General features: G+C 36.6%; 2 protein-coding genes across 8 annotated transcripts; both read left to right on the forward strand.

Annotated features, from left to right (window-relative positions):
• The first annotated feature begins 3707 nt into the window (after positions 1–3707).
• Positions 3708–110186, forward strand: LOC106092002 (uncharacterized). Of its 7 annotated transcripts, none has more exons than XM_013258751.2 (9): positions 3708–3850; positions 6079–6465; positions 42400–42438; positions 89583–90438; positions 90513–92564; positions 94511–95313; positions 95379–96135; positions 104326–105342; positions 105568–110186. In XM_013258751.2, exons 4-9 carry the CDS (start codon positions 89674–89676, stop codon positions 107272–107274), a joined length of 7101 nt encoding a protein of 2366 aa, XP_013114205.2. In that variant the 5' UTR covers positions 3708–3850; positions 6079–6465; positions 42400–42438; positions 89583–89673; the 3' UTR covers positions 107275–110186. The 7 variants fall into 7 exon arrangements, with proteins under 7 accessions (XP_013114205.2, XP_013114188.2, XP_059221101.1 ...); XM_013258734.2 differs by having other exon boundaries at positions 3847–3917; XM_059365118.1 differs by lacking the exon at positions 3708–3850 and adding an exon at positions 4347–5952.
• A 10673-nt stretch (positions 110187–120859) lies between these two features.
• Positions 120860–127601, forward strand: LOC106092294 (heterochromatin protein 1). The gene is made up of 4 exons (XM_013259114.2): positions 120860–121292; positions 121367–121486; positions 126435–126543; positions 126617–127601. Exons 1-4 carry the CDS (start codon positions 121185–121187, stop codon positions 126901–126903), a joined length of 624 nt encoding a protein of 207 aa, XP_013114568.1. The 5' UTR covers positions 120860–121184; the 3' UTR covers positions 126904–127601.
• Positions 127602–144179: the final 16578 nt, after the last annotated feature.

Raw genomic sequence — 144179 nt, forward strand, 5'->3', positions numbered from 1 at the left:
AAATATTTCCAATTGCCTATTTATTCGCACAACTGTTACGATGTTTTTTCAGTGTACTGTTCTCTTACCCTAGGATACGTGGAGCAACATGTGAAGAGCGACGCAATTGGGGGAGTTTAGTTTTTTGGTGAGGTGGTTTCATGTTGGTGTTCATCATCGTAGTCGTTCTTGTTGCCGCTTTTGAGGTTGTAGTTGTTGCTGTTGCTGTTGTTGCCGCTGGTGGCGGTGGTGGTAGTGGTGTCTATATCTGCATATTTAAGTGAATACATTACTTTGTTTTTCTTTGCTTCTTTGTGCGTTCTGGTTTCGCGTGTTTTTCTTTTCTTTCTTTTTGTGTGTGTGTGTTTTGGTGGAATTTTTGACAATTGTATGCCATTGTTGTGTAAAAAAAAGGTTTCTTTTATTTCATTTCTACTATGTTGGCTGGCTGGATGACTTCTGTTCCCTTTTGCATTATTTTGGTTTAATTTAACATTTGACCTTTTGTTAGCATTTGTTTTGTCTTCTTTTTTTGCTGAAGATTATGACAAAACCAAGTTTGAATACGAAACCAAAGACCCCTTACCCCTGCCTCCATGCCTCCGGAAAATATTTCCAGCTAGTTTTTGTTTTCCATAAAGTGGCTTCGATTAACAATTGGGTGGTAATGTCTTGTTAGCAGGGTACCTAATCCTATTGTCTACTCGGGTTATCATCACCCCCCATCATCAGCAGACAATTGAAATTGATAATTTAATATTTATTTCATATATTATTGGTATTGTCCAAAGAGCTATGCTTTTGTTTACCATTTGTTATCATATTAATCGCATCAACATAAATACGCATCACCACCATCCCCAATACAGCAGCAAGCAGACGTATAAATCTCCATAGATATGTGTGTATGTTTGTATGTACCTAACATGCTTGAATGGCTGCTTTACGTTTTGTTTTTCTCCATTAGATTTGTCGTCATACAAAAACTAAACCACCGAGATGAGAATCTTTTATTTGTGGTCTGCATGTGTGTAAGGCTGTGTGTGTGTGTGTATAGAAGTATTTTTTGTGGTTCTGGCCTCTGCATCCCCCATCATGGTGAGATAAAAATGTTTTTCTCCCTCAACATAAGAACTCTGTGGTTATTATATAAATAAATTTGTACTCTCCTCTCTCTATCTCCCTCTCTCTCTTTCTAATGAATAATTTGCTCTCTTCAATTTTATTGCTCACTAAAGTTATATGAAAATCTCTTCAATATCTTAACTATCAAAGAGATTAAAAGAGACCACCTTAGTTGGTTCTTAGTGGGGAGACTTGTAGCAAAGTCCCCACCAGTCCGTGTTGTCTCTTTTCTTACCACTCTGTTGCTGTTGTTTCTTGTTTGTTTACGTTTAACAAGTGTATGTCTGTGTGATTGGGTCCCTACCCCCGGTTTGATGTAACACAAAACCAGCAGCCTCATCTGTGTTAAGTTCACATTGCTATTTTATGAGGGAACAGTGGTTTGAAGCAAAGAAAAAAAAATTTAAATAATAGGAAAAAAAAAATTGCGAAAAAATGTTTAATAAAAACAATTTATGAAACATTAAGTTCGGGCCGAAGGTTTATACGTTAATTAACCACATTTCGACAAAAACCAGGGAAAATACACTGTTTATGAACCTTAACCCAAAACGGACGTCAAGGGCCTAACGCAACTCGCTGTTCATAAATTCGGCAAAATCGGGTAATTATTAGCTCCCACGATGGTTCAAGACCATAAATCGGGAGATCGGTATATATCGCATCTATGGTCCGATCTGAGCCATATCCGGCACGTATGTCGTGGGGCTTAATAAACTAAACTATGCCAAATCAGGTAATAAATGGGGCTTCCATGGCCCTTAAACCTTAGATTGGAAGATCGGTCCATATCAGTGATGTACACACTACCACTATTGAAAAGACCAAACTGTGGTTGTGTAAGTATCATCAAACATCAAACAAATGAAAGCGCTTTGAAATAGAGTCAGCCAAACAAAGCAACACGAAGTTGTTTACACTGTACATGTGCGTCTGTACGTGTATGCTGCCCATCTATGGTCTATTTGATTTTATATCACGATACTATCCTTTCTAGGCCATATTCGACGAGGGTGTCACGGGTCCTAAGGTAACTCACTGTGACCAATTTAAACGAAATCGTGCCCAATTTCAACGAAATGGAAGTATCGGTCAAAACGGATATGGGGCTCCTAAAACAATGCGAAATCGAGCAAGGAATGCTGGTTCTTTGAGGATTGCAAATGGGTCATATCGGTTCAGATTTGGATGTAGTTCCCGACCGATCTCCCGATTTGATTTTTTAAGCCCCTGGAAACTGCACTTTTTGTCCAATTTGGCTGAAATTTTGCACATAGTGTTTTGCTGTGACTTCCAACAACTGTGTCAAGTACGGTCCGAATCGGTCTATAGCCTGATATAACTCCAACATAAACCCTTCTCCCGTTTTGACTTTTTGAGCCCCTGGAAACCCCAATTTTTTCCGATTTGCCTAAAAATTTGCACGTATTTTGCTTTCCAACAACTGTGCCAAGTACGGTCCAAACCGATCTCACGGTTTGACTTATTGGTCCCCTGGAAGCCTCAATTTTCATCCGATTTGCCTAAAATGTTGCACATGGTGTTCTGTTATGACTTCCAACAACTGTGCCAAGTTCGGTCCAAATCGGTTTATAACTTAATATACCTCCCATATAAACCGATCACCCGGTTTGACTTCTTGAGTTCTTACAAGCCGCAATTTTTGTCCGATTTAGCTGAAATTTTGCATGTAGTGTTTTCAGTTAATTATTTAAATCAGTTTATAATCTGATATAGCTCCCATATAAACCGGTCTCTCGATTACCCCTGTTTAGTTCCTAGAAGTTTTAAATTTTGCTGGTTTGATAGACAGAAGAAAAGTATGCCTTTCAACTAAGTGTATATTTTATAAATTTTTGGCTGAATACATGGTGGTGGGGTCCTAAGATTCGCCCTGGCTAAACTTACCACGCTTTTACTTGTTAATAATTTTTTTTTTATACATTTTTTATTTTTATTTTTTTTTAAGCGCCTACCCACTGTGCTCGAGTTCTTACTCTAACCACATTGGATAGTAAGTAGAATGGCTTGTATTCACCTCGTAAGCTTAACGCTCGTTATATAGTGGACACTAAATGAACTCTCATTACTTGGGGAAATGTGTGTGCCAATGTTTGCATGTGTATTTGTGCGTCTATTAATTCATTGGAAATTGTTTCTTCTATTGTTTGAATTTTTGTACGATGCATTGTGACGCTGTTGGGATGAATGTTATTAGAGAGTTGTTGTTGTTGTTGTTGTTGATGTTATTATTCCCCCTGTGTGTGCGAATATGCGACGACAACACAATCTGCACGAATGAATGGATAAATGGATGAGGATACACACAATTGCTGTGTGTGTGTGTGTGTGTGTGTGTGGTTGGCGCTCTTTTTGTATTTCTTTAACTTATGTGCTCCTCTTCTCTTCAATTGTAAAGTAAGTTAAAGAGTGCGTGTGTGTGTGTGTGTGAGCACATTGCCCAATTGGGGAAGTCTGATGCTTTTTCTCTTGCTCTCTCATACTCTTTGTTTAACCTAACTCTTGCTTTCTTTGCATTATCACTTGTTTGAGGCAGAGGCATTGGGGGTTCTTTAGTTAGTAGTCTTCGGCAAGCAGGCAAGCATGTAATGGACTCGAATAAGTAGAATTTATAGTCTGATGTACGTACGCTCGGATGCCTAACAGAATCTGTCTGTCGTTCGGTCGGTCGTTATGACGTTTGTTTGTGTGTTTCGTTGGCGTATAGGCTAACTAACAACAGTCAGTGAGTAAGGCCACCAGACATCATCATCATCATCCTCGTCGTTGTTTCGTGATGTGTTGTGGATAATGTGGGTATAACTGATGGTGTGCGTGTGTGTGTGTGAATGTTTTTTTTCTTTTTTTTTACTGTGGCTTGCTGGTGTTATTACTTCTGGCTGGTGATGTTAATGCTGCCTCTGCTGCTGATGCCGCTGGCGCCGCCTTGTTTTTTGTTATTGTTGTGTTTAGTACAAATATTATTTGGCTTTGGCTTACTCTTTTGTACTCTGACTCTGTTGTGTTCTGTGTATGTTGCTTGCACACAATACTGACTCTGTCTTTTTGGCTTTTGCTGTTGCTTCTGCTGCTGCTGCTACTACTACTGCTGCTGCTGCTGCTGCCATTGGTGTGGTTGCTGCCGATGGCTGGTCTGCTGGCTGGTGTGTGCCATTTGGTTCGATGGGTTCGGTCTGGCGTTGCTTGTGTACTCTTTTTTAAAATAGTTACAAGATGTTCATCGGTGTGTATAGAACGTCTGAACGGATGATGGACATTCAAATTGAAAATAAGTCACTGCAATCGTAACCAGTGCACCAACCATTCATCCAAGCGGCCAAGAAGAAGAAGAACCCCAGAATCAGCAAATCTCAACTGACATCATCGTGTGGTCGTCGTCGTTGTTCTCGTCAACCATCCATCCTTCTTCTCTCGCATATCGGCAACGTTGTTGAGTGTTAAAAACAAAACTGTGTATGAAGAATAGCTCTTTTTTTCGTGATTCTTTCTTTGTTGTTGTTGTTGCTGTTGGTTGTGTTATATATGTATGTATGTGTACATGTGATGAGTACGGCAATGTACTTTTACGTTCCAAGTCATGGTGTTGTATGGTGTTGAGTTGTGCTGTGCTGTGCCTTACCCTGCCTTGTATGATTGGTTTGTTGGTTAGTCGTTCGCTGTGTGTTTTCGTCATCGCCCCATCGCCACAACCGTCATCCGCAAATGCATTTTGTCTGAAAAAATAAAGAATAAGTAGCAACAACAACTTTAGCAGTTAAAGAGTATTTATCTGTAAGAGCTACCGCGAGTATCAAAGTGTTGTGAGCAATGGTGGTAGCGGCGGCGGCTATCCCACATCCAAATCCCAAACATAAATAACAATAATAACAAAACACTCACATTCAACACTTGGTGTCGACAAGACAGAACCAGACCAGACTCACGGATTATTCTGCAGACTCTCATGCAACGAACAGAAGCAGCAACTGCAACAAACATCTGTTAAAATAAAACAAGTGTTGACAAGTGGAAGGAAATCAAAGAAATTTCCAAAAACAAAGTGGGTTTTAAATAAAAAAAATATAAAAAAAAAATTATGACAACAAGAAAGTGACTTTCATGAGTTATGAATGAAATATGTATGAAAATATTAAAAAAAAAAACTGTGACTAGTAATTAAAAAAATTTTTAAATCTTTATAGATAGCCAGAAAATGATTTAAACATTTACAGTGAATCAAAAAACCAAAAAAAAAAGAGTTCTTAAGAAAAATTAAACCAAACATTAACACTTGATAACAGTTTTCAGAGTTCCATGCCCAAAAAATACATATTTATTTATTTGCCCATATAAAAAAAAAAGAATCAAACACACACACATAGTGCTTTCATATCATTTTTTTCTTTGCTTAAGGCGTATGCAAAATAAAACAACAGTATTAAATAAAAATCAACGCAAAAATCTTTAAACGACAGCCACAGTGGAATGTGTTTTGTGCTTCCTTTTTTTCTTGAATTCTGATTCTTAACAAATAAAAATTAAAATAAAAACAAACCCAAAGAAAACAACAAAAAATTTGTGTTATGTGCAGACAAACAGTCCAAAAAAAAATCATGCAAAATAACAAAAGCAACAACAGCAACACTACCACCACCATCCGCATCATCGCTAACAGTAGCAACCAGAAAATCAACAACAACAACAACATTTAATAGAACACCTAAACTTCCTTATGTCTTCTCAAGTGCTAAAAATACCCACTCCCCATAGCCCCATAGCCACCATAGGCATAATTATGCTCAACACAACAGCAACAACAACAACAGTAGCAACAATAAACCGAGTGTGGTGAATAACAGAGAAGAGTGTTTTGAATCCATAAATTCATTGAATGAATAAAGAGAAAAAAAATCATAAATTTTAAGATCTAATGCATTATTTTTATTTTTCTTCCAACAAAAAAAAAACACACAGAGTTCTGACAAAAAACCAGAAATAACAGCAAATTGAAATAAAAACAAATTATGAAAATCACAAAACAAACAGCAAAAAATAAACAAGGATATACATGAGTGTACACATAATAAATTGCTACAAAAAACACCATTTATACATGAAGTGATATTTTTTTATCAGCAAAATAAAAAAACTAAAAAAAAACAAGAAAAATTAAGAAAAGAAATCATTTACTTCCTAAAAAAAGAAAACCACAGAAACAAGAACAAATACCTTGCATCCACATACAATTTTTTTGGAATAACTTTTTCTTTTTACAAGAAATAAAATCTACAACAACAAAAAACAACAACAGCAAGTACAGAAAGCCTATTGGATTACTTATCACATTAAAAGCTAACAAAGGTAAGTTGAAAACGTTAAAATGTGGGTAACAATAAAAAGAACAACAAAATATAATATCTTTGTACAAAAACTTAACAAAAATGTTAAAAAAATGTTTTTTTTAATTTTATTTTAATTGTTTCCAAACAAAATCTTTTAGTCGTTTCCATACAAAATTTGTTCTCAAAAAATTCTCATTTATTTTTATTCAAAAGTAATATTTTTATAATGTTTTCTCAAAACAAGGCAATGAAAATTTTTCTCGAAAAATATTATTAAAGCTTTTTTCTATAAAATTCATAGATATATATATTTTATTTATTTATTTAATTTTTTCTCTAAAAAATATTTGATTTTTGATTTTTTTTCGATTCCAAATAAAATTTGTTCTTAAAAAATTATAATTTATTAATTTTTTTCAAAAGAAATCAAAACAAGAGATAAAAATTTTTTCTCAAAAAAAATTAATAAAGTTATTTTTCTAAAAAAAATATCTATATATTCAATTTATTTATTTATATGTCCAAACAAACCCATTTTTTAATTTTTTTTTTTTTTTTTGATATTTTGCAAACAAAATTTTTTCTCAAAAGGATTTTTTAATATTTTTTTTCACAAAAACAAGAGATTAAGTTTTTTTCTCAAAAAAATTATTGAAGATTTTTTATAAAAAGAAAAATATATATACTCTATTAATTATTTAATTTTTTCTGAAAAAAATATGTAACTTCTAAAAAAAAATGTTTTTCATATTTTTTTACATTTAACAATTTTTTTTTCACCCAAAAAAAAATTTTCTCTAAAAATTTTTATGTATAAATTTGATATCTTCAAAATTTTTGCTGTAAAAAAAATTTTTTTTTTCAAAAAAAAAAAAATCATTTGTTTTTCCTAAAAATTTAATTTTTTTCCTAAATTTTTTTTTTTTAAATCATTGGTTTTTTCTAAAAATTTAATTTTTTTCCAAAAAACTATTTATTTTATTTTATCTACAAAAAATTTTGAATTTTGAAAAAAAAAAAATAATTTTTTTCAAAAAAAAAAAATTCATATTGTTTTAGATTTAACAACACTTTTTTCTTCCACAAAATTTGTTTTCAAAAAATTCATTTAAAATTGTTTTTCTTAAAAAAAATTATTAATTTTTTTCACAAAAACTCGATTACTGGCTTAAAGATGATCGAGAGACAGGTTTACTTGGGAGCTATATCCGGTTATAGACCGTACTTGGCACAGTTATTGGAAGTCGTTGCAGAACACCGTATGCAAAATTTCAGCTAAATTGGATGAAAATTGCTTCCTGTAAGGACTCAAGAAGTCAAATCTGGAGATCGATTTATATGGGAGCTATATCAGATTATAGACCGATTTAGACCTTACATGGCGCAGTTGTTGAAAGTCGTAATAGAACACCGCTTGCAAGATTTCATTCAAATCGGACAAAAATTGCGACTTCCAGAGGCTCAAGGAGTCAAATCGGGAGATCGGTTAATATGGGAGCTATATCAGGTTACAGGCTGATTTGAATCATTCTTAGCACAATTATTAGAAGTCATAATAGAACAAATGCAAAATTTGCCCATGAACTTACCTTTAAGGAACAGGGGCAAACTTCTCACATATCAATGAGTGCAGTCCGATTCAAGTTTAAGCTCAATGATAAGGGGCCTCCTTTTTATAGCCGAGTACGAACGGCGTGCCGCAGTGCGACACCTCTTTGGAGAGAAGTTTTACATGGACTTAGTACCTCACAAATGTTGCCAGCATTGGGAGGGAAAAACCACCTTTGAAAATTTTTTCTGAAGATCCCGTCAGGATTCGAACCCGGGAGCTTAGCGTCATAGGCCGCCCATCCGTCTGTGGAAATGACGATAGCGGTCGAGCGCGTAAAGCTAGCCGCATGAAATTTTACACAGATACTTAATATTGATGTAGTTCATTGGTGATTGCAAATGGGCCATATCGGTTCAGATTTGGATATAGCTTCCATATAAACCGATCTCCCGATTTGACTTCTTGAGCCCCTGGAAGACTCAATTGTCATCCGATTTGGCAGAAATTTTGCACATAGTGTTGCATTACGACTTCCAATAACTATGCCAAGTACGATTTAAATCGGTCTATAACCTGATATATCTACCATATAAACTGATCTCCCGATTTAACTTTTTGAGCCCGTGGAAGGCTCGATTTTCTTCCAATTTGGCTGAAACTTTGCACATAGTGTTCCGTTATGACTTCCAACAACTGTGTCAAGTACGGTCCGATTCGATCCATAACCTAATATTGGTTCAGATTTGAATATAGCCCTCATATAAACCGATCTCCCGATTTGACTTCTTGAGACCCTGGAAGCCGCAATTTTTGTCCAATTCGGCTGAAAATTTGCATGTGGTGATGACTTCCAACACCTATGCCAAGTACCGTTTAAATCGGTCTTTAACCTGATATAGCTCCCATATAAACCGATCTCCCGATTTGACTTTTTGAGCCCCTAGAAGCCCCAATTTTCATCCGATTTGGCTGACATTTTGAACATAGTGTAGAAGCATGCCCTTTTAATAAAATGTTGGGTTTTGTTATTCAACCTTTTCTTATAGCGCAGTAAGAGAAAAAGTTGAATTCTAACAAGCCAACATCTCTTTAAAAAGACATCTAACATCATTGTCTAGACAAACTTCGCTTGCCATAGAATAACTTTTCAATATGAGCATAGTCACATATTTCTCTCATAGCTACGTATTTCTTTTGTTCGGATTCAACAAAGTGCAAAAAGACGCAAACAATTTTTTTTCTATAAAAATTTTGTCAACATTTTATTTCTAAAAAAATTTTGTCAAAATTTTATTTCTAAAAAATTTTTTTCAAAATTTAATTTCTAAGAAAATTTTGTCAAGTTTTATTCCTATAAAAATTTTAAGGTCTTCGAAAATATTGTTAAGCAACTAAGGATGGATTTAAGTTCGAGAAAGACGAACTTGCGATATCCTACACCACATTGGAGTCTAAGTAGTCGAACTTTATATCAGAAATTAGGAATTTCGACAAAAATTCGTAAATTTGGTGGAAGTCATAGAGGAAATCGATGTGCGAATTTTTAGAAGATCGATTAATAAATGTGCCTGCAAAGGCCCATAGAGTGAAAATCGGTATACGAGCGGGCCCGGTGTGCTTCGCTACACCCTTAAGTTATATTTTTATTTAACTTTCAAATATCTTCCATTAGATACTCATATTGTCCCGTTTGGTATTTATGTCCATTTGGGGTTGGGCGACTCCCCGAGAATTGACTTAAAATTTTCATAAAAGTTTCGTATTCTGTTCTTAATTACCCTTCGTTTGAATCCCCTACTGTCGCGTTCGGTGTGCATGTCCCTCTGGGGCATAAATTTGGGGGTAGGGCGACCCCTTTGGGAATAAACCCCAATTTTTTGTATAAGTTTCATATTCTACTCTCAAGTACTTTTTGTTTAAATTCCACATTTTCCCTATCAGCCTACACGTCCGTTTAGCGGTGGTTTTTGGGGTGGGGCGGCCCCCCTGTGACTTGAACCCAAATTTTTGTTTAACTTTCGTTTTCTACTTCCAATTACCTTTCATTTGGTACCCATATTGGCCCATTAGGTAAACATGTAATTTGTGGGCGGTTTTTGGTGGTGGGGCGGACTCCCCCCCACCCCCCCTCTTGGGGTCAAATTGTTATCAAGTTCGTATTCTGCTCTTACAAACCTTTCACTTGGTGCCAATATTGTCCCTATCGGTAAACGTTTTAAATTTTGACAAAATTGTATTTCTATTTATTTTCCCTATCAGCCTACATGTCCGTTTATGGGTGGTTTTGGGGGTAGCGAATTGACCCCAAATTATTGTACAAGTTTCATTTTCTATCATCGGTCAACACATTACTTTTTGGCGGTTTTTGGTTGTGGGGCGAGCTATCCTCTTGGGGTCAAATTGTTTATCAAATTCGTATTCCGCTCTTACAAACCTTTCATTTGATGCCAATATTGTCCCTATCGGTAAACATGTCCGTTTGGGTGGGTTTTGGAGTAGGGCGTCCTCCACGGTTATTGGACCCCAAAGTTTTATACCAATTTCGTGTGTTTTGCCTCCATAAGTGTGCAAACCAAATTTCGTTTAAATCGATGCCCACATCTCCGAGATCTGGCGTTTTTGAAAATTGCGGTTAGGAGAAGGGTCCGTCTCCCTCGCGGATATCATAATATGAGGTACCCCATATCCATCGGGAGGCCATCCTCTAACATCCTGAAAATAGGTCCAGCCGTTTTTGGGTCTATAACTAACATATCAACAAACAAAGCCCAAAACTTTCATTTTTATATAATAGCTATATGAGAGCTATATCTAAATCTGAAACGATTCCTATGTTATTCACCAGTGATCTAAAGGTTCTTTAGAGAAACCTTCGTACCTTTTGTCAGGATCTGTTAACAAATGACCAAATTATTGCAATATTAGTCCGAAATATGACGAAAATATATATGGGATTTATATTGAAATTTTAACCGATTTCAACCAAATTCGGTACACATAATAAATTTCATAAAAGAAGACAACATTTTGGCGTAATTCTTAAGCAATAGGTTCACAAAGGCTCTAAAACCAAAAATCGGGTGTTACACACATATGGCAACTCTATTCAAATCAGAGAACAGCAGCAAGCCACCTTAAAACTAAGTGCCCATGATAGACATGCAGCGAATGACAAGCTCACACCTTATACCAGCAATCGTTGTTGAACGCTTTCGACTTCCAACGACCAAAACATAAACTACTGCTTTAAATTCGTTGTGCTATTGTGTTTTGAGTTGAAACATTGATCATCTTGGTACTATAACTCGATTTAGCCATGCCCGCCTGGCTGTATGTCGACATAACGCTAACTTTCGAAGGAGCAAAAGGTCGGCACTTGAATTTTGTACACATACTTCCTGTTCGAGTAGGTCGGTTGGTATTGTAAATGGGCCAAATTGTCCATGTTTAAATTGCTTTCATATAATCAGATCTTTGATCCCTTAAGCCTCAAAATGGCGGAATTCGTTCATTCATATTGGGTTGCCCAAAAAGTAATTGCGGATTTTTCATATAGTCGGCGTTGACAAATTTTTTCACAGCTTGTGACTCTGTAATTGCATTCTTTCTTCTGTCAGTTATCAGCTGTGACTTTTAGCTTGCTTTAGAAAAAAAGTGTAAAAAAAGTTTATTTGATTAAAGTTCATTCTAAGTTTTATTAAAAATGCTTTTACTTTCTTTTAAAAAATCCGCAATTACTTTTTGGGCAACCATAGAATTATATCTACATGAACTCCACACCTCTAACCAATAAAGGTTGGCAACACTGTTATTTATTAAAAATTCGTGTAGCTCTTGAAAAGTGTGACCTCCTTCCCTATTTGGCCTATACCTTAACTATAACTACAAAAAATTAAGATTCAGTGCAAAGGAGTCGTAGCATTATAAAAAATATTTGGATATAAAATCAATTAAAATCCCTTCTAGCACTAGTTAACAGTTTTTCTTCAAATTAACCATGACCTTGACCTGCTTAAATTTCCACACAACATTAATGGAAAGGAATCAAAGTTAGTATTTATAAAGCCAATTGCGTTGAGAACTCAATGTGTTTTGTCTTAAATATAATTTTCGCAAAGAAAATCCATTGAAATTTGATTTTCATAGGCAATTTCTTGAAAACTAATAGAAAATTTTCTCAAATTTCTATTCCTGTTTATAAAACAAGTACTAGGTCCTAGTCCTATCAACTTTAGGGCATTGTCATTTGCCTTTGCAGCCAACATTTTGCCATTCTCACATCAATCGACCATTGACAGTATGTCAACAACCGCTTTTTGAATGGATTGAGTTAATAAAACAAAAAGAGATGCATTAATTTACACCCATTGTCCACCTGCCCACGATAAAAAAATGAGCAAAAAAAAAAATAGAAAGTGATGTATTATCCGCAAAGGCCAGGCTGGCTATGTAAAGAGATTTCCTAGCCATGTTTTTTCATAAGATTTTTCATTTCATTGACGTTAGTAAAGCTAGCAGAAAAGGTCATTGGCCCTTCAATGGTGATGTTTTTCTGCTGCATGACTTTTTGGGAGAGAAATTGTGCTTAATTAAGATCCCATAATTATCATGTCATAAATCACAAGGCTAGATCACAAATGTCCATATGGCCGCAGCGGCCCACAGCACAGAAGAATGTCTCATTTTGCGGAATAAAAGAATGTCGCACGAAATTCCTGGGACGCCTGCAACGGGTGCTGTTGATGGGCCTGAGAAATTAATTATGCTGTCTCATCAATCAAAAAGAATTATTTGCATTATAAAGACAAATCACACACATGCACATGCATGCACAGCATTTATGTCTAAGTATGTATGTGTGTTTAGGTGTCTTTTAAAGAACAAAAGCCATTTTCTCATGTCCATGGTTGGCACGCCTATAATGGAAATGAAAATGCATTTATAAATGGGCCTTGCATTGGTGTGCGTGTGTTCATACATCAATAGCCTTCCATTGTCATAGACAGCAATAAACTTGTCCGTGTTTCAGGCCACGTGGGGTGGTGGGGGGAGGGGTGAACATTTGGTGACAATAAACTGCCATAATTTTCCTTCCAGAGATTTGTTTTGTTTATTTATTTGTTTTTTCTTGTTTTATTGCCGAATAAAATGACAACAAAAACACATAAAAATCAAAGAAATATGTTAAAGAGTTGCAATTATGACACTTTTGCCCAGTTCCAAACAGCTGCAGATTCAACTGGCCATGGTGAACTGCATCTGGCATAAAGAACTTTCATGGACAAAGGTTAAGCTTTGGAGATATAGGATTTACAAATTTTGGGTTGCCCAAAAAGTAATTGCGGATTTTTCATATAGTCGGCGTTGACAAATTTTTTCACTGCTTGTGACTCTGTAATTGCATTCTCTCTTCTGTCAGTTATCAGCTGTTACTTTTAGCTTGCTTTAGAAAAAAAGTGTAAAAAAAGTACATTTGATTAAAGTTCATTCTAAGTTTTATTAAAAATGCATTTACTTTCTTTTAAAAAATCCGCAATTACTTTTTGGGCAACCCAATATAAAGACCAACATTTTGCAGAGAAAAAGCTTTTCCCTAGGCTTTTATTTCTTTTGTTTGGCCAATTACAGCCAATGACTGATTGGTATTTTATAACTAAAATTCGAATTTTTATGCAAAATCGAATATTTGCTACATATATTATGCCAAATAAGGTGATATTCTGTGATAAAATATAGCTTTTCGAAGTTCCCAAGTCATTGTAAGTTTATTAAATTAATGTTTACTATAAACTATCAACGCATTCTTCATATAAAAGATAGCAAAATTAAAATTTTCCATAAAAATTATAATACTAGTCAATATGACTTCCGTTTCCTGCGATTTTTATACCCACCACAGTAGGATAGGGGGAAAATTCATTTAGTCATTCCGTTTGTAACACATCGAAATATCAATTTCCAAACCTAAAAAGTATATATATTTCGGATCGTCGTAAAATTCTAAGACGATTTAATGATGTCCGTGTGTCTGTCCGTCTGTCCGTCTATCCGTCTGTCCGTCCATCCGTTGTAATCACTCTAGAGCCTTCAAAAATGGAGATATTGAGCTGAAATTTGGCTCAGTTACGTCTTTTTTGATGCACGCTGGTTAAATTCCTGAACGGGCCAAATCGGACCATATTTGGATATAGCTGCTATATAGACCGATCTCCCGATAAAGGGTCTAAAGCCCATAAAAACTTTATTTTTCATCCGATTTTGCTGAAATTTAAATCAGTGAGTAGCTTAAGGCTTCCCGACACCTGAACTAAATATGGTTCAGATCGGTCCATATTTAGATATAGCTGCTATATAGACCGATCTCCCGATAAAGGGTCTAAAGCCCAAAAAAGCTTTACATACTACCCGATTTCGCTGAAATTTAAAACACTAGGTTATTTTAAGCCTCCCGACATCTGACCTAAATAAAGTTCAGATCGGTCCATATTTAGATATAGCCGCCATATAGACCGATCCCCCGATAAAGGGTCTAGAGCCAATAAAAGCTTTACATACTACCCGATTTCGCTGAAATTTAAAACAGAAGGTGATTTTAAGCCTCCCAACATCTGACCTAAATATCTCCCGATCTCCCGATAAAGGGTCTGAAGGCCATAAAAGCTTTATTTATTACTCGATTTCGCTGAAATTTAAAACAGTGGGTTATTTTTAGCCTCCCGACATCTGACTTAAATATGGTTCAGATCGGTCCATATTCAGATATAGTTGCCATATAGATCGATCTCCCGATAAAGGGTCTAAAGCCCATAAAAGCTTTACATACTACCCGATTTCACTGAAATTTGAAGCAGTAGGTTATTTTAAGTCTCCCGACATCTGACCTAAATATAGCTGCCATATAGACCGATCTGCCGATAAAGGGTCTAAAGGCCATAGAACCTTAATTTTTTATCCGATTTCGCTCAAATTTGGAATAATGCGCAGTTTTAAGCCTCCTAATATCCGACTAAAACATGGCACAGATAGGACCATATTTAGATATAGCTGCCATATAGACCGATCTGCCGATAAGAGGACTGAAGCCCATAAAAGCTTTATTTATAACCCGATTTCTCTGAAGTTTGAAACAGAGAGTTTTTCTGAGCCTCACGATATCCGACCTTAGCCCAACAGATCTATATTTTGTTCTACATAATTGAAAAGTTACATATATATTAGAGCACTCAATGTCCGTGCAGAATTTGGCAGCATAAGTTATCCAATTTTCATTGCATTGTGACGAAAGGGGGTTTAAATGTATACCCGAGGTGGTGGGTATCCAAAGTTCAGCCTGGACGAACTTAATGCCTTTTTACTTGTTTTAGTTATAAAAACTAATTTGAGCGTTGTTTCCAAATCTGGTTACATTTTTACCCATATTTTCTTTATTTTGTTCTTTCTTTCGATATAGATTAGCAGTCAAGATGATGTGTGACTAATTAAAATAGTTTTTTCAATGTTTATGGTGTATATATTGGGTTGCCCAAAAAGTAATTGCGGATTTTTCATATAGTACGCGTTGACAAATTTTTTCACAGCTTGTGACTCTATAATTGCATTCTTTCTTCTGTCAGTTATCAGCTATTACTTTTAGCTTGCTTTAGAAAAAAAAGTGTAAAAAAAGTATATTTGTTTAAACTTCATTCTAAGTTTTATTAAAAAGGCATTTACTTTCTTTTAAAAAATCCGCAATTACTTTTTGGGCAACCCAATATTTGAGAAACATAAAAAACATATATCGAACTTTGGCTATTTTGCATATAAGCAGTACTTTAAAGTAGGATAATCTCATTAGTGCAAGCCATGGGTTTGTCATATTATATGTCACAAATGCGAGGTATGTCCACGCTTATTGTCCGGTGGAAGAAAAGATGTTTTAAAGTCTATATAACTCCCATAATATGGTGGCGAGAATCTCTGACACAGCACAAACAACTTCCTTAATAACATTTTTTGGCCTTGGGTGCGTATGTTTACTCTGCGATAATCATGCCCTTATATACCATACGTCATACGCCACCATGTCCACTTATTTTCATAATTCAAATACTTGGCGAACAAAATGCACATTAAATCGCCAAATCATGAGTGCTATGGACTTCAAGCATCTCTTTCTCTAATTGAACTTAATCGTAGACATACCACGGATCTCTGCCATATTTCATGGGGAAAGAAAGGCTTGTACTGGTGTCTCAATTTTATACAAAATAAAGCTAAAGTGCGATATATTTTCATAGAAATTTTCGGAAAAAAAAAAGATTTAAGAAAATGTTGTACAAAAAGGGACTTTCATTTAAAAGCCAAGACAAGCGTTGCACAATGGGATAGAATTGAAAAAAAAACTATAGGTTGGGTTAGGTTTGGGTGGCAGTCTGCCATCAAACTCCCAGTCTGCCATCAGACTCCCAAGTGAGTGTTTTCGTCCATTGTGATACCATAGGTATAGGAGAAGCAATATGCCTTCCGATGAATCATCCAAATCGCTTTACAAAGTCGAAAAACTTGCGAAAGCTCATATCCGCTAATTCAATCAAATTCTCAAAGAAATGAGAACCAAATTCAATCAAGTTCTCAAAGAAATGATAACCAAAAGTGAAACTCCTTCTGACTGCCAGTGTGTGACACACGCAGCAGATGTTTTATAGTCTCTTTATCCTCGACGTCCTTTCAGCTCCGTAAAAAGTCGTTACTTGTAAGCTTCAGTCTTTCAGCATATTTTCCGATCAGACAATGATCAGTCACGACGTACACAATGGCTGAGACGTCTGAACAAGCCAGCGACAGCAAGGCGGTAGACCTCTGCAAATGTAGATTAGGTCACACAATTTTGGAATGTTCACAACCCCCCTTTGTGATCTATCATTAGCTACCCTTCGGTCCTGATCCTGAAGACTTAGCTTACATTTCGCTAGAGTCATACCCATAGAGTAGTTCGTAATCTTCCAAGCTTGTCCGCTCTACTTTATCCTGCTCGGGATATCTTTGTGGCCCGGCACCCACAACAAGCGAATTTTAAACTGTTCAGCCATCTCGTTGAGAGACCTGCGGCAATAGAGAATAGTTTTTGAACTCAGAAATATGTTACCCATAGATTTAATGGCTACCTGGCTGGCTAAGAAGATATTTATGTTAATTGTCGTTATTATGTTATTCCTTAGCCATTCCACCACTTCCTTAATTGCAAGGATCTCCTCTTGATACACATAACAGTAGTCGGGTAACCTTATCGATATGACCAATCCTAGTTTTTTTGAGTACACACCAAAGCCCATCTGGTCGTCTTGTTTGGAACCATTCGCAAAGGTCTATGTAACTTGTTTTTCCAATCGGTTCTATCAGTAATAGTGGCAGAGTACTTTTTATTAAAATGCGGCTCAGGCAATGTGTAATCCAGACTGTCTGGAACATCCAGCATCATATCAAAGACAACACAGTGTCCGTAGCCACCACATGACCAAAGAGAAAGTTCCCTTAGCCTCACAGCATCGTGAGAAGACGAGGCTCTTATTGAAGGGTAAGTAAGTAAGCGGGAGGTCAGTATAGCTTTCGGTATCATAACAGGACAAATAGAACTGTAAGCTAAAAATTTTAAATTTTGCCCATGAACATTCCACTAAGGAACAGGGGCAAACTTCTTACATGCTCACATGAGTGCAGAGCGATGCAAGTTTAAGCTCAATGATAAGGGCCGAGTATAGCCGAGTCCGAACGGCGTGCCGCTGTGCGACACCTCTTCGGAGAGAAGTTTTACATGGCATAGTACCTCACAAATGTTTCCAGCATTAGAAGGGGAAAACCACCGCTGAAAATGTTTTCTTGAGGTCTCGCCAGGATTCGAACCCAGGCGTTTAGCGTCATATGCAGACATGCTAACCTCTGCGCTACGTTGGCCTCCCTTTTCAGCATCTTCATACCTTCTAAATATTAAAAAAACCTCATCATCATCCTTAAAAAGCCATTTTAGGATTTAACAAAGCACACCAGACCTTAAAGTAGCTCCGTAGCTACAGATCTTCTCTGAGGCAAAGGCTATGTAAGATTAAATTTTTAAATCTAAACTTTCATAACTACCCTCGCATACTCACTGTTGTCTTACTCCCTTCCTGGCTCTACTCTTGGGAGGGTGCTGTGTCCTAGTCCCATATCCCCTATCATAGGAGGGGGGGGTATACTAATCTAGTCATTGCGTTTGTGACACCTCGAAATATTGACCTGAGTCCCTGTAAAGTATTGGTTGCCCAAATAGTAATTGCGGATTTTTCATATAGTCGGCGTTGACAAATTTTTTCACAGCTTGTGACTCTGTAAATGCATTCTCTCTTCTGTCAGTTATCAGCTGTTACTTTTAGCTTGCTTTAGAAAAAAATGTAAAAAAAGTATATTTGATTAAAGTTCATTCTAAGTTTTATTAAAAATGCATTTACTTTCTTTTAAAAAATCCGCAATTACTTTTTGGGCAACCCAATAAATACACACTTGTTCGTCTTGACATTCTGAGTCGATGTAGCCTTAGTGTTCATCCGTGCGTCTGGCGAAACCACGATAGCGTATGAACGTATAAAGATATTCGTTTGAAATCTTTCACAGATACTTCTCATCGAAGTAAGTCTTGGGAGATTGCAATTGAGCCATATCGGTTCAGATTTGGATATAGCCACCATACAATTCAATCCCCGGATTTGACTTCTTGAACCCCTAACAGCCTCAGTTGTCATCCGATTTGGCTGAAACTTGGCATAAAGACTTCTGTTCTGACTTCCAACATCATTACCGAGTATGATCTAGCCATAGCCGTCTGTCCGTGCGTCTGGCGAAATCACGATAGCGTTCGAATGTATAAAGATATTCGCTTGAAATTTTCCTCAGATACTTCTCATCAAAGTAAGTCTTGGGAGATTGCAAATGGGCCATATCGGTTTAGATTTGGATATAGCCACCATACGAATCGATCCTAGGATTTGACTTCTTGAACCCCATAAGCCTCAGTTGTCATCTGATTTGGCAGAAACTTGGCATAAAGACTTCTGTTCTGACTTCCAACATCATTGCCGAGTATGATCGGAATCGTGGGGGGGGAGCTAAAACCCTTTAATTAGCAAAAAATACCATATTTTATTATTTTTTTTTTTTTTGGGAGAGGGGGGGGCTAGGTCTTTTCTGGGATTGCTTAACCCAACCGTCACATGCCTTTCTACGCTTATGTCCCCCATATAAATCGATTCCCCGATTTGACTTCTTGAGTCCTTAGAAGCTTAAATTGTCTTCTAATTTGACAAACATTTTGCTCAAAGACTTCTGCAATGACTTCCAACATCGATGCCAAAAATGATCCGAATCGCTCAAAATACTGATATATCCCCCCATAAAAACCGATCCCCGGATTTCATGTTTCAAACCCGTAGAGGCCTCAGTTTCCATCTAATTTGGCTGAATTTCACACCAAGGACTTTTGCTATGACTTCCAGCGTCCGCGCCACGAATAATCCCAACCGTTCTGAATACTGATTAATGTTTAAGGGGCCTTAATCACCCCTTAAACATTAATTCCCCGATAGGACTACTTAATGCCTTAGCCAATTCCCAATTTGGTTGTGGTAAACTCAAATACGAACGGAGTTAATAATGGCAAATTTTTGCCGGAATCAATGGTGTTGGGTACCCTAGATTCGGCCCAGCCAAACTTGTTTGTTAATAAAATCGTAGCCAATGAAAAAATCATCAAAACACCCCAGACCATGTGGTGATGGTGGATCTTAAGGAATGAACTCATCAAAGCATTTCATAAATTTACATTAATTTGTTGAACCAATTCTTTGCGTCCAATGGTCCATCAGTGGTCGGTCAGTCAGTCACTCAGCCACTCGGTCATTGTGTGCAGAGAAGCAGAATGAAGATGAGGATGAGTAGGAAGAGCAGGAGGTGATAATAGTGATGATGGTGATTGTTGATGCTTGATCTGAAAGCAAAGCTAGCAAGCAGAAGCTTCAAGTACATTTGTACTAAATTTAGCACAAATTCTTTGAGTTTCTTTATTTTGGTTTTACAAAATGGATTTGCTTTATGGCTGAATGTTGTTGATGCCGCAGAAAAAGGCAAATATGCGTCTGCATTTGTGTGGCCCCGAAACTAGTCCAAATATTTAAATTACAGACATTTATAATCAGAGAATTGCTTTCTCGAGTTTTAATTTTTCTGCATAAAATCAGAGGCTAGGAAGAGTTATAAGCACTAATTATTGGGGATTGTAATGGGTTTGAAAAATGATGAAATAAATCACAGGGGGGGGGGGGGGGAGAGGGAAACAGGGGTTGTTATCTTAATTAGGGCGAATGGGAAATATGGCCCACTTCATTCAATGGGGATCATTGGTTGGTTTTGCAAAATTTTACGTTCAGCCAAATCAGGTGGTAATTGCGCTCTCTAGAGTCTCAAGAAGTCAAAATTTGAAGATTGATTTCAATGGCAGCTGTATCAGGTTATGAGCCGATTTAGACCATACTTGGCGGTTTTACAATATGTCAGCCAATATGTCATAGGCTCAAAAAGTCGATATCGGAGATCGGCTTATATGCCAGCTGTATCAGATTGTAAACCGATTTGGACCATGCTTAACACAGTCATTGGAAGTCAGATTAGAACACCTCATGTGAAACTTTAGCCAAATCGAATAAGAGTTGCTTCCTCTAGATTAGGGTTAGGTTAGGTTGAAAGAAGGGTGCAGATATTAATCCGCCCCATACCACTATGGCCATACACCTAAGCCAGTAATCTCCAAAAAGAAAAATTTAAGTTAGGAATTCCTTGCTACTTACAAAATATTTGATTGTGGAGACAATACCAGACATGAACCAACTTAGGGGAGTGGTATTGAAAACTCCCCTAAGTTGGTTCATGTCTGGAATTGTGTCTCCACTTAAATGCCGGTATCTGTTAGACGCGAAAGCCGGGAAATGACAAAGGAAATACTCCAACGTCTCATCATCTTCCACATGCTATCACTTGCCGCATCGATTTTACATAAGTGAGCTCATTCTCCTATGTGTCCCGTTATGATACCATTAGCTATACTGACCTCCTTCTTGCTTCCTTTCGGTAATAGCCTCGTTTTCTCAGGATCTGGATCCCCCCATAGGATTTTCGCCGTCCTACCGAACGTTTCGCTGTTCCACAATGTTGCATGCGCATTCATCGCCCACTCCCATAACTCGGTCTGTGTCTACCCAAAAGGCTTCAGGTTAACCAAGTTTATTGACGACATTCCTCTGGCCTTCGCCGCCAAATCGTCTGCCCTTTCATTTCCCCTAACTCCGTTATGGCCAGGCACCCGAACGATGCGGATTTTGCCATCTTCAGAGAAGGCGTTAATCTCGTTTTTACACTGCAAGACTGCCCTTAGGGCAATTTTACTATCGGTGAAGATACAGTTATCCATAACGAGGTGTTGCTGTATTGGCGCCACCGAGTGATTTGGTGCTGCGCATGACATGGCCTGGCAACTGCTTTGCCTATGTTGATGCAGCGGCGTTTGCCCATTATTGGTTCCCGTAGCTGTTGTGGTTGTATTCGGTCACCCGTGAGGGTGGCCGCGGTGATTGTAAAGTCCCATGTTGATGCAGATCTATGTGGCGTAGCCCGTGAGGTCTGCCGTGTCCTGTTTGTGTTTGTGTATATCGTCCCGTTGTATGTTTGATGCATACTTTTGTATGCTGGCTTAAGGTCGGCTTAGGGCGATTCTGCTCATCCAGTTGACCAGTCCGGAACTGTTTGGTGTTCAACTGGTAGTAGCCTTTTAAGGCTACGAAGTCTGATCGGAGACTATAATCTGCTACCACGGGTGTCAGGAGCCCCTGGAACTTCGGTTCCAGCCTGACAATAGTGAAACCCCAGTAGGGAGCAACGTCGTGGCTGTGGTTTGTACCCAAATCGCGGGTAGAGCATAAGCTCGGCGTGGAGTTGCGTTTTCAACCGGGTGCCGTGACCCATAGATCGGAAGGAGTTTTAGGTAGTGCTCCGCTCCTAACCAAGGAGGTAAAATACGTCCAAATACGTGGGATGAAATTGGTACTCATGTGTGGGTTACCACATATGGGGGCGTTGGTATAGGCATTGTATTATCACTTGGGCCTCGCAGGTTTGGGCCGTGATGGCAGGTATCTGCGTTAAACTCGACATTCGTGTCGTTGAAGATGTTTACACTCGACGTCCTCGCGTTAGCACCATACCAATTCAGGCATTCTGTGATCGCCCGGATCTCTGCCTGCGGGACCGTCTTATGATCAGGCAGTCTAAAACAGATCTCAGTCCATGGGTAAACTCCCAGGCCCACTCTGTCCTCTAGCTTTGATCGATCTGTAAGGCATGATTTCACAGATGGCAATACTAGGGTTCTGTCAATCCAAGACTGTGCCGATGGCAGCAGTGCCTCGCACTCGACTTCAAGGTTCATCTCTGGTATCCGATCGGAAACCTCTTCCCTTCCTTCCAGGTTTCCTAACGTCGCCTCGATTATACCGCGATGGTATGAGCTGCTCCCATCCTCAATCCATTCTCCCATCGCCTTAAGTCTCATAGCCGCGGTGATTGCCTCACACTTAATCTGTATGTCAATGGGTCGGATATCTTGAGTAGTCCCCTCCTCTAGAGGCTCAAAAAGACATATTCGCGAGATTGGTTCATATGGTAGTTGTATCAAAACATGGACCGATATGGGCCATTTACAATCCCAACCGACCTACACTAATGGAGGTATTTGTGCAAAATTTCAAGCACCTGGCCTTACTTCTCAGAAAGTTAGCGCGCTTTTTGATAGACAGAGAGATGGACAGACTGACGGATATGATTAAATCGACTCAGAATGTCAATGAGATCAGGACTATATATACCTTGTTGGCCCTTATATCAAAATTTCAAAGTGTTACAAACGGAATGACGAAGTTAATATTTCCCCATCATAAAAGGCTTCCAAATACTAAACAGCAAATCATTCTAGGGCTTTCATGAACCTTCAATGTTTCGTGGAGCCAGGAAGCGCAATCAAAATAATGCTTATGTCACCAGTCTAGGATGATCATGTGGCTATGATAAAGTTCTGATCTTCTTTATAGGGTCCACAACTACACATTGCCCGATATGCCCGCTTTTCGAAATTAACTTTCAATTTCTCTGTTCCCCCTATCAACTGCATGATTTGGTTTCAAAGTCAAATAAAAGAAATTTTTATTCAAATGTCCCATTTCAAATGTTCATGCTCAACCTATGGTGGTATTGGCCATATTCACTGGTTTCACATTTTGCTAACCTGATTATAACCTTAACACCAGCATCCAATGAATTTGGCCATATTTTTGGCCAACACCTGATCATAAGCCCACGATAGGACAGACATTTCACTATCTACGCAATTTATGCTCTAAATTTATGCCAAACACAAATCAGGCAGGCAGGCAAAGCAGAATGCTGTATGGTTTAGCTTAGCTGGCTAGTTGAATGTTGGATGGACACATGGTATACATATTGGGTAGGGGAAGAGGAAGAGGCAACAAGAGGCTGACCATAACAATTTCCTTCTTTTGGGGGGCGCAAAGAATGCCAATGAAAACCAGCAATAACAACAAGAATAGACAACACACCACACACACAACACTTGCTACACTCAATGATGTTGTTATGGCTGCCATTGATGCCATGCCCCCCCCCCTATCCCCAGCCACCCAACACTGCCCGGTAGCTGCTGTTCAAACATTCCAATTGGCAAGGGGCCAAATAGAAAAACAAAAATTTTTGATGTTAGAGAGACTTTTTTCAAATGTGTGTGCTTGAAATCCAAAAGAATCGCCAACAACAACAACAGCAGCAACAACAACAGAAACCCAACAAAAAACGCTGCTCTAGTAGTGGCCATCATTGAAAACAACGGAACAACAATCAAATGTTGCACAGCCAGTACAGCAGAGCACAGGCACAGCAGCAACCATCTATCCAACAACCATTCACCATCAAAGTTTTAATGCTACTCAGGGCTGAAGCTGATGGTGCTACTGGCTGGGGATGGCTGCCTACTTCTATGGTTATTGTCGTTGATATTTTGGTAATTTTCCTCTTGGTTCTTTAGTGCTTTTTTTTTGGTTTTTTTTCTCGATATTGACGTCTGTTTTGGTGTTATTTCGGCATAGTCAAACCAAATGCCAAAAGCATAGAAATATCGCTGGCAATGTAAGAGAGCTAGACAGAGAGGCAGAGAGAGAGAGAGAAATTCGTTCACAAGACCCTCATGGATGCTATGAAAGTAAGACAAAAGATTTTGGAAAAATGTCAAAAATCGAAAATCCAATACTACAACAACAACAAAAATGCTATTCCCCAAGTTGCAAAGTGTAGAAAATAAGGGCCACTCAAAGTAATGTTAATCTTTTGAATTGCAATTTTTCTCAGTTCAAGGTAAACTAGAAGAGGTCACAAAAATTTGGAAGGATAATATGCAAAAAAGTTTAATGAATCAGTATTAAGGAGAAAACATTATTGGAGGAGACATCAATGTTATGCCTTCAAGTTTTGGACTTGTTCTCAAACTATGCAAAATATTTTGCTGATGTTGAATCCAGAACACATTGAATTGTGCATTCTTTTCATATTTCCAAAGAAATGATAAGGGATTTGCCTTCTTTGTAGAAACTGCAGCATCACTCATGGATTATTTACTTAAGACCTTTTTGTAAAAAGACTTTGCTCTTGAAATTCATAGTAAAGTTTTTTTGCCAAGCAATACCAAGCACACCCATACAAATGCCCCCCCAGCATAAGCTTGGCGAGGAGAATTCAAACCTTCAACTATACCACAAGAACCCAACGATTTTTTTTTCGAAGAATTTTTTTTTAACACCAACGACAAAATCTTTTTTTACATTCTGCGGTTCTGTGGACATACGGAGACGGAGAGAATATGCATATATCCACACACACACATATACATATGTATGTAAGTACATGCAATGGTGTGTGCCTTGGTTCCTGCCCTCCCATGGTCTCTTTATCGAGAAGCTATAAAAAAATGTTATGAGTGTTAAATGACATTTATCGCTTACTTTACGAGGCAGAATGTTAATGTGGAGGTTTCTTTTCCTTTGCTGCAATGATGATTATTTTAGCAAACATCGTCAACATCAACATCAAAACCAGCACCACAACCGAGAACCTAAAAAAAATCAACAACCGCCTAAGAACAACAACATCGGCATTCGATGATGACGAAGAGGCAAAACCTATGCCACAGTAATGCTACAGAGCTCCATTGTGAATGTTGTTTTTGGGGACGAAAATGACGATGATGATGACGATCGCTGTGGTAGAGTTGGCAGTGGTGATGGTATATATTTTTCGTAGAGTTACGATATGTGCTAATAATAATTATGTTGCTGCTGCTGCTGCTGCTAATGGCATGATGATACTAGCTGAGTTCAATTATCGCTAAAGTGAAGCAGCACTACCTTTATATAAGGGTGTAATGAAATAAAATTTTAATAAAAAATTCAAAATAAAATATAATGAAATGAAATGGAATGAAATGAAATAGAAAGACATGGAATGGAATGAAATGACATGGAATGGAATGAAATGGAATGAAATGAAATGGAACGAAATGGAATGAAATGAAAGGAATGAAAAGAAATGAAAGGAAATGAAATGAAAAGAAAAGAAAAGAAATGAAAAGAAATGAAATGAAATGAAATGAAATGAAATGAAATGAAATGAAATGAAATGAAATGAAATGAAAAGAAATGATATGAAATGTAATGAAATGGAATGATATGAAATGGAATGAAATGGAATGAAATGAAATGGAATGGAATGGAATGCAACGAAATGAAATGAAATGAAATGAAATGAAATGAAATGAAATGAAATGAAAAGAAAAGAAATGAAATGAAATGAAAAGAAATGAAATGAAATGGAATGAAATATAATGAAATGAACCGGAATGAACTGGAATGAAATGGAACGAAATGGAATGGAATGAAATGAAATGGAACGAAATGGAATGAAATGAAAGGAATGAAAAGAAATGAAAGGAAAGGAAATGAAATGAAATGAAATGAAATGAAATGAAATGAAATGAAAAGAAATGAAATGAAATGGAATGGAATGAAATGAAATGAAACGAAATGAAATGAAATGAAATGAAATGGAATGGAATGGAATGGAATGGAATGGAATGAAATGAAATGAAATGAATTGAATTGAAATGAAATGAAATGAAATGAAATGAAATGAAATGAAACGAAATGAAATGAAATGAAATGAAATGAAATGAAATGAAATGAAATGAAATGAAATGAAATGAAATGAAATGAAATGAAATGAAATGAAATGAAATGAAATGAAATGAAATGAAATGAAATGAAATGAAATGAAATGAAATGAAATGAAATGAAATGAAATGAAATGAAATGAAATGAAATGAAATGAAATGAAATGAAATGAAATGAAATGAAATGAAATGAAATGAAATGAAATGAAATGAAATGAAATGAAATGGAATGAACCGGAATGAACTGGAATGAAATGGAATGGAATGAAATGGAATGAACTGGAATGAACTGGAATGAAATGGAATGAAATGGAATGAAATGGAATGAAATGGAATGAAATGAAATGGAACGAAATGGAATGAAATGAAATGGGATGAAATGAAATGAAACGAAACGAAATGAAATGGAATGGAATGAAATAAAAAGAAATGATATGAAATGGAATGAAATATAATTAAATGAAATGGAATGAACTGGAATGAAATGGAATGAACTGGAATGAAATGAAATGAAATGGAATGGAATGATATGGAATGCTATGGAATGCTATGGAATGCTATGGAATGAAATGAAATGAAATGTATAAATATAGAATATATAAAATGAAATATATAAAATAAAATAAAAAAAACGAAATGAAATAATAAAAAAATAGATAGAATAAAATAAGGAAATCAATTAAAAAATAATAAGATTAAATAAAGTTATAAAAATACATAAAAATCGTTATACATGTTTATAAATTTTTGTTTACAGCCGTACTATGCTTCTTCTATATAAATAATTTATTTTTTATACCCTCCACCATTGGATGGGGGTATACTAGTTGCATCACTCTGTTTGCAACTTCTCAAAATATTCGTTTTAGACCCCATATTCTTGATCGCCATGACATTTTAAGTCGATCTAGCCGTGTCCGCAAGTCTGTCCGTCCGTCCGTCCGTCTGTCTTTCGAAAACACTCAAACTTTCGAAAGAATAAAGCCAGCCGCTTGAAATCTTGCACAAATTCTTCTTATTAGTGTAGGTCAGATGGGATTGTAAATGGGCTATATCGGTCCATAACCTGATATGATCCATAACTGGGATCTTGAATTCATGAGACTCTAGAGGGCATAATTATTATCCGATTTGGCTGAAATTTTGTACAATGGCTTCTCCAATGACCAATATACGTTCAATATACGTGTTAAATATTGTCAGAATCGGGCTATGACCCGATACAGCTCCCATATAAACCGATCTCTCTATTTTACTTCGTAAGCCTCTTAAGGGCGCAATTCCTACTTGAATTGGCTGAAATTTTAAACAATGACTTCTACTATGGTCTCTAACAATCAAATCAATTATGGTACGAATTGAACCATAACTTGATATAGCTCCAATATTCTAGCAATTCTTTTCTTTTATCCCCTGTTTGCTTTAAATGAAATATCGGGAAAAAAACAACTCGACAAATGCGATCTATGGTGGAGGGTATATAAGATTCGACCTGGCCGAACATAGCACGCTCTTACTTGTTTTTTCTTGATTTGCTTGGGCATATCGTATTTTCTCATGAATAGGCTCCTTTGCAAATTACGCTTCACCTCGTGCCATTGTCACTAGCCTCTGCTGAGGATGATCTCTCTGTTTGATGCGTCTTCTCATAAAAACAATTTGTTTTCAATTTCTGATGATTGCCCGCTGACGGCTCCACACAGTATTTGCTACCAATGTTGTTTTTGTTGTAATTGTTCAATGTTTTTCTTCTCTCAGCCTTTAAAAGAAAAAAAAAACATCTTAAGCAAAAGCTAGTGTCTGTTTGGATGTGTTCATTCGTTCTTGGGGTACCTGATGTGCGTTTACTGTTGAGTTTATGGCGGCAGCACAACGTGTGTCTTCGTCGTATCTCTGTTAATGCTACGACTGTATCGATGCGAGAAGTGTGTGTGTGTGTGTGCTTTTTGAGGCCAAGGTAGCCTGTGTTGAGTGACATTCGTGTTGTTATCTATTTTTTGTGGTGAAAAAAGTCGGCCTTTTTTCATTCCATTTCATTACGGGTGGCGGCGGTTTGCAAGGCCCAATGTTGGTATGAACGATTTTGTGTCATAGGATAGGTAAATACGTACGCTAGGTACATGCAAATACACCCACACACAACATGTGTACATACATATGTTCATATTTAATTGCTTGTCTGCTAATCATAAAGTTCAAAGGAAAGGGCGTGTCCACCTTTGCTCAGGCTAATATCATTTGTCACTGAGACATTCTTACGCATCTTGCCGGCAATGTTGTAGCTTGCCTACCAACCGCCTTGGTCTGCTGTGACTCTTTCATGTAGTACTTGAAATGGATTTTTGCTGATTTTGGGTTTTTTTGCAAATGATATGGGCCATTTAATACATGTTTTTATTTTGTTTTTTAATTTCATGCAAATCTTATCTTTTCTTAATTTTTTATATATGGGGTTCGCCCCTGTAGGCTTTAAAGCAAATATGGAAATATCTTGGGGATGCTTCAAATGAGCATATGATTATATCGAGTGAGGTTAGTATACTCTTCACACATAGCATTGAGAGTATAATAAGCTCACTATTTGTAATACCTCGAAAAACTTAACTATGACAACAAGTAAGCGTTAGTAGAATATCGTTTTGTTGTTTTAGCTCTACCTTTCATGCATTTTGTTTCTTTCATTGTAATTTCTACAGAATTTTAAGAAAAAAAGAAATACTCTTTTTCACATTTCCCATTGGAATGGACAATTTTTTCATTGTATGCCTGTGTTTGTCTGTGCTTGCATACTATTTTAGTTGCTCTTAATTTCTTTTCCCCCCAGTTTGACACATAGCACATGAACACAAAAGAAACCTCAATGCAAATAAACCAACACATACACACATGGCTGCACATACATTGCCTTTCTTATGATTGTCCACTGAATGGCTACTTGCACAAAATTGACATACGATTTGGTGTGTAACTCTCTCTCTCTCTCGCTCTCACTATTGTTTGCAGTTGCATTGAAGGCAACCAATGTGCTTCATGTTAAAGGTATGAGAGAGCCCGGTGGGAATTGACACATTGCACTGTATTGTGTGTGGGGACTTTGAGGATTGCAATGATTTTTTCAATTGAAATGTATTTTGGGGCGAAAGGGAGGGGAGACTAAATATCATCGTTTTCTTTGACTGAGTGCCGTCATGTGGATGCGATTTGATCCAAAATGTTGTTTATTGTGTTTTTGATTATATTATATTTTTGTGTTTTATTCTACCAACATGGATGAGAGCATCATTGAGATCGCACAAGAAAACGGAAGTATTTCAAAATTTCCGACTAGACATCGATATAAAATTTTTAAGAATATTTTTGTTGGGCTATGGGAATGCCTGTTGGGGCAAGGATCTCTTTCGAGACAAGCTCAATGATCGGAGATTTAAGCAAAGGAAAAAGGAAAGCCAGAGATCACAACACCCACCAACCACGTCATTTAGTTAGAATAACTCATCGGCCATATTAGGTTTGGAGGCTTCAAGGGTCATTGCAACATTCAAAAGTATGACCGCGAAAACGTGTCTACGAGGAAAACACGACACTAACACAAGTCTGATACTTTTCACACTAGTTGTTCTTTTCCACCGCAAGTATTTTCTTTGTAGTGATAGACTTTTCTCTATATTCGACTACTTAGCTTCCATGGCATACGCATGTCATTTGTATGCATCTTTTGGAAGTTGTATCGATGGCTTCGGATGCTAGACAACGGCAACGGCTCTCGCTGCTGCCCCGTGTGCCCAGGCGAAGATCATTAAATGTTATATTCATATTTTTACTAGCCGAATAGGGCCCGCTCCGCCGCGCCTTCTTTAACTCTCTAATATCTTTTTAGGGTGGGGACACTTCGCCCTGAATGAGGATAACGAATTCGTGCCATTGTAGCCTATGACGCTGAACGTGTTCGAATCCTGGCGAGAAGATTGGACAAAGCGGTGTTTATCCCCTCTTAATGTTAGCGACATTTGGCAGGTACAATGCCAGACATGGTAATTTAAAAACCTTTCCGCAAAGAGGTGTCGCACTATGGGACGCCGTTCGCACTCGGCTATAAAAAAGGTCCCTTATCATTGAGTTTAAACTTGAATCGGAAAGTACTCATTGATATATGAGAATTTGCCCCTTCACGGTTCCTGTTGGTAATGTTCTTCCTTAGGGTAATGAGAAGTGCTCTTCAGAGGCGTAATGGCACCTCAGACATTTCGACTCAAATATGGATATCAAATTCGTGCTGCCCTTCCAAATCCCTTTAATTTGAGCCCCATTTTGCCATGGCCGGCATATATGAACCGTTTGAAGGAATGGCGGCTAATTTTTTCGGTAAAATTTTTGCAGAATCCATGCTGGTGGATTCCTAAGATCTAAATTTGAATCTGAAAATTGCTTATCGGGATTGGCATTGTGGTGTTTCCACAAGCATCATTGTTACTCCCATTTTGCTATAAACAACCTCCCTGGTTGACCTCAAGGGCTCTCAAACTCAACTTCCTCTCTCTCTCTCTCTCTTACTCTTTCCTCTTTGCATATGCTCACAAACACACACACACACTGGCTGCTGCCAGTGTAAATGGTTATTGGATGCCAAATCTTTGTTTGTTATTGATGATCATTGAAATTATTGAGGTTGTCGTCGAACAAAACCATCTCTTGTGGTAACTTCCAGCCGATGGAAATTGGTCATGAAGACTTGTAGGATTTATATTTAAAGCAAAAATGAATGTAGAAAAAGTCAACATATGCAAGCCAAAGAAGCTGCAAAGAACTTAAGCAAAAGTTGAGCTAGCGAATGGTTAATTATACGACAAAAGATAAGAAATCAAAATAGATAACCTATCAACCATATTGCAAGACAAAAAGAACAGAAATAATTTTTCAAGAATTGTGAAATCATAATGAAAGACACATTGCAGTTTCAACTAAATCGTCTTCATTTCATTGGCCATATCAATCTGATAAGACGCAAAACCAAACCAAAGCAACCACCACCCTTGCTCGCCACATTTGTCTTTTGTGGCCACACAAGCACATCAAGTATTCCTCTGTAATCCTCTGAGGCAGAATAAAAAACACCTACATATTCAAACACTAAGTACAACAAATACCCACTAAATAATCCTGCCGGTCCCTAACCCCACCCCGCACCCCCTTCCTTACCTTTCGAAAGCAAAGCAAGAAAAATCTAAAAACTAAATAGAAAGAAAGAAATACAAGCACAAAAAAGAAAGATCCACAAAAAAGAGAGCAATGACTGAGGGAGGATAATGGCCAAGGCGTGTAACAAAACTATACGACAACGACAACGAAATGCTTCATGCTGCCAACAGCTAAAATAGCAACAACCATAAAGTCTTCGCCATGGAACATCAAGAAGCATGAGCGGCTTAAAATTGAATGAAAAGCAACCAAGAACCACAACAACAATTGTGTTGATGGTTGTCTTTTTGTTTCTCTAGAGTTGCTTTTCCTTGTGCAACAACAACAACAAAAGAAACACAGGTAGAAAGTAGAAGCAACAACAAAAAAAATAATAAACACTGCTAAGAAGGTAGCACAAATTGTGTATTTGTTATGTTGGCAGGATAATGAAGGTGGGGAAGAGGGCTGGCTACATGATGGTAGCTAAGTATGTGTGCTCCAGTTCATTTAGCACTTTTGTTATGCCCATCATCATCAACATCGTCGTCATCATCATCCCACCTGTCATTGTCTAAGGCACTCAAGCCATTGTTTCTTAAAGCAAAGTAAAGTGTTAAGAATCCTTCTTACCCAGTCTTCCTTTCTTTCGTGCTTTCTTCCTCACACCCCTCCATTTAACACACCTACATATAAACATTTAACATTTAATGCTAAGTATACTTGTAAGAATTCTTTGTGTGTGTGTGTGTGCTTGATGCTTCTCAAATTCGTCTTTACGGTATTGTGGCATTAATGAGAGTGTTGTGTTATGTGTCATTTGCAATCAGCTTTGACGAGGTTGCTTTTTCTCGCTTATTTTTATGGAAAGGTGTAGTGCCAGCATTTTCAAGTTGCTATGCATGTGTTGGTGTGCTCTCATTTATTGACTAGGATATCTTAGAAATATTGGCCCCCTTAAGTTGTTAGACCTTCTTTTTTTTAATATAATTGACATTTTTGATTCGTATGCTCATATTTGAAAACTAACTGTATATATTTTTATACCCACCACTGAAGGATGGGGGTATATTCATTTTGTCATTCTGTATGCAATACATCGAAATATCGACTTCCGACCTTATAAAGCATAAAAATTTAAGGCGATCTAGCCATGTCCGTCCGTCTGTCTGTTGAAATCATGCTACAGTCTTAAAAAATAGAGATATTGAGCTGAAACTTTACACAGATTCCTTTTTTTGTCCATAAGCAGGTTAAGTTCGAAGATGGGCTATATCGGCCTATATCTTAATATAGCCCCCATATAGACCGAACCGCCGATTTAGGGCCTTGGGCTAATAAAAGCCACATTTATTATCCGATTTTGCTAAAATTTGAGACAGTGAGTTGTGTTAGGCCCTTCGACATCCTCCTTTAATTTGGCCCAGATCGGTCCACATTTGAATATAGCTGCCATATAGGCCGATCTCTCAATTTAAGGCTTTGGGCCCATCAAAAGTGCATTTATTGTTCGATGTCGCCGGAATTTGGGACAAGGAGTTAAAAGACGCATTTATTGTCCAATGTAGCTGAAATTTGGGACAGTGAGTTGTGTTAGGTCAGTTGACTTCCTTCTTTAATTTGGCCCACATCGGTACACATTTGAATATAGCTGCCATATAAACCGATCTCTCGATTAAAGGTTTTGGGCCCATAAAAGGCGCATTTATTGTCCGATGTCGCCGAAATTTGGACGGTCAGTTAAGTAAAGCATCTCAAATCTACTTTATTTTATTTTATTTTATTTTATTTTATTTTATTTTATTTTATTTTATTTTATTTTATTTTATTTTATTTTATTTTATTTTATTTTATTTTATTTTATTTTGTTTTATGTTATTTTATTTTATTTCATTTTATTTTATTTTATTTTATTTTATTTTATTTTATTTTATTTTATTTTATTTTATTTTATTTTATTTTATTTTATTTTATTTTATTTTATTTTATTTTATTTTATTTTATTTTATTTTATTTTATTTTATTTTATTTTATTTTATTTTATTTTATTTTATTTTATTTTATTTTATTTTATTTTATATTATTTCATTTTATTTTATTTTATTTTATTTTATTTTATTTTATTTTATTTTATTTTATTTTATTTTATTTTATTTTATTTTATTTTATTTTATTTTATTTTATACTATTTTATTTTATATTATATTATTTTATTTTATTTTATTTTATTTTATTTTATTTTATTTTATTTTATTTTATTTTATTTTATTTTATTTTATTTTATTTTATTTCATTTTATTTTATTTTATTTTATTTTATTTTATTTCATTTTATTTTATTGTATTTTATTTTATTGTATTTTATTTTATTGTATTTTATTTTATTTTATTTTATTTTATTTTATTTTATTTTATTTTATTTTATTTTATTTTATTTTATTTTATTTTATTTTATTTTATTTTATTTTATTTTATTTTATTTTATTTTATACTATTTTATTTTATATTATATTATTTTATTTTATTTTATTTTATTTTATTTTATTTTATTTTATTTTATTTCATTTTATTTTATTTTATTTTATTTTATTTTATTTTATTTTATTTCATTTTATTTTATTGTATTTTATTTTATTGTATTTTATTTTATTTTATTTTATTTTATTTTATTTTATTTTATTTTATTTGATTTTATTTTATTTGATTTTATTTTATTTGATTTGATTTTATTTTATTTTATTTTATTTTATTTTATTTTATTTCTTTATTTTATTTTAATTTATTTTATTTTATTTTATTTTATTTTATTTTATTTTATTTTATTTTATTTTATTTTATTTTATTTTATTTTATTTTATTTTATTTTATTTTATTTTATTTTATTTTATTTTATTTTATTTTATTTTATTTTATTTTATTGTATTTTATTTTGTTTCGTTTTGTTTTTATTTTATTTTATTTTACTTTATTTTATTTTATTTTATTGTATTTTATTTTGTTTCGTTTTGTTTTTATTTTATTTTATTTTACTTTATTTTATTTTATTTTATTTTATTTTATTTTATTTTATTTTATTTTATTTTATTTTATTTTATTTTATTTTATTTTATTTTATTTTATTTTATTTTATTTTATTTTATTTTATTTTATTTTATTTTATTTTATTTTATTTTATTTTATTTTATTTTATTTTATTGTATTTTATTTTGTTTCGTTTTGTTTTTATTTTATTTTATTTTACTTTATTTTATTTTATTTTATTTTATTTTATTTTATTTTATTTTATTTTATTTTATTTTATTTTATTTTATTTTATTTTATTTTATTTTATTTTATTTTATTTTATTTTATTTTATTTTATTTTATTTTATTTTATTTTATTTTCTTTTATTTTATTTTATTTTATTTTATTTTATTTTATTTTATTTTATTTTATTTTATTTTTATTTTATTTTATTTTATTTTATTTTATTTTATTTTATTTTATTTTATTTTATTTTATTTTATTTCATTTCATTTTATTTTATTTTATTTTATTTTATTTTATTTTATTTTATTTTATTTTATTTTATTTTATTTTATTTTATTTTATTTCATTTCATTTTATTTTATTTTATTTTATTTTATTTTATTTTATTTTATTTATCCGTCTATTACTCCCTGGTTATTCGTTTCCTACCCGCCAATGTCATATGTCACAAAATTCCCTTCCAACATAGCCTAATATCTTTCATTTTGCATTTCAACGGAATGCCACAATAACAGGGTCTGCAAATATTCAACGGATGCTATGACAGATAAAGCAACATACGCCCCCTTTACAGTACACCACTCTTTATCGTTCTATCTCACTCTTGCAGACTATTGAATAGACAAGCAAGGGTAAACGAATGCTGCTGCCACTGCGGCCTGTGGTGCTGGTGATGGCATGCATATTCAAGCAGATTTTACACAAGTCAATCAATCAATAGGTCAAACAGTTTGTCATTGAGCCGCATACAGACAGATATGCATCCCCATGTATAAACACACTTACAGGTCGTACATCATCACCACACATATGCATGTATGCTCCATTCATAGTGTTCTTATGCCAACATATGATGATAACCATTTTAGATCGTTAGTGGCACAAATCAGAGAGCAAGAAAGAGTATAAAAATGGGGAGAGGTGTAGAAAGAATTTCTATGCCCTAGGATTTTTTTGTTTTCGTCGAAATAGAAGAGTGCAGAATTCATTTTTTTTTTTTTTTTGGTTAGCCATGTACACACATAGATAACCTTATTAGTATACATATACACCATATTGAGGGGAATACTAGGGGTAGATTCAAACTCGAAGTGCCCATTTAGGCTTTAGACTAAGGCTTTTCGGAGCATAAGTTTACAGAAGAAGAAGTTTATATTAGCTAATCTACATCTACGAATGACCTTTTTTGGATATATCGCTGCTTAAAAATTTGTTCCTGTTTACATGCATCTAAGAAGCGTAACCCATGTGCAGGTTAGCAAATATGCCAAATCGGGTCGAGCGATATGCTAGATATGCTGTGGACCCAATCTACCATTCTAATCTACCAAGTTCCTTTGACACTAGTTACAGCCTAGTTTAGTTTAGTTTTATACAGTCGCAGGTTGGACCCGTCATCTTTGTCATGCATTATGAAGGGTTTTCTGCTAGTCTATTGAAGACTCAACTCAAATTTGCAAATTTCTCCCTTTTCAGTTAAATCATCTTTGAACAATAAGCTCCAGTAGGGAAGCCCCTTGGAATGGCCTATCTACATGAGGTTACAAGTTTAAATGTGTATTAGCCTGTGGCATATATGCCAGAACCAATAGGTGTTTGGCGACAAAAAAAAAGTTTGAAGGAGCATAGCGTACATGCTGCTGCAAGTACGATGCAATGAGGACACATGTGTAACTACAACTATGGACACACATATGTAGTGTGTGGGTGTGTGGATATGGCTAAGTGTATGATACTATGATAGCATGCCGACTAACTTACAGTATATGTTACCACTTCAACATGAGCAGGAAAGTAAATAAACACACAGCAAGCCAGCATAGTCACAAGAGTACATACTATATGTGTGTATAGATACACATGAATATCTCAATGAAAATATTCATTCATACGTGTACATACAGTTATAGGCTTAGATATGATACCGATGCTGTGGCTTGGTTTTACTTTTTGCCCTCCTCTCCCATTCCTAGGCATTTTTTTTACTTATTAACAACTATGTAGGTTTGTGTGAGTGTTTTCATGCAAATACACTTCATTGGTATGTACCAAACACTTATAATCAACGCCTTTTGATTGTAGACTTTATTATTATAAAGTGTTGGTTAGCAGCAGACAAAACAGTCACCGCAACACCAACAATAATAACAACATGAGTAATGTATGTAGTCCATTGGTTAGACAAGCATATAGGTAGGTATTCAAGCAACCAATTGTTGAATTGGCCACTTGGACAAATAGACAAACTGGCGAGTAGGCAAGCAGGCAGGCAGCCTGGTCGTCATATAGACAGACAAACAGACTCTGAGTCAAGTGTTTGTTTAGACTATAATTACCTCTATAGAGCTCCAAGGTAAGTACGAGTAATATATTAGGCCAATGTTTCTTTTTGCTTATTTTTCGGGGCATATGAAATTGCCTATGAGGCATGTTGTATTGCTGTGTATTTGCCATAAACAAATTGTTATCAATTTGTACAGTGTTTACAGTTCATATTCTTATTCTGGGGTGGTAAATAAAATTTCAGAAAATGGCATTTCCATGAATTGTTTTATTTGGCAAGAATGTATTGTTATAAATAATGGTTCTTGTATATGTTAGGCTTTGACTGTTTCAAATCAATTGTTTAATACGATGGAATAAGGGAATTAAAATGATTTTTTAAGTCAAAAGGTGTTGAACACACAACTTTTTGCTCAGCGAGGATGGTAATGTAGGTGCTAAATGTGTGGTGCCTGCATCAATTTAAACACCAGTTCAATTCTGCAAGCAATTGTATAATTATGCGCCTCGAACATAGCAGTGACAAGTATTTGCACGTTCAATATTAAACAAAAACTAAAAAAAAAGGAATGACATGAAATGAAATGATATGATATGAAATTAAATGAAACGAAATGAAATGAAATGAAATGCTATGAAATGAAATGGAATGAAATTAAATGGAATGAAACGAAATGAAATGAAATGAAATGCAATGAAATTAAATGGAATGAAACGAAATGAAATGAAATGGAATGAAATGAAATGAAATGAAATGAAATGAAATGCAATGAAATGAAATGGAATGAAATTAAATGGAATGGAATGAAATGGAAGGAAAGGAAATGGAATGGAATGAAATGGAATGAAATGAAATGGAATGAAGTGGAATGAAATGGAATAGAATGAAATGAAATGAAATTCAATGCAATGCAATGAAATGAAATGAAATGAAATGAAATGAAATGAAATGAAATGAAATGAAATTGAAATGAAATGAAATGCAATAAAATTGAATGAAATGGAATGAAATGAAATGAAATGGAATGAAATGAAATGCAATGAAATTGAATGAAATGGAATGAAATGGAATGAAATGAAATGAAAGGAAATGGAATGAAATGTAATGAAATTAAATGATATGAAATGAAATAAAATAAAATAAAATAAAATAGTAATATATACTACAAAATGCACGAAGAAAAAATATTAAATACGAAAAAGGCAATACAAAACAATGAAGGAAACAAGTAAAAGCATGCTATGTTCGGCCGGCCGAATCTTTGAAACCCACTAACATAGATTCTGCGAAAAATTTATTCAAACCAAATTTGTTTGAAGGGCATAATATTATTCTAAATACCAAACTCTGTCAAACCAGCAAAAAATAAAGCGGCTAAGAACCGAATAAGGATAATCGTAAAACCGGTTTAGATGGGAGCTGTATCAGGTTATAGACCGATTTGGACCGTACTTGGCATAGTTGTTGGAAGTCATAACAGAACATCGAATGCAAAATTTTAGCCAATTTGGGGAAAAAAATAGCGGCTAGAAAGATCTCAAGAAATATAATCGGGAGATCGGTTATATATGGGAGCTAAATTAGGTTATAGACCGATTTGAACCGTATTTGGCACAGTTGTCATAACAAAACACTATGTGCAGAATTGTAGCTCAATCAGATAAAAATTGCGGCTTGCAGGGGCTCACGAAGTCAAATCGGGATATCAGTTTATATGGGAGCTATATCAGGTTTTAGACCGATTTTGACCGTACTTGGCACAGTTGTTGAAAGTTATAACACAACAGAATGTGCAAAATGTCAGCCAATTCGACGAAATTTGTGACTTCCAGGGGCTTAAGAAGTCAAATCTGGAGTTCGGTTTATATGGGAGCTATATCAGGTTTTAGACAGATTTTGACCGTACTTGGCATAATTATTGAAAATCATAACGTAACACCACGTCAAAAATTTCAATTAAATCAGATGAAAATTCTGGATTCCAGGGGCTCAAAAAGTCAAATCGTGAAATCGGTTTATATGGAAGCTATATCAGGTTCTTGGCCGATTTGGATCAAAATTTCAGCTCCGGAAAGCAAATCTGGATATCGGTTTATAGTTTATAGACCGATTTGGACCGTACTTCGCACAGTTATCGGAAGTCATAACAGAACACTATGTGCAAAATTTCAGCCAAATCGGATAAAAATTTGCGGCTTGTAAGGGCTCCAGAAGTCAAATCGGGAGATCGGTTTATGTCGGAGCTATATCTAAATCTAAACCGTTATGCTTCATTTGTAATCCCCAACGACCCACATCAATATTGAGTATCTGTGCAAAATTTCAAGCTAAAAGCTTTACGCGTTCAACGGACGGACTGTCGGACGGATGGACATGGCTAGATCGACTCAGACGATCAACAATTTATATACTTTATGGAGTCTTAGACGATTATTTCGAGGTGTTGCAAACGGAACTACTTGGTTAGTATACTCCCATCTTATGGTGGTGGGTAAAATGATGCCGGTTGATTTTTTTTTTGTCTTTGTGCAATCAAATTACGGTAATACCTTGATTTTTTTCGCCTTGGTTAAAGTCGTTTCGTTGTACGTCGTAAAAAATTGTTTCTACCAACTCCGATTTACGTCGTCTCAATAGCAAATGTCGGTCTATATACTTTTTCGGTTGTTTTCATTGTTTATTTCAAGGAATCGCATGTTTGGCCGATGAGTCTGTTTGCTTATGGTCGTTCGTAGTATGGGTTGTGAATTTCGGGAATCCCAATTTTTGGTCGATGTGCCTGTTTGCTTATTTGTTTTGGAAATTCCTGTTAGAAAAATGAGTTCAACGAGTAAAAAAGTGCGTATAAAACTAAGATCGAAATTCTTCGTCGATAATTTTGCCAACAAATTATGCTCGTAACAAACAAAATTTCGATCGTTATTAAAAATTGGTACTAAAGTACTGGGGGAACTCACCAAAAATCTAATTTTTAGCAATCCCCTTCAAAAATAACCCCATGAACACGAATTTCATCCCCTTTCAAGTGAACGAAATGCAAATATGGTCATTGTTGCAGTCAAATTAAAGGAAATTTTGTGTATAATACAAATATTGACAAAGGCCTTCTAAATTTAGAGTCCTTGTTTTGCAAAGAATTTTTATTAAACAAATTTTTTAAAAATATCACCAAAGCACCTAATTTCAAAAATTCTCTCCTACGACGGTTGGACCAAAAAAAAAAACTGTTTAAGAAAATTGTAAATTCAAAGTCAAGTCCGTCTGATATTTGTGTTCTACTCAAAAATTTATTTTATTTCAGTAACATATTGGCTATATTCGCCGTCATTTCACTATGGTGGTGAAAGCCAGCAATAGAAGGCTCCCAAGCCAAAGCCCCAAAAATGGGGGTATTTTTGGTCATTTTCCCCATTACCTGAACTTTAGTCTTGGGAATTGTGAACATATCTTTCAACTGAACTAATAATATTGATATTTTGAAGTATGAGCCATTTGAACTTCGATTTACGTCACGATTTTAGGAACCCATAACGATGTAAATCGAAGTATTACTGTACAAACTTCCAGTTTCACTTTGGTAAGACAATATTACGCTTAACATTCATTTAGATGCTTCTCTAAAGGCCAAACTTCAATAAAAACTCCTCCATGAAAATAGACAATCTCTAAGAGTCCCAAACTCAAATGTTGAGGTACTCCTAAGAGTTTGCCCATGTTTAAGTCCTCATAATAAAATGAAGTTGATCTTTGACCCCTCAATTTCTTTAATGGTTCGATTCATTCAAGTCCTGCTCCCTAATTTTTCCCAAAAAATTATCTTAAAAGAAAAGGCCATAAAATAAGACATTCTCCACTTTGGTCGTACTTCAACTCTTTTCCAACTTAATTTTATGCTTTTAGGCACGTTCTTTAGGCTTTCTTCAGTTTGCATACATCTGTAAGCCCTTTTTGCACACAAAGTTTTCACCAACCAACTATGCCTGCCTAATGCTATCCTCTTATTCTTGTATGGCAGTCAAAAAGAAAAAAACAAAAACAAAGGATATAAAAAGTCATTCGACCATATGTTGGCTGTAAGTCAGAATTTTAGTGCATTATAAGATGCCCCTTTTTGGGGATTGGATGGAATGGCAGTGGTGTTGTTATGGTTATTGTGCCACTGATGATGGCCACCATATATAGTGGATGTCTTTGTTCTAGGTTGCCTTCCATCCCACATGGTTGATAGGGAGGAAGGCTTCTTGGGCTTTCATTGTTTTGGTGGCTGTTTTCTTCTATTCTTTGGCATTTTCTTTTGAAGAATGTTTATCTTTTCGTTTTTATGGCTTTTTTTTTCTTCTTCTTTATTTTGTTGAGTGGATTGCTTTGCCTAGCCAAGTTATGGTGGTGCTGTGGGTGTATGTTTAAATGCGTGCTAGTGTATCTATGTGAGCAAGTGTAACAGTGGATTTCTTGAAATTGTTCTATTTTTTCATTTCATCATCTATTGTTTGTGTGCACATGTTGTCCTTCAAGTACTTTTATTATTATCTTTCGCTTGTCATTGTTCTATGTGAGTGTGTGCGTGTGTGTGTGTGTGTATGGTTGGAGGTTTCTTCTACTGTAACTGTTGTTGTCTTTGTTGTTATTTTTCTTTTTCATCTTTTGCAGAATGCATTGGTGGTTTTGCCTTGCTCAACCTCTTCCTCCTTCCTTTCCCCCCCTTTCTCACTCCCTTTCAGAATATTTTATTTTAATAATAACTAATATTGAGTTTCATATTCGGCCTACTGCTTCGCTTCGTCTTTCTTTCATCATTTCTTTTTCTCTGCCTTATAAGCACCATGGCTGATGACTAAGTAGATGGCAGCTTGCTGGTGGGGATTACCCCTATAGTCAAGCAATTTTCCTCCATGGGTTTCTTGTTTTGTGGCAATAATGATGATGATGCTGATGCTGATGCCTTTACTAATGGCTCGGCCATTGTTGGCCAGGGGTATTGTTTTTCTCTTTTTGGTTTGCTCTCTTTTGAGGCAGAAACCTTTTGGAGGTTTCTCAGTTACGAAAATGAACACAACAAAGATTTTGGTCATTATTGTTGGTAACTGTTGGGGCCCCCTTATTTGTTCCCGTCATGGCATTGTGAGCATTTGTTCTTTTTATGTGGAAAAAAGAAGAGTGGTGGTAGTGGTGGTTGCCTTAATGGCTAATTGAAATGTACTTATGCTTCTGCTACCTTACAGGATTAATTGGATTTTTTAATAATTTTGTAAGAGAGAAGGAATTATACCTTTCATTTATAATTATTGCTTTTTTTTGTTATTTAGCGTTTTAACTAATAAAGAATTTTTAACTTTCTTTTATCTTGCAGAGTACCTTGCAACAATGGCCATAATACCAACTTAAGATTGTGAGTATCGAAAAAGATGTAAAATTGTAAAAATTTTAAGTAAATATGAAATATTAAGACTTTTAAAGTTTGATGCAAGAAATGGCGACCTACAATCGCTGAACATTTAGGTTGTCATAGGTGACTCGTTTATGACTTTAAACCAAAGTTGTAACATGGTGGGCAGATACCCAGACAATACGATTCCAGCTTGTATATGCTAAGGCCGCATTGGAGAAACAAGCTTTAAGCCAACCTAAACTACTTACATTTTCTATGAACTTCCACTAGGGAATAGGCGATACTTCTATCATCAAGTTCAATGATACGGGGCCTGCTTTTTTTTCTGCTGCGTACGAAAGGTATATCGCATAGCGACACCTTACAAATGTAAAATTGCAAATTTTGCCCATGAACATTCCACTAAGGAACAGGGGCAAACTTCTCACATATCAACGAGTGCAGTCCGATTCAAGTTTAAGCTCAATGATAAGGGGCCTCCTTTTTATAGCCGAGTCCGAACGGCGAGCCGCAGTGCGACACCTCTGTGGAGAGAAGTTTTACATGGCTTAGTACCTCACAAATGTCGCCAGCATTAGGAGGGGAAAACCACCGCTGAAAATTTTTTCTGATGGTCTTGCCAGGATTCGAACCCACGCGTTCAGCGTCATAGGCGGACATGCTAGTCTCTGCGCTACGGTGGCCTCTACAAATGTAGCCAGTATTAATAAGGAAATAAGCACTGCTGAACATTTTTCTGATGTTCGCGCTGCAATTTTAACCCAGACATTCGGCGTCATAGGCGGACATGCTTACCTCTGTGGCACGGTGGCCCCTTTATAAGCCAACTTATGGAGGCAGTGAAAATGGGGGTTTTAATAAAAACCTCCACTGTTAGTAATTTTCTCTGGCAAGTTGCACAAGTGAAAAAGGATATCGAAGCGCCTAACACAACTTTCTGTCCCAAATTTCAGCAAATAAATGTGGCTTTTATGAGCCTAAGACCCTTAATCGGCGGATCGGTCTATATGGTAGCTATCTCAAATCTGAACCGATCTGGGCAAAATTGAAGAAGGATATCGAAGGGCTTAACACAACTCACTGTCCCAAATTTCAGCAAAATCGGATAATAAATGTGGCTTTTAGGGGCCTAAGACCCTAAATCGGCAGATCGGTCTATATGGGGGCTATATCAAGAAATAGTCTTTTGGGGTAAAAATCTCTGAAAGTTGTATCCATCATTCAAAGTAAGATTCGTACTCTACTTGTAAAACCCTCATTGTCATGATAGGTGGTTTAAGGAAAATGAATGACCCCCAAATACTTGACATCATATTTGTAGTCACATTCGTTCTGCCTTCCATTCGAGACCCCATATTACCAGATCGTGTTACAAGCTACTTTGGGTTGTTCCGTGGCACGGCTATCCACCACCATAGGATAGGAGGTGTATTCATTTAGTCATTCCGTTTGCAACACAACGAAATATCCATTTCCGACCCTACAAAGTATATATATTTTTGATCGTGGTAAAACTCTTAGACGATTGAACGATATCCATCTGTCCGTCCGTCTGTGTGTCCGTCCAGATCGAACTATTCTTAGATATAGTTGCCATATAGACCGATCCGCCGATTTAGGGTCTTAGGCCCATAAAAGCCACATTTATTATCCGATTTTGATGAAACTTGGGACAATGATTTGCGATATTCCGTTCGACATCTTTTTCAATTTGGCCAAGATCGGTTCAGATTTGGATGTAGCTGCCATATAGACCGATCTCTCGACTTAAGGCCTTGCGCCCATAAAAGGCGCATTTATTGCCCGATTTTGCCAAAATTTAGGACAGTGAGTTGTGTTAGGCCCTTCGACATCTTTCTGCAATTTGGTCTATATCGGTTCAGATTTGGATATAGCTGCCATATAGACCGACCTCTCGATTAAAGATTTTGGGCCCATAAATGGTGCATTTATTGTTCGATGTTGCCGAAATTTGAGACAGTGAGTTGTGTTAGGCCCTTCGATATCCTATATAGACCGATCTGTCACTTTAAGGTTTTTATTTTATTTTATTTTATTTTATTTTATTTTATTTTATTTTTTATTTTATTTTATATTATTTTATTTAATTTAATTTAATTTAATTTAATTTAATTTAATTTAATTTAATTTAATTTAATTTAATTTAATTTAATTTAATTTAATTTAATTTAATTTAATTTAATTTAATTTAATTTAATTTAATTTAATTTAATTTAATTTTATTTTATTTTATTTTATTTTATTTTATTTTATTTTATTTTATTTTATTTTATTTTATTTTATTTTATTTTATTTTATTTTATTTTATTTTATTTTATTTTATTTTATTTTATTTTATTTTATTTTATTTTATTTTATTTTATTTTATTTTATTTTATTTTATTTTATTTTATTTTATTTTATTTTATTTTATTTTATTTTATTTTATTTTATTTTATTTTATTTTATTTTATTTTATTTTATTTTATTTTATTTTATTTTATTTTATTTTATTTTATTTTATTTTATTTTATTTTATTTTATTTTATTTTATTTTATTTTATTTTATTTTATTTTATTTTATTTTATTTTATTTTATTTTATTTTATTTTATTTTATTTTATTTTATTTTATTTTATTTTATTTTATTTTATTTTATTTTATTTTATTTTATTTTATTTTACTTTATTTTATTTTATTTTATTTTATTTTATTTTATTTTATTTAATTTTATTTTATTTTATTTTTATTTTTATTTTTATTTTTATTTTTATTTTTATTTTTATTTTTATTTTTATTTAATTTAATTTAATTTAATTTAATTTAATTTAATTTAATTTAATTTAATTTAATTTAATTTAATTTAATTTAATTTAATTTAATTTAATTTAATTTAATTTTGTTGATGGAAGTTTTTATTGAACTAATTTGAACATAAGAAAATAAGGGTGACAAACAATAAATGTAAAAGCAAAATATTTCAAAGCCTACTACTACTTATATTCTAATACAATAATACAGTTGAATTGACAAAGTATGAAATTCAAATATTCTAACAATCTCCGCCTCAATACAAATGTATTATTTCAAAAAGTAAGATTTAAAATATTACAACAATTAAAATGCTTATCCCTAGATAAGGCCTTTGTTAAGATGTCGGCTGCATTTTCAGTACTTGGCACATATTCGATATCGACTTCTTTATCCATGTATTTCTCTCGGATGTAATGATAACGGATGTCAATGTGCTTGCTTCGTTTGTGTACCGTTGGATTTTTGACTAAAAATTCAGCACCTTGATTATCGCAGTACATAGTTGTTGGTCCAGAAACAAATTCGGAGAAACCCATTTCTTGCAGAAGACTTCTTTGAAATGCGACTTCTTTTGCTCCTTGACACAATGCTATATACTCCGCCTCCATGGAACTGAGTGAAACGACATGTTGTTTTTTCGATTCCCAAGCAATTAAGCCATCGCCAAAAAATAGTGCACAGCCACTATATGACTTCCTGTCATTGGAATCTGCTCCCCAGTCTGAATCGGTGAAACAACATAGTCCATTTTCGCTTGAATATGTTATTTTGCCTTGAGGGTGACCTTTAAGATATCTCAAAATATGTTTAGCTGCCGCAAAGTGATCGTTATGTGGATGTGAAGCAAACTGTGAAAGTCGTGACACAGCGTGTGATATATCCGGTCTTGATATGACAGACAAGTACATCAAGCCCCCAATCAATGATTGATAAGTCTTTACATCACATAAATCACCGCAATTTTCTTGATCACATTTTTTTAAAACGATTCCATTTGCCAAAGGAGTCGAAACAGACTTGCAGTTTTCCATGTTCCATTCTTCAAGCAACTGTTGTACGTACCGAGATTGATGAATTGATATGTTGCCATCATCCTCCCGCTCAATCTCCATTCCCAAATAGAATAAGATTGCACCTCGATCGACCGCCTCGATCTTTTTATTTAGGCTGGTGATTACGTCCTGCATTTCCGCCTCGGATGTACATGCCAACAATAAATCGTCGACATAAATAGCAATCAGACTTATAGTTTCGTTGCTTCGTCTGACATATACACAATTATCCGTTTTACATCTGGTAAAACCAATTTTCGTCAAAATTTCCGTCACTTTCTTATTCCACTCTCTTCCAGATTGCCTCAAACCGTAGAGTGAACGTTTTAGCTTGCATACCTTGTTTGGAAAATTTTCATTCTCGAACTGCGGGGGTTGTTTCATATAAACTTCTTCCTGTAGGTCGCCGTTTAGATAAGCCGAAACAATGTCCACATGGTTCACCATCAACTCATATTTTGCAGCCAACGCTAGAACTAAGCGTATTGTTGAATGACGAACAACGGGAGCATACGTTTCCTTGTAGTCAATGTTGTACTTTTGCGAACATCCTCGGGCTACAAGTCGGGCTTTAAACTTCTCTACAGATCCATCTGGTTTTCTTTTGACAACGAAAACCCATTTGCAGCTTATGACGTTTTTAGATTTCGGAGGGTCAACCAATTCCCATGTCTTATTTTTAATCAACGAATCATATTCTACCTGCATAGCATGCTTCCACTGACCCGCATTATCTGAATTTAATGCATCAGCAATTGTGGTAGGATTCTCGATCACAGCATTCAGCATTTCAACTCGGGGCTCTGTAACGTAGACTTTTCTAGGTCTTCCAACCCTTCCTGTACGACAAATTTTTGGTCTTCCTCGGCAACGTTTACCATTAGCATTCGGGACATCAATTGCACTTCCCTGACTTTCGTCATCGTCTTCAGCGATTTCTTGGTTATGTTCTTGAGTTTTATCTTGAACGGTTTCGATGTTTACTGGAGCTGTATCTTCTTGAACAGTACCACCAGGGATTTCAAAATCATGAAAACTGTCAACTTCAAGAAACCAATGTTGATTGAAGTTTTTGGGAAATGGTCTTCGGCTTATTTTACACACAGCACATGTGAAACATTCAAATTTTTCCGGCATCTTTACCTCCAAGCCTCGTACCATGTTCTTCTTTGATAATGAACACAAATCTTTTACATTCAAATGACCAAACCTAGCATGCCATGACTTTAAATTTTCTTCTGACGTCACAGAAATTCTATTTACCTTTTCAACGTTTGAATTTCTTTTCAAATTGGCATGAAAAATGTCACCAACCAAGTTTGCCATAAACACAGGTTCATTTTGTTTTGTTTTTACGCACCCCTTCTTTGCTTTGAATTCAATAACAAAGCCTGCCTTGATTATCTTGCTCACAGATAAAAAATTTGAATGCAAATTTGGTACATACCACACATTTTTGAATGTAACATCGCAAACATTGGATTTCATTTCAACAGTTCCAACACCTTCAGCGGTAATTTGATCCCCTGATGCCAGCATGATATTTTGAGACTTGCGTTCCAAATGTATAAAGTATGACAAATCGCGGCACATGTGGGAACTTGCACCACTATCCAAAATCCAAATTTCAGAATCGTTCTTCTCGCCGTCAGTGATTGCACTCATTGCTTTTCCATTTGGGTCACTATCGCTTTTTGACTTGCACTGCGCACGCACATGTCCTTTCTTACCACATTTGTAACATTTGACATCATTATTACCTTGAGTTCGGGATTTGCACTGTTTTGGGTCATCTTTTCCAGTTTTCTGTTGACGAAATTTTGCGACAAACACATTTTCAGCAACCATTTTCTCGCCTTTGCTGTTTTGACGTTCTTCTTCTTCCAGGATTTTTGATTTCAATACTTCTATACCGGGCAATTCATCTCTGCTTTCAATAGCTACCACGAAATTTTCCATTTCTTCCGGTAAACTGCTTAGCAGCAAAATGCTTAAAAAATCCTCAGGCATGACCACACTTATGGCCTTCAAGTCATCCACCATCGTATAGAATTCGTTCAACTGCGGGGCATACTTCTCTGCATTCTGGAATCTGAACCGCACCAATTTCTTGAACAAATTAACTTTCCGAGAAGGAGCATTCCTCTGATACAAACGGCTGAATGTATCCCAAGCTTCTTTCGCTGTTGCACAATTCTTGATATGTAAAATTTCTGATGGTTTTATGCATAGCGTTATATTTGCCAACGCCTTTTGATCGACCGTTGGGGAGATTCCATTATCGCCCTTTATTGCGTCCCACAAATCCAGCGTTACCAGCAAACTTTTCATTTGCACGCTCCAAACCACGTAATTTTCTCCATTTAGTTTTTCAATTTGTGCCATATGTCCAGACATTTTTCTGATTTTTCCTTTTTTGCTTTACAAAACACAAATATTTTTTCCAGAAATTTTCACAACGAATTCAAAAAAACACAATTCCAGGCCAAATTTATTTTTCACAAGCGTATGTGACTGGGCTCATAACCAATGTTGATGGAAGTTTTTATTGAACTAATTTGAACATAAGAAAATAAGGGTGACAAACAATAAATGTAAAAGCAAAATATTTCAAAGCCTACTACTACTTATATTCTAATACAATAATACAGTTGAATTGACAAAGTATGAAATTCAAATATTCTAACAAATTTAATTTAATTTAATTTAATTTAATTTAATTTAATTTAATTTAATTTAATTTAATTTAATTTAATTTAATTTAATTTAATTTAATTTAATTTAATTTAATTTAATTTAATTTAATTTAATTTAATTTAATTTAATTTAATTTAATTTAATTTAATTTAATTTAATTTAATTTAATTTAATTTAATTTAATTTAATTTAATTTAATTTAATTTAATTTAATTTAATTTAATTTAATTTAATTTAATTTAATTTAATTTAATTTAATTTAATTTAATTTAATTTAATTTAATTTAATTTAATTTAATTTAATTTAATTTAATTTAATTTAATTTAATTTAATTTAATTTAATTTAATTTAATTTAATTTAATTTAATTTAATTTAATTTAATTTAATTTAATTTAATTTAATTTAATTTAATTTAATTTAATTTAATTTAATTTAATTTAATTTAATTTAATTTAATTTAATTTAATTTAATTTAATTTAATTTAATTTAATTTAATTTAATTTAATTTAATTTAATTTAATTTAATTTAATTTAATTTAATTTAATTTAATTTAATTTAATTTAATTTAATTTAATTTAATTTAATTTAATTTAATTTAATTTAATTTAATTTAATTTAATTTAATTTAATTTAATTTAATTTAATTTAATTTAATTTAATTTAATTTAATTTAATTTAATTTAATTTAATTTAATTTAATTTAATTTAATTTAATTTAATTTAATTTAATTTAATTTAATTTAATTTAATTTAATTTAATTTAATTTAATTTAATTTAATTTAATTTAATTTAATTTAATTTAATTTAATTTAATTTAATTTAATTTAATTTAATTTAATTTAATTTAATTTAATTTAATTTAATTTAATTTAATTTAATTTAATTTAATTTAATTTAATTTAATTTAATTTAATTTAATTTAATTTAATTTAATTTAATTTAATTTAATTTAATTTAATTTAATTTAATTTAATTTAATTTAATTTAATTTAATTTAATTTAATTTAATTTAATTTAATTTAATTTAATTTAATTTAATTTAATTTAATTTAATTTAATTTAATTTAATTTAATTTAATTTAATTTAATTTAATTTAATTTAATTTAATTTAATTTAATTTAATTTAATTTAATTTAATTTAATTTAATTTAATTTAATTTAATTTAATTTAATTTAATTTAATTTAATTTAATTTAATTTAATTTAATTTAATTTAATTTAATTTAATTTAATTTAATTTAATTTAATTTAATTTAATTTAATTTAATTTAATTTAATTTAATTTAATTTAATTTAATTTAATTTAATTTAATTTAATTTAATTTAATTTAATTTAATTTAATTTAATTTAATTTAATTTAATTTAATTTAATTTAATTTAATTTAATTTAATTTAATTTAATTTAATTTAATTTAATTTAATTTAATTTAATTTAATTTAATTTAATTTAATTTAATTTAATTTAATTTAATTTAATTTAATTTAATTTAATTTAATTTAATTTAATTTAATTTAATTTAATTTAATTTAATTTAATTTAATTTAATTTAATTTAATTTAATTTAATTTAATTTAATTTAATTTAATTTAATTTAATTTAATTTAATTTAATTTAATTTAATTTAATTTAATTTAATTTAATTTAATTTAATTTAATTTAATTTAATTTAATTTAATTTAATTTAATTTAATTTAATTTAATTTAATTTAATTTAATTTAATTTAATTTAATTTAATTTAATTTAATTTAATTTAATTTAATTTAATTTAATTTAATTTAATTTAATTTAATTTAATTTAATTTAATTTAATTTAATTTAATTTAATTTAATTTAATTTAATTTAATTTAATTTAATTTAATTTAATTTAATTTAATTTAATTTAATTTAATTTAATTTAATTTAATTTAATTTAATTTAATTTAATTTAATTTAATTTAATTTAATTTAATTTAATTTAATTTAATTTAATTTAATTTAATTTAATTTAATTTAATTTAATTTAATTTAATTTAATTTAATTTAATTTAATTTAATTTAATTTAATTTAATTTAATTTAATTTAATTTAATTTAATTTAATTTAATTTAATTTAATTTAATTTAATTTAATTTAATTTAATTTAATTTAATTTAATTTAATTTAATTTAATTTAATTTAATTTAATTTAATTTAATTTAATTTAATTTAATTTAATTTAATTTAATTTAATTTAATTTAATTTAATTTAATTTAATTTAATTTAATTTAATTTAATTTAATTTAATTTAATTTAATTTAATTTAATTTAATTTAATTTAATTTAATTTAATTTAATTTAATTTAATTTAATTTAATTTAATTTAATTTAATTTAATTTAATTTAATTTAATTTAATTTAATTTAATTTAATTTAATTTAATTTAATTTAATTTAATTTAATTTAATTTAATTTAATTTAATTTAATTTAATTTAATTTAATTTAATTTAATTTAATTTAATTTAATTTAATTTAATTTAATTTAATTTAATTTAATTTAATTTAATTTAATTTAATTTAATTTAATTTAATTTAATTTAATTTAATTTAATTTAATTTAATTTAATTTAATTTAATTTAATTTAATTTAATTTAATTTAATTTAATTTAATTTAATTTAATTTAATTTAATTTAATTTAATTTAATTTAATTTAATTTAATTTAATTTAATTTAATTTAATTTAATTTAATTTAATTTAATTTAATTTAATTTAATTTAATTTAATTTAATTTAATTTAATTTAATTTAATTTAATTTAATTTAATTTAATTTAATTTAATTTAATTTAATTTAATTTAATTTAATTTAATTTAATTTAATTTAATTTAATTTAATTTAATTTAATTTAATTTAATTTAATTTAATTTAATTTAATTTAATTTAATTTAATTTAATTTAATTTAATTTAATTTAATTTAATTTAATTTAATTTAATTTAATTTAATTTAATTTAATTTAATTTAATTTAATTTAATTTAATTTAATTTAATTTAATTTAATTTAATTTAATTTAATTTAATTTAATTTAATTTAATTTAATTTAATTTAATTTAATTTAATTTAATTTAATTTAATTTAATTTAATTTAATTTAATTTAATTTAATTTAATTTAATTTAATTTAATTTAATTTAATTTAATTTAATTTAATTTAATTTAATTTAATTTAATTTAATTTAATTTAATTTAATTTAATTTAATTTAATTTAATTTAATTTAATTTAATTTAATTTAATTTAATTTAATTTAATTTAATTTAATTTAATTTAATTTAATTTAATTTAATTTAATTTAATTTAATTTAATTTAATTTAATTTAATTTAATTTAATTTAATTTAATTTAATTTAATTTAATTTAATTTAATTTAATTTAATTTAATTTAATTTAATTTAATTTAATTTAATTTAATTTAATTTAATTTAATTTAATTTAATTTAATTTAATTTAATTTAATTTAATTTAATTTAATTTAATTTAATTTAATTTAATTTAATTTAATTTAATTTAATTTAATTTAATTTAATTTAATTTAATTTAATTTAATTTAATTTAATTTAATTTAATTTAATTTAATTTAATTTAATTTAATTTAATTTAATTTAATTTAATTTAATTTAATTTAATTTAATTTAATTTAATTTAATTTAATTTAATTTAATTTAATTTAATTTAATTTAATTTAATTTAATTTAATTTAATTTAATTTAATTTAATTTAATTTAATTTAATTTAATTTAATTTAATTTAATTTAATTTAATTTAATTTAATTTAATTTAATTTAATTTAATTTAATTTAATTTAATTTAATTTAATTTAATTTAATTTAATTTAATTTAATTTAATTTAATTTAATTTAATTTAATTTAATTTAATTTAATTTAATTTAATTTAATTTAATTTAATTTAATTTAATTTAATTTAATTTAATTTAATTTAATTTAATTTAATTTAATTTAATTTAATTTAATTTAATTTAATTTAATTTAATTTAATTTAATTTAATTTAATTTAATTTAATTTAATTTAATTTAATTTAATTTAATTTAATTTAATTTAATTTAATTTAATTTAATTTAATTTAATTTAATTTAATTTAATTTAATTTAATTTAATTTAATTTAATTTAATTTAATTTAATTTAATTTAATTTAATTTAATTTAATTTAATTTAATTTAATTTAATTTAATTTAATTTAATTTAATTTAATTTAATTTAATTTAATTTAATTTAATTTAATTTAATTTAATTTAATTTAATTTAATTTAATTTAATTTAATTTAATTTTATTTTATTTTATTTTATTTTATTTTATTTTATTTTATTTTATTTTATTTTATTTTATTTTATTTTATTTTATTTTATTTTATTTTATTTTATTTTATTTTATTTTATTTTATTTTATTTTATTTTATTTTATTTTATTTTATTTTATTTTATTTTATTTTATTTTATTTTATTTTTATTTTATTTTATTTTATTTTATTTTATTTTATTTTATTTTATTTTATTTTATTCATTTATTCAAAGTTCAAAATAAATTTCAATTTTATAGCACCGTATGAGTAATATTAAATAATTAGTGTTAATCATGCGCAACAGTGTACTTATGATCTATACCATAATTTCTTAATGTTTTAGAACACCCAGACGTATGATTATTTTAGATAGTCATACACTAGTGTATTCATCGTACTTTTAGAAAATTAGAGGTACTTATTTATGGCATTAGAAAATCTTTATAAATTATCATTTAATTCTGTATTTTTTAGAAAAATTTTTAAATTTTTTACGGAATTCATAGAATATTTGTATTTAAATCATTTTTTAAATACAAGTCCAGTGTTAAGGGAGGCCTGAATAGATGAATGAAGACTATTGTAAATTTGGGATTGCTTTAATATTCGTTTTGTATGTGGGAATTCAATAACTTTAGCTTATATAGAGACTTCTTTTATATGCATTTGAAAGAGCTTGTCTTTGAAATCTCTTTTATATTTCAACAGATTTAAGTCTCTCACCCCGGGTAGCCGAGATGGTAGCATGCTCGTATTACCTGTGAGGAGGTCGTGAGTTCGATTCCCACCAGAGGCCTGGTCAGTAGCTACTGTGCTATCACAATGGACTAAAAATGAAAAATGTCTAAGTGAGTTGGTTTGGCAAATAGACTGCTACTCTTACCTAACCTAACCTAGTCTCTCACATTTTTTTCACGAAATGCCAAACTAATTTGCTAATGAAACCAGACATTTATTGATATAAGCCATGGCTATTGCTACCTAAAATTTTCCTTATCTCATTGCATTTAAAAGCGGCTGAAAGACCTCTAAATCACCCTTCCCTTCTGTTGCATATGGTTTAGTTGGGTCGTGTCTTGTCTCTTTTGCCATTTTTAAACCTGACATCCTTGAAGGTATCCTTGATGTCAATTTTATTCTTTTGCCATGAAGCAAGGCAAGAAAAATAAGCTAAAGATGAAAAAAAAAACCAGCAACACCTTGGTTGGGCCGTTGTTTTTAAAAGAAGAAAAAAAAACGACAACAACAAGCCACATGCGAAAGATGTGGAGCAAGGAACACGTTTTCTACAATGGTCTCTTATCTCTCTCGAATCCCTAAGAAAATACAATAAAACTGTTAAAAGAGAAGAAAAGAAAAAAGCAACACCATACTGTGAATGGTAGCTGCTTTACTTTAGATTTAAAATATTCATTTCAATGTCATCCACTTGCTGTGGCTGTTTGCGGCCACAAAACATGCTCATGTATGTGTGTGTGTGTGTGTGTGCTCTGCGAATCCCTTTTTCTTATTTTATTGCCAAATTTAAAGGCAACAGCGACAGCAGCCACAAAATCATCGGTAAGACCCTAACTCTGGCAATGGGTAATGCCAACCAAACAGGCAGCCAGCAGCCCTAGTCACAAGCAAGCCAGCATTCATCCAACCATACTTCCATTTAACATTCAACCAGTCATTCGAGGTAGAACCGAAGCAACCTCTTTACAAGCAAATAATGAAGATTTGTGTGTATGATGATTTTCTACTTTTTTTTTTGCAATTTTCGACTGCCTTGTGTGTCAAGAATAATTGTAACTCTCTACAGTTGCTTGCTTCATAGTCTTTGGTGGTAGGGTAGGGAAAAGTTTATGTGCCATGTCCTTGAAACTTTTGTGCAAGGACTTCAAGTAGTTTGGCCTAAGTCCTGTTGTTGTACACAACGCTGACTACTAGGTCAACTGAACTGCTAGTGGAGAAGCTAACGGAGGTAGGAGAGGGACAAGAAACAATTGCCACTTAAACTGAAATATGTTAAATAATATGCCAAGAATTTTGTTGAAATGAAATTTTACAATTAAAATGTTAAGCAGTTACACTGCACCCATACCACACCACACAATGAAATTAAAGTGAAACAAAAAGTGAATTTGGCTACAGGAGTATTATAGGGAAAGTAAAGAACCTAAAATTGAAATAATAAACTAATTAAAATTGAAACAAACATCATAAACTTTGGTCAACTTTACCCTTGGAATATAAAAAGTATTCTAAGCTACTAAAAAATGTAAAAATTAAATCAACCTTATTTAACAATAGAAATTAGAATTAAATCAAATTCAGTTTTAAAAAGAAAAAATTGTTTAGAAAATTTTTAGAAATCGTTAACATTTAAAAAAAAATCAAAAAATTTATCCAAAAATTAAAATAGCTTATAAAAATGCAATAATTAAAAAAACAAAACGAAAATAATGGAAACAATTTTAAAATTTTTGTATTAAAAGTTTTCAGACAAAAGCGAAAATTTAAAAATTTTTAATTGAAAAAAAAAACAACTAAAAAGGCGTTAAGTTCGGCCGGGCCGGGCCACCACCTCAGGTATATATGCAAAACCACCTTTCATCAAAATCCGATAAAAATTGCATTCCTTATGTCCCATATCAGCTGTATCGAAATATGATCCGATTTCGACCAAATACTTATGAGTACAAGTCATTGTTCAATTGTGTATAACAAAATATTGGTCTTTTTAGTAGCTATATCCAAAAGAAACCGATCTGAACCACATACAACATGGATGTCGAAAAGCCTAACATAAGTCAATGGGTCAAATTTCAGTTAAATCGGATTATAAATGCGCCTTTTTTTAGGCCAAGGCTTTAAATCAAGATATCGGTCTATATGGCAGCTATATGCAAATCTTGATCGATCTAGAACAAATTGCAGAAATATGTGAAGGGGTGTAACTTAACTCTCTGTCCCAAATTTCGGCAACTTCGGGACAGACAGGTTCGGCCTAAAACATTAAATCGAGAGATCGGTCTATATGGCAGCTATATCTCGATCTGAACCGATCTGAGTAAAATTGACGAAGGATGTAGAAGGGCCTAACACAACCCACTGTCCCAAATTGCGGCGACATCGGACAATAAATGAGCTTTTTATGGCCCCAAAACCTCTAATCGAGAGATCGGTCTATATGACAGCTATATCCAAATCTGGACCGATCTGTCCCATAATGCAGAAATATGTGAAGCAGCTTTACTTAACTCATTGTCCCAAATTTCGGCGACATTTGACAATAAATGCGCCTTTTATAGACCTAAGACCCTAAATCGGAGGATCGCCGTATATGGCGGCTATATCCAAATCTGGACCGATCTGAGCCAAATTGACGAAGGATGTCGAAGGGCCTAACGCAACTCATTGTCCCAAGTTTCAGCAAAATCGGATCATAAATGTGGCTTTTATGGGCCTAAGACCCTAAATCGGAGGATCGGTCTATAGGGCAGCTATATCCAAATCTGGACCGATCTGAGCCAAATTGACAAAGGTTGTCGAAGGGCCTAACACAACTCACTGTCCCATATTTCAGCAAAATTGGATAATAAATGTGGATTTTATGGGCCTAAGACGCTAAATCGGAGGATCGGTTTATATGGCAGCTATATGCAACTCTGGACCGATCGGGCCAAATTAACGAAGGATGTCGAAGGGCCTAACGCAACTCACTGTCCCAAATTTCAGTAAAATCGGATAATAAATGTGGCTTTTATGCGCCTAAGACCCTAAATCGGCGGATCGGTCTATATGGCAGCTATATCCAAATCTGGACCGATCTGGGCCAAATTGACGAAGGATGTCGAAGGGTTTAACACAATTCGCTGTCCCAAATTTTGGCAAAATCGGATTATAAATGTGGCTTTTATGGGCCTAAGACCCTAAATCGGTGGATCGGTCTATATTGCAGCTTTATCCAAATCTGGACCGATCTGAGCCAAAATGACAAAGGTTGTCGAAGGGCCTAACGCAACTCTCTGTCCCAAATTTCAGCAAAATCGGATAGTAAATGTGGCTTTTATGCGCCTAAGCCCTTAAATCGGAGGATCGGCCTATATGGCAGCTATATCCAAATCTGGACCGATCTGGGCCAAATTGACGAGGGATGTCGACTGGCCCAACACAACTCGCTGTCCCAAATTTCAGCAAAATCGGATAATAAATGTGGCTTTTATGTGCCTGGGACCCTAAATCGGTGGATCGGTCTATATGGCAGCTATATCCAAATCTGGACCGATCTGCGTCAAATTGACGAAGGATGTCGAAACGCTTAATACAACTCACTGTCCCAAATTTTAGCAAAATCCGATAATAAATGTGGCTTTTATGGGCCTGAGACCCTAAATCGGAGTATCGGTCTATATGGGGACTATATCAAGATATAGTCCGATTTGGCCTATCTTCGGACTTAACCTGCTTATGGACAAAAAAAAAAGAATCTGTGCAAAGTTTTATCTCAATATCTCAATTTTTGAAGACTGTAGCGTGATTTCAACAGACAGACGGACAGACGGACGGACATGTCTAGATCGTCTTCGATTTTTACGCTGATCAAGAATATATATACTTTATAGGGGAAATGGTTATTTCGTATTTTTATACCGCCCATCCTTCTATGGTGGGTATAAAAATATTTGAAATGAAAAATTTTGTATTAATTAAAATTTTTTTTTTTTATGTTAAAAAATTTAAAAAATATTTTTGTTTGTTTGCGCTCTTTGAATTTGATCTTTAAAACCTTTTCGTGATTTTTCAAATAGCTTCCAGCTCGAGATCTAATCAATGCTCTTTATTCATGGAATAGCATAGCAAAGAACTTATAAAAGTTGAGCAAGTGTGTGTTTTTATTCAAACCACTTTGACTGGCTAGTGTATCATGATTTCTGTAACTCGCCATGTAACTTCATCAGTACCTTTGTCAATATGATTATGGTGCCCTACATACCCAAAGACTATTGGGTACGGTGTAGAGCACGCTTTTGTTTGGAAACAAGGCTCAATAAGTCCTCCAACTCTCCTTAGGGCAGCAAGAGAGAAGAAAACCTTACATTCCACTATTCCGATACAAATTAACCTTAAATTAGCCTAACGAAGCTAACAATGGCAAAATTAAATGAAATCGGGTAGACCTTAGACCTTAAATTGGGAGATTGGTCCATAAGGGGGGCCTTATCAAAATATTGTTCGATCTAGACCATATCAAAGTCGAGGGTCCCAAGACAATTCACTGTGCCAAATTTCAGCCAAATCAAACAATAAATGAGGCTTCTATAGACCTTAGTTCTTAAATCAGGAGATTGCCCTATATGGGGGCGATATAGAGATATATATTCCCATCAAGACCATATTTAATAACGATGTTGAGGGTTCTAAGATAACTTATTGTGTCAAATTTCAGCGAAATCGAATAATAAAAGCGGCTTCTTTAGGCCTTAGGCTTTAAATAGAGAGATAAGTAGCTATATCAAGATATAGTCCGACCATATTTAATACCAATGTCGACGGTCAAATATCCGCGAAATTAAGAGATAAATAAGGCACTATGGCCCTTTGACCTTAAGATCGGTCTATATGACAGCTATATCTAACTATATTTCTAAATAGTTCCAAATTCCAGGGAAATAGGCTAATAAATGAGTATTTTATGAGTTTCAGACCCCAGAACGGTCTATATGGCAACTACATCCAAATATGGTGCGATCTTGAGATTGGTTTATATGGGACCTATATCAGGCTTTGGATCGAATTGAGACATACTTGGTACGGGAATAGAGCTCGAGAAAAATTTCAGCGAAATCAGATAAGAGTTGCGGCCTCTAGAAGCTTAAGTAGTATATTAGGGAGATCGGTTTATATGGAAGCTATATCAGGTTTTGAACCAATTGAAAATATATTTGGCTTATTTATAGAAGGTCATAGGAATCTGGCATCTGGCATATTTTCAGCCAAATCGGATAAGAATTGTGCTCTCTGAAGGCTCAAGAAGTATAATCTGGAAGCTATATCTAAACGTGGACCGATTTGGCCCATTTACTAATCCAACAGACCTATATAAATAAGAACTTCTTGCGGAAAGTTACAGGTCGAGCTTTATGCCTTCGAAAGTTTGAGAGCAATGAAGCCCAATCAGTTTTGGACTAGGTGGGTTAGTTTGTTGACTTACTAAGGAAAGCATCTAACGAAGACTTCTTTTTGGAATAGAGCCACCCACAGTGGTCCGTAAAGCAAAGAAAGTGGAAGTAACTCAACTTTTAATAGAAACTATAAATTTACCCACATATATACCAGGAACGGCAGAGATATTTCTCCAAGGGTAATAAGGGACTTTGATTTTATAACCGAGTCCGAATGTCAATTCGCTGAGCAACAACTCTACGAGGAAAAGTTTTAAACACAGAAATAATTCCAACATATACAGGGTATGCAATTACTAACTTTACAATAAATCCAAATTCATGGGTAATTTTTAAACGCTAATACTAATGAATCAAAACCCCATCCATAAGTCTCTACTTACAAAAAAAAAACTTAAAACCCTCTTCTGAGTAGATCATACCGATATGTGGGTGTTCAAACTTCTGTATACTTGTTGCACCAAACGCTGTTCACCTTCTCTCTCCCTTCCTCCCTCTCTCTCTCTCTCGCTGTCTTTTTCCGACTCTCCCACAAAAAAGAAAAACACTTGAACAATTGACCTCGTAACATCGTGCACATGTTTAACCTACATTCGCGTGGCATCATCTGAAGGTACAACGAATGTGAGATAATTTTAAAACATTCTGGCATTCTGACACACCGATGCCGCTGAAAATTCAAAATCGTTTGTGTAGCAATGCAATTTTTGTTATTGTATTGGCTAGCAAAAACAACTATGGGACATTGCAGGCGGTAAGTGCAGTCTATAGGCAGGCGAGCATTGTCTGTTGAGCAAAACAATTAAAGAAGGCAAGTGTAAAAATCAAAAAAAGAAGAACAACAACAAAAATTAAAACAAAACATTTAATTATTAATTAAGACACCAGTAAAACGAATACCATATGGCACAGTGGTAGGAGAAAAATGATTAATGGTAAAATTGGGTGTGTGTTGGTTATCAAACAAAACTTTTTATGGCCACCACCGTAGGATGGGGGTATATTCATTTTGTCATTTCGTTTGCAACACATCGAAATATCCATTTCCGACCCTATAAGGTAGAAATATTCCTGATCAGCGTAAAAACCCGATCTAGTCATGTCCGCCCGTCTGTCTGTTGAAATCGCGCTACAGTCTTTAAAAATCGAGATATTGAGGTGAAACTTTGCAGATTTTTTTTCTGTCCATAATCAGGTTAAGTTCGAAAATGGGCTATATCGGACTATATCTTGATATAGCCCCCATATAGACCGATCAGCCGATATAGGGTCTTAGGCCCATAAAAGCCATACTTATTACCCCATTTTGCTGAAATTTGGGACAGTGAGTTGTGTAAGGCCCTTCAACATCCATCTTCAATTTGGTCCAGATTTGGATATAGCTGCCATATAGACCGATCTCTCGATTTTAGGTTTTTGGCCCATAGAAGCCACATTTATTATCCGATTTTGCCAAAATTTGTGACAATGAGTTGTGTTGAGCCAGTCGACATCCTTCGTCAATTTGGCCCAGATCGATAAAGATTTGCATATAGCTGCCATATATAACGATCTCTCAATTTAAGGTTTTAGACCCATAAAAGGCACATTTTTAGTCCGATTCCGCCAAAATTTGGGACAGTGAGTTGTGTTAGGCCCTTCAACATCCTTCTTCAATTTGGCGTAGATCAGTTCAAATTTGGATATAGCTGTCATATAGACTGATCTCTCGTTTTAAGGTTTGGGCCCATAAAAGGCGCATTTATTATCCGATTTTGCTGAAATTTGGCCCAACACAACTGTTGGGCCAGTCGAAATCCTTCGTCAATTTGGCCCAGATCGATAAAGATTTGCATATAGCTGCCATATAGACCGATCTCTCGATTTAAGGTTTTGGGCCCATAAAAGGCGCATTTTTTGAACGATTTAGCCGAAATTTCGGACAATGGGTTAAGTTAAGCCCCTTGACATATTTCTGCAGTTTGGCCCAGATCGATAAAGTTTTGCATATAGCTGCCATATAGACCGATCTCTCGATTTAAGGTTTTGGGCCCATAAAAGCCACATTTATTATACGATTTTGCCAAAATTTGTGGCAGTGAGTTGTGTTGGGCCAGTCGATATCCTTCTTCAATTTGGGTCAGATCGGTACAAATTTGAATATAGCTGCCATATAGACCGATCCGCCGATTTAGGGTCATATGCCCATAAAAACCACATTTATTATCCGATTTTGCCAAAATTTGGGACAGTGAGTTGTGTTGGGCCAGTCGATATCCTTCGCAAATTGGCTCAGATCGATAAAGATTTGTTTATAGTTGCCATATAGACCGATCTCTCGATTTAAGGTTTTGGGCCCATAAAAGGCGCATTTTTTGAACGATTTTTGGGACAATGAGTTAAGTTAAGCCCCTTGACATATTTCTGCAATTTGGCCCAGATCGATAAAGTTTTGCATATAGCTGCCATATAGATCGATCTCTCGATTTAAGGTTTTGGGCCCATAAAAGGAGCATTAATTGTCCGATGTAGCCGAAATTTGGGACAGCGAGTTGTGTTAAACCCTTTGACATCCCTCTAAAATTTGGCTCAGATCGGTCTTGATTTGGATATAGCTGCCATATAGACCGATCTCTTGATTTAAGGTTTTGGGCCCATAAAAGGAGCATTAATTGTCCGAAGTCGCCGAAATTTGGGACAGCGAGTTGTGTTAAACCTTTTAACATACTTCTAAAATTTGGCCCAGATCGGTCTAGATTTGGATATAGCTGTCATATAGACCGATCTCTAGATTTAAGGTTTTGGCCCCATAAAAAGCGCATTTTTAGTCCGATTCTGCCAAAATTTGGGACAGTGAGTAAAGTTGATTCCCACGACATTTTTCTTCAATTTGACTCAGATCGGTCCAGATTTGGATATAGCTGTCATATAGACCGATCTCACGATTTAAGGTTTTGGGTCTATAAAAGGCGCATTTACTGTACGATATTTCGATATAGCTGCTATGGGGCATAATATATGCATTTTTCACCGGATTTTTACGAAAGATGGTTTACATATATACCCGATTTGGTGGGTATCCAAAGTTCGGCCCGGCCGAACTTTACGCCTTTTTTACTTATTAAGATGAGATTTCAAACATCTGCTGCGAATGTATTGGGTTGCCCAAAAAGTAATTGCGGATTTTTCATGTAGTCGGCGTTGACAAATTTTTTCACAGCTTGTGACTCTGTAATTGCATTCTTTCTTCTGTCAGTTATCAGCTGTTACTTTTAGCTTGCTTTAGAAAAAAAGTGTAAAAGTAAAAGTATATTTGATTAAAGTTCATTCTAAGTTTTATTAAAAATGGATTTACTTTCTTTTAAAAAATTCGCAATTACTTTTTGGGCAACCCAATACGTATTAACTGAGCTAATATCTGAAGCCAGGACCACCGTAGCCTTGAGCCGCGTGTCCGCCTGTGACGCTGAGCGCCTGGTTTCAAATCCCGGCGAGATCCCCTCCTAGGGCTAGCGACACTAATGAGGTAGCAGCCATGCAAACTTCTCTACTAAATGGTGTCACTCTTTGGCGCCGAAAGCCTGGGTTCGTATCCTGACAAGAATACCTGAACATTTTTCAGCGGTGGCTATCCCATCACAATGCTGGCAACATTTGTAAGGTACTATGGCAGCAATATAAAAACTCCTTCTCAAAATGGTAGTTGTTGTTGTAGCCACATTGTATGTCGAGTTAACGATCCTCGTCAAGCCACTGGTTATTTAACGGCACCAATATCATATCAGTATTTTTGTCACATCAGTATTTTTGCAAGAGCCGGTGCCGCCCGACCTCTCACTGAGACTCTACGCTCAATACCGCTGATTATCCGCGACTGCCGTTGCAGCTACTCCGTTTGGAGCATTCCACTATCCGCAACTTGTGGACGTGCCCGGTAGCTCGCATCTAAGCTTCTCGTGACACCAATGAACACTACACAGATCGGACCTCAATGTAACAGCCTGTGTGATAATCACAGCTATCCTGTCCCAAAGAGATGTCACACTTAGACATGCCTTTCGGACTTGGCTGTAAAAAGTAGTACCCTTATAATTCAGCTTAAACTTGAATAGGACAGAACTGTGAAAAGTTTGCCACTGTTCCTTAATGGAATGTTCATGGACACCTTTGCATCTTTGCTAAACACTGTGAGTTTTACTAGGAATCAAAACTGCTATAGCATCTCCAGAAAAGTAACAACTGTCAATCTTACTCACACCTCCTTGCAGCTCATGCAACCATGATGTTTTTGTCATTCTTATGACTGCTAAATCATCCAAATGAAACCAATACCATGACCATTGTCATCATCATCATCAACATCATCATTGCTGCAATGTATGTGGTATTGATGACTCTGATAAATGTTGTAGTCATCATCAACGCCATTAGAAGCAATAAGGCAGACGCGCGCGCGTTTTGCCAAGCCATGAGGTGTTGAGTGCCATGAAATTGACACTCAATATTGTTTAAACAAAATAAGACAACAACAAAGTAACGACAACAGCAAAAATATTTTGCATATTTGAATAACCAGCAAAACTGCTGCAAGTCTCGCCGCCACTGCCAATGTTGCCATCCTAGTCATCGTCACCACCACCACCACCGCCATCATCATCATCGTCAACAACATCATGGGGCGAATATTTAAATGAAACAACTCAATTAACCTCGACCTTCGCCAAGAAGCTTGAGAGGCAAGTGTGCAGTGAGCAAGTGAGTGTTAATAAATGCTGTCGATGTGGAAAAATCAACGCCTAGGCAAGTCAATGTAGTTGGCCAGCCAAGCAGCCATGCAGCCAGCCAGCCAGCTTGCCAACCAACCATTTTAACTTCCATAGTGCATTCGGTGCATTTGTCATTTTGCCATGAATAACAATGACGTCATGTTGTGTTGCATAAAACTCTCTTTTTGTATGGCTTTTTGTTGCTTTTGTATGTTCGTTTGCACTTTTGCATGACAATGCAATTCTGAATAATGCAAAAAACCATGGCCAACAATCATAACAATGACGACATTTTGAGTTTCAAGGTCTGGTTTAAAAACAACAACAAGAAACTAAGGTTCAAATGTTCAACTCTCTTAACTTAAAATATTCCACACACCGGCCTACTACTCCTGCAAACGGAATGTCCACACGTTGGGATTCATAATTTTAGATTTTATTTAAAAACGGTAATTAATTATGAATTATAGGCACGCACTGAATGAACACACCACCCGAGAAGTGGCCGCCAATTCAAATCCCAAGCCCAGGGGCTTATTGTGGCCAAAAAGAAAACGCCCCCTGGTGTTACTGTTGGCCCAAAGCAAAAAATAAAAAAATGGGCAAAAAACGAATCATGGTAACCACCAATAACCTCCAGCACCAGCCGCAAAACCGCAGAGCTTGCTCTGGCCCATTCTAAGCCAAAGTCATTTGTACGCATGCGTAACCATTGTCAATGTTAAGCAGCGACTAGTGTCAAGCCACACGATGCGACGATCATGGACAATGAGAAACTGTCAAACACACCTGCAAACAGAAACTACTCACAACGCAACACAACTCAAAGGCATGCTCACGTAATAGTCTAATTGCACTGCCGCTACCCACCCCCTGCTTGAGAGGGCCATGTAAAGACTTGAATGCCCCACTCTCTGGGAAGGAAACCAGTATTTGCTTGGCCACACCATATGCAGAGTACCTCCACCATCATCGCCAACAACCGGCTGCAACAGCAACTGCAAGCAGTGAGACGCGATCTTGCATTTGCTGCATTTGGTTTGGTGTTCCACAACCAGTCTCGTTTTCATTTCAAGAACCAGGTCAAGGTTATTGTCCGTCCGTCCGTCCACTCGCTCGTTTGTTCATACAACCAAGTGTCTGTCATTCAATGTTTGTCGCTTTGGCTTTGGTTTTGTGGTTTAGCCTCGCTCTGTGGGCATGTTCATGGATATCTACATACATGTGATTCTCTTGGTGTTTGTTTGTCTGTGTGTGTATCATTCTTTCCTTCGACCAAAGTCAACGTTTAAAGTCAAGTCTAAACTTGGCTTGCTCGATGGCTGACTGGTGTTTGGTATCATTTATGGCTGTTGCCTTCAAACATGTTGTGCTTATGTTTGAGCTATGCTTTGGATGTTTGATATCCAACATATGGCCAAAGCTGCGCAGGCGCACAGCTCAGCCACAGCTATACAGCTGTAGCATCATTATTTTTAAACAACAGCTTTTTTTTCTCAATGAATCATTTGTGTTTGGTGTAGAATCTCGGTATCGAACATTGTGAGGGAGTTTGTATGAAAAGTAATTTCCTATGACAATCGTTTAATCCCTCAATTAATTTAAATTGTATGGTAATTTGTTTGAACATGTACCAACAAAGTTCTTGCATGCATGAAAATAGCCATGAAGAATAGAAAAGACGAAAAAATAAAATTATTTAATTACCATTGCTACAGCTTCCACTAGGGGGTGCTTAGATTGGTTTATGAGAATGACAAGAGGGTGTGGATTTTTGTCGGCCAATGTCACTATGCCCCCATACTTAATGAAATCGCAATCTAGGAAACCATTAAAATTTTACTACAAAGGAAAAACACATGTTCTGCCTAATTTTAAACAAGTAAAAAGGCGTTAAGTTCGGCCACCTCGGGTATATATGTAAATCACCTTTCATCAGTTAGCAGTTATATCGAAATATGATCCGATTTGGACCAAATACTTATAAGTACAAGTCATTGTTCAATTGTGTATAACAAAAAAAATTGGTCTTTTTAGTAGCTATATCTAAAAATAAACTAATCTGAACCATATACAACATGGATGTCGAAAAGCCTTACGTAAGTCACAGTGTCAAATTTCAGTGAAATCGGGTTATAAATGCGCCTTTTTTGGGGCCAAGACTTTAAATCGAGACATCGGTCTATATGGCAGCTATATCCAAATCTGAACCGATCTGTGCCATATTGTAGAAGTATGTCAAGGGGCTTAACTCAACTTACTGTCCCAAATTTCGGCGACATCGGACAATAAATGCGCCTTTTATGGGCCTAAGACCCTAAATCGGAGGATCAATCTATAGGGCTGCTATATCCAAATTTGGACCAATTTGATCCAAATTGGCAAACGATGTTGAAGGGCCTAACACAACTCACTGTCCCAAATTTCAGCAAAATCGGATCATAAATGTGGCTTTTATGGGCCTAAGACCCTAAATCGGAGGATCTGTCTATGTGGCAGCTATATCAAACTCTGAACCGATCTGGGCCAAATTGACGGAGGATTTCGAAGGGCCTAACACAACTCACTGTCCCAAATTTCAGCAAAATCGGGTATTACATGTGGCTTTTATGGGCCTAAGACCCTTAATCGGGAAATCTGCCGATATGGCAGCTATATCAAAATATGAACCGATCTGAGCCAAATTAACGAAGGATGTCGAAGGGCCTAACAAAACTCACTGTCCCAAATTTCAGCCAAATAGTATCATAAATGTGCCTTTTATGGGCCTAAGACCCTTAATCGGAGGATTGGTCTATATGGCAGCTATATCCAAATCTGAACCGATCTGGGCCATATTGACGGAGGATGTCGAAGGGCTTAACACAACTCACTGTCCCAAATTTCAGCAATATCGGATGAGAAATATGGCTTTTATGGGCCTAAGACCTTAAATCGGAAGATCGGTCTATATGGCAGCTATATCCAAATCTGGACCGATTTGAACCAAATTGACAAACGATGTCGAAAAGCCTAACACAACTCACGGTCCCAAATTTCAGCAAAATCGGATAATAAATGTTTATGGGCCTAAAACCCTAAATCGGAGGATCGGTCTTTATGGCAGCTATATAAAAATCTAGACCGATCCGGGCCAAATTAACGAAGAATGTCGAAGGGCCTAACACAACTCACTGTCCCAAATTTAAGCAAAATCGGATCATAAATCCGCCTAAGACCCTAAATCGGAGAATCTGTCTATATGGCAGCTATATCCAAATCTTGACCGATCTGGGTCAAATTGACAAAGTCTATTGAAGGGCCTAACACAACTCACTGTCCCAAATTTCAGCAAAATCGGACCAAAAATGTGCCTTTTATGTGATTAAGAGCCTAAATCGGAGGATCTGTCTATATGGCAGCTATATCAAACTCTGAACTGATCTGGGCCAAATTGACGGAGGTTGTTGAAGAACCAAACACAACTCACCGTCCCAAATTTCAGCAAAATCCGGTAATAAATGTGGCTTTTATTGGCCCAAGACCCTAAATAGGCGGATCGGTCTATATGGGGCTATATCAGAATAAAGCCCGATATAGCCCATCTTCGAACTTAACCTGCTTATGGACAAAAAAAAATCTGTGCGAAGTTTTAGCTCAATATCTCTGTTTTTGAAGACTGTAGCGTGGATTCAACAGACAGACGGACAGATGGACGGACATGTCTAGATCGTCGTAGATTTTTACGCTGATCAAGAATATATACACTTTATACGGTCGGAAATGGATATTTCGATGTGTTGCAAACGGAATGACAAAATGAATATACCCCCATCCTTCGGTGGTGGGTATAATAAGGGTAGTTTTTCTTCTCTTTGTAACAGAAGCAGATAACACTACGGTTTATTTTATTTTATTTTCTTAACAAATTTTCCTATATAGTGTGGTTCAATGGTTGGTCCAAAATGACCCCAAAATTATTTTAGATTTCTCCGCTCTCCTCCGTCAATAATTTTGTTCGCAAGGCCAAAATTTTCCATAAAATGCGGTAAAACACACACAAAACACAATGATTATGGCAATAAATCGCTTAAAAAATAGATGTCACACTAAGATTTGGCCACTATGCCAATGGCCAAACGAAATTTTGCCCATAAATGGAAATTGTTCTTTTATGGTTAGGAATTCAATTACTCGCAGTCTGTTAATTTCGTTAGGCTTGACCTAAATTTTAAGCAATTTTTTTCAAGCAATTTTCATCGTTGAAACTGATGCTGGGGTTTTTGGTTTTTTCTGCCTCAAGTCATTCATGTCAAGATCGATCTAATCGATGGCCTGGCATCACCATTGAAGCGTATGAGTGATATGCACTGGATTATAGCTAATACAACACCATGTGCTCTTCTCTGCACTCTCTTACAACCACGCTCTGTCTCTTTATGCTTATCTGTTGCCTAAACAAAGCCGTGTTATTGTTATTATTAGGCCAGTCATAAATCTGAACAGAAATTATTTCCATGAAAAGAGATGCCTATCGCCTAGCGAATGTTCTATGCCAATACACATACAGGGTGACGTAAATCATCCAGGGCCGGTGCAAAGCGGAGGGGGTTTTCTTTGGCTCCACATATGGCTGCAAGCAGCAGACATTGGAATATTTTATCACTGGCCGCTGCGTTTAGCCAGCCATATAGTTGGCGAATTTAGACGATTCTATTGCTGTAGAATTTCTGTTCTGTTCTGTTCTGAGACTATTGGTTTGGGGATCGTTTGCCATATCCCATCGCTGGGCTTGAGTGCATGAGCGCAAGTATTTATGGCCAGGCATGTTAACATCTGTTGCTTGCCCATAGAACTAAACACACAACTATTGGCGATTTTTTTACGCTTCTGGCATAGACGCTGCTTTTAGTTCGTGTTGTTGTTTTTGTTGCACCAGTGACATTGTATGACTACTACTAGTGCTGCTGCCGCTGCTGCTGTTGCTGTTATTCGATTTGTCGTTTCAATATCTATCTGTTGTATTGAATCGAATGCCTCGAGATTTGCTATGTTTAGACGAATCAGGGTTATTTGCTTGTTGCCAATTGCCTGCCGATATGGTCGACTTTGAAACTCTCGCTATGGCCAAATGGGGCAATTTTGCCACGGATGATATTGCATTTCAATGCATGAACTTGAAATCGTCGAGGAGGCAAGTAAAATGGGAGATGAAGAGCAATAAACAATCAGTTTTAATGAAAACAAATTTAAACTGAAAACAGAAGAGTTTTAATAGCTTTAAAACTAAAATTTTGTTTGGGGCAAGGATTCGAAATTAAAAAATAAAAAACAATGAAAAAAATTATTCTTTAAAAAAAAATTTATAAAAAACTTTAATTTTAAAGGAAATGTTCAAAAAGTTTTGTTTCGAAAAAAAAATTTTTGGCTCTAATTTTTGTTAATTTTTTAATTTAAAAACTTCAAATGTATACAAAAACCAGTAAGGAAGGGCAAAAGTCGGGCGGTGCCGACTGCATAATACCCTACACCTACCATATAAGTACAATGTGGTACTATATCCAATTCTTAACCAATTTTGATGGACCTCAGCAATGACAACATTATGGCAAATTACCCAAAATCTGATGAACATATATCATGGCAGCTTTATCTAATTCTGAACCGATTTTGAGCAAACTTCTCAGATAATGTGGTAGTCGTCGAGGAAAGCGTTTTGCAAAATTTTTGCAAGATTGATCAAACAATGCACTTGCAGTGGCTCTTGGGGTGAAAATCTGGCGATATACATATATGACAGCTATATCTAAATCTGAGCCGATTTCTATGAAATTCACCATTAATATTGAGAGTCATAGGAAAATACTTCCTGCCAAATTTCCAGAAAATCGGTTAACAAAAGACCATTTTATAGCAATATTACTGCAAATCGGACGAACATATATATGGCAGCTATATCCAAATCTGAACCGATTTCTATGAAATTCAGGTGTAATATTGAAAGTCATATGAAAATACTTCCTACCAAATTTCGGGGGAATCGGTTAACAAATTTTATTGCTGTATTACTCCAAATCGGACAAACATATATATGGGAGCTATATCTAAATCTGAACCGATTTCCATGAAATTCACCAGTAGTATTGAGAGTCAAGAGAAAATCCCTCCGGCCAAATTTCGAGAAAATCGGTTAACAAAAGACCATTTTATAGCAATATTACTGCAAATCGGACGAACATATATATGGGAGCTATATCCAAATCTGAACCGACTTCTTTGAAATTCACCAGTAACATCGAGAGTCATAAGAAAATCCTTTCTGCCAAATTTCGAGAGAATCGGTTATCAAATGACCATTTTATTGCATTATAACTGCAAATCGGACGAACATATATATGGAAGCTATATCCAAATCTGAACCGATTTTTTCCAATTTCAATATGCTTTGTCTCTAGGCCAATAAACATGCCTGTACCAAATTTGAAGACAATCGGATGAAAACTGCGACCTGTACTTTGTACACAAATTAACATGGACAGACGGACAGACAGACGAACGGATAGACAGACAGACAGACGGACGGACATAGCTAAATCGAATCAGAAAGTGATTATGAGTCGATCGGTATACTTATCAATGGGTCTAACTCTCTTCCTCTTTGTTACAAACAAATTCACTAAATTATAATACACTGTACCACAGTAGTGGTGTAGGGTATAAAAATAGTAACTGTTTACACCTATAACACTAAATTAGTTGTTAATTAATTCCGAATATCTTAAATATTCTCTCACCAGTTCCATCTTCAATACTTTCGTCCACTCTCTTTCTCTCTCGCCAAACTGTCACCCTCCTATTATAAATCTTTGCTTAACTCAAGTACAGAGTGTAGGCTAAATTAAGTGCTACTCTCCATGTTATTGTTGTTCTTATTGTTCATAAGTGGCATTTGTGGTTATATGTACTATGTGAATGCCAATTGTTTTTGTGGTGGTTAAAGAGGAAGCGGGAAAACAAAGTAATTGCTATTGTAGACTTTATTTTATCACTAGCTCAAAGCCGACGCATTCTCAGTCACACATATCCAGCAGCATTAAGATCCGTAAAGCAACATAAGCTCACTTGTGTTTTGTATAGAAGTACATTTAGAATAAAACCAACAAGAGCAGCAGCAACAACAACAACAACGTAAAGGATAAAACAGCCCGAGGAATTGTTGTTATATCTTTTTGTAGTTTACTCAAAAAGAAAAAACAACAACAACACAAGGCAAGTGTAGACAAATGCCTCACATCATCATCATCGTTTCAGACACTATACTTCTCACCCGTGTAAGGAAAAGGCAAAGCAGAGAGAGGAAGTAAGAGAGAAGTGTGGATAGCAGCACACTGAACACTTGCATATAAATAAAAACAGCAATAGGCAACGCATTGCTGCGTTTGTGGCTATGTGTATGACACATATCATCATCATTCTCTGAAAATAATGAATAGTCTTGGCTTGCTGTTGTTGTTTGTTGTTCTTCTTTTTTTTTATTCTGCAGTAGTCTATCCACCACACACATGTACATACAGTGTGAGTTGAGTCGCCAATTTAAACACATGTTGCCTTGCTGCCTATTAACCCACAAAAATATCATCGTCATCACCGCCGACAAGACAACAAGTGTGGCTGCTGGCTAGCCCTTGGTTTGTTTTTTGTTGTTTTGCCGCCATTGCTGGTATTCGTTTGGTGGTTGGTCTCCACTCACTTCCACGTTGGTCTTCTAGCGATGACGACAACGAAGTTGATGATGGTAATGATGATGATGATGGTGACCATGTTGGCGTCAATGATGTGATAGTTGTGCTATGCTCACTCGCACACTTACACATGTTTCCATGCTAACTTTGCCATAAAGTCGTCGTTGATGGCGTTTAAGAGTAGCCTTGATGACAAAACTAAGTGTGTTGGAGAAATGTCAATTATACCCCTGAGGAAGAAGGATGGGCATTTTACTGCCAAAATATGAAAAGAACTGCTGTTACAACAACTAAATTTAATTGTAACACAATGAAAACACGTGGACGCAATTGTTGTGTTACCAAATAATAGAGAGAATTTTGAAGCGACAAAGTAACTGTAAATGGCTATATGAAATTTAATTTAATTTCCAATTATAAATGAAAAATAAAAAAAGTAAACAAATTTTTATTGAAATAAAGAAAAACGAAAAAAATCAAGTATCTTTATAAATTTAAAATTTTCCGTAAATGAAAAATTTTTAAAAATTACATCAATTTTATTTTGTGCTCAAATTGTTTTAAATTTTGATATAAAATAAGACTTTATGGCTTATTATATGCGAGACCCCGTGACGTATGATTAATAACAATAACCGCCAATGTCAAAGGAAACTGAAAAGGTTAAAAAATGGTTTCTTTTCAAATTTTATTCTTTGAAATCCCTTGAATTTCTAAATTGCTTCGGGCTTTTCAAAAAAAAAATTATTTAGTTGGCAATATTTGAGTTCCGTTACAAAAGTAAAAAATTTTTACTTTTTTGAGAAATTTCTATACTTATAAGGTTTTATTTGTCTTAAAACCATGTGTTTTTGAAAAATACCGTAAAGGGCAACAATTCTTTGTCCCAGTTAAACAAATAAAACCGTTAATGCTTTGACCTTCTTTCGGTAGCATTTAGAGCCAAAGTGATTATTTTAACCATTTTCGGGTAATGGCAATGATTGAATATTAGGAAATCCCTTTATAAGGCTATAGAAATAATGATTGAGAGACTTTGTGAAAGGCCAATTGGAAAAAAACCTACACACCAGCATTTTTGGATGACATCCCACGTGTGTGCGTCTATTATTTGATTTTTTTCATTATTGCGTTGCGAATTATCCTCTTGACATTTGCATAACTTTACCTTTACCAAATTCATTTCATTAGCTCTCTTGTTTTTCTCCTTGAAACCAGCTCTTTTCTATGTTGGTCTCTCTCTCTCTCTATTCAGAGATTTCTCTTTTCCTCTCTTTTGAAATCATGGTTTCCTACAAAAAAAATGCAAGAAATGCTGAAAGTAAAGCACCACCACTCATTACTGGTAACAGTTGCCAAAACAACAACAACAAAAAACCTCAAACGAAAGAACGATAACACGCACACACACATACACTTATACAAACAGCACCAATTGATGCTGCACTAAGCAAAAAACAGCAGCGACAATAACACTCCGGCACCATCATCATCAACAAAAACATAGAGATTATGAAGAGTACCAATGTTAAGTTAGCTAGTGTGTGAGTTTACATAGAACAACAATGAGTGGGGTCTCTATATCTGCAAGGGAAACAGAGTTGCCAATGCAAAATTATATAAAGTAAACTAAAAGAAAATAAAATGAAATGAAATAAAATAAAATAAAATAAAATAAAATAAAATAAAATAAAAAAATAAAATAAAAAAAAATAAAATAAAAAAAAAATAAAATAAATTAAAATAAAATAAAATAAAATAAAATAACATAAAATAAAATAAAATAAAATAAAATAAAATAAAATAAAATAAAATAAAATAAAATAAAATAAAATAAAATAAAATAAAATAAAATAATATAAAATGAAATAAAATAAAATAAAATAAAATAATATAAAATGAAACGAAATGAAATGAAACGAATTAAAACGAAATGAAATGAAACGAAATGAAACGAAATGAAACGAAATAAAATGAAATGAAATGAAATGAAACGAAATGAAATGAAACGATATGAAATGATATGAAATGATATGAAATGATATGAACTGATATGAAATGATATGAAATGATATGAAATGATATAAAATGATATGAAATGATATGAAATGATATGAAATGATATGAAATGATACGAAATGATATGAAATGATATGCAATGATATGAAATGATATGCAATGATATGCAATGATATGAAATGATATAAAATGATATGAAATGATATGAAATGATATGAAATGATATGAAATGATATGAAATGATATGAAATGATATGAAATAATATGAAATGATATGAAATGATATGAAATGATATGAAATGATATGAAATGATATGAAATGATATGAAATGATATGAAATGAAAAGAAATGAAATGAAATGACAAGAAATGCTATGAAATGATATGAAATGGTATGAAATGATATGAGACGACATGAAATGGTATGAAATGATATGAAATAATATGAAATGATATGAAATGATATGAAATGATATGAAATGATATGAAATGATATGAAATGATATGAAATGATATGAAATGATATGAAATGATATGAAATGATATGAAATGATATGAAATGATATGAAATGATATGAAATGAAACGGAATGGTATGAAATGGAATGGAACGAAATGGAATGAAAAGGAATGGAATGATATGGAATGGAATGGGATGAAGTGGAATGAAATGGAATGGTATGAAATGGAATGGTATGAAATGGAATGGTATGAAATGGAATGGTATGAAATGGAATGGTATGAAATGGAATGGTATGAAATGGAATGGTATGAAATGGAATGGAATGGTAGAAATGGAATGAAATGAAATAAAATAAAATAAATAAATTGGATAATAAAAATTAAAAATAATGCAAATAAAAATGTGCTAAGTTTGCCCGGGGTGAATCTTATATACCACCATGGATAGCATTTGTCTAGTTCTTATCCACGTATCTCTTTATATGCAAACAAAGGATAATGAGCATAAAATGACATGCTTTTGGAGCTATATCAGGTTATGAACCTTTTCGGAACATACTTGGTTTGGATTTTGGAGACCATAGAAGAAATCACTGTGCCAAATTTCAGCCAAATTTCAGCCAAATTGGATAAGAAGAATGCGCCCTATAGGGCCTAAAGAAGTAAAATCTGAAGTCAAAACAAACCCCTTTGTACAAAATTTCACCCAATTCGGATAAGAATTTCACTCTCTAGAGGCTTAAGAAATCAAGATTCGAGATCGGTTTATATGACAGTTACATCAGATTATAAAACGATTTGGACCATACTTAGCACAGTCGTTGGAAGTCATAACCAAACACTTCTTACAAATGTACAGCCAAATCGGAAAAGAATTGCATTCTCTATAGGCTCAAGATAACATCATCCAAAATCGGATAAGAATGGCAGCCATATCAAAACATGGACCGATATGACCCATTTACAGTCCCAACCCAAAATTTCAAGAGCCTAGCTTTATAGCTTCGAAAATTAGCATGCTGGCTAAATGACATTGCTAAATTGACTTAGAATGTGAAGACAATCAAGAGCCTATGTACTTGGTTGGGTCTCAGATCAATACTTCGATATGTTACAAACGGATTGACGACATTAATGCACCCCCATTCTATGGTAGAGTGTATAATAATAAGAAAAATTTTAATTATGGTCTGATTCGAACCATGTCGGGCAAGTGTCTCGAATGATCATAATAAATTACTCTTCCAAATTTCATTGATATCGGGTAATAACACGCAATTTATGGGTCCAAGACCTTAAATAGTGTGTTTGGTTAATATGGCAGCTATATTCAAATATCATCCGATCAGCACTATATTGAAGAAAAATATGAAGGGGTTTAATACAATTCACTGTACTAAATTTCAGTAAAATCGGATAATAAATGTGCCCTTAAAGGGCTCAAGGCCTTAACCTAGATATAGTGTGTAATTTGGAAAAACTCGTAAAGGCCCCCTTTATACACAAAAAGCCTTCAATCAAGAGATTGGACTATATGGCAGTTATATTTTATTTTGAAAAATTTAGTTAATGAAATTCCTTGACTTATGGCAACACCAATTTTGAAGGGATCTCAGTGGTTTCTATGCAGGTGGCTATGAGTATGCGTGTATGTGTGTGAGTACTACTTGGGTATGTTGTCCTAATGCTTTCGTTGTTCTTCGGCAAATGTTGAACTCAGTTATTGCTGGTCGACAAGAGTGTTAAGTTGTGCGGACGCAAATATCGTTCTTTTATATCATTTGGTGGTATTTAAAAGAAAATAGAAAGTGGAAAAAGGAAAAAAACATATCATAGTTTTTTCTGTTATCGCGAGCATGGTGAAAATGTCAAGAGATGAAATGCAAATACAACATCAAAAACAATGAGTGTAAGTGTGGGGTTTGTCTCATTAAAGCAACAGTCAGTAAAGTTAAACCATGGGGTCGTGTGTCAATGAGTAGGGGTCGTGGCGTTAACAAACATATGTCTGTGTGTGTGTGTCTATAATAGAATAGCTATGCTGTGAGAGAGCGAGTATGTGTGTATATGCATAAATTAACATAAAACCAAAATAATATGCGGTAAGCATGTGTGTGTGTGAGTGTGTGCGTTTTTGTTGCCGCTTTTTGTTAGTGTTGCATATGACATAGAAGACAAATGCTGCTTGTGCTTTGACTCTTCTTGCTGTACTGACTTAAACACCTACGCACACACACACATGGCGAGATTTTCGTTGTAGACCATTAGCTTTGTGAGTGCCAATGCTTGTCTGCAGACTCTTGCAATTTGAGCAGATAGACGACTCTTTGGAGAAAAGAATCCTTTGTTTAGGACTTTGGCCACCAAAAGCTAAAGCAAAAGCAAAAACCTTTGAAAAAGTTATTTATGCATTAAAGTGATAGAGAGAGAGAGTGTGGTGAGAGAGGGACGTGTTAGGTTGGCAGAGCCTAAATTGATGGTGTTTTTTGTTTGATGATGGTATTCCTCAAAGGTTTATTGTTGTCTTTTTGTTTTGCTTATGGTCTTCTGATGTCACAAACCTGTGCATATGTCTGCTGGCAGTATCAGCCAAGCCAAGAAAACCAAAACGCAGAACAGAACACCAACTGCAAATGTCAGGGATGTAACAAAGACTCAGGCAAACACACTCACACCTACATAAGAAGGCCCTGGGCCACTTACAATATTGGTGTCTTGACTCCTTACAGTTTTTTGGTCTTCTCTTTGAGCAAACAAAAAAACGAAAAAAGATTTCTTAAGTAGTTGTTTTTCCATTTTTTCTTCTGTAAATTGGCATTTCAATAAAAATTTCACCATAATTTTCCTACACTTTTCTGTTGAATAGCCAGCGAAATTACAAACAGGCGCCCACAACCACAATCATCGTCATCGTCATAGTCATCATCAACATCACCACCGCCTTTGCCTCCACTTGAATTAGCTGTGAATATCCAAAAGGCATAAACTTATAAAATTAAAAGGATACATCCGTTGTTATTTACTCAAACCAAAGCAAAGCAAGCCGTCATAGCCTAAGGACTGCTGGCTAAATGTATCATTGTGTCCAGCCATAAAAAAGAAGATGAAAAGATACGGAAAACCCAGCAACAAGAAATAATGGTAGTTTGCGGCAATGCAACAGAAGCAGTGATTGTTTTTAGGGCAAAAAATGATTAACATCATAATGGTAGAAAGACCAAAGGTGGAAAAGGCGCCCACAAAAAAGCCAAAATACAATAATAAATGCCTGGTTTTTTTAAGATAATAAAAGAGCGGAAAAAAACTACATTTAACAAAAACAAGTAAAAGCGTGCAAAATTCGGCCGGGCCGAATTTTATATACCCTCCACCATGGATCGCATTTGTCAAGTTCTTTGCGCGGTATGATGGATAAGAATTGCTATGCTATTGGAGTTCTGTCAGGTTATAAATCAATTTGGGCCATACATGGCTTGAATGGTAAAGATCATAGTAGACATCATTGTGCAAAATTTCATCCAAATCGTATAAGAATTGCGCCCTAGAGGCACTTAAGAGGAAAAATGGGAAGATCGGTTTGCATGAAAGCTATATTAGGTTATGGACCGATTCAGACCATATTCGGGCGTCCAAAAGTCACTGTACAGCTAAATCGGATAAGAATTAAGCCCTCGAGAGGCTCAAGAAGTAAAATCGGGAGATCGGTTTATATGGGAGCTATATCAGGTTTTAGACCTATTCAAACCATGCTTCGTACATCCATTAAATGTCACAAAATTTCAGTCAAATCGGCTAATTATTGCGCCCTCTAGAGGCTCAAGAAAGAAAATCGGTAGATGGGTTTATATGGGAGCTTTATCAGGTTTTGGGCCGATCTAGACCATATTTGGCACGTATATTAAAGGACATAGAAGAAGTCACTGTTCAAAATTTTAGCCAAATCGGATAAGAATTACGCCCTCTAGAGACTTAAGATAGAAAATCGGGAGATGGGTTTATATGGGAGCTATCTCAGGTTTTAGACCGATTCGAACCTTACTTCGAACATCCATTAAATGTCATAGAAGACATCATAGCCCCCTAGAGGCTGAAGAAGTCAAATCCGGAGACCGCTTTATATTGGAGCTAATCAGGTTTTAAGCCGATTCAGACCATATTCGGCACATATATTAAGGGACATAGAAGAAGTCACTGCTCAAAATTTTAGCCCAGAACGGATCAGAATTAGCCCTCTAGAGGCTCAACAAAGACAATCAGAAGATGGGTTTATATGGGAGCTATCTCATGTTTTAGACCGATTCGAACCTTACTTCGAACATCCATTAAATGTTATAGAAGATATCATAGTAAAAAATTTCAGTCAAATCGGATAAGAATTGCGCCCTCTAGAAGCTCAAGAAGTCAAATCGGGAGGTCGGTTTATATGGGAGCTAATTAGGTTTTAGGCCGAATCTAACCACACTTTCAACATCCATTTAATGTCATAGAAGACATCATAGTACAGAATTTAAGTCAAATCGGATAGGAATTGCGCCCTCTAGAGGCTAAAGAATTCAAATCGGGAGATGGGTTTATATGGGAGCTAATTAGGTTTTGGGTCGATTCAGATTCATATATTCGGCACATAAATTAAAGAACATAGAAGAAGTCACTGTTCAAAATTTAAGCCAAATCGGATAAGAATGGCGCCCTCTTGAGGCTCAAGAATTAAAATCGGGAGATCAGTTTATATGGGAGCTATATCAGGTATTAGACCGATTCGAACCATACTTCAAACATCCACTGTATGTCATAGAAGACATTATAGTTCAAAATTTCAGTCAAATCGGATAATTATTGCGCCCTCTATAGGCTGAAGAAGTCAAATCGGGTCGGTTTATAAGGGAGCTAATCAGGTTTTGGGTCGATTCAGACTATTTTCGACTCGTATTTTAGAGGGCATAGAAAAAGTCACGGTGAAAAATTAAAGCCAAATCGGATAAGAATTACGCCCGCTAGAGGCTCAAGAAGTAAACTTGAGAGCTGGGTTTATATGGGAGCTATACCAGGTTATGTACCGATTCAGACCATATTTATCACATATGTCGTAAGTTATAGGAGAAGTCATTGTGCAAAATTTCAGCCAAATCGGATAATGATTAAGCCTCCTGAAAGCTCAAAAAGTCAAATCTGAAGATCGGTTTATATGGCAGCTATATCGAGTTAAGAACCGATTTAGACCATACCTTGCACAGTTGTTGAAAATCAAAACAAAACACCTCATGCTAATTCAGTTACATCGGATAAAAATTGCTTGCGGATCTTGACTTCTTGAGCTTGTAGAAAGAAGCTCAAGAAATCAAGATCCGCGATCATTTTATAGGGCAGCTATATCAAAACATGGACCGCTATGGCCCATTTACATAGCCAACCGACCTACATTAATATGAAGTATTTGTGCAAAATTTCAAGCGGCTAGCTTTTTTCCATCGAAAGTTGCTTTAGTGCCTTCGACAGACTGACTGACATAGCTAAATCAACTTAAATGTGAAGACGTTCAATTATATATATATATACTTTGTTGGGTTTTAGATCAACATTTCGATGAGTTACAAACGGAATGAAGAAATTAGTATGCCCCCATCCTATGGTGGAGAATATAAAAACTTTGCATTACTCTAAAAAACTTGGAAGAAACAATGAAAGATGATGGTAGTTAGACTGTTTCTTCCTTCTTTCCTTCTTCATGACCTACCCAAACTGAAACATCAACACTTTTTCCTCTCTTTCTCCTTCATTGAAGTTGTTGGTGTCGGAATGTTCTTTCCCAAATGAAAATTTGGTTGGCATACAATAACCTTAACCCAAAATCACATAACAAAAATCACAATCCTTAGCCGCAGCAATCATTTATCCTTGGTTTATGAATGCCATGTGGCGTATGATGAATATAAATTAACCCATTGCACTTGTTTCGGCCATGAATATACTCTAAATGAAAAGAACAGATAAAGCAGGCAAGAAAAAGAGGAAGTGAGTTAAAACTAATGAAAATAAATTTTTCCATATAATTGGAAAGAATCCTATTTTTATGGATGAGGTATTTTGAAGTGGTGAATTTTTAAGCTATACCAAAATATAGTCCGATCTGAACCACACAATTTACTACTCGGAGTTACATCGGGAAATAGATCTATATAGCAGCTTTAACCAAATAGGTTACGATGTGAAACATATTTAGCTCGGCTGCCTAGAGTTTTAACACACCTCACTGTTCCAAATTTCGAGAGGTTGGTCTAGGTGACTGCTATATCCAAATATGGTCCGATCTGGACCATTCGTGGATGCCGCGAATGTCAAGAGTTCTAACATAACACTCTGTTCCAAATTTCATTGAAATTGGTTAATCCTATGTCACAATCTTCTTATGTTATGTATGTGTATGACAATGTGGCCAGGGATGAGTAGGTTATTGTCTTCGGCTCTTGTTTACGAGTGTTCGGTTGTAGAAGCGCTTCTTAGAGGATGGTTATGTTTGAAGCTGTTAAGGTGGGCTCGGCTGGTGTAATCTCGACGGCGAGGCTTTTGAAACTTCAAGGCCCACTTGTTGGTGCTTTTGGTCGATGCGGTTACCAATGGCAGTCGATGTATAGGTGAGCGGGAACTATCGGTGGGCGTTGAAGGAGGAAGGAGTCAATTAGCGATGCCGGCAATGTATTGTGGTTTGGAATGGATAGCGGGCGACTTGTTGTAGGATGCTCCTTGTGTAAACTTTGCGCTAGTCTGGCTGATCTCTAGATTATCGTCTTCGGTTCTGGGTTCGGAACTGGCGGATGCGGAGACAGCGTTTTCTGGGTTGCTGGTAGGAAAAAGCAGGTGCGTTCCATACCCATGAAGATGCAACTTATATTGAGGATTTTAAGTGTCACTACAAAAATGTCTACGGAATGAAAATATCTCTATCAGGGAGAGGATGTATGAGACAACAAGCTATCTAGGGCCGACTATGCTACCTAAGGATGCGAATGGATAGCGGATACGAGCTAAAAGCAAATGTGAGCTAGGCGCGAATGCGAACGTGTAGCGGATGCTAGCTAAACGCGGATACGAGCAAGGCGCGGCTGCGAGCAAGGCGCGGATGCAAGCTAAGTGCGTATGCGAATGAATCGCTATGCAAATACCAGGAACTATGTTTAGGCAAATTGTTTCGACTATAGACAATGTCACTTATCTACTGAGGTCACTAATTCTCCTTTTTAGCATGTCTATGGTAAAAAAAAGTTAGCTCTACGATATAGTAGCTAAGTATGTTCATTTTTGAAGACTGTAGCGTGATTTCAACAGAGTGGACGGACAGGCAGACGGACAAAAGGACGGACAGACGAACAAACTAACAGATAAACATCAGTCAGACGACAGACGGTCAAACAGATGGTCAGATTGACGGACACACAGACGGACATACAGACGGACAGACAAACGGACAGACAGACGGACAGACAGATGGTCAGACAGATAGACGGTCAGACAGATAGACGGTCAGACAGACAGACGGTCAGACAGACAGACGGTCAGGCAGACAGACGGTCAGACAGACGGACAGACAGACGCACAGACAGACAGACGGACGGACGGACAGACAGAGAGACATGCAGAGAGACAGACAGAGAGACAGACAGACAGACGGTCAGACAGATGGTCAGATTGACGGACACACAGACGGACATACAGACGGACAGACAAACGGTCAGACTGTCAGACAGACAGACGGACAGACAGACAGAGAGACATGCAGAGAGACAGACAGAGAGACAGACAGACGGACAGACAGACAGACGGTCAGACAGACAGACAAACGGACAGACAAACGGTCAGACAGACAGACAGACGGAAAGACAGACAGACAGACAGACGGACAGACACACCAGTCCATGTTTTGATATAACTGCCATATAAACCGTTCAGACAACAACTGTGCCAAGTATGGATCATATCAGTCCATAACCTGGTATAGCTGTCATATGAACCGATCTTGGGTCTTGACTTCTTGAGCCTCTAGAGAGCGCCGCTTGAAATTTTGCAAAAATACTTTTTATTAGCGTAGGTTGGTTAGTATTGTAAATGGGCCATATGGGTCCATGCTTTGATATAGCTGCCATATAAACCGATCTTGGGTCTTGACTTCTTGAGCCTGTAGAGGGCGCAATTCTCATCCGATTTGACTGAAATTTTGCGCATAACGTTTTAGTATCACTTTTAACAACTGTGCTAAGTATGGTTCAAATCGGTTCATAACCTGGTATAGCTGTCATTGGATTGGAGGCCACCGTAGCGCAGAGGTTAGCATGTCCGCCTATGACGCTGAACGCCTGGGTTCGAATCCTGGCGAGACCATCAGAAAAAATTTTTAGCGGTGGCTTTCCCCTCCTAATGCTGGCAACATTTGTGAGGTACTATGCCATGTAAAACTTCTCTCCAAAGAGGTGTCGCACTGCGGCACGCCGTTCGGACTCGGCTATAAAAAGGAGGCCCCTTATCATTGAGCTTAAACTTGAATTGGACTGCACTCATTGGTATGTGAGAAGTTAGCCCCTGTTCCTTAGTGGAATGTTCATGGGCAAAATTTGCAATAAATCGATCTTGGGTATTGACTTCTTGAGCCTCTAGGGTGCGCAATTCTTATCAGATTGAAATGAAATTTTTCACAACGTGTTTTGTTATGATATCCAACAACTGTACCAAGTTTGGTTTAAATCGGTTCATAACCTGATATAGCAGCCAAATAAACCGATCTTGGGTCTTAACTTCTTGAGCCTCTAGAGAGCGCAATTCTTATCCGATTTGAATAAAATTTTGCACGAAATATTTTATTATGATTTTCAACAACTGTGCCAAATAAGGTTCAAATCGGTTCATTACCTGATATAGCTGCTCTATAAACCCATCTGGGATCTTGACTTCATGAGCCTCTAGAGGTCGCAATCCGATTATACGATGTATCCTCTCGTGACCATCAACATACATGTTTATTATGGTCTGAATCGGTCTACAGCTTGATATCGATCTCTCTATTTTACTTCTTGAGCGCCCAAAGGGCGCAATTCATATTCGAATTGGCTAACATTTTACACAGGTCTCCAACGTATACTTTAATTGTGGTCCAAACTGGACCATATCTTGATATCGCTCTAGTACCAGAGCAAATCTTTTCTTTTATGCTTTTTTTTGCCTAAGAAGATATGCCGGGAAAAGAACTCGACAAATGCGATCCATGGTGGAGGGTATATAAGATTCGGCCCGGCCGAACTTATCAAGTTTTTATTTGTTTTAATATTCGGTCAGTCATTGCCCTAAGGCTTAAAAATGCGACAATCGTCACTTATACCAAGAGTGTCAAGATTTTGGGTTCCAAAAACCAATTCCCTTCCCTCCCTAATCTTCTTCGGTTCAAAGCTTATCCCTTCTGCTACATCGCCATGGTAGGTACCAGTACAAATATCCTTCTGTTCACATTGTCCATTTTCAATAAACAGGTCGCCATAACCCGTTCAAGTAACCTGGTATATCTAGAGGGGCATCTTTCGAAGTTGAAATTTAAGCAGCAATTTGAACATCATCCTATGACTGTCCTGACATATAAACCAATCGGCACCCTACTAGTTCTGCTTTTAAAACTCAAGGCTACCCTATTCACCCTATGTAGATCCCGCATCTAGAACATGAACCCATGCTTACTACTCCAATGTTACTCCTTACAGCTTTGGTGGTCTAATCTCAGACACTTTTCTTGTACCAGAAAATAAAAATTAACGCTGTCTTCTTAGCATTTGACTCTAAGCCTCAAGCCGTAGCTTAAGAGACAGTGACCAAGGAAACCGCGGTCAAAACCTTGCTAGAATAAGGCGTTTGGTCATACTTTTGACCCAGGCACCTCATGTCTAGACAGAAACTCACGGCGCGCCGTCTTCAACGATTTTTAAATTTTTGGCCACCTGTTTGGCATACCCCTGAGCTTGAGATCATTCTCACTGAAGTGGCTGTAATACCAGTCATTAACTCGTATTCTTTAACCCCACGTCTATGATTAGTTATTACATGTTGCCTCAAATCAATTTTAGACAAATTTGGAAAATTTTTGTGGAGCTGCTCCTTAAAAAAAGTTTTTCTTCCACAAGATTTGGTTTGATTTGCTTAAGTAACCAAGGAAATAGCTTTAAAGCTCAAAGCAACTCAAACGTCTTGGATTAGAAAAAGAGAGAGAGAGATGCTTATGGCTAAAACTTCTAGGCTATATGCCTAACGTTTCACATATCTAAAGGTAGAGGGATTTAAAAAGGTTGCATTTTCAAAGAAAATTATCAATCAAGCATTTTTTTTAAGCTGTAATGGCTACCAAGTAGCAGCATACCACCATGCACAACACAAGCATTTGGCCCACGTGCATGTATCCTTTTTTCCTCTGAAAGGACAACTTTTGTTTTTTTTTTGCTAAAATTTTCTTTACTTTTTCCTTTGATGTATGGAATGTCTAGTAAATGGCATGATGATGAGAATTGACCACTTTTCTCTTTCATCAAGATTTCCCTTTGAATGGTAGCCATTCGTCATTGTTGGCCATCTGTCAATGTGGTAATTGGAAGATGTTCAAAGCATTCATTCATTTGCTCTGCTACGGCCAATGGTGGTTGCTTGGCTTGGCTTAAGTGGGTTTGTTGCTTGCCTTATAACTTTGTGCCACGTTGCCATCATCATCTTCATCATTGGCAGCAGCAGCAGCAGTAGCAGTAGCAGCAGCATTGCCATCAGCACCATTCAACAACATTGACCCAGAAAACAAGAGACGAAGGAGGACGACGCCATGGTCGTCGCCACAGCCACCGCCGCCTCCACATAACCAACAATGGCCAAACAAAGTTGGGCAAATTATTTTAAATGTCACCGAAACGCACCAAAAAAAAAGGCAAAATGAAAAAAAAAGAAAAACCAAAAAAAAAAAAAATGAAAGAAAAAACAGGCAATACTCACATTGGGGTCACTCATCGGTCTATTGTTGTCTACAATCAAAATATAAAATGAATTTAAATTAAGCACCTAGTAGAAGGAGATGAAAATGAAAATGAAGATGGCTAAGGTCCTTCACTGTTGAGATGGCCTTAAAATTTCCAAAAATTGTTTACAAAACTGCTGAGTTTACTGTTGAATGACTTCTTTGTTGGCCCAAAGTTTGAAGTTCCTGCTTTGTAGTTGCTGTTGTTGTTTTTTTTTTGTGTGTTGTCTGTGAAATATGTCATAAACTTTTCTCATTTTACTTTGTAGGATAATGGATTCTTGCTGGCACAAAGATACACACACACAGACAAACACCAAAGAACAAAGTGCCAAAAAAGTGTTTTTCTAAACTAACACAGAAGATTTGTAACTTCTTTTTTTGGGGAGAGAGAGGAGAGGGGCGGGAAGAGAAGGGAACGTTGTAACAAAAAAAAAACATCATGAACTTACAACAATAACAGGTTAATTGCTTCAATTATTAGGGTCTCTGCAAATTTAATAGACGAAAAGCTTAAAAGTTTTGTGATTTGTCTAAAAGGATATTAGAGAGGTTAAGGGGGGAGGATGGGGAGGAAAGAAACTAAGTTAACACTTGATTAATGCATTAGGAAAAATATTTCCAGGGGGGGACATAAAAAGAGAATAAAGGCTATTAGGTTGAAATTTGATGTACCGAATTAGTTTTTGCCCTATGACATCCATGGCAAGTAGGACTATCCATAAACGGATAAAGTTTGCATATAAAACAAATCTACCGATATGTATTTATTAAACTCTGAGAATACAATTACAGGATTTTCTTAAAATTGTGCAAAAACGGGAAACAATTCCTTTTATCACTTGAACTCCTAAAACAGTATAAACCAGTGTTGGGCACATGAGCTAGTGTGCGTAATATTTATAGACCCATGTTCTTGTTCGCGTACACACAAATATGCGTAATAGTGTGTGTGTATTTGCCCGTCACTGGTATAAACAAGTAAAAGCATGTTTAGTTCGGTTGGGCCGAATGTTATATACCCTCCACCAAGAATCGCATTTGTCTTTGGCGAAGTTCTTTGAGCTGTTTCTCTTTACAGGCCGATAGTAAAAAAGGCTAATTGGAGGTCTTATATGCTTGGATAAGAATTGCGCCCTCTAGAGGCTCAACAATTATATTCAAGAGATGGATTTGTATGGGAGGTATATCAGGTTTTGGGCCGATTTAAACCAATGTTGGCATGTATGTAAGACGTCATAGAAAAAGTCATTGTGCAAATTTTCAGCCAAATCGAATAAGAATTGCGTTCGCAAAGTTTCAAGAAGTATAATCTGGAGATCGGTTTACATGTGAGCTGTATATAAACGTGGACCGATTTGGTTCATTTTCGATCCTCACTGATCTACATTAATAGGAAGTACTTATGCAAAATTGCAGGCGCCTAGCTTTACTCCTTCGAAAGTAAATGTGCTTTCAAAAGATGGACGGACGGACGGACATGACTAAATCGTTAATAAAACCAACAAGTAAAAGCATGCAAAGTTCGGCCGGACCGAAACTTGTATATCCTCCACCATGGATAGCATTTGTCAAGTTCTGTGAATGAGCTACATCAAGTTATTGACCAATATGGATCATACTTATCATGGCTGTTAGAAGTCATAAAAAAATACAACCCCCAAAATTTCAGGCGAATCGAGTAAAAATTAAACCCTCCCGCGGCTCAAAGTGTCAAATTTGGAGATGGGTATATATGGCAGCTATATCAGGTTATCAATCGATTTAGACCATACTTAGCACAGTTGTTGGAAATAACACCAAAACGATGTATGCTAAATTCCAACTAAATTGGATAAGAATTGCGCCCTTGAGAAGATCAAGAAGTCTAAACGGCAGATCGGATTGACAAACAAGCAAAGGGTGTTAGATTCGGCCGGGCCGTATCTTATATACCCTCCACCATTGATCGAATTTGACACATTTTTTTCCAGGTATCTCTTTATAGGCAAAAAAGGATAATAGATAACAAGTCGGCCGGGCCGAACTTTGGATACCCACCACCTCGGGTATATATGTAAAGCACCTTTCGTCATAATCCGTTGAAAATACATTACTTATGTCCCCAAAGCAGCTATACCGAAATATGGTCCGATTTGGCCCAAATTCGACACCGATATTGAGTAATCTAATAAGTATAAGTCATTGTTCAATTTTGTAGAAAAAATATTTGTCTTTTTGGTAGCCATATCCAAATATAGACCTATTTGAACCATATACGATACGAATGTCGAAAAGCCTTACATAAGTCACTGTGTCAAATTTCACCGAAATCGGATTATAAATCGAGAGATCGGTCTATATGTCAGCTATACCCAAATCTGCACCGATTGAAGAGGGATGTCGGAGGGCCTTACACAACTCACTGGTCGAAATTTTGGCGAAATTGGACAATAAATGCGCCTTTTATGGGCCCAAGACCTTAAAACGAGAGAATGGTCTATATGGCAGCTATATCCAAATCTGAACCGATCTGGGCCATATTACAGATAGATGTCGACGGGTCTAACATAACTCACTGTCGCAAATTTCGGCGACATGGGACAATAAATGCGACCTTATGGGCCCAAAACCTTAAATCGAGAGATCGGTCTATATGGCAGCTATATCCAAATCTGGAGCGATCTGAGCCAAATTAAAAAAGAATGTTGAAGGGCCTAACTAAACTCTCTGTCTCAAATTTTGACAAACTCGGTCGAAAAATTCGCCTTTTAGGGGCCCAAAACCTTTAATCGAGAAATCGGTCTATATGGCAGCTATATCCAAAATCTAGAGCGATCTGAGCCAAATTACAGAAAGTTTTCGAAGAGCCTAACCCAACTCACTTTTCCAAATTTCAGCGAAATCGGTTGATAAATACGCCTTTTATGGGCCCAAAACCTAAAATCGAGAGATTGGTCTATATGGCAGCTATATCCAAATCTGAAGCGATCTGAGCCAAATTAAAGAAGAATGTTGAAGGGCCTAACTAAGCTCACTGTCCCAAATTTCAGCAAAATCGGTCGAGAAATGCGCCTTTTATGGGCCCAAAACCTTAAATCGACAGATCGGTCTATATGGCAGCTATATCCAAATCTGGAGCGATCTGAGCCAAATTTAAGAAGAATGTTGAAGGGTCTAACTAAACTCTCTGTCCCAAAATTTTGCAAAATCGGTTTATAAATGCGGCTTTTATAGGACCAAGACCTTATATCGAGAGATCGGTCTATATGGCAGCTATATCCAAATCTGGAGCGATCTGAGCCAAATTAAAGAAGATTGTTCAAGGGCCTTACTAAACTCTCTGCCCCAAATTTTGTTAAAATCAGTCGAGAAATGCGCCTTTTATGGGCCCAAAACCTTAAATCGAGAAATCGGTCTATATGACAGCTATATTCAAATCTGGAGCGATCTGAGCCAAATTGAAGAAGAATGTTGACTGGCCAAACACAACTCACTGTACCAAATGTCAGCATAATCGGATAATAAATGTGGCTTGTATTGGCCTAAGACCCGAAATCCGACGGTGGGTCTATATGGCAGCTATATACAAATCTGAACCGATCTGGGCCAAATTAAAGAAGAATATCGATTGACCTAACTCAAATCTCTGTCAGAAATTTCAACAAAATCGGATAATAAATGTGGCTTTTATGGGCCTTGGAGGTCACCGTAGCGCAGAGGTTAGCAAGTCCGCCTATGACGCTGAACGCATGGGTTCAGCTAAATCGGATAAAAATTGCGCCCTCTATAGGCTCAAGAAGTCAAAATGCGAGATCGGTTTTATTCCGATCGAGAATCAGTGTGATTTCGATAGACCAATGGAAATGTTACAAACGGAATGACGAAATTAGTATTCCCTCAAGCCATGATGGAGGGTATAAAAAAGTTTCCCCTAATATCTGCCTTTGACCCACAAAACTTAAAAATACCTCTGTTGTAGCTCGACATCACATACTCCTTGAGTTTTGAGAAGAAAAAAATGTCATAAAACAGAAGCCAAGTGAGAAAATATTTCCTCAAAATCATATGCAATGACAGACAGACTTTCCTTTAACAAGCATTAATAACTTCTTTTCTGTCTATCATTTCAGATATTTTTCCAATCCCTAGGAAAGGAATAACAAAATATAGGGTCCAAAGCAAAGCAGGGAATATTTTGCAATAAGGCCAGCGCAGGACGCAATGGAATTACCTTCCATGGTCCAGAGATCTGGCGATACTTTGATTGTACGCAGTGTGGTAAGTGGCAATCAGTTGTACATGGACCAAAATACCACAGGACCAGAAACTACAAACATGAATACCTCAAACAACAACAGCAACAGCAACAACAACAATAGCATCAACAGTAATAATAACAATAACAACAACAATGTCAACAGTGGCAATGGCATGGCAGTAAGTGTGGGCGGCATTAACATTCCCAACTCAGCTGCCTTACTTTCCAATTCTTCAATAATGCAGCAAATCGAACGTTTGAAACGCTCCCAGGAGGCAGCAGCAGCACAACAACATTTAATGCAACAACAGCATCACCAAATGCAACAGCAGCAGCAACAACAACTTCAACACCATCAACAAAATATTGCCTTGGAACTTAAGGAGGAGGGTTTGCCACAATGCAAAATAAAACGCAACTACAGCTGCAGCTACTGCACCTATTTCACCCAAAATCCGCGTTGCCATCTCACCCACCTGCGCGATGTGCACGGCGAGAAAATAGTCATCAACAAGTGCAAATTGTGCCTCTATGCGTCGCGTCACTATCAGAAGCTGGTGCGTCACATGAAGATGGTGCACAACTGCACCGATGGTGTCTCCAGTGGCCATGGCCAGGCTAGAGGCAAGCGTGGCATGAATCGTGACAGAAAGCGCAAGCTGGAGGATACCTTGGCAGTGCCAGCAGCCATGAAGCTAATGAATGTTGAGGGATTCAATGCGGAACAGGTAAGTGGTGCCAAGGCTTAGCAGGAGGATTACGTAGAACATTCTATCTATTCCCAATTTTCCTATGTTTTCAGATACAAGCCGATCTGGAACAAAAAATTCATCGTGATTTGGATTTGTTCAAGCAGCAGCAGCAACAACAACAACAACAGCTTGAAGATCAACAACAGAAATCCCATCAGCAGCAACAACAACAGCAACAGCTAAGTGTTTCGGCCGCTGGGGCCTTATTTGCCGCTGCCTATGAGCAACAATTGCGAGCCCAAAGGGAATTGGCCGACAAAGATGCGCTCAAAACCGCCCATTCCAATTACGAACGCCGAGAATCCTCACCTCCCGCCGCTTTGACAGCCGATGATGTTGATGCTTCCACACAACAGAAAACCTACGATTACACTCCCTCGCCCCAGCATCAGCAGCAGCAGCAGCAACAAGAGCCCAAAATCCAAATACCCCCACAGAGACCAAGTTTCGAGTTGACTCCCTCACCTTCGGGCAGCAATTCGTCTCCACCCCCCGCAGGTCAAAGTACAAGTGGCAGCACTACTCCTCTCAGCGGAGTCATGCCCTCCGACGAGCCCTCCAATAATCGCCTAATGAAGTGCAGCCTTTGCGATTTCACCACCCTGTATCGCAACAATCTGCTGGAGCATGAAATCGAGGATCACTGCAATGCCAAGTTCTATCGCTGCGAAAAGTGCTCCTATGTCACACACATCAAGGCCCGCTTCAGCAAGCATGTGAAATACCATTCCATGCCCATGATCAAATGTGTTACCTGCGATTTTCGCACTCCCTACAAGTGGAACCTGGATCGTCATATGAAGAATCATGGGGGAGCCGGACCTTTCCGTTGTGCTGCCTGCGATTTTACCGCCGATATAAAGCAGTCGTTGACGGTGCATGAAATGAATCATCATGTGCCACCGGTGGGTCATGCCGCTGGCATGACTTTGGCCCGCAGACGCAACAAAGTGGGAGGCACTGACATTAGTGAGGATTTCTTCAGCGATTCTGCGGAAATGCTGGAAGACCACTTCAACAATAACAACATGGACGAATACGATGAGATGCTGATGACAGCAGGTCCCGTCGAAGGGGGCATGTATGAAACGAAACGTCTGCGTTATGAGGAGGATGAGCCCACAGATTTGTCTCAGAAGGGCGGTTCCTCGGACACTTCATCGGTGCACAATCATACGCTGCCCAAGGTCAAGAAACCTCTGCCAAACCTCATACCCATCTCCAAGGAAGGCCAAAACATTTTAAATCTCACCACAGATTTGGCGGCTTCGCGCTCGTCGCTGTCCGAGATAGCCTCCATCTTTTTCAATGAAAAACAGATATCGGAAATGCTGCAGCCTCTGGACAAGGCAGATGCAGCGGCAGGTGCTGCCTCGCAACTCTCACCCACCACCACCATAAACTCCTCCTCGGCGGCCAGCAGCAAAAGTTTGCTGGCACGCAAGGCAGGCTCCTTTTTTGACAAAATCAAATCCTCCACCACCACCAATGAGAATCTCATCTGCCCTTGTGGCCATATGGCCAAATGTCTATCGGAGTCCATCATACATCGCAAGTCTTGCAACTTCCTGCCGCTGTCGGTCAATGAAGACATCGATTTGGACGATGAAGATCACGATGAGGATGATGGTGAGGAGGGTCGTCTGGAAATCGATTTCACCGAGGACGATGATTGTGATAAACAATCACATTCGGCTCTTAACCTCAGTGTGACCGGCTCAACGCGCTGTCAACATTGCCGTCATCGTTGCAAATCCTCAGCGGACTTGTTGAATCATTTGAAAATCTGCTCAGAGGCAAACAGTCGTTGTGGCGATTCCGTGTCGGGTGAAAGCTGCACTGGCAGTCGTATAATAATGGGCAGTAGTGGCGGTGATGGTGATGGTGCTGGGGGCGGAGATAATCATCATCCCATGGAGAATCGTGTATTTGTTTGGAACAAATTACCTCGCAATCAAGAAGGTTCGCAGAACTTCGAAGGAAATCGCCAGCTAATGCAGCAGGGGCAGTCATCATCCCATACAGGTGGCAGCAGCTTGCTAAGCAGCAACAATGATGAGAACAGCTATTATGGTGTAGAAACAGCACCGGGTTATGGTGAGGTAAGAAGCATCCAAAGATCTTTCTTTCATCTTTCGAAGTGGGATTTCTCGCAATACTTTGAGGCAGGAGCATAGGGTTTTATACCTACCATTAATAAGCCAACCTAGCTATGTCAGTCCATCAGTCTAAGAAATTCACTACAATCGAAACCGTATTACTGCGCCTAAGTGAAAAATCCAACTTAAGTGAAAATTACCGCTTAAGTGAAAAATACCGCTTAATTGAAAAATCCCGCTTAAGTGAAAAAACCGCTTAAGTGAAAAAATACCGCTTAATTGAAAAATCTCGCTTAAGTGAAAATTGATGGAAAGTACAAATAATTTTCTTGTTATTCAATGCAATAGAATTCGCTTAAGTGCAATATCAGAATAATCAAAATACCGCTTAATTAAAAAAAATTACATTTCAAAATTCGTTTTAATATGACACTGAAATCGCATAAGTGAAAAAGTTATTGTATAGAAAACTAATGGTAGTTGGAAAAATACGCGTCACTGATAAAAATTTGGAAAATCATTCCTTGTCATCTCGCCAATTTTCGTTTCTGACCTTTACAGAGCATTGCGCTCTTTCAACAGAAGTTATTTCATATATAAAAATACCGCTTAAGTGAAAAATACCGCTTAAGTGAAAAATACCACTTACGTGAAAAATACCGCTTACGTGAAAAATCCCGCTTAAGTGAAAAATACCGCTTAATTGAAAAATCCCGCTTAAGTGAAAAAACCGCTTAAGTGAAAATTGATGAAGAGTACCATTCATTTTTTTTTTGTTATTCAATGAAACAGAACTCGCTTAAGTGAAATTTCAGGATTCTGAAAATACTAAAACTAAACTAAAAAATTTTACATTTCAAATTTGGGTTTTCTATGAAACCGAAATCGCAGAAGTGAAAAAGTTATTTTATGGAAAACTATTTGTGATTGGAAAAATACGCGTCACTGACAAAAGTTTTCAAAAAACATATCTTGTCATCTCGCCCATTTTCGTTTCTGACCTTTACAGAGCATTGCGCTTTTTCAACTGAAGTTATTTCATGTATAATTCGTGCGGCGAAATGAAAACTGGTCTTTAATATGCCTCATCGTTTAAGTGAAAATTAATTTCTCTTATCCGAACTACGCTTAAGTGAAAATTACGGATAAGTGAAACGAAATGGGCAAATTTTTAGCATTTCACTTAGCTGGTTTCGACTGTATACCCTTCGAACAAATGAAGCTATCGGATTGTACGGGTTTTGCATATATGATCCTCAACATCCATACCAAATATTGGGTTGCCCAAAAAGTAATTGCGGATTTTTTAAAAGAAAGTAAATTCATTTTTAATAAAACTTAGAATGAACTTTAATCAAATATAACAGCTGATAACTGACAGAAGAAAGAATGCAATTACAGAGTCACAAGCTGTGAAAAAATTTGTCAACGCCGACTATATGAAAAATCGGCAATTACTTTTTGGGCAACCTATATAAACCAACGGAGTCCATAAACGGGTAATGCCTCCCGTAATCCGATCTTCCTTTTCGTCTTATTGACCCTAGAAGCTCCATTTTTGTGGGAAACATCTCTGATGTTCCACATAGGTATAGGGACGCAGTAGAAGCCAAAGTGGAAAGTTCGGACTGGCTCAACTCTATCCCTTCTTTAACTCTGGTTATATGGGTTGGTCTGGTCATCGCCTTTTTCATAAGCCATACTTTCATGTGACTGTCTCTAATCCGGCAACTAGCAACCCAACTGCCTTTCGACCGTTCTATGTATGTACATTCGTCACCCTCTGCTCCTCCAGTCACACATCTTTTCAGCCCTCTTCACTCCAGCTAAGAATCGTACGCAAGAAGCTGATTGTCTAGCCATTTGCTCCTTCTTCTTATGAGTCTGTTCCCTGTTCCTATCGATTTCCTGCTGTGTCAAATGAAATTTGAAACTTTCACTATTTCCAGGTAACCAAAAAGATGACACCCGAAGAAGAGGCCGCCAATTCATCGCTGAAAAAAGTCTACAAATGTCCGCACTGTTCCTTTTGGGCTTCCACAGCTTCCCGTTTCCATGTGCACATTGTGGGTCATTTGAATAAAAAGCCTTTCGAATGTTCCCTGTGTTCGTATCGTTCCAATTGGCGCTGGGACATTACCAAGCATATTCGCCTAAAGACTATTCGCGATCCCAGTCACAAGAATGCTCGCGTCCTAATGAACGACGAGACGGGACGGCGCAATTACACCAAATACAACAAATACATAACGCTAATGAAGGTCACCGAAGAGGATGGCGATCCCAAGCTGATGAAATCCGGAGAAATGACTCCCAATCAAGTGGCCTCGCTAGCGTTTATCAATGACTACAATAGCAAGCAGCAACAGGGTTCGATCAGCTCCTCGGGTTCCACACCTATTGCCAACATTCTCAATGGGGTCAGGGAAGACATCACCTTGGAGCCCATACCTTCCAAATCTGCAATGGGAGCTGGTGGTGGGGGCGGTGATGAGGGCATGTCGGATAATTTCATACGCTTGCCTCTGTTGGCCTCTATGATGAATGCTGCCATTGCTCAGCAACAGCATCAGAAAAACCATTCGTCAAATGATCATGAGACCGCGACACTGATAACACCTTCGGTCACCATTTCGGCGGTTAAGAAGAATCCCCATCCCTCGCAAAGTTTCAAGCCAAGCGATGAAATCATATTGGAGGTCAGACCCGACAGCAATGAGAAGAACTACAAGTGTCGCAAATGTAGTTTCAGGTAAGTGGTAGAAGTAGCCTCTATCAAAATGTTTTTTATTGACTGCCTTTTGCCTCCTCCTCTAGGCACATGAATCGCGATGCTGTTTTGGCTCATGTCAAAGTACATTTCCCCGATCCCAATATGCCCATAGTGACGGCCACTGCCACTACATCGCCCAAGGCGGCACACAATTCACCGCTGCAGGTATCAGTCAACAATTCCAATTCGTACATGAACAAGGTCCTGGCCGCCATGTGTCTGTCGCAACAGCAGCCAGCGAATTCGGCCAACGCCCAACTCTCCAACCTAGTGGCTGCTGGTCTGCTGGATCAAGCCGCCGGTAATTCACCGCTTAGCGGTTTGGCCTTAGCCTTGGCCGGCAAAAGCCCCCTGAAGGCATCACAATTTAATGCCGCTGCTGCTGCTGCTGCTGCTAATATCATTGAGCACGGTGAGCAGAAAGCGATTCTAAACGACCAGGCAAGTGCCGAGAACACAATGACGTCGCCTAATCAATTAACACTTGTCAGAGCGCTTCAACACAATCCACAACAACAGCAACAGCCGCAACAAGCGACTTCTGCGTCCTCTCTTAGTGGTTATGGGGCTTCTACTTCCAAGCATTCATCGTCATTGCAAAATCTATTAACCTCGCCTAGAGGCAATCCCAATGATGGTGGTGTCTGTCTAACTGAGGGTACAATGGTTATGGGTTCATCCTATCAGAAAACAGCAACAACAACCACACTCACAAACATGCCTGGCTTAATGGCAGCAACGTCAGCACCACCACAACCAACAACTACAACAACAACAACAACACCATCACCTACAACAATTGTAACTACTACTAGTACTCCTCCACCTTCTTCTTCTTCAAATGCTACTACTACTACTACTACTACAACTCGTTTATCATTAACCCATAAGACGCCGCCATCGCCATCACTATTACTACCACCACCACCCACACTAACGCCTACCCCACTCAGCAGAATCTTTGGTGATGGCTATCTCTGCTTGGGCGAGGATGAAACCGGTGGTAGTGTCATGTGCTCTGGCGGTGCTGGCTCTGGTGCTACTGGTGTCGGTTTGCAAGATCTAATGGTGGTCATGGGTGCTACGGCCTCGACATCTCCTGCAATCTCATGCGATACTCATTTGCCACAAACCCAAGTGTCGTCTGCGGCCGCATCCACATCCAATTCTTGTTCAGCATCATTGTTATCATCATTGTCTAATCAAAATCCAAATCAAAATCAAACCTCTTCTGTCCAAAATCATTCATCAAATCCCACTACTACTCCTTCTACAACTAGTGCTAGTAACTGTAACAGTATCGGTAATAGTCATAATTTGGGTTATATCTCTGGTAATGGTTCAAATAGTTTAAATAATGGTAACAGTAACGGTAATGCTGGTAACGGTGGTAATGGTGGTAACAACAACAACAATAATCTATTAACGCACGATACAACATGTGGCGATAGGCGTGATCCCTCGCCCTATCGCTGTGGTCATTGTCATCAAGTATCCAATTGGAAGCATGTCATACAGGTATATTATTGTCACATCCTTCCTCGAACCCCAACCAACAACATACCCCCTAACACCTCTCCATCATATCATCATCTATCCAAATGTCAGATGTCAAAGTGTCGAATATGTTTTTTTTTTTTTAATGTCTTTGATTTATTTCTTGTCCACTATAGGGGAAATTGAATAGTTTTGGATGGAGATGGTTTTTAAATCCTTCATCATAGGATGAAGGCTTACTAAGTTGTATATACAAGGTGGACTACAACAAAGCATCTTTTTGGGAACCCCATATGTCAGCTTCGATCATAGGGTAGAGGTAAAGTCGTTAACTTCCCACGGACCACACATCATGTGTGTCGTATACATGAATCTCGGGCGGCCAAGAGAATTCCTACTCTCGAAGTGAAATGGGCTTATCAGATGTTGGAAGGCAGAGTATTTAGCACACCATAGGCCTTAAATAGGAAGATTATGACTAGAAGAACACCACAAGGAAGAGAAAATATCTCCTGTTTTGAGGGTCTTACTTTTCATTGGGATTTTGAGGTTTTTTGAAGAGCAGACGCGAAAGTTGGTGCCTGCGAGAATGATATTATCTTGGCATAAGCCCCAGAAAGTCTGAGGTAGTACTGTTCACCAGAAGGACGAAGCTTGGTGTTTAGGGGACATATCCTGGATGGGATGGAACTGCCGCTATCACTACAGAAAGGGGTATTGACAGGCCATTGCGATGTCAGGTCTTTCGCTACGCATTGGCCACATAAAGAGGCGGACTTCTCAGCATTTATGGGGATGAGAAGTTATAGACAAGACAGCCCTGCAATTACGGAAAGAAGAAAAAGGCTTATGGTGAAGACATTTTTTCTGCCAGGATTCTCTACAGTCACATATTCCACTCGCTGTTCTTGACTACTGCGTAAGCTTGATATGGCAGGGAACTTTTTCAGTCCGATTGGCTCCCATTATGGTTATAGGCTTTGAATCCCTTCCTATCTAACACCGCATTGCTGTAATTTTAACCTGTCTTCTGCGTTTTTTTTTAAACTTTTCTAGGGCGATCACAGTGGACCCAAAGTTCCCTAGTGAAGAGGATAGCGATTAAGGTTTCTAGATGTGTGTAATTTAACCTAATACAGTCGAAACCGAATAAGTGAAACCCTAAAAATTTATCGATTTGGTCCAAATAGGTTTGGTTAAGTTGGAAAGAGGGTGCGCATATTAATCCGCCCGATTATGCCCTCTAGGGGCAAACATCTAAGCCAGTACTCGAAAATCTAAGTTAGAAATAACGCGCTATTATTGAAAAAAAATCCTTAATTGTTTTCCATAACACGCCCCTAAGATGGTTCATGTCTGGTATTCTGTCCCCAGCTATGTAACACTGTATGTTAGCCGCGAAAGCTATGCAATGACATAGAAAATGATCCAAAATCTCATCATCTCCCACATGCCCTACACATGCTATCACTTGCCGCACCGATGTTGCATAAGTGAGCTCATAGTACCATGAATCCGGTTATGATACCGAAAGCTATACTGACCTCCTTCTAACTTCCTTTCAGCAAAAGCCTCATCTTCTCACGATCCGGATCTCCCCATACGATTTTCGCCATCCTACCGAACGTTTCGCTGTTCCACAGTGTTACATGCATTCGTTGACCACGGCCCTAACTCTGACTGCTTCGACCCGAAAGTATTCGGGTTAACCAAGTTTATTGATGGCAATTCTCTGGTAATCGCTGCCTAAACATCTGTATTTTCATTTCCCCTTACTTCGCTATGAGACGGCACCCAAACAATGCGGATTATGCCATTCTCAGGGAAGGCGTTAATCTCCTTCATACACTCCAAGGCTGTTCGTGACCTTACCGTCTTGGTTGTTATTGCCCTCATGGCCAGTTTTCTGTCCCGGATCTCTGCCTGCAGGATCGTATTATGGACAGGCAGTCGAAAACAGATCTCAGTTTTTAGGTTCTCGATGTAAACCCCCAAGCCCACTCATGGCCAGTTTTCTGTCCCGGATCTCTGGCTGCAGGATCGTATTATGGACAGGCAGTCGAAAGCAGATCTCAGTTTTTAGGTTCTCAATGTAGACCCCCAAGCCCACTTTGTCCTCTAGCTTTGATTCATCTGTGAAGCATGATATACCAGATGGCAATACCAGAGTTCCTTCAATCCAAGACTGTGCCCCTGGCAGCAATGTCTCGCACTCGACTTCAAGTGCCATATCAGGTATCCAATCGGAAAACTCTAATCCATCCGGGTTTCCTATCGTCGCCTCGTTTATACCACGATGGTATGACCTGCTCCTATTCTCTATTCATTCTCCCATCACCTTAAGTGACTGCCTCACATTTAATCTGTATGTCAATGGGAGGGATATCTAGAATTAAGTCCCATAGCCAGGGTCGGATATCTAGAATAGTCTCCAGTGCCGTAGTGGGCGGGGTCCTCATCGCTCCGCCTATGCCAGGACAACATGTTCTCTGAACCTGTTGTATTATCCTTACGTTGCACTTTTTCTCAATCGTGGTCCACCAAACTACTGAGGCGTAAGTTAGTATTGGTCTAATCACGCTCGCTAGAGGACTATCCTCAAACTCGAGTCCCATTTCGAACTTACACCCCGGCTACATAATGCCCAATATCTGTGACCCTTCTCAGTACGCTCTTGAATCTGACACTTCCAATTCAGTCCAAAATCACTCCTAAGTATTTGACCTTGCCAAATATCGAAATCGTTTCATTGAGGAAACGTGGTGCGTCAAATTGGTACACCTTCGTCTTTCTCGTGAACAGGCAAATTTCATTCTTTTCTGGGTTAACATTGAGACCTTTTGGGTCTAGCCCAGTCGTATGCCATCTGCAAGACCATTTCGTCCATGAACATTCCATTATGGAACAGGGGATACTTCTCTCATCCTTACCTCTTAGAATTACTATAATATCGTCTGAGTTCAAATCCCTCGTTAGTCAGCATCGGTAATAAATCGTTAATGGTTGTCACCCATAGGAATGGCGACAAAATGCCCCCCTGTGGCATGCCCTGTGCCACTTTCTTCCTTATATTTATGTCATGAGACCCACTCAACTTATTACGGAAGCTTATCGGATTCGGTACTGGCCGTGCTTTTCTTAACCTGAAGTAGCGATGGTCTGAGAAGGAGTGCTCCTTTGAGACCCTCCAATCCAGAACCTCATTGATCATATTTTCCGAACAGATTGCCTGTTTTAGTATTAGGATCTTTGCCTGTCGTAGTCTTCCGAATCTCGAGAAAGTCATTGACTGTTATTGAGTCTGCGGTGCCTGCACTGTCTGATGTTTTTGTATTAGGATCTTTGCTTCTTCTAGTCTTCCCAATATTGGGACAATCGGCAATTGTCTCATCGTCAGCACCCTGTTTTTTAGGCGGTATTCAGTCACCTGTCACTGCCCGGCATCATGTCTCAATATGAAGGTCTTTGCCTATCCTGGTCTTCCCAATCTTGAAAAAGACAGCCTTGGTCCCGTAGAGCGCCATGCCCTTAGTCTTACCCAAATATGCCACGGAGACTTGAACAATAGCAACCACAAGGAGAGTTTCTTCCACCTTCTCCTGCCTGTGGAAGACCTCCCATTAATCCACGACCAAATCTTGGTTTTGCTTGTTTAAGACTTCCATCATGCGTTCCGTTGTGAATTTGCCGCCCTCACCCTTGATGAAGACCATCGCCCATGTGAACATCCATCTTTCTCACAAGAGCATGCTTTGCGCCTCAATGAGTGTGGATATTTCCAAGGAGCTTTTTGACGCTATCAATACATTCTGCTGAGGCAAAGCGCAACGTTAAGATAGCCCCTCTCGCAGCTCATAATTTGTATGGGAGAACCCCCTTCAAAGTTCAACACATGTTCGATAACCCATTCGTTTATCAGATGCTCGACTTAGTACCGATGAACTGTTCGAATTCTACCGGATGCACTGCCAATATCGATGGCTTGCCACTCTGGCGTAAGAGGGCGACTCCTTACCTCAGCGACCATTTTTCCTTTCCGCGAAGGCTGTGGCATCCTTTTGGAAGTCGCAGTCCTCCATAAAGACTCAGGGGCCATGCGCGTTTCCTTCGTTCCTATTCCGGCTTTGTGTCCCTCCACAGGACACTGTCTGAAGTCTCCATTGCGGGAGGTCTGGCTTGGTCTTTCCACAGTACTTGAAATGGGGGAGCTCTTTTTCTTTTTCAACATTTAAGCAGTTTATGCTCTTTGGGAGTTCTGATTCTCTTCCTTCTCATAAGAAATTAGCCCCTCTTCCTTAATTGCCCTGTTCATGGGCAAATTTGCATATCAGGTTATAGCCATTCTTGGCGTTGATTTTGGAGGTCATAGTACAGACATTTGTGCATAATTTCAGCCAAATCAGATATGAATTGTGCTCCTTAGAGGCTCAAGAAGTAGCATTTGGAGATCGGTTTATATGGGAGCTATTTTAGGTTATGGACTGATAGAGGCCATAGTTGTATTTTTGGGTTCATATGAGAAGTTATTGGGCACAATTTCAGCTAATTCGGATAAGAGTGGCGCCCTCTAGGGGCTCAATATTATAATCGGGAGATTAGTTAATATTGGAGCTATATCTGGTTATGAACTACATATCCCTTGGTTGGTTTTGGGGGTATGTTAGCTTCCCAGAAAATTAGCCCTAAATTGGGGTGACACATTTGTACGGTACGCTTAATTCCTTTAATTTCAGTCTTATATTGCCCTGAATAGTTCATATGTCCATTTCATTGGGGTTTCAGTGATGGAACGAAAGCACTAGGCACTTGGCCCCAAACTTCTTCATGTTAGCGTGGAACCACCACTTTCTTCTTCTGCGACAATTATCTATTGGAACATGTAATTAGAGCCACAAAATCTCAATGTGGGGCAAGATTTCCAAAAAAATCCATTTTAGAGATTGGATCATCATCTTTAAGCAGTTATTTCGGTGATAGTCTTTTATAAAGAATACCCTACGCCACTACTGTGGTACAGGGTATTATAACTTAATGAATTTGTTTGTAACACCCAGAAGAAAGAGAGATAGACCCATTGATAAGTGTACCGATCGACTTAGAATCACTTTTTGATTCGATTTAGCTATGTCCGTCTGTCCGTCTGGCTGTCTGTCTGTCCGTCTGTCCATGTTAATTTGTGTACAAAGTTCAGGTCGCAGTTTTCAACTGATCGTCTTCAAATTTGGTACAGGCATGTTTTTCTAGAGATGAAGCCTATTGAAACCGGGAAAAATCGGTTCAGATTTGGATATAGCTCGCATATATATGTTCGTCCGATTTTCAGTAATAATGCAATAAAATGGTCATTTGTTAACCGATTCTCTCGAAATTTGGCTGGAACGATTTTTTTATGACTCTCGGCATTACTGGTGAATTTCATGGAAATCGGTTTAGATTTAGATATAGGTCTCATATGTATATATCGCCCGATTTTAACTTCTAGAGCCACAGCAAGCGCATTGATTGACCAATTTTCCCAAAACTTCGTTCAACGCTTTCCTCGACGATTGTCACAGTACGTGAGAAGTTTGCTCGAAATTGGTTCAGATTTTGATATAGCTCCCATATATATGTTCGGCCGATTTGCAGTAATATTGCAATTAAGTGGTCTTTTGTTAACCGATTCTCTCGAAATTCGGCAGGAAGGATTTTCTTATGACTCTCGACATAACTGTTGAATTTCATGACAATCGGTTAAGATATAGATATAGGTTTCATATGTATATAATGCCCGATTTTAACTTCTGGAATCACAGCAAGCGCATTTATTGACCCATCTTGCCAAAATTGTGCAAAACGCTTTCCTCGACGACTACCACATTATCTGAGAAGTTTGCTTGAAATCGGTTCAGAATTAGATATACACAATACAAATTTTGTCCATGAACATTCCACTAAGGAACAGGGGCAAACTTCTCACATATCAATGAGTGCAGTCCAATTGAAGTTTAAGCCCAATGATAAGGGGCCTCCTTTTTATAGCCGTGTCCGAACGACGTGCCGCAGTGCGACACATCTTTAGAGAGAAGTTTTAGATGGCACAGTACCAGTAGGAGGGGAAAGTTGGAGTTATTTATAGCTCCCATATATATGTTCGTCAGACTTTGAGTAATTTGCAAAAATGTTGTCATTGGCAACTGTGGTTATTACAGTTTGAATATATTTGCTCGCCAAGATCCATCACAATTGGTTCAGAATTGGATATAGCTCCCACATTGTACTTTTAGGGTAGGTGTAGGGTATTATACAGTCGGCATTGCCCGACTTTTGCCCTTCCTTACTGTTTTATCATCGGGAAAGTCCACTTTTAAAGATTTCGGCTGGGCCGAATATGGTTTAGCTGGAATCGGATTTTGATGTTCCCAAAAAGGGTTTAATCACAAATATTCTCCATATGAACCGATTTATGTTTTTAGGATTGGTCAGGTAAAGTTGGGTTGGAATGATACCAGATATTAGATGTCTGGATTTCCACCGAGCCTTGTGTGGCCCATTTTGCTTCCCCGCCTTTCTCTCTTCGATACAAATGGTCTAACAGGCATCGCCCATGATTTCGGCACATTTAATCAATGTACCATACCACTTTGATGATAGGATGAAAGATTTTAAAATGCTTGGGTTTAGACCAATTTATTCCTCCAATGCCTGAAAACCGCAGTAGCTTATTCCTACTATGACTTAGGGAGGGGCATTGATTCTTGTTAAACCATAATGACTTATGGCAGGGCATTGACAGAAAAAATTCCATCTTCTGCGGAGTAAGTTCTATGACTGTCGGGTCATGGAACTTACTCCGCGGAAGATGTAATTTTCTCTGTCAATGCCCTGTCTTAAGTCATTATGATTTGAACAAAATCAATGTGGAACCACAGGAGTTCGGGCCCTGCATACTAATGCCCATATTCACACATCCTAAAGTAACGTTAAATCAGGCTTTTTTGACAGATTTCCTTTATAGAACTGTCAAAAAGACCCACTAGAAAGCTGTTTTAAGTTATACGAATACGGATGTAAGCCTTTTACTTACTTGATTTCAGTTTCCAACTTCCAATTTCGCTGTCGTTTGTCAAATAGTCTTGTTTTGCTAAACGCGAACTAAACGCTAATATACTTCTAAGTCCTATATTCTATGGTTTATGGTGCTAAACATTGGTTAAGTTATATGTTTTTCTTTTTCTTTTGTTATATATTCTGGTGTTGGCTTTGGTTTATTTCATTACATTTTAGCCAATATCTTACCAACCTTACTTATATTGTAATGTGTATCTCTAAATGTATTCATATGTGTATATCTGTGTATGTTTCATTTGGTAAAAAAAAAGTATGGCTAGGGTTATGGGTTAAGCATTTTTTCCATCATCTTTCCCATGATTTTAACTTAAACTTCTGCTACTAGATGGCCGATTTTATAAAACAACTTCTTCTTCTTCTTCTCTTTTCTTCGAACAATTACAGCGACATTGTCGTTTGAAACACGCTGGCGTAATCAACATCGAAACCCTTGATCGTGCAGCTACGGGCGATAGGCATGCGGCTCCCATTTATAAGCCTTTGGTAAATGGGGCCTTAAGTGAGCAGCAAACGCAGTCGTTAAGCGGCAGCAACAATAATCAATATAGCTTGACTTTAAAAGCCCTACAACAACAACAGCAAAACCACAACAACAATATGAACAATAATAACAACAACAACACTAATGTACTTATGGACAACAACAATCAAACAGCAGCAGCAGCGGCCGCCAAATTATCCATCAGCCTACCGAAAAGCGAAACTGCTGTCCATTCGCTGCTACACTCACCCTTGGCGTTGGCTTCAGGCCCGTCACAGGACCTACAGGCTGCTGCAGTAGCCTATTTGGCCGCTGCCTATAAAGCAGCGGCAGCACAAAATAGCAGCAATCCCAATGCCACTGCTGCTGCCACCATGGCCAGCATTACCAGCATGGCTGAGGAGTTGTTGCTGCAGCAACAATTGCAAAAGAACGATCAAATTGAAATCACCCGTGTATCCTCCTCCTCATCCTCGGCCAATTCCAATAATCTGCAGAATCTTAATCTACTGAAGGCGGCAGCAAACAACACCACCGCCGTCAACAATTCTAATTTGGCCCAATTGCTGGAGTCACAGTCTCTTAATCATGCCGCCAGTGGTGGTGGCCATGTCACCAATGCCTCATCATCCAACAACAATCAAAATGCCAAATCAAAACAACAGAAATGTCCTTTGTGTCCTTACATATGTGACAGCAAATCACAGATGAACTATCACATCTCATTGCACAAACCCACCCAGTATGAGTGTCATTTGTGCACCTTTGTGTGTGCCAAAAAGCAGCATTTGAGCTCTCATCTGCGAACGGTCCATCAATTGTTGCCGCAACAACAGCAACAGGCGCTGGCTGGAACGAATAGTTTAAGTATGGATTTCAGTTTGGCCCTCAAGATGGCAGCAGCAGCCAAGAGTCAGCAGGTAAGAGAGAATGACAAATTTTCCAAACAAGATTTCTTTTGAAAAAATTTCACCCATATTCTACTGTCCGCCAGAGGGGACTAATTATTGTAGTAATTAATGTTAACTAAAGGGAGGTCTATTTTAAGGAATATTTTCCAAGGTCCCTTAATTTCACTTAGAAAATCCTGAATTTCCTCAATTATTAATTTTTTTTTTTTAATTTTCTCTTTCCCCTTTCCTTAGGACCCGCCTTTGGCCATTGACTTGTCAGGCATCAAACACATTGCCTCGAGTGTATCGTCTCCTGCTCAACAACGTTCCAATACTGTGGCAGCCTCCACCTCAGCACAACATCAAACGCAACAGCTGCCCCCCGAATATCAATATCGTTCGATATTCTATTGCAACAAATGTCCTGCACGCTATGCCCAAAAACACAGTGATCCCCAGACGGCCAAAATCGATCTGGACGACCACTTGAGGCAGCATGAGCCGCTTATGACATCGTCATCCTCCTCCTCCTCTAACAGCGGCAACCCCTTGGAAGATAATCGCAAATATCAATGTGAATATTGCGATTATAGGGCGGCCCATGAATCTCTGATACAGGCCCATCGCAATGTCCACACCACCCAATACCAGGAGAAGTGCAATGAACTGTACAAAAACTGCAAAGATGATCCGGTGTTCAGGGCACCCAAGTTAATGCACATAACAGCCACCCGCAAACAGCATCACCATCAGCAACATCACGAAACCATATGGGTGGTGGATCAGGATTTGAATGAGAACCCCACACAACCCACAGGACATCACATGGTGACGAAACTGGGTGGTCAAAATTCAGCCATAACCTCCAGTTCCCAGGGTCAGGCCTTTGAGGGGGGAAATTCTTTGTTGAAAAAACAATTGGAATCGAAACAAAGTCCGCCATTGGCTGTAGGCGCTGCCAATGCTGAAGATAGTGAGAGCAAGAAAATACTACCGGAGGCCGATGAATCTAATCCTTCAGCTTCTACCACGGCATCGGGTGCTACCAGTGAGCCCGAAGCAGATCATCATGCAATGGACAAATCCCCACATGACAATGCCGACCAAGAAGATGAGGCAGCCGCAGAGGCCAAAGAACGTTGCCAGCACTGTCCTTTTGAAAGTTCCCACGCGACAGAGTTCAAAACCCACATACAACAGCATATTGCGGTCTCGCAACAACGCTTAGCCTATACCTGTGAACATTGCGATTATACTGCTGAGGAGCAGGAACAAATCGAAGAACATACACGTGTCCATTTCAATAGCATGGAGAAATTGAAGGAGGTGGCCTTTTTCACCAGCTATGATAAATTGGAGTTGAGCATGGAGCAACCCTTGGATGAAGGCGACGATGATGCAGATGCTGATGCCGGTCAACAGCCTCATGAAACAGAGGAAGAGGGTGTCAATATGAATATCATTAAAAAAGAGGTGCAATCGAACAATGGCAACCACAATAACAACAACAACAACAACAATGATGAAGATCGTGTCAACGAAAACTTCAAACAAAGCAACGATGAAGCGCCCGGACAAAGTCCTGTGGAAAATTCTGAGCAACAGCCACCTCAGAAATGTGCTAAAATTATTTTATACAAAAATGATGGTTGCTTGACCATCAAGAAGGAGACCCAAGAATCTCAACAAACTGCAAACTCATCTTCCTCCTCAACGTCATCCTCTTCGAACAATAATAGCAACAACAACAACAACAACCCTGCCAGTTCTCAAAACATAAGTGATCGCCTGAGACGCAGAATAAGTCGCCAAGGCGGTGCTACAGCAGCAACGGCGACGGCGGCGGCGACGGCTACAACAGCACAAACCCCCAACCAGAATCCTGATGACCAACAGTCTACACGCCATAAAACTATATTAGTTAATGCCAAAACTGGTCAAGTTATCAGCAGGAATTAAGTTTCGTACATTTATACACATATACATACATTTACATTTATATATAAAAAAAAAACAATTTTTGGATATATAGGTAGTACGTATATACCTTAGTTTAGTTGTTAACCACAACACTGTGTTTGTTACAAATGAAAAACAAAGTATAGTTATAACAAACAAGAAATCGTTTATGATCAGACATGACATATGGCATTTAGGAAGTTTCACATAGAGCTTTAAACTCTCTCAGAGTATGAGATGTTGAACGGAGTAGGAAGTCAAGTCAGCAATGAGTGTGGAAATTTTTAACAGATAGATGGCGCTATGCATTCAAATTACTGACACGTATTGCTGGGGTTTTGTAATCTTTTCTATAAAACTCAATGGAGTACGAGTCAGTTTCTTACACACACTTCGATCTTCTTTTAAGACTTTTAGCTAGATGTCGCTCAATAATTTATGACGCCTGAAGTCAAAAATATAAAAATTTGAGTTGTTTTTAGTTGGACAACTTATTTTCACATTGGCTTTAGCTCCAGAAATCACCCAGTCCGTATTGGGTGAAACATTTGTATACAAAGCTTTGCTTACGGCCATGAGTTTGCTTTAGAGTTTATCTTTAATTCTTGTAATAACCAAACTCCAAGATTTTTGATCCATCCCATTGACACCTCTTATCTTTTTGGTCAGTTCCCACCATGGGTGTCGCTTGTACTCTCTTGAAAATGGTGTAAATGTACCCAGGCCCGCAAAGTCTGTCATTTAGTAGTCAGTTTTTTTTTCCATTGGGCTCCCATCATCCTTCAAAAGTGTCATAACTTGATCTTTATCTATGTTAGGGGGCGACCGGATTGCTGGATGTCCTCAAGCACAAAACGGAGTAGCAGTACTTTACCATCGATTGTGGAACCCAAACTATTTTAATTCAAGGTAGAGCCACACCCAACTCTTCCATAAGCCCAGTTTTTTTTTTTTAGTTTCCACACTCCTTAAAAAAGTTGTCTCCATTGAAACCAGAATAACAACCGGAGTTAGATATCGTAAGATAGATTCGGATTTCTCTCATTAGCGGATTTTCCGCGAACTATTCAGTTAAGCCAAGCTACAGTTGGTCACCAGGGTACCTGAGGGACTGAAGAAATTCAAGACTGCTTATCCATCACTATGTAGCCTCTTCCCACACTTATCAGTGAAGTTTTTCCTGAGTCCTCCTAGAAGATTCGGGATCTGAACTCAGGTGGCTTCTTCGACCAGATCGAGGCATTGACACAAAGGAAGTCTTATACTGACATCACGTTCTTAACACCAATGATATCCCTAGTTCACATATCCAATGTATTCAGTGCGGTATGAGTAATCTAACATAGCCGTGGACATTCAGAACCTAGACCATAGATAGGCACCATACATATCCGCACATACATTCCTATGCCCGCGGGCATAGATAAAACAAACAGATACTCAAGTACAGTGTAAACCGCTTCGTGGCTCAATTTCTAAGCTATTTCATTTAGTTTATGTTTGAGGATATTCGCACAAACACAGTTTGGTCTTTTTAATAGTGATAGTATGTCCATCACTGACCTAGACTAAAAATGAGTGCTTAGTATATAGGAAGTCATTTTTTCTTTTCAAAATTTCAGGCCATACGTCGTGAACTCTCTGCAGACTCTAATATTAATCTATGCCGAATTGGCGCGATCATTGTAGATTGATTGGTTCTGTAATATGAACCCATCCATCAGTTGATCCATTCCACTCACATTGCACGAAAGTCTCTTTAGAGCCTAAAAAACAGCGGATTTCTTCTCATGAAAAACCATTTGTACTATCGAAGAGCCTGAGTTGCTCCTTTTTGTATCCTTTCAACCATTACCAAGGTCCACATATCCATGTCTTCAATGCGATATACCGCTTATATTACTCCTAAGCCAAACTCAGAGCATGAGATGTTTTCCTACTTAAAATGTCATACCAGAGAACCCTGCACTTGAGCCCTAACTGTAATCTCGAGCACTCGACAAGAATCCCTAAAATTCGTAAAACGCCCAATTCCTGACACCCAATCCCATTGCTTCCCACATAATTTAGCATTGTAATGATATGAGAGCGGGTATGATGTTTAGTTTTTCTTTGGAGAAGCTTTCTCTAGGTCCAGGTGATATGTATCATTCCGACTTTCCTGAAAAAAAAACATTTCCATTTTTGAGTGAGTGAGTTTACTCGAAGTCTAGCCAGAAAAACAAAGTAGTTGAAAAAGTATGAATAAGCAGATCAGACTAACAGACGAGATAGGAAGATGACAAGATGTAAGAAGGGAGTAGGTAGCAAGTTTCAACCTGACACACCCAAAAGTACGTGTATAAGCATCCTGCGTTTTGAAGGCTGTATATCCCTTTCTCGGGTTTCATTAGAGGTTATCGTACTGTATGACAGTAGCCTCGTCTCGCAGTCTCAGCTACATTTCGGTATCGAAATCCTACATGCCGATATAGAGTGTCTCGGAGTAAACTCCAGTCCCATCTCTGATTCCATCACGAAGCCGAGATTTCAGTGTACGTCTTCCAATAATCCTCTCTTTCTGGAAAGGCAATCCTAAATCTAGTTGCCAGGTATTAAAGACCTTCTTCATTCTATCCACCGCATCTACAGTATCCAGAATGTAACTGTGGTCCTCTTTCGTCTAACCCCAATTCTCCAATTTGTCTTCTTGAGCTTAAAAAGGCTTACATTAGGTACACCAATATCTGTGCAAAGTAAGTAGGGTGCACATAAATCCACTTTTTTGGTGGGGGGCTACCCTAGAATATAGTTTCCCGATTTTTCTTCTTGAGAGATTGTATTATAAAAATCCTCTGGCATTCGCATCCAGTATGATGCTATTAGTAACACTTTTCAATAACGCCTAAAGTCTGTAAGTCGATTTTCTGAGTTGAGTTGACTTTTTAATGTCGCCGAATGTTTTTTTTTAGTTCCATTTGTACGTCGGAGGTCCAAAGGAGATGGTTATCGAAAGTTATGGTCGGCCAAACATACTGCGTTTATGCATATTGCTAATTTCTTTCATTTTCAATTTTTTTCAAGTTTTAAATTTTTTTGTTAATTTGGTTTTTTATTGTTTTACTATTTTTATTTTATTTATTTGATTTAGTTATTTGTTTTATTTTTATTTTTTATTTCTACATTTCCTTTCCTCGTTTCTAGTGTCCTCTCTTACGAGAGCCTCTAGTCTCCTCTCTCCTAGTATCTTCGCTTATGTATCTTCTTGTTGTACTAAAATGTCATGTCTTATTACAAAAAAAAAACCGTTTCCAACAACAACACAGTGTTCTTTATAATAATGATAAATAATTTTTAATAAATACCTTATAGAAAGTCGCTTTAATTTGATTTTAGTTTATTTAAAAAAAAAAACATTTTGTTATATTTTTTCCACAACCCATATGGATGTAGATTATTTTTGTTTATACATATTTGTTAACTTGTTTGTTTCTGTTACTAATAATAATTATTATTTTTATATAAATAGATTTGTTTTAATTTTTTTTTGTAAAAAAATCTATAAAAAATTTTCAAATTTTTTAGACTTTTAAAAAGAAAGCACATTTCCAATGAAATAAAAAAAGGGGCAGCAATTAAACAAAAAATTTAAAAATTTATTTTAAAAAAATCAAAAAACCAAGAAACAAAATTATATAATAAATACTGTGATGTTCAAAAAATTTAATATATATAGACAAAAATTAAATACAAAATTCTTGAAGAAATAAAATAAACAAAATTTGGCAAAAAAAAAACTAACTTCTTAAGCCCCTGCCCATAATTAAGTAAAACAAAAAACAAACAAAATCAGGATTTTAAAGCCAAGCAAAAAAAAACCAGAAACTTTGCAAATGTTATTGTTACGTTTTTCTGTTTTTTGTTTAATTTACACAAAACACCCCCTGGTTTTTGTTACATTCTCTATTCTCCCCCTCCCCAAAAACCCTTAGCCTTACGTTATGTTATTTACTTGAGTTTTGTTTAATTTTAGTTTTAAACCTATTTTATTATATTATTTATAGTTTAACAACATTTTTTGTTTTGTTTTCGGCAATTGTCTTCTTCGTATACTGAACAGATAACAAAACACAATGAGTAGCATTATAGTCATTTATATAAAAAATATATATTTTATTAAAAAAAAAAGAAAATAATAATAATAACTATACCTATTATACAAAACCAGATACAATGTGTATTACATATTTAAAAGTTTAGTTGGATAGTATCTACATATACAAAGCAAAAAACAAAAAATACCTTTATATAAGTATATAACTATAATATATAAAGCCACACTTACACCCATATACCCCCCCAACACACACACACACATACCTATTCTTAGGTTATAGATTAATTTAATGAAAACAAATGCTTATAACAAACAGAAAAATTTAAACAAAAAATACTTTTACACAATTGCACATAATTTACAAAGTTAAAGTTGGTTCTTCAATATTAAACGTTTTATTATAAGAATATCATTTCTGTTTTCTTCATATTTTGTTTAATTTTATTTGATCGCACTATATGACAAGTGTTGATCTATTATTCATATTAGTTCAGAAAGAAGTGTCTTCTTCTTTTAAGCGCAGTATGCACCTCTGGCGAAATTTTCGTTTCCATAAGACTTGCATTGACATATCCTAAACGAAAATTTCGTTACAGATACCGTTACCGAAAATTTCGCTTGCATGTACGCAGCTTCAATGAAATTTACTCTGCGTAACAGGGTGACACAATAGGTATTGATGGATTTTTTCTTGCAACTACTAATGAAAATGTTTGTTTTAAAAGCTCCATGCAAGGCGGATTTAACAAGGTGGTCTCACGCGAACAAATGTTCACAGCCGGCCAAGCTTGACGGTATTAAAATGTCAGAATTGTTTGCAGTCTCTTTATTGTTATCTTCTTTCTCGCACATACTCTGCTCATGTACGCACACGTATACACACACACATTTGTTTATGTGTGTTGGCTAAACGTCGATCAGCTTGGTGGCAAAATGGCGGATTTCACCATATAATTTGTGGTTGTTGTACCCAACCAAAACTCGTTGACAGCTGTTTAGTTATATCATGGAACGAGCACCCTAAACATGCAACTCACCATCCTCGGGCTTAGACCCAAACTTCTTCCTATCGAGATAAGACAGGAAAAAGGCGCATTCGAGATAAGACAGGAAAAGGGCGTACATTTGTTTATGTGTGTTGGCACCATACGATTTGTGTTTGTTGTACAAATGAGACCACCTTTAATTGTTTCGCCATGAGCTCCATGCTCACAAATCATATGGGCGTATTGCACCATATTATTTGTGGTTGTTGTACAAATGAGACCACCTTTAATTGTTTCGCCATGAGCTCCATGCAACATGAAATAAAGTTATTTGCGATGGAATCTCAATAGTTATTTGCAAGTAAAAACGATTATTTACAGCACATATGTACTTCATTAGCCAAAAATTATTAAAATTCAGCCCAAATTAAAATCGATGTTTGTCGCCATTATGTATTCTACACAACTATTTTTATGGTGACATTAATTGCTTAGGCCTAGAACGCATCACGTGAAATTTTCGATTGCAGACCAAGAAGGATTCAAAAAGGTGGTCTCACGCGAGCAGCTGTTAACAGCCGACCAGGTTTGACGGTATTAAGATGTAAGATTTTTGTTTTCATTTCCTTGGTTGTTAACTTCTTTCTCGCATATTCTCTATTCATTTACGCACACGTGTACACACACACGCACACAAATTTCTTTGTGTGTGTTGGCAAAACTACGATCAGCTCGACAGCAAGATGGCGGATTGCACCATATGTATTGTGGTTGTTGTACAAATGAGACCACCTTTAACTGTTTCGCCATGTGTATAAGCAAGATATATTAATTTACAGGTAGTGGCAGTTGCCCAACAACAAAATGTTGAGTGCACTATCTGTCAAAATCAGTGATTAGTACAACTCTGATTTTGAGTATGTTACTAGTTCGCGCCATTTTCCGTTGTTTGTGTATGTTTCGTTCTTAACTATAATACACAACCAAAACTCGTTGACAGATAGTGTACTTTGCGAGAAAAAATTGTACTCAGCTGTTTTCTGTACACTGCCTGGCAATTATGTCATGTGTATAGGGAATGAAAATAACTGAAGCAAAAGACTAATTAACCCAGGTAGTGTTCAGCAAACAGCTGAGTACAATTTTTTCTTGCTAAGTGCACTATCTGTCAACGAGTTTGCATAACGTTCAGTTGTGTGTGCATTATAGTTAAGAACCATAACACACAGAAACAACGAAAAATGGCGCGAACTAGTAATAAAATTTAAATCAGAGTTGCACTAAATACAGATAGTGCAATCAATTGTTTGTTGTTGGGCAACTGCTCCTACCTGTTCAATTTATCTTGCTCAGGAAGTAAACAAAGCCGATCCGATCAAGTTATATATTCATTTACAGATAGTGGCAGTTGCCCAACAACAAAATATTTAATGCACTATCTGTCAAAAATCTGTGATTAATGCAACTCTGATTTTGTGTATGTTATTATACACCATTTTTCGTTGTTTGTGTGTAATAGTTCATAACTATAATACACACACACATCCAAAACCCGTTGACAGATAGTGCTCTTCGCAAGAAAACAATTTACTCAGCTGTTTACGGAACAGCTGATAAACCTCTTATTAGGGTAGACATGAGCCGACGCCATGAATTGCTAAACCTAGACGCACTTATCCTAGGGCAGAGAAAGCATGACCTCACTTCGCTGATAGGAGTGCTGGCTAGTCATTGCAATGTCAATAAGAGAGTTCTGTAAAGAGTTTTAACGAAATTTGTTTAGTTAAAAAGTGATAACAGTTGGTATTCTGTAGCTACATTAAACGATTATCGACATCATTGAAATCAGCAGTTTTCTCTAATGAATAGAAAATCGTCAACTAAATGACAGAAAATTTTTTGCTGTTAATTTTAAAGAGAGAAATAATAATTATTATGTACAATGGCTTTAGATAATTTTCTTTTTACTTTTTCTTAAAACATTTCAGATACGTGTGCACAATCAATTAATAAGCTTGGTTGCCAAGGCGGGTTTAAAAAGGTGGTTTTACGCGAACAGCTATTAACAGCCGGCCAGGTTTGATGTCAGACTTTTGTTCAGATTCTCTTCGTTGTCATCTTCTTTCTCGCTTATTCTCTGCTCATGTACGCACTCGTTTACACACAGGCACATAAAATTCTTTGTGTGTGTTGGCAAAACGTCGATCAGCTTGATGGCAGATTGCACCATATGATTTGTGGCTTTGTACAACAACCACAAATCGTATGAGACTACCTTTAATTGTTTCGCCAAGCGTGGTAGCGTGCTTTTCGTAATATGAAAAAAAAAATTCCGAAAAAGTTTGTGATGTCTAATAATGTATAAATTTCTAGCTATGAGAAGAATTATTTATTATTTTGGTCGATTCCGCTTTGTGCTTTTCGTTTTTTTTTTGGCCAGTGTTGCCAAAGAAAAAAACCAATCACGATTTCTGTTTATGGCTGATATTATGTTCGTTTTTCGCCGTACAAGACCTTTTTTCGCGATTACTTTTTTGAAACATTACGAAAATAATAATGAAAAAATAAAAATTTTATTAAAGTTTTACCATAAGTAATGAGGGAATATCCTTTTGAGCGAAATCAGCAAGCTTTTTTGCTTTAAAATCTATTATCCCAAAAATTAATCGGCTAAAAATATCGCTAAAATCTAATATGGTACCAGCTTTCACTAGGAATTAGGGAATGACATGGTCGTTAGTGCAAATTTAACTAAACGATATTTGTTACAAGTTATTATAAGAATTTCAGTGCAGGTCTTTGACATCCTAAAAGACACAGGGAGAGAGAACTCTGCAGGGCTTATGGAGCAAGACATATTAATCCAGGTAGTGTACAGCAAACAGCTGAGTACAACTTTTTCTTGCGAAGTGCACTATCTGTCAATGAGTTTGGTTTTTTTGCACATTATAGTTAAGAATCATAACACAAAGAAGCAACGAACAATGACGCGAACTAGCAACAAACTTGAAATCAAAGTTGCACTATATACTGATTTTTGACTATAGAGCACTAAATTTTTTGTTGCTGGGCAACTGCTCCTACCTGATAAATTTATGTTGCTTTGAAACACCTTTTCTGTCATTGTCCCCCATTTGCGAGGAGAAGACACAGGCGTATGGGTAAATAGCAATTTCCGTGCCTGGTTTCTCTATTCAGTTACTTAGCCCTTTTGTCATATGGGATTATTGTGGAAGCCTCTAGGAGATGACTGAGCGAAGGTTTTATATGGTGCTGATATTAAATTTTCGATATGTCACCCATATAGATCGATTTCTGATTTTACCTTTAGTGGACACAGATGACGTATTTTTCATCTGATTTCTATAACGAATTAGCGTGTCATATCACTACATCCTTTTAATCAACCACCTGATTTGGTGTCAACATAAATATGTGACGTACAAAATTTTGACTCGGCTAAACTTAGTGGCTTTCCTAATTTTTTATAAAACATTTTTTGTAGTTAAAAAAACGTTGTTAACAAATCCATCTACAAAATTTAAAAAAAGGTCCAATTTATAGAGAAATTTTAAGTTAGAGAAAAACAACAGCCAAGGTTTCAAAGCTGAATACATAAACTCACATAATAGGGAAACTTCTGGGATTTGTGGCTAAACACGGGGGGAAACAACTTTTGTTTGAAAATTATTTGCAATACATACATATAACAGAAAACAAGAACAAACAAAAAAACATACAAAAAATTAATTGTAAAATTTAACTATAAAAAAAAACAAATAAGACAAACTTTTGTGGAATAGCGGGGCCATAATTAAAATTTATTTAAAAGAACAGTTACATATATACATATGTATAGATATATACAAAATATATATATATAAAGAGATCCTATAAACAATAAAAAATATGATTTTTGAAAATTAATTGCCAAAAAATTAATCAAAACGAAATATTAGAGATTAACAAACAAGAAAAACACATTTTATAGAAGTTTTCCAAATCCTTTGTGTACAAAAACCAAATTCATTGAATATTTAAATCTTAAATACAATATAAGCATTTAAACGATCAACATACCTACATACACATATAGCGATGAAGTGATGATGTTGGTGAGTGCCAATCGATGTTTCGACTATTTTTAATTTGTTAACCTCTAGACTTAAAGCAAAACAAGGACATAAATCAAAATCTTCACTTGTTTTTTCAAAAAATAACGAACAATGTTTAAAATAAAAAACTTAGTTTTCGAACGATCAAATCGATAGGGTGACAAAAGAATACATGTATGTATAATTGTAATTATTATTGAAAAAAGAAAAGTTTGCACTCACACACACACACATACATTTAAAAACAAAAGTAGCACTTACGCACACTTTAACAACCCAACATAAAAAAAACAAAAAATTTAGTTTTAATTTAAAATTACAAAAAAGGAAGAGACAAATTATAAAAATAATTCAAAAACAATAAAATAAAGTTATTTATTAAAATACCAAGGGTGGATTTTTATATTTAAAGTGAATGCAACCACGAATTTACGCCCATGCAAAAATTGTATAACTTGGGCGTGATTGTTTGTATGAACGCTATGCCAGTACCCCTGCAAGAAGTTTCCATTGCGCGAGTCATTAAATCTTTACACAAGGAAGTTAAAACAATCGCAGACGACATCGCATTTTAGTGTAATAAGTGTTTAGACGATATATATCTCCGCGAGAGACTAAATAGGGACTAAAAACAGTCCATAATCCGATTATGAATGTCATTAAAAATAAGTGAAAATGATTTTTTTCCATTTTAGGGCTGGTACTATGTTAGCTTTTCACATTGAAAAACAAAATTTTTCCCTACTAATTAGCGAATCAAGACAAATATTTCAATTATAACATAATACAGTCGGATCTCTATTATCCGGCATGCTCGGGACCGGAGGCACTACCGATAATCGATTTTCCCGAATGAAGTCTAGTACTCATGACATAACTACCAGGTAGTGTACCGTAAACAGCTGAGTACAATTTTTTCTCGTGAAGCGCAGTATCTGTCACTGAGTTTTGGTCGTGTGTGTGTATTATAGTTAGCACACACAAACAACAAAAAATGGCGCGAACTAGTAACATACACAAAATCAGTGTTGCACTTATCTCTGATTTTGACAGATAGTGCACTCAATATTTTGTTTTTGTTGTTGGGCAACTGGCGCTTCCTGTAAATGAATATATCTTGCTAGTACTGACATCATTCACAGCGAAAATGCCTATTTAATTCTTGCGAAATCCAACGGATTCAGAACACAAAACAAAGGTCAAACAACAACCCACCACAAAGACAACATCGTTCAAACATAGTTGATTGGTGCCCATTTCATGAGCATCATATTACATTGGCAATTAATTGAAGCGAAATTTGTATTGGCGCAGCGAAATGTCGTTTATATTTAGTTTATGGAACTCAGCACCACTTCTAAGAAATGTGTTCACATTTTCTTCTTCACCATTTTTATACCCTCCACCATAGGATGGGGGTATACTAATTTCGTCATTCTGTTTGTAACACCTCGAAATATGCGTCTAAGACCCCATAAAGTATATATTGTACAATATATTCTTGATCGTCGTGACATTTTAAATCGAACTAGCCATGTCCGTCCGTCTGTCTTTCGAAAGCACGCTAGCTTTTGAAGGAGTAAAGCTAGCCGCTCGAAATTTTGCGCTAATACTTCTTATTAGTGTAGGTCGTGTTGGGTTGTAAATGGGCCAAATCGGTCCATGTTTTGATATAGCTGCCATAAAAACCGATCTTGGGTCTTGACTTCTTGAGCTTATGGAAGGCTCACTTTTATCCGATTTGGCTGTAATTTTGCACGTGGTGTTTTGGTATCACTTCCATCATAGGTGCCATATAATCCTAACCGATTTTAGATCTTAACTTATTGAGCCGCTAGAGGGCGCAATTCGCATCCGATTTGGCTAACATTTTGCATGAGGTGTTTTGATATGAATCGATCTATAGCTTGATAGAGCTCCCATATAAACCGATCTCCCGTTTTTTGCTTCTTGAACCCCTAATCGGACTATAACATGATATAGCTCCTCCTCCTCTGTATTTATTCATTATTCTTTGTCGGCCTAAAAAGAGATACTGCGCAAAGAACCCGAGAGATGCGATCCATGATGGAGGGATATAAGATTCGGCACGGCCGAACTTAGCACGATATTACTTGTTTTATAATGCGTTTTGACAGTTTTTCGGCCAAAAATCGAAGTCAGTACTAGGATAAATGGAGTAATATTTTTACAGTTTTTGAACATATTTTTAATAGCATTGACTTGGTCTCAACCAATACTGTCATCGCCATCAGTTTCATCTAAGCTATCCTTCTTCGTCTTATTTGTGGCATATGTCATTTATATAATTCGCGAAAAAAAATCAACATAAATGAATGGGTGGTTCCCATTAAGACTAGTATTGACTTGAACATGTTGCCCGAACAATTGTCGAAATGTGACGAAAACAATTGCGAACACATTCCGTAGAAGTGGCACTGAGTGAGCAACATAGTAGCGACATGTCGTTGGTTGGTAAAAAATTCGCTTGAATTAATTGCAAATTTATTTAAACGGGCACTGAGATGTCCTTCAGTGCCCCGGACGGCCCACCCCAACCATGGTATCCATTGTCCAATACCTTTGGATTCTTACACTAGTGAAAAAAAAATTAATTTTGCTGTGCCAACCGACCTTTTTTTTCTAACGCAGACAAATTTTGACGTCTGTAAAAATTCAAAGGTAAACAAGATGTGAGCGCCACATAATAATACAGGAAAAGCCAGAAAATAATAATTATTTGCGTAAAGCATATTTTTCAAAAATATTTTCCATTACTGCTAGCAGTTTTATTGTAAATGCGAACGTTGCAATTTGGAAATATTTTAGATCTTGCTTTGGAAAAGAGGAAAACACGGCGAGTAAGACAAGTAATGTAATTTTAAAGAAATCTGTATTAATTATTTCCCAATTGTAGAAAGTTTTGTACATGGAACCTTCTTCACAAACCATTACTTCACGACATGACATAACTACCAGGTAGTGTACCGTAAACAGCTGAGTACAATTTTTTCTGGCGAAGTGCACTATCTGTCAACGAGTTTTGATTATGTGTGTGTATTTTAGTTAAGAACCATAGCACACACAAACAACGAAAAATTGCGCAAACTAGTAACATACACAGAATCAGAGTTGCAACTGTTGTTGGGCAACTGCCACTGCCTGTAAGTGAATATACAATATCTTGAAAATAATGAACGTAACTTATGCCACGTAAACAAACTATTGACGTCGTTATATAAAAATCACTATACGTCGGCGTCATCATTACAATCATGACATAATTACCAGGTAGTGTAGCTGAGTACAATTTATTCTCGCGAAGTGCCAACGAGTTTTGGTTGTGTGTGTGTATTATAGTTAAGAACCATGACACACACAAACAACGAAAAATGGTAACATACACAAAATCAGAGTTGCGCTTATCACGGATTTTGACAGATAGTGTATTAAATATTTGGTTGTTGGGCAACTGATGTTCTGTCAAAAATCTTACTAGCCCCTGTGCTGCTCAAAAATGATTCACCACACTTAAAGTCATATTTGTACCATGCGACTCACAGCCTTTAATTGTTTTAATGTATAATATACACTTTTATAATCAAACATAGTTTGATCTTGTGGCTGCTACACATGATAATGCAAAACAAAACTAGAATGTCAATTGGGAAGTGCCCAGAAATTTTACAGCATAGTGCAAATTTGTGCCACCATCAAAGATATATTCATTTAAAGGTAGTGGTAGTTGTCCAACAACATAATATTGAATATACTATCTGTCAAAATCAGTGATTAGTACAACTCTGATTGTATGTATGTTACTATTGGGTTGCCCAAAAAGTAATTGCGGATTTTTCATATAGTCGGTGTTGACAAATTTTTCACAACTTGTGACTCTGAAATTGCATTCTTTCTTCTGTCAGTTATCAGCTGTTACTTTTAGCTTGCTTTAGAAAAAAAGTGTAAAAAGTATATTTGATTAAAGTTTATTCTAAATTTTATTAAAAATGCATTTACTTTCTTTTAAAAAAATCCGCAACTACTTTTTGGGCAACCCAATAGTTCGCGCCATTTGTTGTTTGTGTGTGCTATGGTTCTTAACTACAATAAAATACACACACAACCAAAACTCGTTGACAGATAGGGCTTTTCGCGAGAAAAATTTGTTCTCAGCTGTTTACGGTACACTACCTGGTTGATTTCGTTGTTGTTGGACAAGTGACTTAACCTTAATTCAACCATGTGCCTTGCTGATCCTATACACTTTCCAATGTGTAAACCACCCTTTAGATACTCTAACGACTCGCGATTACGTCACGTCACGTCACTAATTGGCAGTATGCTATAAAAGCTTGACAGCTATGCGTTTGACAGACTGCAAAACCAAACGCCATTTAAAAATAAACGCCATTAATACTTCACGCGTCGGTTTGTTGGTGTCGTATTTTCGTATTTTGAGTTATTAAACGGGCGCTATTAATTAGTATTGAGTTATAGTATTCTGTAAATGCAATTTGGTGGTATTGTGATATTTCCGGCATATAGTGCAGAACTGGTTTAAATCACCTTAAAACTAATTGCTCACTCTGTACCGAAAACCGGCATAGATTTTTTTTTGCAAAAATCAAAGCTGACTGTGACCTAGCCGACAGCACCAATACACGTCGCATTTTATATCTTCCCAGAAAAGGCTAATATTCAACACAACATACCATGAAATCCAAGAAGAACGATACTGATGCCTCAGGCAGTGGCTCATCGGACGAAGAGGCCGAGTATGTTGTGGAAAAAATATGTTCTAGACGTGTCCGCAAAGGAAAGGTGAGTTTAGGATTTTGTCGAATCGAGAAAATTCCCATGGTTTACATTTGCACCGGTTTTTTTTGCTATTTTAGATTGAATACTTCCTCAAATGGAAAGGCTATTCTGAATCGGAAAACACTTGGGAGCCAGAAGAGAATCTTGACTGTCAGGATTTAATCCAAGCTTTTGAGGAGCAAAGAGCAAAAGATGAGGTAAGTGATATGTCGGCTCTTGGGTTGTTTTACGATGTATGTACCCTTCTTTTTTTTACATTCACACATGCTTGTTAAAATGAAAAAAAAAGAACATGAATGTGTGTTGGTATATGTGTGGGCTGTTATGAAAGAATTTACATTTCTATGCTGTTGCAGTGGCGTTGTTGTTGTCTCGTTTGTTTTTGGCGGGATAAAATGCCAAGTCAGTGAGCGAATGCTTTAACAATAGATATCAGGCTTAATTTTAGATTGTTGGTGCAGGGGTTAAGAAGTTTTCAAACAGATATTGAATACACCAAAATTCTACATTTGTTTCCATTTATTTAATTTTTTTTTCTTACCCGCATGTTAAACAACTTCACGAATGATATACCACAACACATTGAAATTACCCAAAAATATTAAGTATTTGGTGTAAATTTTAATGGTGTAATACTTCGCATTCAAATTTTCATTCAATTACATACAAGTGGGGGTTTTTAGTGTTTTAAGAAATTAAATTGGACTATGTTCTTATAAGGAGTCTTTGACATAGCAATATAATGCGATGTGATTTTATCGGCGATACCCTCCACAATAGGTTGGGGGTATACAAACTCTGTCATTCCGTTTGTAACACATCGACATAATTGTTATCGTCATCACATTGTAAATCGATCCAGCCATGTCTGTCCATCCGACTGCGGAAAGTACGTTAACTTTCGAAGATTTAAAGCTAAGCGCTTGAAATTCGCACAAACACTTCCTATTGGTTGTGTAGGTCGGTTGGGATTGTAGATGGGCCATATCGATCTATGTTGTTGTAGTAGTATGCATATCCAGATCCAGATATTCTGCGACACAGGTGGTTTGCGGCCAGAGGGATCTGGGTCTGAGTCGTGTGGGTCTGGTTAGGTAGTTAAACAGGTGGCGTCTGGTCCCAGGTCACAATCGGGACACACATCCTGCACGTAGGCATGAATCCTTGCTCTGTAGAAGTTTTGACGGCTGTATTTGGCGAATTGAATTTAAGCCAGAACTGCTCTGGTTTGCAGGGGGAGGTCAATTTCTTCAGGTGCAACTGGAGGAGGTCGTTCTCCAAGGACTTCATTCACCCGGTAGCTATTTACCGTGTCTGCATGAATGTTGTCCAGACCCGCTTGATATGCCGCCCATCTCCCAGACATCTGTATCGTTGTACTCCCGCATAGGTCATGAAGATCTTCATTGTGATGATATTGCTGGTCCCTGCTATATCAACCCAGAAGGTATTGCTTAGACAGCATGTGGTTATGTCTTTACAAGGGTAGGATCATTGTGTCCTGATGGAGGTGGTCTACGTGGGAACCGAGGAGACAGCCAGTCGCAGTTCTCAGAGCGGCAATCTGACATATCTGAATATTATTCCACTGAGTTTTACATAGCTGACGAGACCACACAGGCGCTTCAGAACTTACCTCTGACCGGCCAGACTCTTTGTAAGTGGTCAACAAGGATTCTTTGTTGTTGTTTTTGTATCAGTGTGTTGTACAGCCATGATAGCCCTTGCCGATGAAGGACTTCATGTGCTCAATCCGGTAAGTCCTTCATCGGCAAGGGCTATCATGGCTGTACAACACACTGATACAAAAACAACAACAAAGAATCCTTGTTGACCACTTACAAAGAGTCTGGCCGGTCAGAGGTAAGTTCTGAAGCGCCTGTGTGGTCTCGTCAGCTATGTAAAACTCAAAAAAAAAAGTGACTTGACCTTGTGACACCAAGTACTTTGAGACACTTGATGGTCGAATCGTTACTAAATTGACTATCACATTCAGCTTATTGGTGTAACCACATTTTCATGTTGATGTAACGTCACTCGTCAAACTCCTGTAGGTGAGCAAGCTCGTTCCGGTCCAAAGGACCGATTGCCACGGGAACAGGGAGACCATTGGTTATTTAAAGGCGCCAATAACTTGCCTTGCCATACTGAGACTCCGCTCGATACCGCTGATTGTCCACGACTGCAGTTACAGCTACTCTGGATGGAGCATTCCACTATCCGCAACTTGTGGACGCGCCCGGTAGGTCACAGCTAAGCTTCTCGTAACAGCAATGAACACCACACAGATCGGACCTTAATGTTCCACCTTGTGTGGTGCTCACAGTTATCCCGTGTCGGGATATTCAGCTTATTATTCACCTGACGCGTATTTGTAGTGAACAATGTGACTGAAGATTTGGGGGTTCATTATGGATGGCAACTCAACTATAGTTGCGTTGCCAGTAAATAAAATCATGAAATAGAAATGAGTATAAAGTTGAAAATTTTTGTCCGTTTCATTCGATATCAGTGTTATGAATGTTCAACTACTAAATAAATTGTAAAAAAATTGGCAAATCAACTGAAGTTGGGTTGCAATCCATAATCGACCCATTGGTTTCAGATATCTTTAGATCTCTTCCAGAAAATAAGAGGCAAGTTCTTTGAGGTAGACGTTTAATCCATAACCGATGTCAACAATGGTTGGGGGGCCTAGAATCGTAAAATCGTCCGCATTCGATACGATCTCCGCCGTCTGTAGGGGGTGGAGTGGAGGATACGTAGAGGTTAAACTGTGCCAGAGATATCACCCCTTCCGATGTTTAACCTTCAATTCTACAAGTGACTGGCGACCAAGCAGATAATTCGCGACCAAGCTTTTAAGCCCTTTTTGGAGGGACTTGTTGGCCATGTCCTCAAAAATTTTGCGAAGTTACCACATGGCGTGGGCTGATAGAAGCCACGGCAAATCTACGCGGTAATGGCATGCAAAGCATTTGTTGTGCTATGGAGTCTACGAAATCCATGCTGATTCTCGGCGAATGGATATTCTCCACCGAAGCTCGAGAGGAGTAGTCCCTCATACTTCTTGGCTATTGGTGAGAGAGGGAAGATCAGTTTGTACGACACCCTTGTCCTTTCCAGGCTTCAGTAGCGGGATCACTTTGCCCATCTTCCAGGCATCGGTTACTATAAGAATGTTCAGGGACAGGTTAAGGAAAGTTGTAAGGTACTCAACTCCAGGTATATTCAGATTCTTCAGAGAATCTCTCGGGGCCCAACGCCTTGGATGTCTTGGAGCCACGAATGACATTTGTAACTACGTTTTCGGTAAATAGTGATGTTAGTCCATCGGTTCGGAGACGACGAATGGCTCTCCTCTTTGCCTTGTCACTCTCGGGATGTTCAATAGATTGATGTTTGAACAATCTGGCGCATCTCTTCGGTTCAGGCACAGTTACGTCGTTAAAAGTGGCTGAGGTACTGTCATCCCTTCTTACGCAATTCGAGCGTTACTTAACAGTAGACCACAGCTTGTCCACATCGGTACCTAACTTACATTGCTCCAAGTGTTTCAGCCACAAATTCCGCTTATGATTAATTGACTACCCTGTTTATTTCCGGATTCAGCTCATTGATTCTGGGGTTTATGGGGTCCGTGCAACGACGCTCACGCTCATCTGCGAGAAATTGTGTCCCACTTGGGCTATTCGACCTGTTAGTATAAAGCGAGCAGCTGCAGGCGATTTTTTTACTCTCTGATTGCGAGACTGCTGAGAGCTAACGGACGCGTCAATAGGATGAGAATAGTAGAATGCTTCGTATACGTAGAAGCTGCAATTGCAGTCGGGGGCAATCAGCGATATCGAGTGGAGAGTCTCAGTGAGAGGACGGGTGGCATCGGCACTTGCTTAAATAGTGAGAGTCAGTTATGCTCGATATGAGAAGGCGGGTATGGGTGCCTCAAATTAAGCAATGGCCATGACGTTCCCGCGGCGATCGGTCCCATAGACCGCAATGAGTTTGCTCAACTATTAAGTATCGCTATCTCTACATACCAGTGTGATTTTTTACGAGCCAAAAGAGAATTTAAAAAATCGAAAAAATTGAAATATTTATTTGATAAATCGATAGCACGGTCCATATAATTTAATGTTAGAAGATTATTTCATGTAAATGTTGAACGTGATTGTGAACCTCAAATGGTCCATCCGCTTAGTCCAATTTTGGTATACTCTTTCCAAAATTTCGGCCGGTATATCACGAATAAATGCTTCAGTATTGTCTTCCAATGAGTCAATTGGAACATGCTTGTCTATAAACACATGAGCTTTAACATAGCCTCACAAAAAAAACAGTCTAACGGCGTTAAATCGCAAGAACTAGGCCAATTGGCCGGTCCCTAATGTAAAATAAAATGTGTACCGATCTCGGCTCTCAATAAGTCCGTTGTAACGCGTGGCACCGTCTTGTTGAAACCACATGTCATGCAAGTCAATCTCTTGCATTTTGGGCAAAAACAAGCTGAATATCATCTCACGATAGCGCTCACCATTCACAGTTACATAACGATTCCCATTATCTTCATCCGAAGAAGTACGGTCCAATGACGCCTCCAGCCCATAAACCGCACCAAACTTTGACTTTTTCTGGATGCATAGCTCTTGCAATGCTTCTAGCTTATCTTCAATCCAAAATAGACAATTCTGCTTATTTACGTCTCCATTGAGCCAAAAATGAGCTTCGTCGTAAAATGGAAGAAGAGCGCGATGAACTTTCTTAACAGAGCACGCATTTTGATAATACAATTGTAGACCAAACTGAAGATATTTGACAGTGAAACAATACTCGAAACGTGCGTGAGCTGTTTAAACTAGAGTTGTCAAAGAGATAATAGCTAAAAATCACCCTTCTTTCTCAGCGATATCGATGTGTAGTATCCTTACCGGGTTTTGAGAGTATCTTGAAAGCAGACCACAACTTATGCGTTACGTGCCTCACCTGACGAGAGAGGGCAGTTTGGTATATGTGATTGTTCTTTACTCGATTTCTTGTCCAAATACCATAGCGCAATAACTATACAATTTTCAGGCATCAAGAGTGATTGTCATCCAGGACAGACAATAGTAATCCTTTTCTTCCTTTTTGTTATGTATATTGCAGGCTGCCGCTTCAAGTTCCAAGTCCAGTGATAAATCCAAGAAAGATAATTCAAGCGGACGTTCAAGTTCTGTTGGTAATAAACGCAAAAATGAAGACTCAAAATCATCAGGTAATACATAAAATAAATTTTATATATGGTGCATTGAGCTCTCGCGGCTAATCATTGAATTTTATAATTTCAGGGAGCAAAAAGAAACGTACAGACTCCACCAAAGATGAAACAGATAATGAATCCGTCTCCGATATTTCAGCAAGACATTCAGAATTGACTGGTTTCGACAAAGGCTTGGAAGCCGAAAAGATTCTAGGAGCTTCAGATTCAAACGGCGGCCTGTATTTCCTCATACAATTTAAGGGAGTTGACCAGGCCGAAATGGTGGCCGCTTCTGTGGCCAATATAAAAATTCCACAGATGGTCATCAAATTCTATGAAGAACGCTTATCATGGTACTCGGATAATGAAGAGTGAATATTTAGCTATACTCGACACACAGCGTGTTGATTAATTTCTACAATACTACGTTTCTAGTTTACGTTGTTCTTTCGTAATCATTTGCTATACTCAATTACAAATAAGAAGAGAATCGCAAAGTTTTAAAATTTATTCATTAGTGTTTAGTTTGGACGTTACAGAAAATAATTTCATTTTCTCTTCTCTCATAGTAGCAGAGTTAAATGAACCATTGATGTCAAATATTTTTTTTTGTTTCTCTCGCAACATTTGAATTATAAGAATCAATAAAAAAGAAACAGTACACTACGAAGGTGCACTTCAAATTGAAAAAAGCTAGATGTTAAATTATTACTAGCCATGCTTCAAAGGATCGATCGTATGATAGCATCTTATATTTTTAATTCTCCATTTGCTACACTTTTTTTTTGTCCTTTTTAAAGTTGTTTGTTTTTTAATACAAGAAATTTGAATTCGAACAATGACCGTAAGTCTGTGAGTCCCTAATTAAATTGTTTTTTATTTGGAAGAAATTTTTGGAATATAATCTTTCTAAACGCGCCCATTATGCACTTAATGTCGGAAACTAAAAATAAAATATATAAAACTAAATGTTTATCGAATTTCCTTTAAAACTTAATAAGACCAGACCGCTGTGACATGAATTGTGGTTCTGAAATAAATAAAATAGATGTAAAAGTAATTAAATACAATAATATAACAGTGATGTAGTTTTTATTCCATTTACAAAGGCACTGATGTTTCTCTACTATCACCATGCTCAAATATGTCAAAAACAGTATACCGAATTGGCCCGATGGAATCCTTCATCTGCAAAGGCTGCCGCCTCGGTGTACTGCACACTGCTACAACAACAACTACAACAGCACTATAAATGTAACGGTGTTCTCCAAGGTAGTGTGATATGACATGTACAGAAAACCGGTAGTCGATGGAGAAACGATTCCGACCATGAAGTGTCCTGAAATACTTGGTGTCATATTTGACCGCCCTGACTTAAACATTCACCCCACATGCCACGGCAATTTGCGATAAGGTCAGTAATAGAAAAAAATTCCTCAAGTCACTTGCCGGCAGCACTTGGGGTGCTGACAAAGAAACCTTGTTGACTACGTACAATTGCGCGATCAGTGAAAGTTATGCAGCGCCAGTGTGGTTTCGTGACACGCAGGGAATAATGTTGTTGTAGCCACATTTTTATGCAGAGATTGCGATCTTCGTCAAGCTCCTATAGGTGAGCAAGCTCGTTCCGGTCTCAAGGACCGAAAGCCGCGGGAACAGGGTGCCCATTGGTTATTTAAAGACGCCAATAACTCGCCTTGTAATATCGAGTAACATAGGCACTCAGTATTCGTGCAAGAGCCGGTGCCGCCCGACCTCTCACTGAGACTCCACTCGATACTTCTGATTGTCCGCGACTATCCACAACCTGTGGACACCCGGTAGCTCGCAGCTAAGCTTCTCGTAACAGCGAAGAACATCACAAAGATCGGACCTCAATGTTCCAGCCTGTGTGGTGTTCACACCGGTCCCGTGCCGGGGGCAGTGAATAAAATGCAGATCTGGCAGAATGCCACTCTAAGAACTGTGACGAGCTGTCTCCTCGGTTCTCACGTGGACCGCCTCCATCAGGAGACAAAAATCCTACCCGTGCAAAAACATAACTACAGGTTCAGCGATACAAGAGAGAACCTCCAGATCAAGCGGCATATCAAGCGGGGGTAGACAACATTCATGCAGACACGGTAGCACATGCGGTGAATAGCTACCGTCTGAATGTGCCCCTTGAAGAACGACCGCCTGTTATTGCATCTGAAGAAATCAACCTCGTCCGGCAAACCAGATTAGTTTTGGCTCAATTACGATTCGGCAGATGCAGCCGCCTTAACTCCTACAGAGCAAGGATTGATGCCAACGTGTAGGGTGTGTGTCCCGATTGTGACCTGGGACCACTCGTCACCTGTTAAACTGCCCAGCAACCCACTCGACTCAGATCCATATCCCTCTGGACGAACCCCACCTTAGACGCGGAGTTTCTGGATCTGAATACTCAACAGAATCAAGCAGACGAAAGATAGAACACAACAAACTGCTACAAAAACAACAACAAAAGCCACAACCGTTCATATATTTTACATTTCGAGGGTGATTGGGCAGTGAGGGAAGCCATTTGTCGAATCCGTAGTCTCTAAAGACGATAATTAACCAACAAAAAAAATAAAAATAAATATTGGGTTGCCCAAAAAGTAATTGCTTGGATTGGATTTTTCATATAGTCGGCGTTGACAAATTTTTTCACAGCTTGTGACTCTGTAATTGCATTCTTTCTTCTGTCAGTTATCAGCTGTTACCTTTAGGTTGCTTTAGAAAAAAGTGTAAAAAAGTATATTTGATTAAAGTTCATTCTAAGTTTTATTAAAAATGCATTTACTTTCTTTTAAAAAAATCCGCAATTACTTTTTGGGCAACCCAATAAATAAAGAATTTACCCATGAACCTTCCATTTAGAAACAGGGGCGAACTTCTCACACATCAATGAGTGTTGTCAAGTTCAAGCGCAATGATAAGGGACCTCCTTTTTATACGCGAGTCCGAAGGCCGTGCCGCAGTTTGACAACTCTTTCGAGAGAAGTTTTTACATGGTATAGTTCCTGACATATGTCGCTTCCATTAAAAATCAGTCGCGATTCAAGTGCTGTCAAGTTCAAGCGCAATGATAAGGGACCTCCTTTTTATAGCCGAGTCTAAAGGCCGTGCCGCAGTTCGAAAACTCTTTGGGGAGAAGTTTTTACATGGTATAGTACCTGACACATGTCGCTAGCATTAGGAGGGCTGTTGTTGTTGTAGCCACATTTTCATGTGGAGTTGGCGATTCTCGTCGAGCTCTTATAGGCGAGCAAGCTCGTTCTGGTCTATACAACCGATCATCATGGCTATTAGTAAGTTAAAGGCGCCAATAACTCGCCTTGTCGTATCGAATATCATAGGCACCCAGAGATGCTCTCGCTGAGCATCTCCACCCTATACAGCTGGTTGTCCGCGACTGCAGTTGAAACATTCCACTATCCGCAACCTGTGGACGCGCCCGGTAGCTTTTCGTGATAACGAAGAACACCACAAAGGTTGGAGCTCAAAGTTCCGGCCTGCGTGATGCTCATAGTTATCCCATGCCAGGTTTGTGTTGTAACAGTGTGTTGTACACTGAGGCGGCAGCCCTTGCCGATGAATGATTTCATCGGGTCAATCCGGTACGTACAATCGGCTGCCATGGAATTAAGAATTGGGAGGGGATAGCCATCGCTGAAAAGGGGACATCCACCGCTGAAATTTTCTCAGTATTCGAACAGACGAACAGCGTCATAGATGCACATGCTAACTTCTGAGCTACGGTGGCCTTCCATAGGCGTCATCAGCAGTGAAAAATTGTCCGATGTGCTGGGTCCGACTAAATTCCGTACATTGGTGTTGTAAAAAATAGTCAAGTAGGCAACCAGGGTCCTCAAATTCTCTTTGGGCACGCTGTTTATTATTCTGGTTCTGGCTGGTCAGTTTAATAGTGGACGTGTGGTCCTAGGTCACTATCGGGACACACATTCTGCACGTTGGCATCAATCCTTGTTTTTGTTGTTGAAACAGTTTGTTGTACATTAAGGCGGCAGCCCTTGCTGATGAAGGTCTTCATCGGAACAATCCTTGTTGTTTATATAGCGGAATACATTACACAGCTTGACATTGTTTCTTTTTGTTTTGGCCAGGACCCAAAACCAGGCGTTCAGCATTATAGCCTTCAATTCGTATTTGCCTGGGCCTGATGCCACCGCATAAGATGTGTATCCCATTTGGAAATTGGGCTACCAGATACTGGGAGAAAATGCAATATACTACTGCAACAATAACAACGCTACATTTTCTTGGTCCAGACGCAGATTGGGAAGGCTGAAATGCCCATGAATGTCAAAGGCGATTTGTGAATCTTTTCGTCATCTTCAGTTTTCACTTTATACGGTTATAACCCCCTCTTTGGCGATGGATGTTAAATTGAATTATTTAGCCACATACAAATTTTTGAAATGTGTTTGACATATTGCTTTCTTTATGATACTATGTAGCAACGCCATCTACAACTGATTTTTTGTGTCAAAACTGAAAATGTCGTGGTTAAGTTGACCAACAGATGGTGACAAAGTTTTATACTTGCCAGATGATATCCAAAGCATGCCGTTAATTTTAAATTTCAGTTCATGTTCTATACCCGTATTCACAAAACTTAATGCAGCTTTAAAGTATGTTTATTTGACAAGTTTATAAAGGATTTTTTTTCAAATAACCCTGCTTTAAAGCTTTTCAATTCAAAATATGCAAATATTCAATATTCACAAATGCAAATTTGCCCACGAACATTTCATTAAGGAACAGAGGGCAAATAAATGAGTGCTGTCCGATGCAAGTTTAAGCTGAATATATTATGTGGAATTACAAACCACGCGCATCTCTTGTGCACACAAAATTAAAATGGGTAGGCTTGTTGTTGTTGTACGAGTGCGGTATAAACTGGGCTGGCGGCCCTTGCCGATGAAGGACAAAGAGGATTGAATTTAGAGAGAAATTTTTGTGCTCTCAAAATTTGACAACAAATGTCAAGCTTATAGGTGTCGGTAACTCTTAGATTATCTATATTCACAAGCGCCACCAAGCAGTGTATGTGCGAAGCTCAAATTCTTTATCTATTGGTTTGCCCAAAAAGTAATTGCGGATTTTTTAAAAGAAAGTAAATTTTAACTTAGAATGAACTTTATTCAAATATACTTTTTTTTACACTTTTTTCTAAAGCAAGCTAAAAGTAACAGCTGATAACTGACAAAAGAAAGAATGCAATTACAGAGTCACAAGCTGTGAAAAAATTTGTCAACGCCGACTATATGAAAAATCCAATTACTTTTTGGGCAACCCAATATATATAATTTGTCTATGGAAGGACATAGATAAATTATATATATGTAGATAAAGAATTTGAACTTCGCCCATAGACTGGTTGGTGGCGGTTGTGTACATAGACGGTTGGTGGCGCATTTGGTAATATCGTTACTAGAGATGTGAAATTGGCATGTAGGTACAACTAGGAAATATATGGTGGGTAATTCAATGATTTATTAAAATTTCGTACATTTTGGTACCAATTGGTACTTTCTGTGCAGATGGGGCTAGAGGTCTGAAATTTAGCATATAGGTATGAGTAGGCAAAATATGTTAGGTGACTAAAATTTAAACATTTTGGTATCAAAATTGGTACCATTTGGTACTTTCTTTATAGATGGAGCTATGGGTCTGAAATTTGGCATGTAGGTAATGTTAGGAAAAATATAATGGGCGACGAAATGGTCTTTTTAAAATTGGTACCAAAATTGGTACCATTCTGTTCAGATGGAGTCAGAGATCTGATATTTGGCATGTAGGTACTAGAAGTAAATATGTAATGGGTGACTAAAGTAGCTATTCAAAATTCGTACATTGTGGTACCAAAAAGTGCAAAATAATACGATATAGCTTATATTTAGTCAAAATCGTACATTTACGTACTTAAACGTACAGAATGATACAATCTTTGCACCAAAAAGTGCAAAATAATACGATATAGCTTATATTTAGTCAAAATCGTACATTTACGTACTTAAACGTACAGAATGATACAATCTCTACGAATTTACCTAAAGCACTCAAAATTAGGAAACAGTTACACCTTGACAGTAAATATTCGTGCATACAAAATGGTATTTTCTTTACAGAGTGATCTTAGCTCCCAAAATTGGGATACATCTTCATCTGGACAATAAATTTTGGGCGACTAAAAGATCGTGTATTTAGGTACTAAAAATAAAAAATGGTACTTACTCTACGAATTGAGCTTAACGCTCAAAATCGGGATTCATTTATACCTTGACAATATATATTAGGCGACTTAATGATTTTTCTGATGTATTGTTATTCTTGGTACTATTTGGTACTTTCTTTACAGAAGGGGACAAAACAGGGTACTCAAAACGGGGACAGCGAAGCGGACCACCGGGATGCTAGTTTTATTATTTTTTATACCCACCACCGAAGGATGGGGGTATATTAATTTTGTCATTTTGTTTGCAACACATCGAAATATCCATTTCCGACCCTATAAAGTATATATATTCTTGATCAGCGTAAAAATCTAAGACGATCTAGCCATGTCAGTCCGTCTATCTTTTGAAATCACGCTACAGTCTTTAAAAACAGAGATATTGAGCTGAAACTTTGCAAAGATTTTTTTTGTCCATAAACAGGTTAAGTTCGAAGATGGGCTATATCTTGATATAGCCCCCATATAGACCGATTGGCCGATTTAGGGTCTTAGGCCCATAAAAGCCACTTTTATAATCCGATTTTGCCGAAATTGGGAACAGTGAGTTGTGTTAGGCACTTCAAAATCCTTCGTCAATTTGGTCCAGATCGGTGCAGATTTCGATATAGCTGCCATATAGACCGATCCTCCGATTAAGGGTTTTAGGCCCATAAAAGCCACATTTATTATCCGATTTTGCTGTAATTTGGGACAGTGAGTTGTGTTAGACCCTTCGGCATCCTTCGCGAATTTGGCCCAGATCGGTTCAGATTTGGATATAGCTGCCATATAGACCGATCTCTCGATTTAAGGTTTTGATCTCATTAGAGGCGCATTTATTGTCCGATGTCGCCGAAATTTGGGACAGTGCGTTGTGTTAGGCTCTTCGAAATTTTTCTGCAACATGGCCCAAATCGGTCCAGATTTGGATATAGCTGCCATATAGACCGATCCTCCGATTTAGGGTTTTTGGCCCATAAAAGCCACATTTATTATCCGATTTTGCTGTAATTTGGGACAGTGAGTTGTGTTAGACCCTTCGACATCCTTCGCCAATTTGGCCCAGATCGGTTCAGATTTGGATATAGCTGCCATATCGACCGATCTCTCGATTTAAGGTTGTGGGCCCATAAAAGGCGCATTTATTGTCCAATGTCGCCGGAATTTGGGACAGTGAGTTAAGTTAAGCCCCTTGACATACTTTTACAATATAGCACAGATCAGTCCAGATTTGGTTATAGCTGCTATATAGACCGATCTCTCGGTTTTAGGTTTTGTGGCCATAAAAGGCGTATTTATTGTGCGATTTCGCTGAAATTTAAGAGAGTGGGTTGTGTTAGGCTCTTCAACATCCTTCTTCAATTTGGCCTAGATCGGTCCAGATGTGAATATAGCTGCCATATAGACCGATCTCTCGATTTAAGGTATTGGGCCCATAAAAGGCGCATTTATTGTCCGATTTCGCCGAAATTTGGGACAGTGCGTTGTGTTAGGCTCTTCGAAATTTTTCTCCAACATTGCCCAAATCGGCCCAGATTTGCATATAGCTGCCATATAGATCGATAACTCGATTTAAAGTCTTGGCCCCATTAAAGGTGCATTTACAATCGGATTTCACTGAAATTTGACGCAGTGACTTATGTTAGGCTTTTCGACATCCGTGTCGTATAAGGTTAAGATCGGTATATTTATATATAGCTTTAGATATAGCTACTAAAAAGACCAATATTTTGTTATGCACAATGACTTGTACTTATTGGTATTTGGTCCAATCATAACATATTTCGATATAGCTGGTATGGGGCATAAGGTATGCATTTTTCACCCGATTTTAACGAAAGGTGGTTTACATATATACCCGAGTTGGTGGGTATCCAAAGTTCGGCCCGGCCGAACTTAACGCCTTTTTACTTGTTTTACCTGATATGACCTTTTAGGAATCTTACAAGGTTCTATACAGCATTTCAATAAGTATGCAAAATTAAAGTCTGACTAGATTTGGAGATAAGTTCTATATATTAAAAGTAGTACGTAGACTCGGTGGTGTAGGTATATATATATATAGTCGGCGCCGACCGACTTTTCATTTTCCTTACTGGTCCATATGGATTTTGACAATTGTTGACGTGAAGAGCCGAATAGAATACCAACCCTATGAAGTGAATCTTATCACTAAACATAATTATTCGTTAAGAAAGAGTGAATGTTCATCGAGCTGTTATCGCAGAGCACGAATTTTATTGTGGAAGTGATACCAAAACACCACGTGCAAAATTTCAGTCAAATCGGATGAGAATTGCGCTCTCTAGAGGCTCAAGAAGTCAAGACCCAAGATCGGTTTATATGGCAGCCATATCGAAACATGGACAGATTTGGCCCATTTACAATCTCAACCGACCTACACTAATAAAAAGTATTTGTGCAAAATTTCAAGCGGCTAGCTTTACTCCTTCAAAAGTTTGCGTGCTTTCGACAGACGGACATGGCGAGATCGACTTAAAATGACATGACGATCAAGAATATACATACTTTATGGGGTCTCAGACGCATATTTCGAGATGTTACAAACAGAATGACAAAATTAGTATACCCCCATCCTATGGTGGAGGGTATAAAAATTTGAAATTCAAAATAGCTCTAACCGGTCATTATGATCGGTTTGGTCTCTCTAGTGTTAAAGCCAGACAAAATCCATCAAATAAACAATAAAAGGTCATCTATACCCCAACAACAACAAAAATGTTTGACAACATTTTTAAGTGCAACCTCTGCGCTATGGTTACAAGAAATTTTTCTATGAAGTTCTAACAATGAAAAATTTTTGTACCAGAATAAACTTTTGTCGATATGTGACTCGATCATTGTATATCACAAACATGGCAAAAAAAGTGTCAATAACCAGCTGAAATCATCCTACACGATGTATGCCACTTCATATAGATTCGTATTTATGGGTTGAATATTCATCCATCTGTATACATCTCTTTTAATTTTTTTGAAAATAAATTTGAAATATCTAAAAACAAGTGAAACAAACAAAGAAAGAACAACAACGTATTTTTTAAAAAAAAAAATCTATTTTCCTATTTCTATATATTTTTGTTGTTGTTTATAAAAACAATATCAACGTAAAAAATGTGCATCTGCCAACAGGTTAATTGCGTGTTTTTCCTATTTCTCAATGGGAAGAAAATTGCTGTGCATTTTATTGTTTAGATTTTCCTTTGGTTATGTTTTGTTTTTATACCCTCCACCATAAGATGGGGGGTATACTAATTTCGTCATTCTGTTTGTAACTACTCGAAATATTCGTCTGAGACCCCATAAAGTATATATATTCTTGATCGTCGTGAAATTTTATGTCGATTTAGCCATGTCCGTCCGTCTGTCCGTCCGTCCGTCCGTCCGTCCGTCCGTCCGTCCGTCCGTCTGTCTGTCGAAAGCACGCTAACTTCCGAAGGAGTAAAGCTAGCCGCTTGAAATTTTGCACAAATACTACTTATTAGTGTAGGTCGGTTGGTATTGTAAATGGGCCATATCGGTCCATGTTTTGATATAGCTGCCATATAAACCGATCTTGGGTCTTGACTTCTTGAGCCTCTAGAGTGCGCAATTCTTATCCGATTGGGATGAAATTTTGCACGACGTGTTTTGTTATGATATCCAACAACTGTGCCAAGTATGTTTAAAATCGGTTCATAACCTGATATAGCTGCCATATAAACCGATCTTGGGTCTTGACTTCTTGAGCCTCTAGCGTGCGCAGTTCTTATCCGATCAGAATGAAATTTTGCATGACGTGTTTTGTTATGATATCCAACAACTGTGCCAAGTATGGTTCAAATCGGTCCATAACCTGATACAGCTGCCATATAAACCGATCTTGGGTCTTGACTTCTTGAGCTTCTACAGTGCGCAATTCTTATCCGATTGAAATGAAATTTTGCACGACGTGTTTTGTTATAATATCCAACAACTGTGCTAAGTATGGTTGAAATCGGCCCATAACCTGATATAGCTGCCATATAAACCGATCTGGGGTCTTGACTTCTTGAGCCTCTAGAGTGTGCAATTCTTATCCCATTGAAATGAAATTTTGCACGACGTGTTTTGTTATTATACCCAACAACTGTGCCAAATATGGTTCAAATCGGTCCATAACCTGATATAGCTGCCATATAAACCGATCTTGGGTCCTGACTTCTTGGGCCTCTAGAGGGCACAATTCTTATCCGATTTGAATGAATTTTTGCACGAAGTATTTCGTTATGATATCCAACAACTGTGCCAAGTATGGTTAAAATCGGTTCATAACCTGATATAGCTGTCATATAAACAGATCTGGTTATTTGACTTCTTGAGCTTTTAGAGGGCGCAATTCCTATCCGATTTGGCTGAAATTTTGCATGACGTATTTTATTCTTACTTTCAACAACTGTGTCAAATAAGGTTCAAATCGGTTCATAACCTGATATAGCTGCCATATAAACCAATCTGGGATCTTGACTTCTTGACCCCTAGAGGTCGCAATTATTATCCGATATGCCTGAAATTTTGTACGACGGATCCTCTCATGACCATCAACAAACGTGTTTATTATGGTCTGAATCGGTCTATAGCCCGATACAGATCCCATATAAATCGTTCTCTCTATTTTACTTCGTGAGCCCCAATGGGCGCAATTCTTATACGAATTGGCTGAAATTTTACACAGGTCTCCAACATATAATTTAATTGTGGTCCGAACCGGACCATATCTTGATATCGTTTTAATAGCAGAGCAACTCTTTTCTTATATCCTTTTTTGCCTAAGAAGAGATGCCGGGAAAAGAACTCGACAAATGCGATCCATGGTGGAGGGTATATAAGATTCGGCCCGGCCGAACTTAGCACGCTTTTACTTGTTTTTTTTGGAATGGATTTGATGAGATGAAATGGTTGTATCGATCCGTGAGACTCAACAAATTTTTCTTCAACTATTTAGTTTGGTTTCTTCTTATGGGCGATTTTTATTTCTTTGAGAAATGGCTAGTTTCGTATTACTTTTTGCGTCATTTAATGACTAGGCGTACTTGCGTAAATCTCTATAGAATTTGTATACAAATGTCTGCTTTGAAAAAAATCTTAAACATATTCTCTAGTTTTGTCGAATGGAGGTATTCAATGGCAAGAATACTTTTGAAGCAGATGCTGAACAAATTAATTGAGTGCCAGAATGAGTTAATAAATGGCAGTAATTCCATAGAAATAATAATACAAAGGCAGCAGAAGACGATTAACTAAAAACACCATTTTCATAAACAATGTGGGAACACAACCTTACCATGATCAATCGACACGAAGAGAGGCAATATCTACTTTAATCCAGCTGATAACCTAATGGCTTCCTCCAGATTATTGTCATTTCTATTTCGTTCTAGTTTGATGCTCATCCGTTATCATGGATTACTGGTGAAACCACCAAAAAACTGGCTGTTTACAATTTATCGGAATCGGGTTCATGACTTTCTTTATGGATCTTACATCGGAAAATCGTCCAATATTGCAGCTAAGGGGTGATGCTTTCAGAGTTAAGTTTTTCAGGGTCACAGCACTGGTAAATAATTGGGTCCAAACATCTTCTGCGAAATTGCAAAGTGTTCAGTATACTCTGTCATTTCATCAAGGAGAAACTGACAGACCCGCAACTACTGAAAATTGTTATCAAAATTCGTGCTCTGTGATAACAGCTCGATGAACATTCACTCTTTCTTAACGAATAATTATGTTTAGTGATAAGATTCATTTCTTAGGGTTGGTATTCTATTCGGCTTTTCACGTCAACAACTGTCAAACTCCATATGGACCAGTAAGTAAAATGAAAAGTCGGTCGGCGCCGACTATATATATACCCTACACCACCGAGTCTATGTACTACTTTTAATAAATAGAACTTATCTCCAAATATAGTCAGACTTTAATTTTGCATACTTATTGAAATATCGTATAGAACCTTGTAAGATTCCTAAAAGGTCCGCAGGGCCGAACTTTGGATACCCACCAACTCGGGTATATATGTAAACCACCTTTAGTCAAAATACGGTGAAAAATGCATACCTTATGCCCCATACCAGCTATATCGAAATATGTTCCGATTTGGTCCAAATACCAATAAGTTCAAGTCATTGTTGTGCATAACAAAATATTGGTCTTTTTAGTAGCTATATCGAAAATTAAACCCATCTGAACCATATACGACACGGATGTCGAAAAGCCTAACATAAGTCACTGTATCAAATTTTAGTTAAATCGGATTATAAATGCGCCTTTTATGGAGCCAAGACTTTAAATCGCGATATCGGTCTATAAAGCAGCAAGTTGCAGAAAAATCTCGAAGAGCCTAACACAACTCACTGTACCAAATTTCGACGACATCGGACAATAAATGCGGGTTTTATGGGCCCAAAACCATAAATCGTGAGATCGGTCTATATGACGATCTGTGCCATATTGCAGAAGTATGTCGAGGGGCTTAACACAACTCCTTGACCCAAATTTCGGCGACATCGGACAATAAATGCGCCTTTTATGGGGCCAAGACTTTAAATCGTGACATCGGTCTATATGGCAGATATATCCAAATCTGAACCGATTGAAGCCAAATTGAAGAAGGATGTCGAAGAGCCTAACACAACTCCTTGTCCCAAATTCCGTGAACATCGGACAATAAATGCGCCTTTTATGGGGCCAAGACTTTAAATCGAGATATCGGTCTATATGACAGGTATATCAAAATCTAGACCGATCTGTGCCATATTGCAGAAGTATGTCAAGGGGCTTAACACAACTCCTTGTCCCAAATTTCGGCGGCCAAGACTATAAATCGAGATATCGGTCAGTATGGCAGCTATATCCAAATCTGGACTGATTTGGGCCAAGTTGCAGTTGCAGAAAAAAGAGACTAACACAACTCACTGTCCCAAATTTCGGCGACATCGGACAATAAATGCGCCTTTTATGGGTGCAAGACCTTATCTCGAGAGATAAGTCTATATGGCAGCTATATCCAAATCTGGACCGATTTTGATGAAATTTTGTGCATGACGTGCCAATACGTCAAATAAAATATCTCATGCAAAATTTTGTAAAGATCAGAAAAAAATTGTGGCTTCTACAGCCATATCGGATGAGCGATATTTATGAGAGCTGTATCTAAATTTAGAGCGATTTTGATGAAATTGGAACGTCAAATAAAACACCTCATGCTAAATTTTGTAAAGATCGGACCAAAATTGTGGCGATTGTGCGGATGAAAGATATGCATAAATCGGAACCGATTTTTATGAAATTTTGCACAATTATTGGGACGTCAACCAAAACTCCTCGCGCCAAATCGTGTTAAGATCGGACTAAAATTTTGGCTTCCGCAGTCTTAAAGGGCCATTTCTCATGAAAGGTATATATGGGAGCTATATCTAAATGAAGCGGTTTTGATGAAATTTTGCACCCATATGAGGACTTCAAATAGAACACCTTATGCAAAATTTTGTAAAGATCGGATCAAAATTGTGGCTTTTACAGCCTTAAAAGGTCATATCGGATGAAAGATATATATAACCGATTTTATTCAAAATCAATAACGTTCGTCCTTGGTGACATGCGCAAGGTGACATGCGCAAAATGTTGTTACAATCGGACAAGAAATGCGACTTGTATCCAGATCACAAGAATACATGGACAGACGTACATAGCTTTATCAAGTCAGGAAGTGATTCTAAGCCGATCGGTATACTTAACGATGGGTCTAGCTCTGCTCCTTCTTAGCGTTGCAAACAAATGCACAGATTTATAATATCCTGTACCACAGTGGTGGTGTAGGGTATAAAAAGGTCCTCAAGCCACCTGCCGGCAGCTCCTTAGGTTTTCGGAGAAAGAAATCTTGTTGACGGCTCACAAGATGATGAGGACTCGCCAGCTAAGCGACACGCAGTGGGGCATAAGTCAGACCTGCCAGTTTGCTGCTCTACGAACTTGGACGGGTGTTTCCTCAGTTCTCATGTGGGCCACTCTCATCGGATCCTTCCCTTGCGAAGAGACAATGACATTTAAGCAGTATCTGCTGGGCTGTTCTGGTAGAAGCTATGTAAATCACCATCTTGATCCACCGAACAGAGTGGAGCGCTACGAAAGTTTACCTTTAGGTCAAGTAGTGTATCAGGCGGGTCTAAAAAGCATTCATGAGGATGTGAAGGCGAAGGCGATGAACAGCTACGGAGTGAATGCAGCTCTTGGAAACCAAACGCAACCCATAGCGTGTGATGGTGATAACCTCACCCGCCTCTTCCTTGAGGTACATCTACCACTATTAGGTTTTGGATAGTGCCAAGTTCCGAAGGGCAACGAAACCTATAACCAAATCTGGACCGATGTGGACGAAATTAAACAAGGATGTAATAATCATCCTATTTTGTTATAACTCCACTACTATATACGTAGTTATATCTTTATAGGGGCTGGTCTCGATCATATTTTTTTCAGGTCCCGAGAACTCACATACAAGTAACATTTTCAGAAAATAAATATGCTTTTCATGGGATTAAGAACCTAAATTGGAAGATCAGTCTATATGAAAGCTATATCTATATAGTCTGATTTGACTCATATTTGGGGCGGATGTCGGGAGGCTTAAAACAACTCATTTTTTTAAATTTCAGCGAAATCGGATAGAAAATAAAGCTTTAATGGGCTTCAGACCCCTTATCAACAGATCAGTCTATATATTAATATAGTCAGATCTGAACCCTATAAGGGTCGAATGTTGGGAGGCCTTAAACTACTCGCCGTTTTAAATTTCAATGAAATTGGATAAAACACAAAGCTTTTGTGGGCTTCAGACCCTTTATCGGGAGATCGGTCTATATGGCAGCTATATCAAAATATAGTCCTATCTGAACCATATTTGGGCCAGATGTCGGGAAGCCTTAAACTACTCATTGTTAAAACTACTCTGCAAAATCGGATAAAAAATAAAGCATTTATGGGCATTAGACCCTTTATCCCCAGATCGGTCTATATAGCAGCTTTATCCAAATATGGTCCGTTTGGCCCGTTCAAGAACTTAACCAGCGTGCATCAAAAAAACGTCTCTGTGCCAAATTTCAGGTCAATATCTCAATTTTTGAAGGTTGTAGAGTGATTACAGCAGACGGACGGACAGGCGGATAGACGTCAAACACACGGACATCGAAATCGTCTTAGAATTTTACGACGACCCGAAATATATTGTTTGTAGGGTCGGAATTTGATATTTCGATGTGTTGCAAACGGAATGTCTAAATGAATATACCCCCTATCTTACGGTGGTGTGTATAAAAACATGTGCTGTATGCATGACTAGTACTTGCAAATAGATGGATTTCCACTTTAGGTTCTTATTTCTTTGGGGACATGTCTGATTTATCGAATATTTTTAAGGTTAGTTATTAGGCTTTTTAAAGCGATCTGGGTGATTCGACGCACGGTGGGATAGAATCGAAAAAACTAGTAAAAAATATACCATGAGAACAGATAGAGATAACTCTATGAAATTTAAAATTGTTAGAGCTGGGGTGCTATCATGTGCAAAATTTCAAGGCCCTAGGTGGTCTGGGAAAATTTTGTCACCAATACATATCATACATCAAAATGGAAATCGAATCTCAAATGCTGTCGTAAGTCGCAAAATACGAAGCCAGTTTCGGCCAAAATTTGACAAAATAAATATTAAATGTCGAATATCCCCGAAACCACTAGACCTCAAACGGACTTTTTTGCAGGAATTTTTGAGCACTATGCGGCAAGAAATGTTGGAACTCGGTCCACAAGAGAAGATTTGGCAGCCCGAACAATTTTTCGAAACACGGAGGTTACCAACTTTAGAGACCTGCCAAGAGGCGTCCGGATCACCTAGGGTCTTGAAATTTTGCACATGATTTTGATGATTCCTCAGCTCTAGTCATTTCAAAGAGTTATATCCACTCGTTCCCCAATGACATATTTTTAACTAGTTTTTTCGATTCTGTCCCACTGTGCGGCGGTAGGAACTGAAGGCATCTACCTACTTCCGTTCCTATGGTATCACAATCGACTAAAATGTCTAAGTGAGCCTAATAACCAGCTGTCACTAAAACTTATCCTTATTCAGCCAATTCTACTCGACTTAAAGTCAGATTATTCTAGAGTTACTGGATTTGGATACTGACCAGAACCCAGCAGGCAAATTAAGGATGAAATCACAACACACTATTACAACAACAACCATATTGAGTAAGACAGATTTACGTACCGACCATTTTCCCCAGGCGACCTCGGCGAGCCTTCTGAAGGCTGTCAATATGTGAGGGAGATATCACTTTTCTGCCAATGGAGGACACCGTGACGCAGTTTCGTATGCTAGCCTATGACGCCAAACGCCTGGGTTCAAACCACGGCGCGAACATCTTAAAATTAAAAATTTGGTGGTTATCTCATGGTTATCCCTGGTTACTAATGCTGGTTACATTTGTGAAGTATCCTTTCATTCTAAAACGTGCATTTATTTCCCACGGCAAGAAGAGAAATTCTAGGCCCAATGTTAAGTACTCCGATATAGCTGCTACATATCTTTGTTCGATATGCGCTTTTGTGACTTAAGTAGTCAAAATTTAGGTTCAATCATAACAAAATCATGCCAATGATGTTCTATTCGATATCCCAATAGTTTTGAATAATCAAAATCTTACCAGGTTCAGATAAACCGTTTTCCTTACTTGTTTTGTTGTATTTCTAAGGACGTTAACATTTTTTTCCTTATTATTGATAGAGTTAAAGGGTAGGTACAAGTACACATTTCCACATTTACATTCATCTTTTCCACAAATCTCTTCAACATAGTATTCATTTCATTCGTTTTCAGATAAACAAAATTGTTTTCATTGTGATGAATTGTCATTTGCACGCGTTCATATAATTATGGGTCAATGATTTCGTGTTTTCATCTATTTTTGGAATCAAGTAATATTTTCTTTCTTTCTTTCAAGTTGAAACATAAACAAAGGCCACTTTAAGTCCCATCTCCTATAGATCACTTGATGGGGATATGTCGACTGGGACATATTGCCCGTTATGCGTAGCAAAAAATCTAGTCCACAAACATTTTAAAAAGTAAACGCCATTTATGAAATGTGACAAATATTAATTCATATCCATGGCATGTGAATGGGGAAAAGTGTCTTCACCACCAAATGACACTTTCTGTTGTGTTTGTTTCTTTTTCCGATAATGAGTCACCCTAATTTTGGATGATCTTCTGGGGGATGTTTATCATCCTACACCTCCATCTCCACCATTAGCACTACCATTGAATTCAACTGTGGACAGCACACTTCCTTTGGCATTAGTGGGTTTG

This window comes from Stomoxys calcitrans, chromosome 3 (genome assembly GCF_963082655.1).
Source record: "Stomoxys calcitrans chromosome 3, idStoCalc2.1, whole genome shotgun sequence".
Lineage (NCBI taxonomy): Eukaryota > Metazoa > Arthropoda > Insecta > Diptera > Muscidae > Stomoxys > Stomoxys calcitrans.

Coding starts and splice junctions, on each gene's coding strand:
- LOC106092294 (XM_013259114.2), top strand. CDS start 121,185: ATGAAATCCAAGAAGAACGATACTGATGCCTCAGGCAGTGGCTCATCG. Junction 121,293..121,366: donor GACGTGTCCGCAAAGGAAAG/GTGAGTTTAGGA, acceptor TTGCTATTTTAG/ATTGAATACTTCCTCAAATG. Junction 126,544..126,616: donor TGAAGACTCAAAATCATCAG/GTAATACATAAA, acceptor TTATAATTTCAG/GGAGCAAAAAGAAACGTACA.
- LOC106092002 (XM_013258751.2), top strand. CDS start 89,674: ATGGAATTACCTTCCATGGTCCAGAGATCTGGCGATACTTTGATTGTA. Junction 92,565..94,510: donor CAGCACCGGGTTATGGTGAG/GTAAGAAGCATC, acceptor CACTATTTCCAG/GTAACCAAAAAGATGACACC. Junction 105,343..105,567: donor CAGCAGCCAAGAGTCAGCAG/GTAAGAGAGAAT, acceptor CCCTTTCCTTAG/GACCCGCCTTTGGCCATTGA.